General features: G+C 36.9%; 11 protein-coding genes and 2 long non-coding RNA genes across 16 annotated transcripts in view; 6 read left to right on the top strand and 7 right to left on the bottom strand.

Annotated features, from left to right (window-relative positions):
• The first annotated feature begins 40699 nt into the window (after positions 1 to 40699).
• Positions 40700 to 42944, top strand: LOC103414943 (probable aquaporin PIP2-6). The gene has a single exon (XM_070820970.1). The coding sequence runs from the start codon at positions 40985 to 40987 to the stop codon at positions 41750 to 41752; it is 768 nt and encodes a 255-aa protein (XP_070677071.1). The 5' UTR covers positions 40700 to 40984; the 3' UTR covers positions 41753 to 42944.
• LOC103414915 (uncharacterized) lies at positions 42478 to 46107 on the bottom strand. Its single transcript, XM_008353274.4, has 5 exons — positions 45460 to 46107; positions 43792 to 44088; positions 43437 to 43655; positions 43156 to 43284; positions 42478 to 43040 (listed from the first exon to the last, which is right to left on the bottom strand). The coding sequence occupies exons 1-5, from the start codon at positions 45703 to 45705 to the stop codon at positions 42828 to 42830; spliced, it is 1104 nt and encodes a 367-aa protein (XP_008351496.3). The 5' UTR covers positions 45706 to 46107; the 3' UTR covers positions 42478 to 42827.
• A 4867-nt stretch (positions 46108 to 50974) lies between these two features.
• On the top strand, positions 50975 to 51507 carry LOC114824836 (uncharacterized). Of its 2 annotated transcripts, XR_011581367.1 has the most exons (3): positions 50975 to 51126; positions 51190 to 51307; positions 51402 to 51507. It is a non-coding gene; the product is annotated as an uncharacterized lncRNA (long non-coding RNA). The 2 variants fall into 2 exon arrangements; XR_003773225.2 differs by lacking the exon at positions 50975 to 51126 and having other exon boundaries at positions 51169 to 51307.
• Positions 51508 to 63625: 12118 nt separating this feature from the next.
• Positions 63626 to 65598, bottom strand: LOC103424302 (putative HVA22-like protein g). The gene is made up of 7 exons (XM_008362390.3): positions 65575 to 65598; positions 65391 to 65468; positions 65183 to 65281; positions 65025 to 65081; positions 64558 to 64621; positions 64205 to 64414; positions 63626 to 63994 (listed from the first exon to the last, which is right to left on the bottom strand). Exons 2-7 carry the CDS (start codon positions 65420 to 65422, stop codon positions 63815 to 63817), a joined length of 642 nt encoding a protein of 213 aa, XP_008360612.3. The 5' UTR covers positions 65423 to 65468; positions 65575 to 65598; the 3' UTR covers positions 63626 to 63814.
• A 793-nt stretch (positions 65599 to 66391) lies between these two features.
• Positions 66392 to 67114, top strand: LOC103424301 (agamous-like MADS-box protein AGL62). Its single transcript, XM_008362389.4, has one exon. The coding sequence runs from the start codon at positions 66392 to 66394 to the stop codon at positions 67112 to 67114; it is 723 nt and encodes a 240-aa protein (XP_008360611.3).
• A 6737-nt stretch (positions 67115 to 73851) lies between these two features.
• On the top strand, positions 73852 to 83196 carry LOC103430973 (pentatricopeptide repeat-containing protein MRL1, chloroplastic). 2 transcript variants are annotated; one of them, XR_011580531.1, is made up of 18 exons: positions 73852 to 74877; positions 75026 to 75230; positions 75638 to 75701; positions 75776 to 75920; positions 76002 to 76117; positions 76431 to 76559; positions 76698 to 76871; positions 76999 to 77163; positions 77585 to 77725; positions 78856 to 78955; positions 79129 to 79237; positions 79345 to 79436; positions 80306 to 80390; positions 80739 to 80970; positions 81064 to 81156; positions 81516 to 81716; positions 81781 to 81871; positions 82513 to 83196. XR_011580531.1 is itself a non-coding variant. In XM_008369120.4 (18 exons), exons 1-18 carry the CDS (start codon positions 73977 to 73979, stop codon positions 82742 to 82744), a joined length of 3123 nt encoding a protein of 1040 aa, XP_008367342.3. In that variant the 5' UTR covers positions 73852 to 73976; the 3' UTR covers positions 82745 to 83196. The 2 variants fall into 2 exon arrangements, 1 of the variants encoding a protein (XP_008367342.3); XM_008369120.4 differs by having other exon boundaries at positions 81516 to 81564.
• Positions 83197 to 89089: 5893 nt separating this feature from the next.
• LOC103430972 (auxin-responsive protein SAUR21-like) lies at positions 89090 to 89705 on the bottom strand. The gene has a single exon (XM_008369119.3). The coding sequence runs from the start codon at positions 89588 to 89590 to the stop codon at positions 89315 to 89317; it is 276 nt and encodes a 91-aa protein (XP_008367341.3). The 5' UTR covers positions 89591 to 89705; the 3' UTR covers positions 89090 to 89314.
• A 7350-nt stretch (positions 89706 to 97055) lies between these two features.
• On the bottom strand, positions 97056 to 97834 carry LOC103430971 (auxin-induced protein 15A-like). Its single transcript, XM_008369118.4, has one exon. It carries the CDS (start codon positions 97548 to 97550, stop codon positions 97242 to 97244), a length of 309 nt encoding a protein of 102 aa, XP_008367340.1. The 5' UTR covers positions 97551 to 97834; the 3' UTR covers positions 97056 to 97241.
• A 19700-nt stretch (positions 97835 to 117534) lies between these two features.
• LOC103428103 (uncharacterized) lies at positions 117535 to 121434 on the top strand. Of its 2 annotated transcripts, none has more exons than XM_070822403.1 (10): positions 117535 to 117842; positions 118368 to 118432; positions 118518 to 118564; positions 118674 to 119672; positions 119753 to 119825; positions 119952 to 120071; positions 120157 to 120276; positions 120364 to 120459; positions 120551 to 120739; positions 120834 to 121434. In XM_070822403.1, exons 1-10 carry the CDS (start codon positions 117692 to 117694, stop codon positions 120888 to 120890), a joined length of 1917 nt encoding a protein of 638 aa, XP_070678504.1. In that variant the 5' UTR covers positions 117535 to 117691; the 3' UTR covers positions 120891 to 121434. The 2 variants fall into 2 exon arrangements, with proteins under 2 accessions (XP_070678504.1, XP_008364422.3); XM_008366200.4 differs by having other exon boundaries at positions 117537 to 117842; positions 120551 to 120735; positions 120829 to 121434.
• Positions 121435 to 123051: 1617 nt separating this feature from the next.
• LOC139196144 (proline iminopeptidase-like) lies at positions 123052 to 131090 on the bottom strand. Its single transcript, XM_070821804.1, has 5 exons — positions 131061 to 131090; positions 130810 to 130920; positions 130652 to 130714; positions 130427 to 130520; positions 123052 to 123206 (listed from the first exon to the last, which is right to left on the bottom strand). The coding sequence occupies exons 1-5, from the start codon at positions 131088 to 131090 to the stop codon at positions 123082 to 123084; spliced, it is 423 nt and encodes a 140-aa protein (XP_070677905.1). The 3' UTR covers positions 123052 to 123081.
• Positions 131091 to 131799: 709 nt separating this feature from the next.
• Positions 131800 to 132358, bottom strand: LOC139196449 (uncharacterized). The gene is made up of 2 exons (XR_011581366.1): positions 132213 to 132358; positions 131800 to 132141 (listed from the first exon to the last, which is right to left on the bottom strand). It is a non-coding gene; the product is annotated as an uncharacterized lncRNA (long non-coding RNA).
• Positions 132359 to 132819: 461 nt separating this feature from the next.
• LOC103436247 (receptor-like protein kinase 7) lies at positions 132820 to 136544 on the bottom strand. Its single transcript, XM_008374669.4, has 2 exons — positions 133807 to 136544; positions 132820 to 133616 (listed from the first exon to the last, which is right to left on the bottom strand). The coding sequence occupies exons 1-2, from the start codon at positions 136370 to 136372 to the stop codon at positions 133261 to 133263; spliced, it is 2922 nt and encodes a 973-aa protein (XP_008372891.3). The 5' UTR covers positions 136373 to 136544; the 3' UTR covers positions 132820 to 133260.
• A 7563-nt stretch (positions 136545 to 144107) lies between these two features.
• Positions 144108 to 144179, top strand: part of LOC103436249 (malate dehydrogenase, glyoxysomal) — a 2749-nt gene continuing 2677 nt past the window's right edge. Inside the window, exon 1 of the mRNA XM_008374671.4 lies at positions 144108 to 144179. This exon is cut by the window's right edge and continues 270 nt beyond it. The gene's annotated coding sequence lies outside the window, so the exon portion shown is untranslated.

Below are 144179 nucleotides of genomic sequence, written 5' to 3'. Positions count from 1 at the left end.
GCCCTGCCTTTCTTCGACATTGTTACAATCTTAGGCTGAGTACCCCAGCCACGATTGAGGGGGAATGTTGAGTATCATAAATCAATGGCTAGATGAACTGCCAACTCATTACAACATTCAAGGGTCAAATAGACAGCCAACTCAGCTTATGTTAGTTAGTTAGTTACGTGAATAGCTTACTAGCTAAGTTTGGATTCCATGTATAAATAACTGAATAACAGATATTGTAATTCAGTAAGGAATATACACAAATCAATACAGTTTCTTTCTCTATTGTTTCTCTTCTTCTTTCTCTTTGATCTCTGTATCTTTCTGTGAGTTCTTCGAAGGTATTATTAGTGGTGTATTATCAAAACAAACTCAAGATTCAAAAATATATACAAATGAATGAGATAAATTTATGAATTTCATTCTCCTTCATTTTTGCCCCACCCGTTAATTCACACAATAGAGCAAGCAGGCTTGCATGTTCTGTACCATGCATTCTACCATAGTGACCCCGAATGCCCTATTGCATGAATTAACCCCCGTAACACAATCAACCCAAAAATAGCACCTTTGTTGGTCGTCTTGTTCATCTCTCGGTTGTCAGATTCCTCACTACTTCGAGCCATTCCTATAAATTCCAATTTTCCTCCCTGACTAGTTCCTTCGAGTGTTGAACTCAACCGCATAAAAAATATTTCCATTCCAGAAGCCAAGCCTTAAATATAACCACAAACTCCTTCACTCCAATATGTAATGAAATACAATATTTATTCCTAATAGAAACATCGTATGCCAACACCAAGAGTTAAATAATTAATAATTAACTTCATAAACATATTCATCAAGGATACCAAATTCATGATTCAGTAATATTGTATAAGCAAATTACTCAATCAATGATAAGTTAATTAACTTATACAATATTAGTGAATCCTGAACTTGGTATCCTTGATGAATATCATTGTGATGGTGTTTATGAAGTTAATTATTTAACTCTTGGCGTTGGCATACAATGTTTCTATTTTGAATTTTTGCATTTCATTACATATTGGAGTGATGGAGTTTGTGGTTATATTTAAGGCTTGTGTTATGGAATGGAAATATCTTTTATGCGGTTGAGTTCAACTCTCGTATGGACTAGTCAGGGAGGAAAATTGGAATTTATAAGAATGGCTTGAAGTAGTGGGGAATCTGGCGACCGAGAGGCGAACAAGACGACCAACAAAAGTGGTATTTTTGGGTTGATTGTGTTACGGGGGTTAGTTCATGCAATAGGGCATACGGGGTCTCTATGGTACGTAGAATGCATGGCGTGGGACATGCAGGCTACTTGCTCTATTATGTGGATTAATGGGTGAGGCAGAAATGAAGGAGAATTAAATTCATACATATATCTCATTCATTTGTATATGTGTTTCGATCTTATCTTTTATGTAGTAATAAAACATGTTAGACATAGGATCCCTACTAAGCTTTTAGGGCTCACCTTTTATGAATTTGTTGTAGGGTTCCAACCAAAAGTTTAATATGTGATCCAGAAACGTCGAGGTCCTCTTGTAGATGTTTGGACTTGTCTTGTGAAAAAAAATAAGTTGAGAATGTGTTGTTTCTTTTTCTTTACTCTCTTGTAATATTACCTTGTAAATTACTTTTGTTTGAATAAAAGTTTCATTTCGGATTTTTCTCATCTAGTTCTACTTAAGTTGTAGTTTTATTATTTTTTTTTTTTTCATCACGCCCTTAATCGAAGAAGGAAGAACAAGAAATCAGGGTGTGACAAGTTGGTATCAGAGCATAGGTTTAGTACCCAATAGATTTATAGGTCTTGCATTCGCCTCTAAGTTGAGATAAGGTGGGAAACCGGAGATGGATATTAGATGTGAGGCTAGAAAGTTGTATTTATTTATTGGGCCTCGTAAAGAATTCTAAGTTTCTTTTTAGAAGAGAAATGTTATTTTTCACACCGTTTCAGCTTCTTTTTATTTATTTTATTTTATTCTATTTTTGCGTCGGGCGAGAGGTCTGAGTTTTCTGTCGACCCGGGGTCCGAGCGTGACAATTTCTAAACAGCGCAGTCACCTATTGGGCAGCTGCAAAGTCTGGTGGGAGGTCAGGCATGACGTTAGAAGGCTTCTTCCTAAACCCTCTAACCCCACTCGTCCTTGTAGCAGGATCCATCCTTGGTACTTGGATTTAGGGCCAAAATTCTTGTTGTCACCTTTGCTGAAATAGATTTTGATTTGCTTTAAGATTGCTTTCTGCAATCTCATTCCCACCTCCATTCGCATCATTACCTATTTTAAGCACTTAAATGACTGGTATGGCACTGAACTTGGTCTTCAAAAATTGCACTTAAATGACTGGTATGGCACTGAACTTGGTCTTCAAAAATTTTGTATGCTCTATACAATACGGAAGAACACTGAAACTTGATATTTTTTTTCCAATCCAGGTTAAACCTTTGGTGGCCTGTATACATCACCGATCTCCCTGGTCAGGACAAAGGCTAGTATAAGGATATCTTTCTTGTTGACAGGAATTGGGAGGGAGACATCTCCGGAGCTAGAGTCCCCAATATGCCTATTGCCAATCTCAACTGAAACAATAATGTCGGAAGCATTAGACAATGTCGCCTGAGCTCATTAATAGAGCATTCCAAGAGATTTCTCTTGAGCATCGGAGTTAGAGATGGCTCATCGCTCCCGAAAGAGAGGGAGCACGAGAGAAATACAATTGTGAACCATTGCTTCAATCATCCCATTCAGGACCCATAATGGGTTAGTGCGAAAGTAGAAAAAGAAACCTGAATGTGTTGAGCAAAAAGAGAATCATATCAAGGTGTTCAAGCAGGAATTTCACTATGAAGGGTCCTTGGCTCGAGCACACAACTCCTCGAGGAGTTGGCACTTTGGTTGGCTATCGAGCTCTCGCTTGCTTGTCGAGCTGCAAGAAGAGGACAGAGTTAGTTATAAAAAGTGCCTTTGTCGAGCCTTATGTGCAGGCCGTGAGGCTCGCAATCAAAACTAACTAAGTGATGAGGCGTGTCACTACCATCTCTATATGGCAGATGTAGAATGAGTGTATATAAGCCGATTACTTGTGCCCCAAGTTACTCTAACTTCTCATTATCAAAGGATTGTCGTGGATAAGTTAAGTCCACATTAAGTTCTTTTTTATGCCTTGAGATCAAAGACTTTTGTTTATCTTGTGTGCTTCAAAGGGTGGAGATCCAAATCTTAATCAAAACATCAGTTTCATTTACTTTCACGATAGTAAAAGTACTAAATGAACCAGATCTAAGACTTAATGGAACTTCATATCATTAAGAAATCGAAAATGACTTGCATATCTACTGAAGGATACATTATAATACCATATCTATTAATGAGAAGGCAAAAACAAAGAGAGTCAAGCAAGATTTCACCTTGTTGGGCAAGGTTAAAACGTCTTGCGGTATCTTCCCTTGGCAGCTTACAAAAAGGATTGAATACTAAAGGGGATGACTAGAAAAGAGTTTGCACATGAGAGATCGATACTACAGCATTTAGGGAAAAGGTAGCAAAGCTTTTATATAAACAAAAGATGTCTTTCTAAAGAAGTCTAAGGCTAAAAAAGTGTGCAAAGTCTTGACAAGGCAAGACTTTCTGGGTATTTGCTTGGCTGAGAGACAAGTTGTATGTTTGTTTGTTTGATTGGTTGAGTTCCTTGCCTCTGGGCCTTCTTCCTCCTTTTATAGACGAATTATCCCAGATGTGCCGTTTCTGTTCTTGCCCGAAAGCAACTGAAAGGTAGTGAGTCACCAGCCTTTTTACATGTTTGCCATCCAAAGAGTACTTTTGGGCCGAGAGTTGGTGATCTTCCATCGGTTGTCACTTCTTGTAAGCAACTGGCCTTTGCATTAATGGGGAGCTTTCATAATATCTTGAAATGAATGAGCTGGGCTTGATTCTGGGCTTCGAGCAGAACCTTATTTATTGAACTCTCTTTGGCTTTCCTTCCTGAAAGCCCAAGGTTTAAATATTAACCCAAACAGTGCCCCCTTCAATCGCTGTTAAGCCTGCAGATCGAGGCGTAAATAATGATTGAACGGTCGTTGCATGCGCACGCCTTTTCTCGGAACTTGCGTTAATTAAAACAGCCATTTCACTTTAGACTCATGCGCTAACCCACGAATCCAACCTCCAAGTGACTCTTTACTATTAATTCCCCCCTTGACTACTTGGTGAAACATTCCAATGCCCTCGAGCTTTCAATATTTTCTGAACTTCTCAAAATTTTCAAAAAATCCTTCATGGCGTTTATATCAACTAGAGGTTTGAACTCAGCCTTCTTATGAGATTAGTGAGGAGATTTCCACCATGCGCCACTTGCTTTATAGCCTTCATCGTCTTCGGGCTGGTTTGCGCACTGAGTTTTTCTTCGATGAGGGCATAGTGCTTTTCTTGGGACCTACATGGATATCACATGTTTCAATGGCCGCAAAAAGCAACATGCTTAAGGCAAATCTTAGCCTCTGCATTCTTGGTCACTTCATCATCATAGGTGTGTGCTTTGGGATCAACATCAAAATTTCATCATCAGCCCGAGCAACATGCTTAATGTAACAATCCCTAATAACCCATAGAGTTGGACGATACTTTTTCAAAAATTTAGCATTAACCGGATGTTTCTGTGGATCTCCTTTTAAAATTAGCTAAATAATATCATCCCCTATCCAATGCTTGATGAATAATGAAAAGGCATTCCCAAGTCGGGCTCCATTTCCCAAAACCCCTTACTTGGGTTCCCAGGGGCAAGATTGCCTTCCATACTAAGTCTCCCGCCTCGAAAGTCTTCATTTTTACCCTCTTGTTGTAAGCTCAGGCAACAGCTCTTTTTCCTTCTTGAATTGTATTTAGAGCTTCGATACAAACTACATCAAGGTCTTCCACTTCCTGACACATAGCCTAAATGTATTATTCACTATGTAGCCTGAACTGGTTCTGAATTCTAATCAAACTCACATTAATTTCTATCGAAATTACGGCATCTTGCCCGAAGGTTAGAGCATAAAGAGTAGTTCCAGTTACTGCCCTCTTAGAAGTTCTATAAGCCCACAAAGTGGCTTATAACCTTTCATGCCATTTCTCTGGATCCCCGGCTATCATTCTTTTAATGATGTTTACCAAGATCTTGTTGCTGGCCTCCGCCTGACCATTTGACTGGGGGTAGTAAATACTTGATTGAATCAACTTTATCTTGAACCTATCAACGAATTCTTCGACTTCCTTTGAAATGAAAGATGGCCAGCTGTCTGTGACAATTGTCTCGGGCACTCCAAATATGTGTAAGATCTTGGTTTCGATGAACTTTTTAACAATAGTTGAAGTTATAACTTTCACTACTAAAGCTTCTACCCATTTGGTGAAGTAATATGTTGCCATAATTATGAATATGTGCTCTTTGCTAGAGGTTGGGTGAATTTGCCCGATGAAGTCCATGGCCCACCCTTTGAAAGGCCAAGGCTTGACCATAGGGTTTAAGGGCATAGAGGGCATATGTTGGAGGGGTCTATACCTTTGGCATTCTTCATACCCTCGGGCATAAGCTTTGCAATCTTTCTCCATTTTGGGCCAGAAACAACCATATCTCCTAAGCAGCCACCTCATCTTGGTCCCATCTTGATGAGCTCCACAGATTCCCCCATGTACTTTAGCCATGACTCTCATCGATTCTTCTTGGCCTAAGCATTTCAGTAACAATCCATTCGGGGTCTTCCTTAGCATATTCTTTTCCCACCACATATATTTAGTTGCTTGTTGCCTATTCTTCTTACTCGTGGGAAAAGAAGGATCTTCCATGTATTAAATAATAAGGGATCTCCAATCTTCTATCTTGGGCTATTCGGCCATCATATCCAAGTTGAATCCTCTATCAAAGATAAAAGGGAGATTTCTCCTTTGTACCTCTACTTCCCCCTCACATCTTTTTTCTCGAATATGGCCTCATGAAGCCAATTGGGCTATCTCATTGGCCATTCTATTTGATTCCCTGTGGATGTAGCCGACTGATATTTCGGTGCCCCAATAACCTAACAGCTAAATGGATGCCAGGTAATAACCGGCCATGGTGATGTGTCTACATTTATATTCCCCACTTAACTGATTAATCACCAATTTTGAGTCGCCAAACACCTCTACTTCGGTTGCCCCCAATTCCATTAGAATCTCCAAGCCAATTATCAATGCTTCATACTCTGCCCGATTGTTGGTAGTCTTGACGATGACAATCCCAGCTCTCGCAGCATTCTGAATGCAAGATCCATCAAAATATAGTCTCCAATGAGTAATCCAAAGGCTAGTTACTCTCTCTATCTCTTACTAGATCCACTTTTCCTTGCCCATTGAGGCCCTTCCTGGCGAGACCCATATACTGGCTGCCTCCAGAGTTCCTGGGATGTTGACAATCTTATTTTGAGACTCTTGATGATCAACCAAAAAGTCTGCAATTGCTTGCCCCTTGATTGCTCTTTGAGGTACATACTGGAAGTTGTATTCTGAAAGTGTTAGGATCCACTTTCCGATCCTCCCAGTTAGCATTGGTTTTAACAGCATATACTTAATTACATCGGTCTTGGCAATGATATGGATGTGGCAAGGCAACATGTAATGCCTTAGCTTGCAAGCTGTAAAGTACAAAGCTAAACATAGTTTTTCCACTGGAGTATATCTTGTTTCTCCCTCAGTCAAGATTATACTAAGGTAATACACGGCTTGTTCCATCCCACCTTCATTGTTTTGGGCCAGCAAGCTCCCAATTGATCTATCTGAGGCAAGAATATAAAATTTTAATGGTTTTCCTTTCTGAGGTGGCATGAGCACTGGCGGAGAAACTAAGTAAGCTTTTATGTTGTCAAAAGCCTCTTGGTGTAGTGGGCCACATTCAAATTCTTCTTTGTCTTTTAGTCTTAGCAGATGAGTAGCGGCTGAATCTTGCCCGCTAAATTAGCAATAAATCTTCTCAATAAGTTGATTTCCCCTAGCAGCCTTTGAAGTTGAAGTTTATTGGTAGGATGAGGTGATTCCATGATTGCCCGAGCTTTGTTCTTATCAACCTCTACACCCCTTTGATGAACAAGGAATCCCAAAACGTTGCCCAATCTTACACTAAAAGCACACTTTTTTGGATTCATTTTTAGCTTGTGGATCCTCATTCTTGTTAAGGCTTGTCTGAGATCTATTAAATGTTGCTCTTCAGTCTTGGATTTTACCACTATATCATCGATATATACTTCCATGCTATGGCCAATTAAGTCATGAAAAATGGCATTCATCGCTCTTTGATAAGTTACACCCGCATTTTTTAGTCCGAATGGCATTACCAAATATTCATATGCCCCAACATGACCTGGGCATCTAAAAGTCGTTTTATGTATATCTGATCTGATTGTATCCAGCATTTCCATCCATAAAAGATAGAACTTTGTGATTGGCAACTGCATCTATGGATAGGTTAGCCATGGGCATGAGGTATTCATCTTTAGGCGTGGCTACATTGATGTTTCTATAGTCAACATAACATCTAACCGCTTTAGTTATAGCTTTTAACACAGGTACAATGTTGGCTAACCACTCAACATATTTGGCAAGCCTAATAAATCCAACCCTTACCAACCTCTTGATCTCTTCTTTGACCTTCTCCTAGATCTCTTTTGACATCATTCGTGGTGCTGGCTTGACAGGTTTAAACCCCTCCTTAATAGGTATTATGTGTTCTACTAAGGTTGGATCTAAACCCGGCATTTCGGTGTAATGTCAGGCAAAACAATCCTTAAATTCATGCAAAAAGTCGATAATTTTTGCCCAATCCTTGGCTTCCAACATACCGCTAACCTGTATAGGTCTTGGATCCCCCTCAGTCCCCAAATCAATGGTCTCCAAGAGGTCTTGTACTTCTGGGGCTGGTTTGTCAAGCTCTGCACACAAAAACTCAACTAGTTCTGGATTTTCGGGCAAATCCTCTGGCCCATCCAAGTCATATATACACTCAGCCATTTGGATGGCTGCTTCTAACTCCTTCCCAAAAAATTCTTCCTTATTCATTTGGCTACCTGAGGCTTCTATGCTCCAACCCTTTTCTTCTTCGGCCAAACTTCCTCTTTCTTGTTTTTTTCCCTCACATACACCAGCAATCTTTTCATTAAGGACTTGATTGCAACCACTTGGTCCTTCTTTTTTTGTTCTGACATTATTGGTGTTAGGGAGTTGGGATGATATGAGGTCGGTCTCATTTTTCCCTTATAAAAGTTATCCCTTACTCTAGAAGCTTTTGGGTCTTCACCTTAGTTGGGTGGCCATTCTTATCAGCTCCCGAACATTGAAGAATCCCAATATTGGGATTGTAGAAGATAGCTTCTGCGACATTGGCTGTAGGGAGGAATGGTCGTGATTCAACCTCTACCATCTCCCAGAACCCCGGCCCTATTTCCCCTTCTTCATGGTAGACAGCCACTTGTTGATGTAAGGTAGATGGTACAGAGAGACTTTGGTGAATCCAATATCTGCCCAGTAAAGCCTCATATGTGGAAGTACTGTCCACAACAAAAAAGGCCAGCATGATTTGTTTCAAACCCAAGTCCACTTCTAATGGCAGTATTCCATGCGTTCTGGTGATAGCCCCCGAGAAACTAGACACTGTAAGATCAGTGGGGATAAGATTCTCTTCATTCTTACACATTCTTTTCATTGTTTGTATGGCAGCACATTAACCGCGGCCCTTCCATCAATCAAGACCCTCTTGAAGGGTACTCCTTCCAGGTGTGCAGTTACATATATGGGTTTGAGATGGCTGGACAGGGTTAAATTTGAGCGAACAAAGACCATTTTGTCTGAGTATACCCTCTCAGGCTTTTTTATTGATTGCTCGGTCAATCCTACATGGCTGGATTATCCTTGTCCCGCATCCTCAACATTAACATGCGTCATCATTGGTTCTGTCGCCAAGTAATCACCTTCCATCATAGGAGGTTGATCATGTTTAACACGAAACATGGCTGATAAAACATATGTCATGTTTACATGGAAGTTGTCGGGTCCAAGTAAATATTTCTCCTTGCCCCAGATGTGGTTCATAAACTCGTCTAACCAAGCATGTGCCTCCTCGGGTAGCATTAGCTCAGGCAACCTTTCTTCCTGGGCTATGCCAAAGTTTGGCAGTTGTTCTGGAATTCCGTAGATAGTATATATCAATAATAGTGTGGGCAACTCTCTCTCAAGTGAAATGGTTCCAAAGCAGATCGATTATGGGATCCATCTTGGGGTAGGCATCATCATTATGTCCTCTTGAGCTCTCCTCAAGATTCTGTATTTCCCGGGATGGGGATTTGGTGGTACGTGGTCTCCTTCCCCTTCATTTTTGCTGTTTGCCTTTTTTACCTCTTTTTTACTCCTCTAACGAGGTTGATTTCTTCCTTCATCAGGTGCCTTATCCATCTTTACATTCTCAGAGGTCTCTGAAGTGGTGGGGACCTTCAATGAGTTCATACGAGCTTTATGTTGCCTTTAGACTCTTCTAATCATAGAGGCTCCCATTTCTTTAACAGGTCTTCCATCCCTTCCGACTACATACCATCTCCGTCCGAGTTGGGCAAAACTTTTCTTAACGACCGGTTTTACAATTATTTCCTTCATTATAACATCTCCACCATCATAACTTGGTTGGGGTGGCCCTACATCTATCCACCTTGGCTTTCTTATCCTCCCATTCCTCTAAAGCTTCATAGTTTCTAAATACTTCTGACAAGTTTTTAGGCTGAGAGTCTCCTCCCAACCTTTGGAAGGCGTTCTGAGATGTCTCATTCTTAGTTGCCCGCATAATGCTTTTGCAGGACTCCTGTTCTTCTTTCTCCCTTCTTTTGATCAACTCATGATCAAAGATAGCCCCTGCCACTGGTACTTCTAGCTCGTACTCACATTGACATTTGCTGCACAAAACCACCCCTTTGATTATCGCTGCTCTAGGCTTTTCAGGCAACTTAATAGCTACTTCAATTGGCTTATCAACTTGTCACCTTTCAGCTTTTACCTCCCAGGTAGCTTTTTCTTTCCCCTTTTCTTTCCATGTTAGGTTGATTATGTTTATTGGGGCTTGCAGAAAGGAGTTAGCATTTACCGTTACATTAGCCTGCAGTTCTTTCAGTAACCGTTTTATTTCTGACCCGCACTGCCCCTTGTTATTCAATAAAGATAACACAGGGTCGGGCAACTCTGGCTCCTTAATTGTCTTCAACACTGGCTGACTATTTCCGGATTCTTCCTCGTTTTTCTCTCTACCTCTTTTTTCCTCAAGTAACGGAAACAAAGGAATACCTGGTTCCTCCACCGAGCTAGTTTCCTTCATGGTTTCTCTAGCATGATTATTTTCTGGGGTAGAGTACTCCCGACCCAGCCTCCTTTACGAATATCCTGTTAAGGAACAAAGCCTGCTTACTTCCTCTTTTGTTTGTAAAGAGTTTCTCTCCATACTCTTCATCACAACTATCATAGTAGCCTGCAAATCTTCATTCATAACCTTTCCTCCTAATTTCTCAGAAGGGGTCGGGCTTTCGGTCAAGATGGATCCTTGCCAGGGAGATTTGCCATACTAGATCCTGGTGGATTTTTGTTCTTTTTTCCACCTGAAGGTTTGTTCTTTCCTTCGTCTTCTTAGCATACAATATCTTTGAATCCCACCGGTCGTGCCAAAACTATGTTCGGGCAGGAATTTCCCTGGGAAGGGTCCCTGGCTCGAGCACACATCTCCTTGAGGAGTTGGCACTTTGGTTGGCTGTCGAGCTCTCACTTGCTTGTCGGGCTGCAAAAAGAGAACAGAGTTAGTTCTGAAATGTGCCTTTGTCGGGCCTTAGGTGTAGGCCGTGAGGCTTGCAATCAAAATTAACTAAGCGATGAGGCTTGCCACGACCATCTCTATATGGCAGATGTAGAATGAGTGTATTTAAGTCGATTACTTGCACCCCAAGTTACTCTAACTTCTCATTATCAAAGGATTGTCGTGGATGGGTTAAGTCCACATTAAGTTCTTTTTTATGCCTTGAGATCAAGGACTTTTATTTATCTTGTATGCTTCAAAGGGTGGAGATCCAGATCTTAATCAAAACATCAGTTTCATTTACTTTCAAGAGAGTAAAAATACTAAGTGAACCAGATCTGAGAGTTAATGGAACTTCGGATCATTAAGAGACCGAAAATGACTTGCATATCTACTTAAGGATACATTATAATACCATATCTATTAATGAGAAGGCAAAAACAAAGAAAGTCGGGCAAGGTTAAAACGTCTTGCATTATCTTCCCTTGGCAGTTTACAAAAAGGATTGAGTACTAAAGGGGATGACTGAAAAGGAGTTTACACATAAGAGATCGATACTACAACATTTAGGGAAAAGGTAGCAGAGCTTTTACATAGACAAAAGATGTCTTTCTAAAGAAGTCTAAGGCTAAAAAAGGGTGCAAAGTCTAGACAAATCAAGACTTTCTGGGTATTTGCTTGGCTAAGAAACAAGTTATATATGTTTGTTTGTTTGTTTGTTTGGATGAGTGTCCTTACCTCTGGGCCCTCTTCCTCCTTTTATAAACAAATTAGCCCAGCTGTGTCATTTCTGTTCTTGCCCGAAAACAACTGAAGGTTAGTGAGTCACAAGCCTTTTTACGTGTTTGTCATCCAAAAAGTACTTTTGGGCCAATAGTTGGTGATCTTTCATCGGTTGTTACTTCTTGTAAGCAATTGGCCTTTGCATTAATGGGGAGCTGCCATAATATCTTGAAATGGATGAACTGGGCTTGATTATGGGCTTTGGGTAGAACGTTCTTTATTGAACTCTCTTGGGTTTTCCTTCTTGAAAGCCTAAGGTTTAAATATTAACCCAAACACAAGGCTCCCAAAAAAAAACCCAAATCGACAAGCAGTTCTGGGAGTTGTCGAAAAGAGATAAATAAAGTGTTAGAAATCGGCAACCCCACTCCCCTTAAATCAAAGTTGGCTGGAGAGGGCCCTCTCCAGCAGCTGATGGAGAAGAAGGATGCAAACTCCTTTTTGGGGAGGATGAGAATTCCACCAAGGTTCATTTGGATCAAGCCTCTCTAACTATGGCATAAGAATAGTCATAGAAAGAGCTACAACAGCAACAACACCAATGTTTTCAAGAACGGGTCTTTACTTTAGTTGTTCACGATCTGATACTTGAACAAGTTCATGCTTCAGACTTAGTAGATAAGGGGGCACTTATCAATCCCCATGGACCATCACTTGCTCTGTTTATCCCTCCCAAAGTGGTTACAGTAGGAGGGCAGTTTTTTACAACCAAACCTACAAGTGGTTCCAAGATGTTTCCCATCAACGCAGTCAGTCTTTATAACACCAGGTACGCTCAAGCTTTGGTCTACTTGAATATCTCCTCCGCCGATTTTAGTGAGATAGCCACTGATGTTGATCACCTAGCAGAGAAATATTATCATATCGTAGATACATGGTTAGTTCTTCTTTCTTTCTAACATGATATCTTTTTTTCTCTTTTTCTGGCTTTTTGAATATTGTGGTGAATATTTTCTTAAAGGAAAATGCTTGGACTGAGGCCCTTCTTCAAAGTCAAATAGATAAAATGATAAAGTTTGAAACTACTTAAAAGAGTGAATCAGGCAGTATGATCAAACTTAAGAGAAGTCTACAAGGAAAAGGTCCTAAGTTGGATGAGCTCTTAAATGTAGAGCGCTCATGGGATGCTGAAAAAATGCTTTGAAAGAGTGGTTGCAAAATGTAAAAGCAATGTCAATTCAAGTGTTAAAGACTAAAGATGAGGCAGAACAGAGACTAACAACAGAACAAAGCTTATTAGATGTTAATCATGCCATCCTTCAATCAAACTTAGACACGGTTCAACGAGAAGCAGACCAAAGCGAGGAGTCTCACGCAGAGGCCTTCCAACAGACCACAACAGAGAACGAGGTGGACTTAGCGGAGATCATAAGGCTATTTAAAGACGCAATTGAGTGTGAGTATAGCCAAGTTATCCTGCTGACTAAACAGGTTAGGACCATCATGACAAATGGGATTCATGAAGGGAAATAATGAGATTTATGTGGGATTTCTAGTGACTAGCATGCATAAACAATTCAAAATTTATATACATAAGCAACGGAAGCATGTTATCATATAATATCAAAGCTATAGTCATGCAAATCCCCTTCAAGAAGCATAGGTCTATATTTGATGCATCTAAACATTTTATTGAAGAACAAAGTGTAGGAGTAGATTTATACCTCTTGATCTAGACTTGAGACCAAGGATGGACCACCTCCAAGTTCTTTGCTCTTGGAACTCCTTGAGCCTAGCCTCCCTCCTTGCCTCCTCCACTTTGCTAGAATGAGTGCTCCTTGGTTCTCCTTTAGTCTCCAAGGTAGAAGACCTCTAAAGATCCACACCCACTAGTGTAGTGAGATGGATGGAGGAATAACCAAAAGGGTGAGAAGATGATTAGCTAAAAAACCCTTATGGTGGCCGGCCTTGTGTGTAGTTTTAGAGAGAGAGATGTTTTCTTCTTTTGTGAAAAATCAACACACAAAACCCTAATGAAACTTTTGCTATAAAGTTCCTTTTATAACACAAAGAAATAAGTCAACAACTTGACTCACTCTCTCTCTCCTTTGGCCAGCCCCCTTTAGTGTTGTTTGGGCTTTGGGCTTTTATTATTTCAAGTCATCCTATGCTTAAATAAAAGCCCAATGGGTTTGGGCTTAATGGGTCCATATTAACCCGAACTTTTCTTTAAGCCCAAAACGATCTTTTATCGCTTTTATGATTTCTTTAGACTTTCTAATTAATCACAACACTTAATTAATCCAATTAATTATTTCCTTCATCCATTAGTGGTCTCACTACAAGAGTGTATCGGTGTACAATCATTTTAGGTTCTAATTAGCAAGGCAGTGAGGTGATTGACACCAATCCAATTGATTGTATTTAATCCAATCACTTAGTGAATTAAAACTTACTTTCAATTCTCCTTCTTCTTTGACGACTACTTATTTAACCATCTAGAAGAACTCATAAGCCATGAGTGACATCTAACCATATATCATGGCTACCCAAGCTAATGTAGAATTTGTTCGGAGAACCTATTCAATTGGAATTACAATGTAATTCGATCCTTCTCTAAAACAATACTCTCAATCACACTATTAGGGTATGGATTTATTATGTCAAACCCCTAATGTGATTATTTCATGTTATATGATTCAATTGAGTCGTATAGGAACGCTTTCCATTATTACACTCGATACTTCGGCCGAAGATTCCCGAATCATATCTTAGAGCATTCATCCTCTCATAACGAGGATTAGAGATCCCTTGTTGCGCATTCACTTGCCTCCATGGCTAAGTGGCTTAACCCCAACTATGCCGTGGACACCCGCGAATGGAGTGAGTTTGACATAATCAAAGATCAAGGACCTAACCATAAGACAACCATGATGCCTCAGGTCAAATGACTACTTACATTATTCCAACCATTAGATTTACTTGCTTGACATGTGAGTAGACCTCCATGCAAGTACTCTCGTTCGATTGTTTTCAGTGAACTCATTCCCTTAATGAGCACCTACATACTTGTCTTAGTGTCACTACACGAATGGGATGAGACTTTCCATCCTTCCAATTGAAGGGGACAGAGTATGTACTGGTCTTTGTATTGTCAGTATCCCTCTGACAATCATATGACCAGGAACCTTTTGGACATGATGGTTATGTGAAGAAGGTCTCTGTAGTCTAACATCATTAGATTACTTCTTCCATCGATCCATTGTCCATGGATTCACTATTTAGGACGTATATCGTTTATTGAGATAGTCCTAATTAGTATTTTTGCATTTTGATGTATAAGAGTCATCTATACACACATTCATTGTCCTTAAAGGTTTCTTCCAAAGATTGACTTTCAAGGCATATTTCCAACAATTCAAGCCGTTTGTTGAAAAAAAATTCGAGAAGTCGGCTTGTCTATACCTTCTTCGTTTGCGACAGAAGTTGTGGAGCTCGCTACCTCTGAAGAAAAAAAAGTGAATTGTCTTCTACCTTCGAAAGGCCACTGAGCTAACCTGGTTGGTTCCAATGTTGATCTTGTCAACCCTTCTGCCACAGATACAGCGGGTGCTACAGATGTGGCTGCTGGTAATGAGCTATAATTGCCACATCTATCTTGTGGTCCTGCAATTTCGCTAGGATAAAGGTCTGTCTTATCCATAATTTGAACTTATCTGCCCCAATCATGGGATTTGGGCTTTCTTTTTGCCAAACTTTATGTTACAAATGCATGATTTTGTCGAACAATGTTTAGCTTTTCTGAGTAGTTCTTTCCCAAACAATTAAGTGCTTGGGACATCCCATATTTTGCTTCTACATTGTAGAATATAGTTTAATCTAACAATCTTTTTTAAGTAAGCTAACACTCTGCTAGATTCTCATAGCGAGGCTTTTCGAGTTAGCGAAGTCAGGCCGAACTTCTGCCAACCCACTTCCATAAAACAATATCATGGCAACGTAGACCTAAGTGGTCATATTGGATCATTGAGAACCATCAAAAGTACGGCCGAAATCCAAGAACGATCTAACTGGAAAGTCATTCGATACTTGATTGAAGAACCAGACCTAACCGTTAAAGTACCTTATAAGAAAGAAAAAATGATTTTCCAACTTTGAAGTAGTAAGTGACAGGGCAGGATATGAGTAAGTTTGTGGGCCTAGGAACGAGCTCAAACCACCCTCACACGGTAACGTTGATCCGAAAAAATACTATCTCCCAAACTTAGTGCCTTTAAAAATTCTCATCACGATAGCCGGAGGACCACCTTACTTAAGTATGAGGCATGAAACCCATGGAAATTCTTTTGCTCTGCACTTGGTGCATTGATCGGATTAAGGATGGGAAAGTGTCGTCTTGCGTTTGAAATGACTGCCAGTCTTTATCTTTTTTCTTCTATTCTCTTGCCCCCATTTTTTGGTTAAAGGTCTTGATATATACAACGTGATACCTAGAGAAGATTTATTCCTTAGTTTGAATTGCATGTTCGTCCCCAATGAGTCTTAAAAAAATGTTCTTTGAGGATTTGGTCGCCTGTATATAGGTCGAAAACACCTTTAGAATCCTTTTGTTAGACCTTATGTGTCGTACTTGAGTGTTTTTTATTAGACTACCTTGGTTGACTTGGCCAAAGCATTTCTGTGTATTAGAACTCCATTGAAACAAGATCCTTTTGGGAATTGCTTAGTCTAGATGCCCCTCCTCTTTGAACCTGCTGAACACATGGTGTCACAGAGTATACTTGTCGTAGTATATTGGTTCGAGATAGAATTAGTCGTACTCAGAGGCAGAGTTCAAAGCCACCCTTAGATGATTTCCAAATCAACATTTTCAACTATTCTTTTGAATGGTGTAAAGCCTAGGTTTGAATGTTATAACACATAATTTTACTAGTTGTATTGACTTTTCGGAAGCATGATGGTGCACTAAATTTCCAGGCAAGGAGCCATGTTCCTGTGTTCGTAGCCTGCAAATCGTGACCTCACTTATTTCAGAGGCATAATTTTTATGGCACAGCTCTCGAGATAGCACGTCTGAATTCAGAACGTTTCGTCTATTTTGCAAAACCGGATCATTATGTGAAAATTGAAGAATAATCAGTATCTATTCAACTTACTCTGAAATACATGGTCTTTGGATAATTATTCATCCTCAATGGGAACAAGTTCCTCTAATACATAGTTAGGAACAATTGTGTGGCCATGATTTTCTAAGGCCAGAGTAAGGCAAGTAAGAATACAAGTGCCTCAAAAGTCTTGTTATAAACTCAACAGCTCCGAGCAGAGTTGGATTAACAGAGCAGTGGTGCCCTCATTATCCTGTTCCAGAGTAGTAGGCTTAGTCTGAACGACTTTGCTGAGATTGGCCATGCTTGTTCTGCAAGATACGGGAACCTGATCCAACATGGAATCATTTGGGTTTCCTATGTTCTTAGAGTTTCTACAATCTAGAAATTGGCATGCGCCGTAAGTAATCACACTCCCAAGAAAATGCAATATCTACTTCTGGATTCTCCCAGTTGAATACAGGATTCTATCCTAAAAATGTTTCTTTCCCGACTAGTATAAATACATCATTCTGGATTCATCTATTGTAACACAATCATCGCACTCTAACTCTCGTGCCCACTATTTAAGTCTTATTATTGCTTGCTAACTTGACTGACGGAAAGCCTGATTAGCATATTCCTCCCCTCGGTCTCTGGTGCGCGAATTTGGTTCCAACAACATGGTTAACGAGGTAATGTGCCCGAATATAGAACAACTCAACGTTCACAAAGTTCACAAGGTTTGAAGCCAAAATACCTTTCAAATGAATCAAAACGGTATGTATTCCAACTTACTCCGAAAAGCATAGTCTTTGGGTAACTATCTATCCTCAAGGGGAACAAATCCTTTAAGATACATAGTTGGGGCAATTGTGAGACCATGGTTTTCTAGGGCTGGAGCAAGACGACTAAATATGCATACCTTAGAAGTCCGATGATAGACTTAACAGCATACACTGTAGACCTGAATAAACGGAGTAGCAATGCTACCATCATCCCGTTCTGGAATTAGTGTGCGAAGTTCGTTGAAATTTACCATGCTTATTCCACAATATATGAAACCTAATCCAACAAGGAATCATAGGGTTTCAGATGATTTTAGAGTTCTTACAATCTAAGGATTAGCGTGCGCCGCAAGTAATTACACTTCTAAGAGGATGCAATATCTATTTCCAAAATATCCTCTGGGATTCTCTTGGTTTAATAAGGATCCTAATATCTTAAAAGGTCCTCTCATCGACTAGTATAAATGCATTATTCTATGGTTCATCTCGGGTAATGCAATTCTCGTGTACTTATTCTCTTACCCATTACTTGAGTCTTAATATTGGTTACTAATTCACCGTTAAAGAGCCTCTGACCAGCTTATCCCCTATCCCAATCTTTAGCTTGCTTACGACTATTTGCCATTTTACAAGTTACTTAGATTTGTGCATCTCCACCACTAAGGTGGTATGCGAATTGCTTTTCCCAGAAGTCAACGCATGGGGGATACGCATGCAAATTATGGCAAGATGACATTTATGTAAGTATTTTGTTCAAAATTTTAATTTCAAATTTCATTACACTTAAAAAAAATTAAATTATGATCGATAATTTAATTGGTTTTCTTTTTTGAAGCTTTATAAGTCTCTGAACAAAGACGAGTACCTCGCCAACCTCTCTCAGCATCAATTGAACACGCAACTAGGGCAGCTAACACTTGATCCAGATGTGTCTCTACAGTTGCTGATGGAAAAGGTTGGGCAACAGAAAGGCCGAGAGCTTCGCGGCATAGAAGCGGATTAAGTTCGGGACCTCGGGGATCTTTTTCATCTGACTCTCAGCTTCCAAGTGGGACGTCTTCCAAACTACAGCAGTTGGAGATGATGTTAAAGGTTATACGACACCTAGAAAAAGAAGAGTGCCAGCGAAAATAACTCGGGAAGAAGCTGTGCACCAGCGGAATGATGAGTTTCTGCTGAACATTACTGGGATGGCACAGATAATGGTAGGCTCTAGCATTTGCCTCCTTTGTCATCCGAGCGACCTTCAACCACCACACTAAGAGTAGTTAGTTTAGGATATTTTACATATACGTTTGTATGATTATTTCATTTCTAATATAGTTAAATAATTTTTTGTAATACAGTGATTTCTTTTGAGATTAATATAATTTAAATTACAATTTAAAAATAACAATTAAATTTTTGCTCGACAAATTCTTTGGTCGATCATGTACTTTGTTTTTTTTTTTTTTTTGCCTTTAAATTCCTTGCCCGATGACTATTTTATTGGGCAAATGTGTTTTTAATATTTTTAATTTCAAAACTCGACGAAATACAGTTGTCGGGCAAGTTCGGTTCGTCAAGCCAAGTTGGTCAACACATTTTGCCCGATGAAACTTTTTGTCTGAAAACATAGTTTGCCCAACAAAACTTTTAAGTCTTCAGGCAAACATTCATACTACGATCTTTGCCCCCACAAATATCTGTTAGGCAAAGATTTAGGCGATGAAAACCTTATTTTTCCTGACGAAATTTCTGTTTTTTTTTCTTCTGAAAAATGTTTAATTATGAAACTATACACATCTATACTATTAATTAAGAAAACTCTCTTTGGTTGAGTAAAATGATCATCATGCACATTTTTAATTATGTGAGCTTAAATCCGACAAAACAAATTATGTGAGTTTATAGTACTTTTCATAATTAAGGATGAAATAGTAATTATACTCTTACATATATATACTCACACCTATTTATCTCCTCTTTTGGAACTTCTACTCCAATAACCCCTTGTGTCACATGCATAGCCTGTGCAAAAGTAAGTAGTCCAATCATTATTTTCACAATTAAAAATATCTTTGTAGTTTCGAATCAAATTAAAACAAGCTTAATTACATTTGAGGTTAAATTAAGATTAGGGTTTGTGGGTGTTGTGTGTATGTTTAAGGGCAATTTGGTAACAAAGTGGTGTTTTTAAAAAAGTTAAAATTGAAGTTTAATGGGGTATAAATAGAATTTAGAGTGAACTTAAATAGGTGATGATGTTCAAATAGTAAAACTCTTCTTTTATGGTGTGTTTAATTAGAAGAATAAAAGACTTTTTAGTCAAAATGGTCATTGAGATTAGCATAATTCCGTACTTTGAATCCTTGAGAATTGAAATCGATAGAAGTGGTCCTTTAATTTGTCCACCATCAATCATTTTGGTCATTCCATGAAAAATCTTTATTAAATAAAGATAAAATGACAAAAAATACCCTCAATTTGTGTCAAATCATTTTTGCTCATTGTTTATTAAATTGAGGATATTTTTTGCACTTTGATCCTTATTTAACAGAATTTTTCACAAAATAACCGAAATGATTGATGGTGAACAAATTTAGTGACCACTTTTATTGATTTCAAAACTCAAGGACCAAAATGAGGAGTTATACCAATCTCAAATATCATTTTAGCTAAAAAAAACCAAATAGAAATCATATTGTTTAGATTTGGGATCCATAAAAAGTAGAAAATTGTTATTGTTTGCAATGCCGTCCTCTAATTATCATCAACTAGCAGATGAGCACACACTCTGTGTGTGTGAACAATTGCCCACCTCCTCCTATATTCTCCTCAAGCGCAACCGCTTCAGTTCATTCCAACTATCCAAAAAACATCATAATTTCACTTACGTGTATGAAAAAATGATGGTGGGACAATTTCTCTTAGTAAGTGCATATTTTTTATCTTATGTAAATATTTCGATATAAAATTACTATTTTGCCCTTCTTATGTAAATATTTTGTATCAAAAGTGAGGGCAAAATAGGAAAAAAAGGGGGAAAAGATCAAAATATACAAAATTACTATTTTACCATCCTCATGTCAACATTGTGTATTCAAAAATGATGACAAAATTGGAAGAAAATGGGGCAAAAAGTTGACATGCCCTCTTCTCTTAATAGAATAGATAATTTTCATAACTCTGATGTTGTTTTATATACTATATGTACAACAGATCATCTAGCCCAATGATCAAACCAAATCTTTTCATAGAAATTGGAGAGATTCATGCCACAATTGCATCAAATTCTTGCAATGATGCTTCTTTCTTCAAGAAGAGGGCTAGGCTCCACGTCAAATGCAACATCTTTTGTTGCCAATGTCTAAAGCTCTAGGCTCTGGAATTGCTCTTACTTTCTAATTAAGGAAAATTTTATTTTTAGAGTGGTAAAAAATTATCAAATTTAGAGATTAAAGCTTGCATAAATGTAATGTTTTAAAGATAGAATTTTACCTATGCTCTTGTGCTTGCAATTCGGTAGGTGTTTTGTCTCATAGGATTCAACAATTTATAATCCAAAGTCTAAGCACTATAATTTTTGGGCTCCGACGAACTTTATATATTCTGTACACTCAAGCCACAACTCGAAGAATTAACAACGTGTGAAAATACGTAGGAGAATACTCTATTTATCAGGAATCTAAAGTAACTATCCGATTTCTATGCCTAAATGATAATGATATTTAGGTTTTATAGAATCTATGTACATTAATTAGAAGCAAGGCCGATCCTGAGGATGTGTGAGTTGTGAGATTGCACAAGGGGCCCGAATTTTTAAGGCCCTCCCAGTGTTAATAACCTTTTGTGCAAGTAGTACATGTTAATGAAACGAGACTGTTAAACAAGGTAGTGCTTAGAGGAGTTGTCAAGCGTTATTTTTTTTCAATTATATTATTTTTACCACATATATTTTTACCACCATTTGTATCATGTTTATGAGAGATATGAGACTCATATGTGTTGGTAGATTCTACCTTTATTGAAATAATACTAAAATATATGGTAAGTGTAGCATTACTTTATTTTATTTTTCCATCCATTTCTGCATGGTTTCGAATACCTGCACACCTTCATCTTTGTTATTTTTGTTTTCCAACTAAGGTATTAAGGGTCTCTTTCCTTACATTGGGCACGTGCGGGGGTCATATTATTGTGGGGCCTTTTAGTGGATGAATAATTGAGCTAGGTTTTTTTTTTTCTTCCTTTCTAAATATATGTAGTTTAATTTATTTTATTAATTTCCACATGGAATATTTTTATTGGTGCATGTTGTTGATATGACGATATGTTGGCGTTAGTCAATTGACTGATTTTAAAAAGTTTAGGCTTTTAATTAAAAAAATAAAAATTTAGGCGTCGATTTGAACTGGGGTGTTAATTCAAGAGGTAAAATCTATACTACTATATAGAGCCAGCAACCCTATTTGGGGTCACGGGCTTCACCCAAAATAATAAGACAAAAATGCCTCACAAGCAAAAAAGTTCAAAAGCAACCCAAAATAATTCATCAAATAATGCAGGGGTGTAACTGCCCCTAGAGGTTTTAGAGTCACAAACCTAATGTTTGCAGATGATTGTTTGGTCTTTGCTAAAGCTACCAATAATGCAACCAGAAATATAGCCGAAGTGCTTAATGATTTTTCTAATGCTTCTGGACAAAAAATAAATGTCCATAAGTCGTCGCTTTATTTTTCCAATAACACTCGAAATCAATCCAGGAATGATATTGTTAATATTCTGCAAATCCAGCATAAAACCACTATTGGCAAACATTTAGGGATTCATAATATAATTTTTTGGAAGGATCCAACTAATGCTAAGGAACTTATTATCAAGATCCAGAACAAACTTTCTGGTTGGAAGGCCAATACGCTTTCTAAGGTAGGGGGACTTACTCTTATTAAAGCAAACCTCTATGGTGTTCCTAATCATACTATGGCTTGTTTTAAATGTCCTGAAAAGCTGGCTAAGGCTATTGATAGAGAGAACAAAAAATTTCTGTGGGGAAAAGACTCCAAACTTAACCCTGTTGCTTGGGACAAAGTTTGCTGCCCTAAAGAGAATGGGGGGTTGGGCATTAGAAAGAGTGCTCACTTCAACAATGCTTGCTTGGCAAAGTTGGGGTGGAAAGTCTTGACTGAGGAGCAAAATTGGTGGGTCCAAATTGTTAAGAATAAGTACCTGAAGAAGGAATAATTTCTAAGTAATAAAGTTAGATAGAACTATTCTTGTGTGTGGAAGGGTATCCTCAAGACGAGGGATGTTATTAAGATGGGTTTGAGGTGGGTGGTGGGAAATGGAGAAAACATTCTTTTCTGGAACCATAATTGGGTTTTTCCTTTCCCACTTACCAATCTCTTATCTAGCAACCAGATTACCCATGTTGATCTTGAAATGAAAGTAAGCCAGGTTATTGTTAATGGGCAATGGAATAGACAATTGTTATATAATATGGTTGATGTTAAGGTGGTTAATAAGATTTGTAGTAGTCTCCTGCCTTTAAGCCCTCAAGTTGATTCGAGCTATTGGGGTCCAAATGCAAATGGTAAATTCTCTATCCAATCCACAACTTGGATACAGAATTCCGTTATTAATAATGTGAATTCTTGCAAGATTCTGAAAAGAATGTGGAACCTTATCGTACCTCACAGAGTAAAAAAATTTAGTTGGCTTCTCATTCTGGGAAAAATCCAAACCAGAGACAGGTTGGCGAGATATATTAATTGTCACGCCCCGATCCCGACATACGTCCAGGATTGACACGTGACATTACCAAATACCTGTATCACTCGCATACCCCGCCTTCGGGATATGGACAATGCACAACTCAAGATTCAAATTTCGTGATAATTTTTCTTATACTTTATGGCTGCATTTAACCTCCTCATTAGACTGCCTACGTACCCTTAAAAGGGATCAAACCATTCGTAGTTCACCAATCGTCAACTCTAATCTTTCCGTAAAATACTTCTAACAGAAAATCATAATGCACCATATTACACATCAACCTTACGTCAAACAACAATTATCATCTTTCTTACACGCATGTAACCCATTCTCACACAGATACTTTCCAATTCATCCATCATATAGATCACTCTGTTTCACAGAATACCGCAAATCATAGTATGTAACATATCAAAGGACCAACGAAGCACAATGTTATTCTCAAGTCACATTAATCAATTACTCTAATCATAATAATCTCAATCATACCCAACGTCATTCCACAATCACATCAATTAATTAATCATGAATCAAAGATACATGATCTTAGCATTTAATTGTTTAATTAATGAATGCAGTAGCATATCATTTCACAAATTTAACCAAGGAACTCTAACAACTCCAAATGAGTCACCCAGACATCCAACGGTTCGTCTGAAACAAATCATAACAGCTCATATCATAATCTCATACAACACCATGAAAAGTAAGCATGAGCGACACAGTTCGGCCGAAGCCTACATCTCTGAAGCTGAAAACAAATCCAAGGGACCAAGACACCAAAGGGATTCCAGACCACTCAACGGAATCTCAAAGTACCATGCATATAGAATCGAACCATTCGATGAAATACAAGCTGGATACAATTCCGGACCATCACTCAACGGAATCGTAGAATAGAAGGGATTCCGGACCATCACTCAACGGAATCCAAACAAGCATATGATTCCCCCACCAAATGTACCAAGTACAACTAATCCTCCTCACTTCTAGAATGCATATGGTCCCCCAACGTGAATTAACCAAGCACAATCATACCTACAAAACTATTAGGCAGTGATCACCCAATGCGGATTAACCAAGCATGATCAGCCCTAAGTATAAATGGCCATAAGGATCGCCCAACGCGGATTAACCAAGCGCGATCCATAAATAGTATGGTCCCCTAATGCAGATAAACCAAGCAAGACCAACCATGCACCACATCTACATGGTGCAGTCTCATCATCACACCTTATACATGATTATATGCATACATGCTATCGATTCCACATATCAACCAGCATCTAGTCATATGGAGCACAACACAAGGAATTCCCTCAATTACTAATTCTACTAAAAATCTAATAAAGTACCTAACTCATCTCCTGACTTTCATCTCCATCTCATGCTAGGGAATAATGCCAAGTTCAAATAAGTATTTAGTTGGCAATCATATCCAAATAATTATCAAACAATATTTAGATCCCATAATTGTCATAACATTCTTCATAATTATCATTCACATTATTAAAAATTAATTAAACACATATATATCACAAACATCATCAATACACAAGCCAAATCATATTTAAGTAGCATAGGTCTATGGCTAAATATATAAAATTCACATTTCAATAAAAATCATATTTATAAGACCAATTCATATTCACAAATGATACTAATATAAGAAATTAAGATAATAATCATATTTCATATATTCAAGTCGCTATCTAACCAATGTAGGCCCACTAGACTTCACTTAGTCCCCCGTAGTACTAATTTTAGTAATTAGGATGTTTCGATACATGTTGATCAAAAGTCAACTTTCGGTCAAAGGTAGGGTCCACAATTCTACACAATTCAATCCGGAAGATCCACACATTGGATTTCGGATCCGTAACTTTCCAAAAGTACACATTATGCTCAAATAATAACATACTAAAATATCAACCCGATCCAACCGTCAGATCTCCGCCAATTTCAAAATTCAAGTTGCGGTCGACATTTAATTTTACAAACTTAGAAATCCAATTAAGGAAGATCCGTACGTCGGATTCTCAATCTGTAAGTTTCTATGATCCAAAAATATTATTTTCTATCATGCATTAAGGTTTGGTGACGATCCAATGGTCGGATCGTCGAATCATATTTTTGACCTAACCACATATCGTAATGAAATTAGGTTCAAACAATCAAACCATATCATAAGGATATCAATTATGAAATCAGGGCATCTAATTGAACTTAAAATGACATTGTCGGCCCACTGGCCAGGCCGCCGCCGCGGATGGCGGTCGGCCGCCCCGACTTGCCGAAAATTCAACTATTTTTAAAAATTACCAAAAATTACAGAAATAAAGATCTCAAAGAGTAGAGAAAACTTTATACCTATGGCCAAGTACAATTTGGCCGGGAAACACTTCAATTTCACTCAAACCCGCCGAAACCTTAGAAAAATGTGTGCTTTGATTCGGCTTCCAATCGAACTCTGACGCCTCCAACACTGCTTGGGCTTTGTTCCTGGGGTTGAGGGAAGTCTTTTGGTAGTGGTCATGGACGGTGAAACTTTTCGAAGCCACCGGGAAAAGGGATAAAGCTGCCGGAACACCTGTGGGTTTGTAGCTTCGAACTGGAAAAATGGGAAAGAAATTGGGAAATCTAACACTACCAAGATGTAGGGCTCATCAAGGGCTTTCCATGGACACCAAGATCCCAAAACGGAGTTCGTATGAAGGAGATATGGCCGGGTCAAAAATGATGGTTCGCGAGTCAAAAATGACCCATTTCAAGTCCGTCATTTCCCCTCCTTCTCCTTCTCCTGATTGGGCAGCTCCTAACCTTTTAAAAAATTGATTAGTTCCCTCCCTCTTCTAACTGATTGGTCCCTTAACCCAAATATCTGATTGCGCCCCTTTCCCACAAAGTGGGAGTCTAAATAATTCCTAAAATCCATAGTATCACAACTTTAAACGCCTATAACTATACCGTTATAACCCGGATTCGCAAACGGCTTTCGCCTATGCGTTCGTGATCTCAAAATCTAATCAACAATATCAATTGTGACCTCGAATGGTCTACAGATTTTAAATAATTAATTTCCCAAAAAATAATATAAAAACTCAATAATACCATTACTTAGATTATAATAATGAAATCCAGGAATGGGATTTCACATTAATAATATGCCTACTTCATATCCTATGTGTAACTTAGAAAATGAAAGCATTAGCCATGTTTTTTTTTATTGTAGTTTTGCTAAACAAGTGTGGAATAATCCTGCTATTTCTAACTCTTTAAAAATGAATCAAATCCTTAATTTCAATGATTGGTTAAACTCCTTGGACACCAGAAATAGTGAAGAGTTGTGTGAGTTGAGTATGGTACTCTTGGTTTGTTGGCAGATTTGGAAGTACAGAAACCATGTCATTTTTCAAAATAAGAATCCGGATTATACTATTCTCGTCTGCTCAGCATTTAGTTTGGGCAGAAAGTATCAAGCAGCTAATATGCAGGGACATAATGGACTATTTGACGGCCAGTTGGCCAAGGCTGGCACAATTCGGTGGTCTCCCTCGGAGGTTGGCTTTGTCAAACTTAATTTTGACAGATTGGTAACTAACCAGCAGGCTGCTTCGGGATTTGTGATTAGAAATGAAAATGGTTCCCTTATCAATTTTGGGGCGCGAAGGGTTGGTCGGAATACCATTAATGTGTCGGAATGCTTGGCTTTCCGTGATGGCATATGGATGGCAAATGCGAAAGGTCTTAAGCGTATCATCATTGAAGGTGACTCTAAGCTAGTTATTGAGGTTATTCGCGGTGCTTATCATGCCCTCTGGAGATTGAAGACCATTCTTACAGACATACGTCAGTTGGCAGACTACTTTGAGGTCATTTGCTGGTAGCATGTTTTTAGGGAAGCCAATTTTTTAGCGGATGATGTTTGGGATGGAACTATCATTTTGGTTGCACACCCAGCTTTTCTTTTTTATTGTACTTAGACGGGTTGCCCTTGGGGCTTTTCTCTTTAATGTATTTCCTTTTCTACCAAAATAATAATAATAATAATGCAAGGGTATTTTCGTTATTATAAACAATGTTTCTTTATAATTAATTTGACACACCACGACCCGGAATGTCCACTTGGACTCCGAATCGAGTTGTGCTGGCCGACACCTGGAGGGTGACGAAGCCATAAAGTGTAGTGATGTGGAAGGTATGGGTAAATTTAAACCTAAAGTGCCTAATCAAGAGAGTGTGCAGATGAGCGGGTTTGAACCCTATTCACACGTGATGTCTGAGCATAAGACAGTATAGTACATAGGTTGAGGGTTACACCACTGAAGGTAACCATCTCCTGAGATTTGCCAGAATCCTCGTATACGCGTAAACACTACTACTAAACCTGGAGGGGCGAAAACAAATTGAGTGGGTCAGTAAAACAATACTTATACGAAAACCTTTATTTTTGAATATACTAACCCCTCACCGTAAAACAAGTATAGTTTCCTCAAAACATACTACGTAAGTATGTAATCAAATATAACAGCAATATAACTAGAAATATGCCAAGTCATGATATATCAAATGCCAAAGTAATATAATCATGTGATAATCAATTATAAGCAATTTGCTCATCATCTAAGCTAACACACAAGTTCGAACAAATGGTTTCTGACACGAACATGACTGGGTGTAATCAATATGCTCTAGTACTACAATCATGTAAAGACTGGTGCAAAAGCACATCACATACAAGTCGGATTGCCTAATGCAATATACCTGACAAGACTAGCACCTAAACTTGGATCCAAGGTGAGCGAACGGTGCAGATGTGAACATACACGTGAAGGACTGGCCCTGACCCTGAGGCGAGTACTAACACCGGGTGTAGCAAGATGAGCATGTACACAAGTATGAATGTCATGACAATAATATCTCAACCATATAGCAGCATTTATCACATTTCATATCACAATATCGAATACTTGGCAATATAAGCATAAATTGAAGTAAATACGCATTTATGGAAACTATAATATGTATATGTATAAAAACAAACTGCCCACTCACAGATACTTAGCCGTTGACGAGCCACGCAACCTAGCAAAGATGAAACGCCACTAATAATTGTCCCTAAGCACATAAAGGTACAATTAATAAAACTATACTATAACAATTGAATTTGGAAAAATGGACATAAAAAACGGATTCAGAACGTCGAATTACTCTAAGAAAGGTCCTGCTTAAATTTCCGAAAAGTCAACAAAAGTCAACATGATGAATATTCCCTGAAAGACGAAATATTCTCTGACGAATAGAAAATTCCCTAACGGAATATTTCATCTAGGTTAAGGGTTATAAGGTTAGGTTAGATTAATAGGTTGGACTTAAGGATTCTAGGCCTAAAGGCCTAAACTAAAAGGGTTTAGGATTTTAAAATGCATGAGCTTAAAGCCCTAAAAGGAAATGGCCAAAGGCCTTTAATTAACCAAATAATAATTAAAAAAATAATAAAGGGTTAGGTTGGGCTGCCCAGGGTTTTGGGCTTCGCAAGAACGGCCCGAAGGGCCTGGGTTTGGGTTGCTGCTCGCAGGAGTTAAACGAAAGGGAAGGCCGGATTCGGCCAGAAAACTGAACAACCTTTAAACGTTAATAACTTCCTCGTTACCCAACGAAATCGAGTGAAACAAAAACGAAAGTTGTATTTATCGAAGAGACGAAGAGAATGGTACCTCGCACGACATCTAACTCACCTTGGTTTGGCCGGAAAACGCCTTGAAAGCTGTCGGACTCGCCGGAAACTGGGTAAGATGCAAATGAGTATAACTTCTTCAATACTCAACGAAATTGGGTGAAAAAAAAAAGGAAAATTATAGTACTCAGCATGATGAAGAGAATGATATCTTTCACACCAGCCAACTCGTCGTGGTTTGGCCGGAAATTGGCTCGAAAGGCACGGGTCAAACTTGAATTTCTCGAAACCGAGTTGTTTCACGTCAAAGCTTCCTCAAACCTTGACTAGGGACCCTAGGGAATTGCTTAGAGGCTTTCCCGAGTCCTAAAACATCGTGACTCGGTTGAAAACACGTCGAACTCAACTCGTCCGAATTCGGACCTTTCAAGTTGGCGAGTCAAAACTCGTCCATTCTTGGTTTGGTTGGTATGGTTGTGTTCGTGAGGATGAGAGGAGTAAAATGGGGTTGGTTTCAAGCTCGATCTATGAGCTTTGATGTTCGTTCATGGCGTTGCAGAGGAAGAGAGAATACGGGGAGAGAAAGGGAGAGAAAAGAGAGAAAACCTTTTCTGATAGAGGGGGACAGAAAATAAAGAAGAGATAGGATAGGTGAGAGTGAAATAATGAAGAGAGGTGCACAGGATGGGATAAAAAGGAATCTAATAGATAGGTTTTTAGATTTCCTACAGTAAAAGGAAATCGAAATCTATCCAAAGTAGATATTTTTACACTTTAAAATGAGGTGCACAGGATGGGATAAAAAGGAATCCAATAGATAGGTTTTTAGATTTCCTACAGTAAAAGGAAATCGAAATCTATCCAAAGTAGATATTTTTACACTTTAAAATCTACGTCTACTCGTACTAGCATGTACAATTTAAATGCGATAGCGAGAAATCAAAAGGAAAGCTATAAGAATAAGTCCAGGTCTCTTGCCAATAAGGGTATAATCGTCAATACACATACTCGGTGAGAAATTACATAGAAAAATTAGGGACGGATCGTCACATAATTTTTTTTGTGCAGTTTCTTTTGTTGTTTTTTTTTTTTATAATTAGACCTCACAATGGGCTAGCCATAATATGATTCAATCAATTGTTTATTAAATATTATTTTTTTTCTATTTTTAAACACGTTCAATACATCTTAAAAGGCGAAAAGGTCTTTCGCACGCACATAATAATGTGATTCAATTAGTTGTCAAATGATTTTTTTTTAACAAACAATATTATCTACACTAAGGAAGATGAGGATGGGTTGAGCCTCACAATAAGTTAGCAATAATTTTATTTAAAAAAATTTATAATAGCACACCCTAATTTAAAAAAATATTTTTTGCACGTAAGCACATGCATGAAAACTAGTCATTTATAAAGAAGCGATCACAATATCCTATTTAGTAACTTTGACAGGATATCTATTTTAATCTTACACGGGGATTTCCTAAAGCATTGGACCGGCTACGGGATATAAATTATAATACATAAATCCGACCGGTAATATAGAATATATCCTTTCCCATTTGGAAAGATTCTAAGCGACTTTAAAAACGGTGGCATGGCACCAATTGATTCAAACAAACTTCGCCGTTTGATGCGATACGCTTACAACTGTATTTTCCATTCAAATATTAAATTTACTCATTAAATATAATAACTTATAATATCCAACTAACTTCAGTTTAGTTAGTACTGGTTTGATACTTATATGCTTTTATAAAAAGTGAGTATCATAAAAAGCTGAACTCAAAAATGTGTTTGGTAAACATTTAAAAACAGTTTATTTTCACAGTTTTTTGTGAAAACAAATTGAAAACGTGAAGCAGCAAAAATAAGCTTATTCTCGCAACATAGCAGAATCAATTATTTTTTCAAAACAAGCAATATCAAACCAGCCCTTAGACATATGTCTCCTTGATAAGAGTTTGTCTAATTGTTCTAAGATAGAAAGACTTCAAGAAAACAAGTGTAGTGATGATAGAAGTACCCATAAGTACAACAAAACATTATACATGAATTTCAAATTCATATAAACAAACAAGAATTATTATTAACACTTCAAAATATATTATGCACTTTTTTTTTTGTTCATTTTTCCACTAAAAAGGAGCGCATATTGAAATTTTGGGGACTATCGATAATTTGGTATTAGAAAGTAGTGTACATCACATAATAAATAAGTAGGGGGTAGCAAAATTAAATCCGTTATGTATAGATACACACATCTCCGAATTGACTTTTTTTTTTTAAGTAATTGTAGCAATAGTCATTTAACTTTAATTCAATTAGAGCAATGGTCTATCAACTAAAAATTAATTATCATTGGTCCCTTAACTCATCAAAACGTGAAACTATGGTCTCTCAACTAAAAATTAATTATCATTGATCCCTCAACTTTAATCTAACTAGAGAAGTGGTCACTCAACTTTAATCCTAATTGGAGCAATGGTCCCTCAATTTTAACCCAATTGTAGCAATAGTCTTTCCAACATAACTCATTTTGACAAAATTCAGATGGAAATAATTATAACTACACATTTTGATGAGTTGAGGGATCCTAATTGTAGCAATGGTCCTTCCAAATAACTTATTTTGACAAAATTCTGACGAAATCGACTAAAATAACCATAGCTACAGATTTTAATGAGTTGAAGGACCAATGATAATAGATTTTTAGTTGAGAGTCCATTCCTACAATTTACTCTTTTTTTTTTTTTCTTTTTCTTTTTTGTGGCAGCTGCTGCTGCAAAGGGTTCTCCTCTTCTTGTGGAGCCTGTGGTTGCTAGGGCGGGCCTGTTACTGGCGATGTAAAGGGGATTTCAAAATTTCATTCTTGAGTGTCATTCGCTCCAGATTGTTGTTGCCCTTCGAGATACTCCTCCTTGCCTCTCCGATGTGGGATTATTATTGAAGACTTATGGCTTCAATCACTGGAGTTTATTCTATCCATGTCCATCGCCAAGCTAACAATGTGACTCATCGACTAGCCGTTTTGGTATCTTTTCGGGATCTAATTGCAACTGGTTTGAGAGACCCCAGACCTCATTTCAGATTTGATTTTGGAGGAATCCTCCTTGTAAATTGTCTTCGTTGTTCTACCCTTTTATGATTGAATGAAGCCATCGATGTTTTTATCAAAAAAAGTTCTCTGAACTGACTATATATAGACACATTAATGACCTCAAACGTAATCCATTATTTCAATCTTAAAACAAATGGAGCAAATATGCCATTAGCTGAAGATGAGAGAGTTCATCCCCTTTCTTCCTCACTAATGCAAGTACCACATTCTTCCCAATAATCTGTTTAAAGGGAACTTTAACTAAAAGCTTCTAGTATTGTTCACCTTAACAAAAAAAATCACATTTTTATACTAAAAAGTCAATCCTAGTACTATTCATTTTATGCTTTATTTTGTCCTTATCGTTAAAACTCAAGGTTTTCAAGTCTTTTTAATTAGTTTTTCTTTTTTTTCCCTTCTAATTCTCTAATTTGAGCACATGGGTTAGGCCAATTGGTCAAGGTTGTGTGTATTTACCGTCTTTGCATCCGAGTTCAAGTCTTTGTTTCCGTATGTAGAATATTTTAGGTCGACGGGCCAAGAGCCCACTCTAACAACACCGATATTGTCCTCATTTTACGATCTACACAATCCTTAGGTGTGAGGTTTTATCACAAAAGTCTCGATGTTAGTTAGAGATGGGCATTTCTATTTAAACTACTTTCTCTTTGGCCCTCTAGCCGATGTGGGACAATGGGTTCCAACACTGTATATTAAAATAGCCAAGAATAGAATATCATTTTATAAAAAAATATAATTAAAACAATTATCTAGTGTGCCATGGATTCTTCTGGTCAGAGCATTCGAATGTGAAGGGAAGAAGCTCCGTCCTCTCACCTTGAGTCAAAAGTCGGGCTTCCACGAGTTATTTTCTATGAAGATTAGCATATATTGGGAATTAATATTTACATTAGTGATCACTTCATAGGAAATTTTTAAGCAATTTAATTGCAACCATATAACTTTAGTGGATTCATGTTCCTAATTAACTTTATGATTATGGATTAGTTAACTATAATTAAATGGTTCTTGCAACATGTATCAGTGAATTCATATGAGATATTCTAATTAACCTAAAATATGACGCGAGAAATTCAAACTTAAATTCAGAGGAGAGCACGCTACTCTAGCTAACTTGGTAACGTTCAGATGCACCACTAAAGGGTAGGTTACACCTATTTGAGACTTTGAATCCACCAAATTATTGGCAGGTGTGGATAGCATCTCAGGCAGAGCTAGTTGGCACGGCAGTGCTTGTTTTTACTATAGACACAGTAGCGATCTCCTCCTATGAGACCAAAACCACAATACCAAACTTCATAACAGTCGAAATTCTTCTCCACGCCACCAATCCCATTTCCGGCGGTCACATCAACCCCGTTGTAACCTTATCCAGACACTTGTTGGCCTCATCTCCCTCTCACGGCTGTGGTCTACATCTTGAGCCAATGCGCCGGGGCGGTACTAGGTGTTCTAGCACTCAAGGTAGTGGTAAACAACAGCATTGAAGGAACATTTTCACTTGGAGGTTGCACCCTCGCTGTCATTGCCCCAGGCCCAAATGGGCCCATCATCATGGACATTGAGACCACCCAAGGCCTTCGGCTTGAGATAATTTGCACGTTTTGTGTTTCTCTTTGCTTCGATTTGGATAGCATTTGACCACCACCGCCAAGTCCATAATTTGGGCCGAGTTGTAGTCTTCTCATCGTCGGAATAGTTGTCGGCCTCCTTGTTCAACTACCGTTACAGTCGCAAAGGGGTATGCCGGAGTTGGATGTACCCGGCTAGATGCTTCGGCCCTATACTTATTCGCAGGGCCGCCTTTAGAATGGGCATTGGGTAATTTGGGTTGGGCCCATTATTGCTTGCATGGTGTTTTATTTGTACATTAAGATCATCTCACGTCAGCATTTTCACCCGGAGGGCTACAAGCATGATAGCTTGAACATTGTGAAGACACTTCCTAAGGAAATGGGCTGTATCCAGATGAGCAGATCCTCAAGTCCAAGATCGAGCTCCTTAACATGACCAACACGGTCGACTACGCCATGGACAATTGGGCCTCGTTTGGCAGCTCGGACTGTACTGACTATATCTGTCGGATAGGATAAATAGTCACCGGATAGTACTGACTAAATTAGTCGAGCGTTTGGTGCAGTATCGGATTAATGACCGTATTATTTATACAGTGTTTGGTATTATATCGGATAGGAGGAAAACTTAAAATAAAATTAAACTTAAAAAAAAAAAAAATGAAACCCATATCTCTCCGCCGCACCCCAAACTCCCTCCCTCTCTCCCTTCTTCTTCCCCGACTACAGAACAGAAGAATCCCAAATAATGAAACCCAGATCTCTCTGCTGCACCCCCAAACTCCTTCCCTATCTCTCTTCTTCTTCTCCTTCCCCGACTGCAAAAGAATCCCAAACCCCCTCACTGGCCTGGGCTCAGCCTTGGCCTCTGAGAATTTCTGGAAAGGCTCCCTTCGGGGTAAAGCCCTGCAATTCTAAGTCCAAATTTCTTGCTACCTTCACAATCTCCTGATTCAAAGTTCCCAGGTTCCTCACCTGCCAGTTGCAGGCGATGGTAGAAGGAGCGGAGAGCGAGAGTGAGAACGAGCGGAAGTTCCCAGGTTCCTCACCTGCCAGTTGCAGGCGATGGCAGAAGAAGCGGAGAGCGAGAGTGAGAAGGAGCAGAGAGCGAGCAGAGAGCGAGAGTGAGAACGAGCGGAGAGCGAGCAGAGAGCGAGAACGAGCAGAAGGCTGACTAAGTTATACAGAGAAATTGGACGGGATTAGGAAGCAGGTATACACCGGGTAAAAAAGGTGGGCCCGGATTATTTAATCCGGTGCTTATTTAATCCAAACGGCACCAAACACCGTACACCGTATTATTAGTACTATCCGGTGTTTTATACGGTGTGCCAAATAGGGCCTTGGACATCCATCACACGAAGATGTTCCCCAAGGTGATTAATTTCCATATTGGGGTTCCATTTTTCTTCATTTCTAGATTTTGGGTTTTAATTTCAGTAATTTATTTCTATTAATTTTATTCCCTTTTCTTTTCCTCTTTTTCTGTCCCCTTTCTCTCTAACCATCCATCAAATCCCCTCATCCCTCCCTTTTCTCACTCAGTAATTTCCCTAAAATCCCTCACTGATTCTCTCTCGCTATTCTCAGTCTCACCAACCGCGAAGTGTTCGAGGTCGATGAGACGATTGCTATGGAGTCGCACACCATCAAGCAGATGGTGGAAGACGACTGCACCATCAACCAGACGAGTACGGCTAGAAGGATGTCGAGCGTCAAGATGGCGATAGCACCGACGTCTGCAAGAGCGGCGATTAGACTATCACTGCAGAGTTTTCTGTCACTCAAAAGCAGGAGTCGCTTCAGCTCTCAATTGTTCAGCAGCTGCACCAGAAACGATTTGATTTGATTAGGAGTCTTAATCTGTTTGAATAATTATATATATTGTTTGGCTGTCTGCTATACAAATTACCACAAAACAAGAAAGATTTAGTCACAAGTAAATAAAACTATAATTCTCTCTTAATTAATGCTGCAAAATCTGTGTTGGGTCAATAATTGCAAGCTATTTTTTTCCAATAAACAATCAGTTATTGAATCTAAGTTGCTAATTGTTTTGATTTTGAGGCTTCAATAAAATCAGCACCCACAACTGGAGGAGTCAAGAAGCCTGACCGCTACCGCCCTGGAATCGTTGCTCTTCGGTAAGTTTTCAACACAATATAGTTCAAATCCTTTGAATCATGTTCTTGAATTTTACAATATGTATCATGTTCTTTGCATTTCGTTATCCGAACTTTATTCTTTGAATTGGTTACCTAAATCATGCCTAATATTTGATGTGGCCAGTGGCTTTGTTGTATGGCTGGCTGATGTGATTTGGGAGTGTTTTTGGTTAATGGGAGACAGGGGACAAAGGTGTGGGGCAGCGAAGTCAAGTGGGATTAGGAATTTAGGATAGTAGAGTATTTGCTAATTTACAGGATTAGAAGTCTTCCTTTATTTTTGTCTTGGTGTGATGAAAAAAAAAATGGGTGAGTAATTTTAACTCCAGTTTAAGGTAATAACATGTGAATTGTTCTCAGGTATATTGGACTAAATTTTTCATGATGCTCTTTCCTTTTCTTCTCAGTGAAAAAACATAATAAAGCAACAATGTTATGGTGGTGGGAATAATCATTCTTAGGTATGTATGGATGTGTGATATGAATTAGGTGACTGATGTTGAAGCATCAGTCAATAAAAAACATATAGGATCTCAGATATTATGCATTAATCCATGCATAATGTTTTTGTTGTCCGCCCTGCATCAAGGTGAGAAAGGCCTTCTTCATTTCAAGCTCAATTATTAATTGAAAAGCTTTTCATAGTGGTCAGGATGGTAAAGGTTTAAAATTGTCTAATTTTATTCACATGTGTATTCTTTTTCATGTGCATAAGCCAATGTACATGCATAGGCATGGTGTGTACGTTTTTCTTCTTTGATTTACTTTTATTTTTATTGAGATCTGGTCAGTATTAAATTGAAATTGATATTTTAGACTTTACTCCTTATGTGGTTTTTGGAACCCAACATGTGAAGGGTTAATTCTATTTTTAGGTTGAAGGAAAATACAGTGTATAATTTGGGAAGTGCTTTCAATTCTACTCTCATCTCTAATATGAATATAGATTACAACCCTGGCCCTGAGTAATCCAAAAGCTAAAATCACACCCTCTTAATCTGAACTTCATTGTAGACGTACTCTCTTTCCCTCTTAATTGCTTCTTAGACTTCTTTGTTTTGATTTTCATCATCCAATATGTTAAATTTATTGTTAATTTCAGGGTATTACCAGTTTTCTACTGGCTCTGATTTCACACTTCAAAAATGTATGCCTCTAATTTATGATAAATTTTGCCAGTTTGCTTCTCTTGATTTGGAATAGCCGACCCCACTTAGTGGGAAAAGGCTTTGTTGTTGTTGTTGTTGTTGTTGTTGTTGCTTCTCTTGATTTGGAAAGGTACAACGCCAATTGTTTTGTTTTCCAAAGCCATCTTAGCATCTGCATCCCCAATTGTATAACAAAAGCTAATCCAATTGCTAATCTTAGCATCTGCATCACCAATTCACCATTATCTTTTGATTTTGAGTGCCTTTCTCCTCTGCATTGTTTCTTGAATGAATTTGGATTAATAGATGCAAGGGTAGAGCAACAGGTGGGGTGTAAATAAAAGGTAGATGTAACCATTTCTGGGTTTAAAATTTATTAGAAAATATGAAAGAATACTGCGTTCTCTGATTTTTTTTTTTTTTTTTTTTTGCTGTTTGCTGTTGTGATTACAGGTTAGTTTATGCTCATTTTTAAAGAACTATGTATGGTAGTTGTTAAATATTGTGGCATTTGAAAATCCTTAGTTTTGTATTGGATTTCAATATTGTCCCCTACATGTAGTGATTAAAAGGCTATTGATTATTTTCAAATTTTTTAGTACAGTTAGGTCAGGTTTTGGGGGATGGTTGTCTCTCTATATATTTTTTTCATTTTCTCTCATTTTGGGTACTCTTCTCTCTGTTATGTGTATTTATTCTTTGTTTTAAGGCCAGTTGCCTATTTTTATTTTTATTTTATGTTTTTTTTTTGTGGGTTTTCAATTCGTTAATTTGTGACTGTGTTTAGATTTTAATTTCTTCTTTCGTTTATGATTAAATCGATGTTGGGTTTTGGTTGTTGAAAAATGATTTTTTCTACTTAAGCTTCTTGGCATTTTTCTGGGATTTTTAGGCTTTCAGTTGCAAGGGTAACAGAAAACCCTTAAATCCCAGAAATCGGTATTGGTATTTGTATTAATGAATTTCCATTTTCTCTCCCAAAACAATTTGTTAATTGAAAATTGTTTTTTTTTTTTTTGCAGAAGGTGGTAGTGAAATTGGATTTACATAACGACAAAGAAAAGAAAAAGGCCTTGAAAGCAGTCTCCGGCCTTACAGGTATAAATTTTTTGTAAGCATGTTGGTTTAATTTGGCTCCGTGAAAAACTTAGAAAATAATAAAAATGTAAAAACAATTCTGAATTATTTTTCATTCATCAGCACCCACTTAAGTTCTTTGTCTTGGTTGAGAAGTTAATGAAAATTTGTCAAGTTTTATGTTTTTATGTATGCTTATTGTGTATAAAATGACCGTGTCTGTAAAAATTGAACCTTTGGCTCATTTCTATACAAAAATTTAATTTTTCGATCTGCTTTTTCATATTGTGGGATGAGTGTTTTGTAAAAACTTGACCTTTGGCTCATACATGTGTAAACCTAAGGATTTGGAGTTGTTTTCTGTGTTGGTTATAAATTTTAGGTGACTAAATTGGTGGTTTCATATATTAAGTTAAGTTACAGAGTATATTTTTCCTTCGTTTTGGAAAAGTGCGTAGCTGAGATTATTTTGAAGTTCCTGTTCATTACAATATTGTGATTTTGATAAGAGCTTTGTCTACATGTTTTTTGTTGAGTAATGGTTTACTTGGTTAGAAGAAACTCTTTGAGGTTATGTTAAAATCTATTTTGTGGATGAATCTAAATAGTTAAATTTGTCGGGTTTAAGTTATTTAAGAAATTTAAATGCAAAGTTGAGTTTTTTTTTTCTGAGTTATGTTAATAATTCTACCAAAATTTTTTGTAAATTCATGGTTGGGTTTAAGTTATATTATAAAACACGGATCATTCAAGTCTCAGTATAACTGGATGTTTGTTTACTTGCACAAATTTTTTGTGCATAGAAGTTTGTTTCTGCTTCTCAGGTTCTTTGTCCCCCTGTTTATTCATTGTGTTGTTCTCTATTCATTTGGGTTGTCTCAGTGATTGAAGATCTCAATCAAGGTTCTTTCCTTATCATTTCAAGCTAGATTATCTGGTGAGTGATGCTCTTTGTACTGGTGTGGTATCATTGGTGCTCACTTTGTATTTTTCCAATCCCTATATATTTGCTCAACTCTTGGGTCAATTATTTGCCAGTAGGAATGTTTAATTGCTTGATCAATGATGTCGATTCAATTTGAAGAAATATGACTTTTGTTCGATAGGGATTTGAAATAGGGATTGAGACTCACATATGAGTAAGATGTCCCAATTGTTCATTGATTCTTTAGGTGCTACTTCTTAGTTGCTTTGTGTGAAAACTATTCATGCCTATTGCGACTAATACATTCAAGTCCCGCAGCAACACGCAGGCATATTTTCTCGTTAAATCAATTTTTGGAGGATCTTGTGTATTAAATTTGTGAGTATGACTCTTGTTTGTTATCAAATGTAGTTTCCTCACAATTAAAGTAGTGAGTTTGATTCCTAGGGAAAATGTTAGCAAAAGTTGTCAATGTGAGTGACTCATAAATTCCTAATTGTTGATTGGTGCACATCGAAGGCTGAAATGGACTTTCATTCAACGAGATACTATCGTGGTAGTATCACAATCATGCACTATCACATATAAAACTTAAAACGCTTGATAGTGCATGATTTGTTTGAGATACTGTCATAATGATATCATGTTGTCTATAAAATATTTCTTAGGAAACGGGACCCACACTAACCAACAATTCTAAATTAATCGCCTTCATGGATTAAATACCAATCACGGTTGAGAAAGAACTTGTTAATTCGATTGACGAGTAAAAATGTGATGAGATGTTGGGATTGGTTAACTAAGATAATGTGTTTATATGATGAATCGGTTATCCTTAATTGACGACTAGATAACAATTAACTTTATTTAAATCCAGATGCCCTCCAGACTCAAAGGAACTAAGTCCAAAGATCAAATGATCCAGATTATTGAAATTCGATCTAATGGTTACAATTATTAAAACTTTTAGAGGAGTTCTATGTTTGTAGCGGTTGACTCAAATTTCAATGATCCGAATCATTTGATGAGTTAGCTCAGTTCATTTGGGTCCGGAGGGGATCAGTTCCAATTGCAAGAGATTGTCATTAATTTGGCACCATCCCAACTCGCAAATTCTAGCTTTGTTTTCTAGTCCACTGCATGTGTGCGTGCGTGTGTGTGTGTGTATATATATATATATATATATATATAGTTTTATCTGACTCTAATGTTCATCGATTTAAGCTCAGAATCTTGGTTTATGCAGAGTGAATATGCCTGCAATTATATTGCTTAAAAATCATCCTCATATATTTCGACTTCCACGACCAAGGTATTAGCAAAAATTTCAGTCTAATTTACATATTAAAAGACATGCATACGGCCGCTGCCTGTCTTCTTTGAAGAGCAAAAACCTAAGAGTTATGGAATTTTTACAGATCAAAATCTTTCACAAGGTTTTGGATAAATACTAAATACAAAACTCTTTGGCAACTTCCCTACAACTTATGTAATGGAAAAACATTCTATTCACCCCATTTTGTTTCAGTGACCCTAATTAGGAGTTCGGACTCACAATATATATCGTCTTATGTTCTTCTGTGTTTCTTTAAATATAAACCCTTCAACCCTTTTCTTTTCATCATCAATTTGAGGCGATGGCGGAGTTTGTCATAATCCAAACTGAAGCTGATCAAAAATTGCCCAAATCAGTTGGAGGAAGTTGTGACACAATCGGTGCCCGAAATTCCTTGGGGCCAAAGTTTCTTGCTGCAATTGGTGCCCATGAATACTTTTCACCAGAGGTCAGCTTGATTTATAATTTCATATGCAACATATAATGTCTAACAATTACTCCTTTTGCTCTCTTTATAAAAAGCATTGTATCAACAATTTCAATATTTGTGTTGATAATGTTGATGATGTAATGATAACACGTCGGTAAATTTTGTTATTGACATGTTATATCTACCAACGTGTAATCGACGGATTATCAACACCATATCGACAATCCGTCCTTGATAAAGAACGAACTCTCATGTCTAGGGAAGTACAGTTCTATTAGGATCTCAAAAGTTCAATGTTTTGTCATTGTTATAAACTTTAATGTCCCTCTTGATTCAAATTGTTTCAGATGTGGAGAGCAGCTCTGACAGAATTAGTAGCAACGGCTTCTCTAGTATTCAGCCTAACCTCTTCCATCATATCATGCTTGGATTCAGGTGAAGTTGATCCGAAACTGCTTGTCCCCATTTCCGTCTTCATCATAGCCTTCCTCCTTCTCCTTGTGACAGTTCCGTTATCGGGCGGCCACATGAGCCCAGTTTTCACATTTATAGCTACCCTCAAGGGTGCCATAACCCTAGCTCGTGCTTCCATCTACATTTTGGCACAATGTTTTGGCTCAGTTTTAGGGTTTCTCATAATGAAGACTGTGATGGACCAACATGCAGTACAAAAGTACTCCTTAGGTGGCTGCACAATCCAAGGAAGTGGGCCCACATCTGGGGTGGAGACACAAACAGCTTTGGTACTAGAAGTTGCTTGCACTTTTGTGGTTCTCTTTGTTGGAGTCACAGTGGCATTTGACAAGAGAAGAAGCAAAGAATTAGGGTTACCAATGGTGTGCGTTGTGGTGGCTGGGTCTATGGCAATTGCAGTTTTTGTGTCGGTAACGGTAACCGGGCGTGCTGGGTACGCCGGGGTAGGACTGAATCCGGCAAGGTGCTTAGGGGCAGCACTGTTGCAGGGAGGGATATTGTGGGATGGTCATTGGGTTTTTTGGGTTGGACCAATTTTGGCTTGTAGTGTGTACCATTGTTTGTCCTTGAACTTGCCAAAGCAGGATTTAACGTCAGTAGAAGAAGAGTGTGAGATTATGAAAGGAGAAAGAAATGTATGAAGGGCTTGAAATTAAACACGTAAAAACATTCTACCTTGAGCTCTACCTTAAGTGGTGTTTTGATCACCAATGGTAGTAGATCATAGGTTGGTATATTGTCTGTCTGGATTTTTACTAAGAGTAGAGCTTAAGCATATTACAAATCAAAATCGAAAGATACTTTGAATCACTTACATACAAGGCCGGTCCTCAGATTTCAGGGGCTCGAACAAAAATTAAAGGGGGGCTCACATGCCTATAATAAGATGCAATCATGCAAGATAAGTTATGTGTTTTATGGGACAATTATTTTTTCTCCAAGAATTATATGAAGGATTTGCATTGATTTGAATAAGCTACTGCCTACTGGTACTAGTGTGGTGCATGAGAAATCCTTAAAGCACGGATTTGTGGATATGAAACCCATTTAGTAGTAGAAAATCAACATTTTGAATTTATATGTTGAGACAATGAGACCTATATATAAGCTACATCGGTTTTGCACTACTTGTCTGTCTTCTTTACCGGGTGCCTGGCCCTCCTGGTTATAATCGTCGACAAAAACAGCAAGCGCCATGGTTGCGGCCACCACAACACACACCCAATTCTCTGCACCTTTTCTTGTCAAATGCAATTGCAACACGAATTAAGAGAAACACAAGAACTTTCTATGTTCTGGGGAAAATTATTTGATTAGTGTTTTGCAGTTAGTTACACAATCTACGCACGGTAAAAACACAGCAGTATGATAAAAGGGTAAATAAATTACCACAAGCTTCTTTTATATCTGGCACAGACCAATTACAGCAAGTAGAGTTACCATGCATGAACACTTTGGCAGTTTCTGGCTCGATATGCTTTAGTACCAATTTCACTAATTAGCTCAAACCCTTGATGCATTCAAAGTTCAAACATCAGAAATCAGTAACAACATAGTGGACATCCCTATCTAAATTTGCACAGTAAGAGCATTTCATTAACGTGATTATGATAACTAAGCAACACAAACTTGTGGTAGCAACCATTTCCTTAAATCAAAAAATTTATTGCCGTTTTTATCTTTGTTACGCTTTGATATATCCGGGAGAGCTATGATCTATAACTCGGAAGTTGGCTGCAGTAGAGTAGAAGCAGCGGTGAGGGGCTCGTGCACAACCGCATTAGAGTGAACTGAGATTGGGTTTCCCTCCAATTGCAACATGATACTCCCCAGGATTTCAGTCAGTGTCTTCTTGAACTCGTCTTCTTTAAGCTGCTTTCCGTCATCTGCGTTAAGCATGTTGAACACATCCTGCACAACCTTGTCCATCTGCAGATTTTCATTGTAAAAAATTTATGAACATCTGCTGAAGGTAAAAATGATCCAGCTTGGGAAGCACAGAAGGAAAACGCTGTCTGAGTTCAAATTTCAATTTAAAGAGAACCTGCTCAACTGCACCAAGTGGTGGCAGACCAGCTGTTGGAGCCACCGCATCCAGTGCCACACGCAAATATTCCTTGGATAATTTCCCACTGCGGTCTTTTGGAACAGTTTCAATAGCTGCATTCAGTGTCTGCATTTCACAAGAGATTGTAATAAGCGATTTTGATGAGTCAGGGCACTCTTAAGAAAAATAGGGAATGCTTTAAAGGGCATCGATTCCAACAACATTTATAAGTATAATTGGTCTGAGACAAAAGGATGAAGCATCTTAATGAGGCAAACCTTGTCTAATTCAAACTTGTTGGACAACAATCTCTTGATGTCACTTCCATCAAAGTCATTCTCACTGTGGGCTACAATCACAGGCTGCTCCTGAAGACGATGAGCCACAAACTCTGCCACTTTTTTGAATTCTTCTAGGAACGTATCTTGAGAGACCGGCTTGTCCAAATCATGGCCAGTGCATGATTGCAGAGCAGGTTCCACAATATTGCTTACAACCTAAAGAACAAAAGAAACCAACAAAGAGGAAAAGACGGAAAAAAGCCGTCAAGAATGTATATGTTCAATGCAACATGAAAATTTATAGGACGAACTGTTAGTACTGAAAAGTCTTAAATTAGAGAAGATGAATCACCCAAGAATCCGATGAAGGGGGCATCCCTTGGTCAACTGTGAGTTTTTCCAAAGCTTTGATTATACCGTCACGGAGAGTTCCATCAGCTGACTTTACCTCAGAATATGTAGCCACCAGCTCTGGTTCAAAAATTGGCCCATCGATGAATTCAAGGAGGTCTTCTCCATCAATACGGAGGATCACAATAGGGTCTCGCTTGAGACCAGCAGCCATGCCTATTAGAATATCCGAAAGAACCTCTTTGAACTCAGTCTTGCTCACCTTTTGTTGTTTCCCATGAGTGAACTCATTCAATACCTAAGAACAATGGAACAAAGCCATTAATGTTTTTCAAAGAAATCTAGTTTAACTGGTTTTGTTCGGTAAATGTTTATACAATCTACCAATAAGTTTTCTAGTACGGATTCTCGGCTGATTAGTCAGCTTTCATTTTCAATGCGGTACAACACTAACGTGTGGCAATGGCATCACTCAAATCAAACATGTGGACATGAGAGCACCTGTGACCGTTGGACCCAACACGTATAGAGGCATACTACTAATACAACGCTTCCATTTCCAAAGTAGGATAATACTCTCAATTGTTATGTCTAAATCTGATCCAGACTTGCCAACCCTTAGATGTTAACTATTACTTTTATCAAAAACTTTTCTGCAATGTAACATTGTATTGACTTTAGAATTGTTCCGATTCCTCAATCATTCACGCGCTGAACAGGGGCGGCATTACTTTAGTAAGATGTCATGTACTTGTATTAATATAAAGTGAAGCTATATTATGAGCTGATTAGGTAAGGTTGTTACTTTGTTCAAAAGCAAGCCCCTCAAACAAATCTTTTTTGACTTCTACTCCCTCCCCCACAGAACCACTGCCTTTTGAAAGTTAGGCAGGCACCGGCTCCATCACGGAACATTATGACATATTATTACGGCTTTTGTCACGCTAAATCTTCTTGAATAATATAAATTTTCGACATACTTCGTCACCAGATTCCTCTTAGAAGAGGAGGACAAAGGGAGAAGAAAATTCTAAGCAAAAAAAAAAAAAAAAAAAAAAAGTAGGAAAGGGAGGTGGAACTGAAGAGTAAAGTCATATAATATCTGATGTAATTACGATTGCTGCATTTCATATTAGAACTCTAACGTTGATTATCTGTCGTGAGTTTGCAGTATCATATGAGGATTTAGTAGATTAGTAGAGAATAGCCTGACCATAAAAAAGATTAGTAGATATTGACAATACAGTATGCTTAGGCTATCCTGCCAAGAATTAACTATCATCTGATTAATTCAACTCCTAAATAATTAGACAACAATTCAACGCAAGATCAAAGAAAATGGTAAGGCAAATATTCTTCCCCCAAACAATATTTCCCCTAAATAATTAGATAACATATTAAAATTACTGTGTCTAACACAAACTCAATTGGGAATCATTTGAGCGAACCAAATTTTTTTAAATAATAATAAAGGAAATATTTTCCGCATTCCTAGTTATATTGTATAGAAAAAGAAAATGATTTTCATTGAACTAAAGGGAGCTTTTACTTAAGAATACTCTCAACAGTCGACAAACCACAACATATTTAGAGCGTCCAACTCAAAATCAATTAAAATTCGGCAGCGAAAGCCGAAATCTTAAGGAGGGGAAACTAAGTTAGTAGGTACCTCGGAATAGATGTGATCGGAGTCCCGGGAAGAACCCTGAGCCGGCAAGCCAAGGGCAAGGCCAATATCGGCGACAGCAGGGTGGAGCTCGTTCAAAGAGAGGTGGCCGTCTCTGTTCCTGTCGAGCTCCTTAAACTTATGCTCCACAAAGTTACTAAACACCTCCTCGTTCCCAACCAACTCCATTATATTCGAACCGTCCACCACCTGTCCACCACCACTCCCACTCTCACTTTTTTTCTCCATTCCCCTCCTCTCCTCTCTTTCTTGTGAGCCTTCTTTTCTTCCTCCCCCCTGTTGCGACTCTCGTGACTCACACGAGTTGGAAGTGCTTTTGCCAAAAGAGCTTCTTCTTTCTGCTTTAGCTTTTTCAGGGATTACTCTTCTGAGTTCTGGCTTAGGCTTAAATATAAGAGAGATTGTACGGCATTTAAACCAGAAACATTTTCAAATGTATGTCTGAAATAAAACTAAATTTGCAAATACATTTGTCACCAATAGATAATAAGATAATAAGATAATAAGTACGTTAATCAACACTTAAGTAATAATTCAATCATCAATCACCATGTTATTTGATTTGCAAATTTGGTTTCCCTAGCATTATCCCTTGTTTATATCTTAATTCTAGCTGATTTGGTTCTCTATAAAAATCAAGTTGATTTTCTTCCTCATTTATACCAACCTAAACTCCTAATTGATTGATAATTGCATACTTACTGAAGTAACGCCAAATATGTGTGACACATAAAAGTTTCATTTGTGCAATAAGTAATTATGATTTTTTTTTTTTTTAAAACGATATTATCTATACTAAGAGGGAGGGGTTGGGCTTAACCTCACAATAGGTTAGCAATAAAGTTGTTCAAATTTACTTTTGATTAGAATCAAACCTAAGACCTCTTAGTTACGAGTAATTCTGATAATTCTATTATTAATTAAACACAGGACCAATAATCTTATATACATATATGGTGTTTTAGTTCTTGAATATCCTACAAGAGATGGATTCCACAACTTCCACTTCTTTCTTTCGTGTTACATTTCACTTTTATTCCATTCACATATTAGAAATATTAGCATATTCCTCTCGTTACATGCAAATTGATAACATTATGCTTGCCGTCTTTGGATTTAAATGTTAGTATTTCAAGCAACTGGTTGGGCACGAATTTCAAATCGTATTCCATACATCATGTTCTGAGTTGAATTTATAACGCTAGTGAATCGTATGATGGTGATGAGGAAGAGGTTAAAATGTCTATGTAAGTCTTTCTTCTTTGTAAGAATGGATTGTCGTGACAAGCCATTAACTGATTTATTTTTAAAAATGAATACAAATATATAAATAAATCCATTGAATTACACCTCGAGTATAGAATTGGGTATATTTATCCAAATTGTCACATAGTTATCTCCTACCAATTTAATATTGGTTAAAAAAAACAAAAGATGAAAATCTTACAAACTATGTCGGCATAAAAGACCGTTCCTCCACTAATCATTTTGTAACTTGTTATTACCAAAATAAAATATTGGAAATGGTCTCTCTTAGTTTCTCCCACGTCCTCCGCATCAACTTTTGTTTTGGTCGGTGGAGTTCATTTTTTTATGGGGGACCAAAAAGCCACCAAAAAAAAAAGTAAATTAGAAAAACAGGTACACGTATGAAACAGAAGCAAACAAGAACTAAGAAAAAAGACGGATAGGGTGGTCTGTGGTCGCAAATTCAGATGTGTGTGGATTCGACACGTGGGGAGGTTTGGGAGACTAAACTCAACCGACCAAAACCCAGGGACTGACGGACTATGTGGAGCCCACGGGGATGAGATTTTCGCTTTCTGCTTACTTTTGTCGACTACTATTGGCCCAACACGTCGGTCTGCCAGTTAATCTACTTGGATTGCGTGTCATGTACTCATACTCGACACGTGGTGGGTACCAAATTTTTTTTCTTTTCAATGTGGTGGGTACCAAATAAGCTAGGGGCTAATTCACAGTGGATGGAGGTGTGATGGCCCAGCGATGATAGGTGGATTTCATGAGGTAGGACGAGATGCACTGCGAGCGAGTTACTGTTGGGAGATATTACACTGCAATTTGCAAGTGGCCTTTGACTACCGTGGTAAAAAAGGAGTGGACCACTTGCATGGTAATGTGAGTTTAAATCTCATTATTAATTTAATAAGATTTATCGTTTAATAAAAAAATATCACACTACAGTTTATGTGGTAGGATTTTGTTCAAATATTATGATATGAGTTCGATTTTCCTCAAATATATGCCTCACAGGTGGTGGGAAAGATATTGTAAGTAATTTAGTTATATTATAATACATGAATTATGTTACATTCTTATTACATTATGATTTTTTTTATTAATACGGTGTGGGTTGCAAACAACCATCACATACTTTGTTTTTAGTGAGTGCAAGTTTTTTTGTGGCAATTTGGTCTGGGTGATGCTTTCCTTTAATTTGGAATTTTAACGAAACACTCTTGGTACTGTTCATTTTTATTGAAAAACCATATTTTTATCTCTTTTCTGGTACTATTCGATACACCTTTATTTGTCATTTTTCATTAAAACTAAAGTTTTTTTTGAACTTTTTGTTAGTTTTCCTTTAGTTTTTAAGTAGACAATCGCTTAATTTATGATTGTCTCTCAATCCAATTTTTCCTCATAAATCCTTTCTTTCAGTTTATCCGTTTTCGCTTCATCCCGAAAGATTTTAGTGTAATTTGCCAATGTGCTATGGGACAACTTTGTCACGTCAAAAGTCGAGGTCGGTATTACACACTGATTATTATTTGTTATGTGCAGTTGGATCATTGTTTTTCCATATCCACTCATTATTTAATAGATTCTTATATGTTGGATGTAGTGAGTTATATAACCACGCAATTTGGATTTGTGGTTGGGGTCATGATTTAAATTTATGCTTCAACTTGGAATAACATAAACTCTATGGCCAATCCTGAGAATTTGAAGGCCTAAGGCAAGCCTTTAAAGTGAAGCCTTAAAGTTCTCTAACGTCTAACCTTTTGTACATTGATATGTATAAAAAATTTCTATAAATACATGAAAAAGTTTATTTCTACATTAAATATCATTAAAAACTAATATGAAAAAAAAAGGTATATAAACATTACTTAAATATCACAAATGTAATAATTAAGTTCAGATAATCTAATTTTTCAATAAATTCTTTTTCAATTGTATATTGTTTTATTTTTTTTATTTTTTTCATATTTTTATTGAATTTGAATTGTACATATTAAAAAAAATAAAAATTGAGGGACCCTCCAAAGTGAGGGCCCTAGGCCGGCGCATACCTCAGCTATCCTTTGGCCCAGCCTAGCTAGCAATTCTTAACCTACTATACAATTTATGCTCTTATATGTAAAATTAATTATGAAATGCTGTAGGTCACTTAAAGAAATCCAATTAAAATTTTCTAATAAGAAAGTTGACAAAAATATATTCGAGATGTTCATTGTTCAAGAGATTGCATAAGTTGATGACTTAAAACTGCGTACGTTTAAACAAAATTAATGCTCTCATTGAAAATTGATTATAAAATGTGGTATTTCAAGTTAAAAACAATTGAGATCACTTGTGACCGTTGGACCCAACACTTATAGAGGCATACAAAAGGTTTTAGTTCACAGTGACTCCTCTCAAGCAATTTCCATCATTAATACTTGTGTGGATTGTGCTTCGGAGATGGATTTGTTAGTGGGGGATGTCCTTCATATTGCAGATTTGTTTACTATTTCTAAGTTTATTTTCGTTTAAAGGAATAATAACAGTATTGCTCATTGTTTGGCAAAGGTAGCGTTGTCCATCGAGACAAGAGTAGTTTGGGTTGAGGAGCCTCCTAGTGTTATTCAAAATCTCCTAATCTAAAACACTTTGTAAGTTTCCCAAGTTAATGATATCATATTCCATTCAAAAAAAAAAAAAAAAAACACACATAATTAAGTCCTCTATTCATGTATGTATTAGAATACTACTGCGAGGAGTGGCAGATCCAAGTTCAAATTTTGGGGATCCCAATAATAAAGGTCCAAGTTTTTTTTTTTGGTAAAAGGTCCAAGTTTTTTTAAATACAAACAAAGCGCGAAGCGCGTAAAAAAAATCAGTTTATAAGCTAAGGCATTTTGTCGAACAGTTGGTTGGCTTGTTGTCGTTAGGCAGACTATATTGTGCACATGTCAATAAATCTTGACATATGCTGAAACAATTTAATGAGTGATATTGATAGAATTTGTTGGGTGTTGTTGACCCAACTTGTTGAGATATGCTTAACAGGTATTACATCAAACATTTAATAGGTACAAAAGAGACCCGTATAAAACATTCGGAGATCTTCAAAAGAACTTCTCATGTATATTTTTCAGATTTCAGGCAGTGTGCATCTGCCGTTGACTGCAAAGTCATCAAGGCGGTGTGCCACCTAAAACATTTGTCCCTAGTTGTATTCAAAGTACCATTCAGTTAATTAAATTTTTAACAAGAATATGATGTTTAATTGTTTTTGTCCAAGAGATAAATAATATTAAATTCGAATTGAAGGGTTTACATCCTCGGCTAAAGTATTAAACAGAAATATAGACCAATACAATCCCACTCGGACGAGCCTCCCTCTTTAAGAACAAACACCAACACGGAGTGTGCCGCTCTATTGCCTTCTCCCGGCGAGAACAAAAACTTCACGGAACAAACACATTCACTCAACATATAAATATCATTAACTAAACTCTCCGCACTAGCATCAAGTTTCATTTCCTTATTCAGTAATGATTAAGTCATGCACTTCTTCCCTACAGCATGCCCGGAGACCTTCGCGAATTGTTGCCATCTTTGCCATCTTCACTGAGTCACACTGCAGCGTGCCCCCTTCAAATTTCAGTAACCCAGCAAAATCCCTTGCTGCTCCACCCCCCCCCCCCTTTCCCCGGCGCCGCCCCTCTTCCTTTCTTCCCATTCCATGCCCCATCACAATTAAGTTTAGGTTTAATTGTTATATCCTCCCTAAGCACCTTAAATTTCAAGATTTATAATGTTTTCTTAAAATTGCTTTCTTTAAAAATTTCAGCCAAATTATTTCGAGGAAATTATAGTAATAGTCCTTCAACTTTAATCTAATTGAACTAATGGTCCCTCTACTAAAAATTCATGATCATTGGTCCCTTAACTTCTTAAAACGTGCAGCTATGGTCCTTTTCATCAACTCCGTTAAAACTAGGGGTGGGCAAACGGGTATAGAAACCGCGGGTCGAGACGGGTACGGGCCGGTTCCTAATTTTTAAAAAGTGAAACGGGGAGGGACGAGGTGGGCCGGGGCTTTAAAATTTTAAGTTTGGACCGGATCCAAAAGTATAGAAAAACGGGTAGCCGGACCGGCCTGTTTGTAATTGCAATGGGCGGAAGAGATCGAAGAGGAACCTAGTTTCACATCCGAATCGTTTGTTTTAGTGTTTTACCCTAGGACTAGGTCTCCTCCTCAAGCTCAACTCTTAGCTCTGTTACTGGTCCTCGAACTCGGACTCGATTCTCTCTCGCCGTCTCGCCTCGTCGTCTCCTCCACCACCCTGAGCTCGACTCTGTCACTGGACCGAGGTCTCCTCGAGCTCGACTTTGCCAATGCCCAAACCAATGAAGGTTGGTTCTGATTTAGTTATTACCGTACATGTTGAAATTAATCACAGATATGGGTACTAACAGGTTGTATGAGAGTGTGTTTGTTTGATTGAGTTGTAAAATCGTCGGTCTATGTTTCTTGCTCTGGGATTTCACCTTGCAAAACGGAGTCGTCTACTTCGGTGGGATTTCACAGATATAGGTACTAATCATTTATGGGTTTTGCTGTAAATATTTTTTTTGTATTACTTTATTTTTATGTTTTAATTGATTTTGTTTTTGGTGCAAATCTGTAGCCATTTTTTTGGGTGTATGATGGACATGGTGGGAAGAAGGCTGCAGATTTTGTTGCTGAGAATTTGCACAATGATATTGTTGAAATGATGGAAATGCATACGGAAATTGAATAGGCAGGGAAACAGGGTGGGTTTTCATGGGAAGGTGAGGGGTTGGGGAGTTTGGTGTTCTGCGGAGCAGGGGATAAACAGATGGGTTACAGTCTCTGGAGGAATTGCTCAAGGCGTCAGCGGAGACGCTGGGGAACGAAGAGGATGACGAAGACCCGTGGGGACCCGTAGGAACCGGCCTGTTTCAAAGGTCCGGTTAGGTCCGAATCCCATTTTGAAAAATCCAAAACCCACCCTGCCCCGCCCCGTTTTATTTACAAACAAGTTCGGTCCGGTTCCTTCAATTTTGGACCTGGCTTGGCCTGTGCCCACCCCTAGTTAGAACTTCTGTGAAAATGAGTCACATGTCACACACATGAGACTGAATTGAGGGGCAAATATGGAAAACCAAATAAGAAAAATTGTAGCAATGGTCATTCCAACATGACTCATTTTGATGAAATTATGATGGAGTTAACGAAAAAGATCATAGATGTTATTTTTTACGAGTTAAGGGACCAATGGTCATGTATTTTTAGTTGAGGGACCATTGCTCAATTGAATTAAAGTTGAGGGATCATTACTACAATTTTCTCAATTATTTCCTTTACTCCTTATTGGATGAATATGCCTTAAATTAAAAGCATATTCGTCCTAGATAAGAATTAATTAAGAAGATAAGATTAGGTTTTCTAGGAAAATATTATCTAAAACTTTAATTCCCTATGCATCCATGTTTTGTCTTAGTGAGTAAGAAATGGGTATAATTGGTTCAACATGGTATGAATAAAATGAAAATTCATGAAGTGCCTACCGTGTGTGCTAACAGAAAAAGGAATTCAATTTTCATCCAAACTAGTATATTAGTAACTACATATGAATTTAGTAAAATTATGACAACAAAGAATGATAATTATCTAGGTTAGTTAGGGAAATTCGGCCCCCTCAACCATAAATTTCTAGTGTTAGTCATGGCTAGAAATATTAGGGGTCGCCAAAGGGTGTTGATGAGGAAGATAACGAATGAAGCCAGTCTCCAAGAGGAGATATGACCTTTTCAAAAAGGCTAGTGTGCTGCCACTTAGTACTATGATCTAGTAGTATTCATTTTTACTTGTAAGTGAGAAGTCTTAGGTTCTATTCTCGCCAAAGGCAAATTGAACCACATTATTGCTAGCACATTATGAGGTTAAGCCCACCTTCCTCCCCCTTAGTGTAAATAATATCGTTTGTTAAAAAAAAAAACTAGTGAACTATACACCCTATGTGATATACAGATGGCCCTTATGGTCTTCACACAGAGCAAGAAGGTAATTTTCTTTAATTTTCTTTGGCCACCCATGCTTTGAGGTGTTGATTGATGGGTTCGAGAGCAAACCGTCACTCAGTCAACTTGCCATGGTTTCAATTTGCAACAAATGATCAAGGCGTTTTGAAATGTGACCTTGAATAAGCTCAACAATGACCTCACAAAGATGTTTGGGTTGGTCGATACCAAAAAAAGCTCAATGGTCGTATGACCAGGCCAAGAATGTGGGCACGGTGGATCACTGGTGGAAGTGACCGCTAGATGAGATCGAGAATGCCAAGTTGGAAATTCTCAAAACTTGTTTGGAAGATCTGAGGTGCAAAGAAAGTGGTGAGGCTAAATGCATAATGCTTGCTGGCCAAGCATTAAACGGTGCTAATAATATTAATTTTTTTGTGGGGAATATTGTTGGAGTTGTGCCCTGAATGTCAATTTTTGATATTGGATATTATGCAATAACTTCATATTATTAATTCACGAGTTTTGGTTTTATATTGTAGAGATAATATACTGCGAATAAGTTTGTAGGATTTAAGGTATGCATGGAAGCAACGTTCTAAACAAGCTCAGGGCAAAGATATTTGTATTCCATAGTCACTTCGTCCTTAAGTAAAGTTCCTAGCTATTTGAAAAGTCAACTGGACATTGACTATCCAAAAAGGTCAGGATATATGGCATAAGGTTAGTATGATCTCGTACTATGCGTGTTAGACACGTGGTGGACATACATGTGATTGTCTGTTGAGCAAGTTCACTTATCATTGACCACCCAAGAAGCTTGAACATATGGGTGCTTACCACGTGTCAAACGTTACAAAGCTTCTGGTTGCAGTATGCAAATAGTTCTTAGACATGAGGCATCATTGCATATCTTGTGCTCATATATATGAACTTTGACTTCACCTCAATGCCCCTCATTACTTCGTAGAGCGTGATAATGTGTTGATTGGGTTCATGTAGATGAGCATATATGGGATATATGAATGCACAATAAGAAATCTATCACATTTTGGTAATTGTTCAATAAAAGGAGATATCTCTCAAAGACACTTGAAAATCCATCTCAGAAATCTCTGCCCAGGCAGAGTCCTTATTGATCAAGCTATGCTTGTAAGAACTGCTTCAACATGAGATACATCAGGGTGATCATAGAAGACTACATGTGATTTGACATAAATCCATATCACATAATTCTTGATCGGGATATGAATGATAAAAGGATCGTATTGCATTGTAACTACAATCAAAGTTCGAAAAAGTACCTTGATTGTATCACAACTACTTCTATCTAATCTGGATGGGCATAACATGTTGCTAGGTGTCACTATTGACTTGTGGAATGAAATTAATTTATTGTCGGCTTTAGTTAGAACCTAAGAGGTCACACACCTATGATAGTACTAACGACGTTACATGGATGATGATAAAATATAATTGATTGTTAGTTATATTGGATTTATTATTTGGGCATATTGGACATGTTTTAATTAAAATAAACTTTGGGTTTACTTAATTAAAAGGGGTCCAAGTACCAAGCCCAAAATGGACAAGTCATTGGGCTTGACACAAGGCACGAAGCAAATGTTAAATCCTAAAGGAGGTACAGCATAGGGGGTGCAGCGAGGGGTCTATATATACCCTTTGTCTTTTTTTCTCATAAGCTAAGTGAAATTAGTTTTGTCCCTCATTAAAAAAAAAGAAAAAAAAAGAGAAAAATTCTATGCCAAAACACCATAGTGTGCCGCTCAAATACATTATTCCAAATGAGTGATCTTGCTAGCACAATCGAATCCCTCACTCCATCTTTCGTTATTGGTGTATCAGTGTGAAAGCTCCTACAAACTCAACATTTGAGGAGTTTTCTCGTGAATCGTCATGAAGAAGAAGATTAACGTAAACAGAAGGATGATCCTACAAAGCAGTACCCAAGTGGCTGAGGATTCGACTAATTTAATTTCTTTTTCCTTTGTTCTTGTAGCATTATTAATTACGACTAACTAAATATATAATCGAATTACATATTGTATATTTATTATCATTTTTATTGCATATTATTATTATTTGAATTAAATTTATCCTAATAAAAGGCCCAAAAACTAGACATGACAGTTTCTTACACAACATGGTGACACGACACGAAAATAACGGACTTTAGGTCAACACGATAACTAATCGGGTCATTATCGGGTGACCTGTTGAAGGGTATACAAGCGGGTAACACGTGGGTAATCCGTTTCGACCAGTTAAGAAAAATAAATTATAATTTTAATGTTTAATTACTAAAATTTTTATTATAAAATACAATAGCCATATTGTATATATTGGTATATTCTATGTTAAATATATATTTTTGTATTATTATTCTATATAAGTTAAAAAAATTAAGTTTTATTCATTTATTTATTTTTATTATGAGAGTTTCTTATTATCATTAATAGGATAAATTTTACTTAACATGTTGTTATCCAAAATTAAAATCAACTAGTATAGTATTAGTATAGGCAATAAGACATCCCTACAAGTAAGAAAAATGTGAAAGAATATATAAACACTCGGGATTCAACATTCCTCTATGAGTAGACAATGGTTACATTTACATTATCGTTTAAATTTTTAAAACCCTTCAAACAGTCATAAATATTATTTTTTATTTGAGTGTAAAAGTAATAAAATTAATAATAATTATTATAGATGTGTAAGAAATGTATATATATATATATATATATGTATGTATACAATCACTTGTAGTGAAAAACTTTACAACTTTCATGAAGGGGTCAACTTCGAAATCCGACATTATAATCCATAAACCTTAAATTTGTATTTAACTGTCGATTGTCATTTACGCTTTATTCTTTATCTTGAATTTTATTTTTAAAATTTTATTTTTTGAAAACATGATCTTCTAACGGTTCGGATCTTTGATAGATATTTACGGTTAATTGAAATATGAGTCAATGTTATATAGTTGGTCGAGACTTTATAAACACCAAGCAATATTTTCATTAACAGTAAAACTCTGAACATAATATCAACGATTCGAACCATTCATCTTCCTGTATCCTCTAATAGATCATGTTTTCAAAAAACAAAATCTGAAAAAAAAAAACAAAATTTGGTGAGAAAAATGAAGCATAAATGTAAACAACAATCGACGGTTAAATTTTGATCTATGATTTATATGATTATAGTGGCACATTTCAAAGTTAAGCCCTTCACGAAAGTTGTAAAGTTTGTCATTACGAACGTTTATATATTTTTTCTTTATTTTTCACACTTCTACATTAATTAAAAAACTATTAAAGACTTTACTTAAACAATAGCCATATGATAAAATGAGAAGAGAGTGCTAATGTAGAAAGCCTCACTGAAAATATCATCAATATAACTTTTGAAGACAATATATCAAGTCAAAGTTCCAATACCGTTTCCCATGGTGATTGATGAAAATTGAAGAGTTTGATTGTAAGAAAATGTGCAAGGTTCCAAACCTTGAAACATAACTCCCTTAATTTTGCAAATCTTTTGAACATTTGATATTTTGTAATGTTCTAATGTTTATTATTTTTTTATTTATTATTGTGATAACCCGTCCCTAATTTTAAGTTTTATAAATTTTAAATTAGTGATTTTATGGAAATGCCCCTTGAGGCAAAGATTTTAACCTTCGTTGACCATCGGTTAGAAATACGTGGGACTTTTTTTTTTAGCATATCCTTGTAGTACTCGTCACTACGAGCGTATAGGCGAAAGCCATTTGCGAGTCTGGATTATAACGGTATAGTTACAGACGTTTGAAATTGGTTATTTAAAGTTTAGTTATAAATTAATTCAAACTCCCACCATGTGGGAGTGGTAACCATTCAGATTTAAGTAAGAAAATAAGGGACCAATCAGAAATTGAGGAGAGGAGAGAGAGAGAAGCTCTCAGCTCCCCCAAAACTGTGACCCAACGCAAAACGACCTGCGCGATCACCCATTTTCCGAGGTCGATTCCGGCCAACTCCGATGGAGTTTTTCGACGCCACCACCACCGTCTTGAAGCTCTCATTCCCCTCTACAAAACCAAACCAAAACCACCTTTATAAACCACCACATGTGGCGGGGCGAAGCCATGAAATCCGACGCGTCAAAACCATGTGTAGCCACACATTTCAATTTTCCGGCGAATCAGCAAAGCAATGGCCGATGCCACCACTTGGGCTTTGTAGCTCATCATCTCAGGAGAAAATCCAACCAACCTTGACCCTGTTGGACCACCGTAGATGACGAATTGACACTGGGAAGCTTTAGGCACCCACCGACTTTGTGGGCAAAATTGACTATCTTTTGTTCACTTTTGGACTTTGTGTCATGTATGAAAGTTGTTCCTCTCTTTGAGATCTTCATTTTTGTGAATTTTGGTAATTTTTAGAAATAGTTGAATTTTCCGGCAAGTCGGGGCGGCTAACTGCCACTTGCGGCGACGCGTGGGCCGAGGGGTCCCCTGACCTTCCTAGGCTAAATTTGAATACCTTTGTTCTGTTTGTGAAGTCCGATTGACAAAATTATGTCGTTTGAACTTAGTCCCATTATGATCCGCCACTTGATTATTACAGCAACCGACGATTCGACCGTTAGATCGTCATAAAATTTTAATACATTATAGTACGTAATATTTGAGGATATTAGAAACTTACGGATTGAGAATTTGACGTACGGATCTTCCCAAATTGGAATTGTAAGTTCGTAAAATAAAACGTTGACCACTACTTGAATTGGCAATTGGAGGAGATCCAACCGTTGGATCGTAATGAAACTTTAGTATGATGTTTTAGAAGAACAATGTGTATCTTTGGAAGTTACGGATCGAAAATCTAAGATGCGGATCTTCTGGATAGAGTTACGTAGGGTTGTGGACCCTACCATTGATCTTTGATCGACGATTGACTTTTGGTCAATGGGTCCCAAATCATTCTAGAACGTACTTAGGGATATGTTTTATGTAAGTTACGTATTTTATCGATGAGAACTCTGAGATATGATTTGATAATTGTTATAGGCGACGATGGTTCGTGATGTCTCGATTTTCGTATTAGGGAGTCGTAGCGTGGGCCTCAGGTGAGTGGGTATTTTCCTTTTATCGTATATAAATATGACTGATAATTCCACAAATATTTTTAAATTGTTCTAAGAATTTTATGCCATGTTATATATATATATATATATATATATATATATATATATATATATATGTTAAAATACTATGGTATGGTTGAGTTTTAGATTGCATTATGGTATATCTATATGCATATTATCGGCATATAATCATTGTGAATGCTTTGAAGTACTAAGTTGAACTACGAATTGATGTGAAAATTAAGTTGACACACAAATTAAACCCTATTGATGACAATTGTAGTATTAAGCAAGTAGGGATCGTTCTAGACCGGGGATTAACTAGGGATGCTAATCAACACAAATAAGACTAAAAAACACTAAACTAGACTCTGTAGACTCAAAACACTCAAAACAGCAAGAAACGATAAAAAAGACTCAATTCTAGACCTAACAAGTGATTTGAACGAAAATAGAACTTAAAAGACTCAAACAACTAAAAGAAAACTGGTTTTGACTCTAAAAACAAGACTTAAAACAAAGGGGCTTTATTTTGACGAAATTGAAATTGAAAACATAAACTTTGAAAACAAACTTAAGAAAAACAAATTTGAATGAAAAAGAATGGTGAAAGGCTAGTTAGAGGGTTCTTTCTCCACACATGTCATATGCATACGAATCGATTTCCAATTATTCTTTCGACAAACCATGAATGACAATGCCCCAAATTAATTGTATTAAACTAATTATTTCTCAGATTTCCCTAGATTCATTGAATTGAATGGAAAACGCATCACAACCAAATTATTCTTTATCAAGTTCCCTAACTATGGAATACGCATGATAGAAACACTTAACAAAGATCATTAAGTTCAATGGAAACCATAAGCATTGACGAGGCATTCATAACTATGAAAAGCATGTTACTCTTGCCTAGGATTTACTTAACACAATCATGACTAACGACTTTTACTACTCATGAATATAAGTGCATAACGATTAGGTGAAAATCTCATATATTCTAGCATCAAATTCATGCATGCAAACTAAGTATGCATCCCTAATTAACACACAAGAACATGTTCTTAATAAAACAGATAAGTAAACCACATCCAGGATTCATGAAACAATAATTGGATGAAATCAATTCATATAAAACATATAATCATGGCTTCGAATTCACCTCCAACTATAAAGAAATTAGTTCCTCATGTTCGCAATTAAACAAAGATAGCTTAAATTAAACATTAAAAGTAAAAGATGGAAAACACCTAAGAACGCTCTAGCACTCCCAAAGGCTTGGGCATAGGCACGACACAAAGGCTTCTCTTCTTTCTCCTTCCTTGCAATCTCACGGCACAATGAGGGGTGAATGTGTTTGAGGGATGTATGAGTGTAGAAAAATATGGTAGAGGGTGGTGAATGATTTGGACAGCAAGGAAGTGTATTTATAGGCTGGAATACATGTCAAAATCCCTAAGGATTTGGATAGGTTTCTGAAATTAAAGTGGGATAAGGATTGTGTAACCAAAACCCAAATGGAATGGGTTAAAACAATCAGAAACCAAAGGGAAAGAGGATAGCAAGGGTGCGGCATCAATTCCTACAAGGAGAGGGATACATTTGGCCTAATTCAAGAGGGAAAATGACTGAGATTTCAGGTTCTAGAGCTTCTAGAAAGGGGGAGGTGCTATATTTTTAGGTGCTTCTAGAAAAGATGTTTTAGCACCAATTTAGGGGTTCTAGAAGGATAAGGGTTCTAGAATCTGAAATATATAGTTTAAATGCATAATTATCCCTTAGAAATAGCTAGAATTAAGGCACAAACTGATTTGGATAAGATAAGATAAGATAAAGCTAGATTAGGCAAGGATAAGATAAGATAAGATTGGATAAGGTTTTGGATAATGTTCCTTCTTTTGAGCTAATTCCTTATCTTCTTTGTCTTGGATTTATTTCTTCACTCTTTTCAACTCATTCCTAGCCTCTTGAACTTCAAATTCATCCATCCATCTTGCTCCATTCATAAGTTATCCATTTGATGCCCAAAACTGCCTCAAAATGCTCCAAATTGCACTTTCTTGCCAACTTTGTCATATGGACCTACAAACACACGAAAATAGCTTAAACCACTATAATAAACACAAACTAACTATGAAAATGCAAGAAAACAAGCTAACTAAGTTGCATAAATATGCTCCTATCACGAATGGCTTGATCCCGTTTGAGGGTACGTAGGTAGTCTAATAAGACAGTTAGATGCAGCCATAAAACAATCCAAATTTAACATGGTACTTGGTTTCTTTAAGGAAAGAAGTTATGATGGTTAACAACATAAAGATTAACCATGATTTTATTCTCGTCTATCACTGGGTTTAGTTCTGATTAAGAATGTTGGGATGTTAAAGTGGTTATGCCATATGACATTGTGGATGCCTCGGTAAGCTTCAAGTGAATTCATGTTGATGATAGTGATTTCAATGTGTATGGTTATGTTTTTATGCATTTAATGCTCATTATCCTGCACCTCGGTGTTAGTGCTCCGCCTGAGGACGGGGCCTAGCCTTGACATGATCGTAGCACTTGAGCGTATTTATTTACACCCAGCCTATCGTACAGACCAAATTAAGTGGTTCCGACTCATGTGCGTAGATGAGCTATATAGACAACTCCGACACTATTGTACAGGTTGCCTAAGAGTCGTATAGGTCACTATAGGTGACTTTGACTTATGTGCTAGCATTGCTTGATGAGATATGGATGAGTCGTACATGTCATTATATGTGACTCCGACTTATGTTCTAGCATTGATTGATGAGATATGGATGAGTCGTACAGGTCACTGTAGGTGAATCCAACTTATGTGCTAGCATTGGTTGATGAGATATGGGTGAGTCGTACAGGTCACTATAGGTGACTCTGACTTATGTACTAGCATTGATTTATTGAGCACATAATTATTTATATTGCTCATGAGATGCTGTGTCGTGGTATATTTATGGATTTACTGTTGATATACTTTTGATTTTACATTGATACGTGGTATGATCTTTTAAACTATATAGGTGTTACAACCAGGGGTTATAATGATTTAGAAGGTTTTTATTAAAATTTTATTTCCAGGACCACTCACCCTTGCTGTGTTTCCACCCTCCAGGTTTTTTTAGCTGAGCTTTCTTATCGACGAGGATTCAGGGCAAATCTTGGTATTGGAGATTACCTTCAATGATATGACTCACAATCCACTCTACTGTACTTTACTTATGCTTTGACATCACTTGTGAAATGAGTTCATTTATGCTCACAAGGCACTCTCGTATTTAGACACTTTTAGATTTAAATTTATTCACATTTTTCCCACATCACTGTACTTTATGGCTTCATCACCCTCTTGGTGTCGGCCAACACAACTCGATTTGGAGTCCAAATGGACTTTCCAGGTCGGGGTGTGTCATTATTATGCTCTTATTTTGGGTATATAAATATGTAATACTTAAAAGACAAATGCGTTTTTATGTTTTGAATGTGATAATATAGTATGTATATACTTATTTAGTATTATGTTTTTCATTTGATTATTTATTGGTTTAAAATATATTTTCCTTAACGAGTAACTAGTCGGGTCATATTACTTGTTAATATTATCGGGTCGATTTAGGGTCGGGTCATTTTACCTGTTTATTTTAACGGGTGTTACACGACACGATCTGTTAAGATATCAGGTATGACACAAAAATGACACGAACACGAAAAACACGACACGAATGTCAGGTCTACCAAGAACCCAACAAGCACTTCATCTAGTCGAGTTGTTGGGCTTCTGGCCACCAAGATTTGGTTAACTTTAATGTTAAGAATGCTGGATTCGATCTTTTAAATGGCAATGATCATATGATACAGGCTTCTGTAGATCAGGCTAGCACTAGCAATGCTGGGTTAAATAACAACTTTCTTGGTTGGCATCTCGATGCATGCAACCCTAATCGTGGTGGAGGCTTTCCATGAAGAGGTTATGATGGTTTTAAATATTAAGTCGGAGGCATAAAACATAGAGTTATGATTTTGATTAAGAGAAATGTTAAGGATACTCTCTCAAAAGTGGGATTCTCTGTCCATTATCTCATATTTTTTGCACAATTCTTATGCCGATATTATAAAATATTATTTCAGAAAAACATGAGACATCATAGAGTTCCACTTTGAGAGAGTTATGTTATGTCTTCTCTGTTAGTTTGTTTTGTCCTGTTAGGTCTTATTTTTGTTTATTGCTTTCAAATTATGAAGAACAGATGTCAAATAAGCCTATTGGCTAGTCAAGTTAATGAAATATTATGTCTTTCATCTACTGTTCTTTTGGAAATTTATTTTGAATTAGAGAAATGCTAAGGAAATTTTTTTAAAGTAATTTTTCATAGACTCTCTGTCACCTCGTGTTTTTTGCACAATGTTTTATAATGTTGGCACACAAAATTATGCCAAAAACATGAAGTGGTTGGGAGTCCCACTTTTGAGAGAGTCCCCTTAGCATCTCTCTTTGGGTTAACTTCATTTTACAATTACACCGTTAGATATAGGGGTCATTTTCAAAATGAATCACGAGGTTTTGAATTTTTTATTTTACACCACTTTATTTTTGAATTGTACAAATTTAACCTCTGTCAATTTCATCGTCTAATTAGCAAGTCTATGCCATATCAACACGTAACGTCTAATTAGACAATGAAATTGACAGAGAAGTTAAATTGGTGCAATTCAGAAACCACGTGATGTGATATGCAAAAATTAAAATCTAGTGACTCATTTTGCAAATAACCACCAGATCTTGTGGCGTAAAATGAAGTTAACCGATCTACTTTCGTTTGGATCCAATAAAGAAACAAATATAAAAAAGGGTATGTGAAAGTTGGGTTAAAAAATTGTGCTTGGATGTATTGGGTTTATAAGAATTGGCATCTGATTTAATTAGAAAATTAATTTATCTAGTACCAACTTACCATACTATTCTTGAGTTTGCAATATTAAGTATAATGTCATATCTAATGATATCTGTTTTGTGTAATGATATTCGGTGTAGTTCCTTTGTGTGTGCATGTTTGTTTTGTTTTGTTTTGTTTTTTTTTTTTTTTCAAGAAAGAGTATTCAAGTACTAGTTTTTATTGAAAAGTATGACAACCGCACGCAGTTAATCATGCATATATGGTTTAACTTTTAACTATAAAGAAGAATATCTGGATTTCAAGCCCACTGTATTGTAGACATATTATAGGTTACAACTGCAAGCATACATTGGAAGAATCCTCATAAAGATTAATACGATAAAAAAAGGTCGTACCCAGTGCACAAGGCTCCCGCTTTACGCAGGGTCTGGGAGAGGTTAATACGATCATATTATAAAAATTCACATGCCTCTATCAAGTGACAACAACTATCGTTCGTTTTGTAGATGCTGTATTTGATTATAAAAATTATTCACGTATCCTTAATCATGTAATAGGAACGATTGTTTTGCGGACGAAATATTATTAAGTTACTAATGTTTTCACATCCTGACACTTTATGGTTTATACATTACACATTCCCTTCATTATAAAAGCTAGTCACGTGTCTTCTATTATGTGCCAGTGACAATCACTTTGCCGATGATAAAGGTAATTATTAAGTTACAAATGCTTTTCACAATCTGAAACTTTTATGGTTTATACACATTATAGACATACGCAGTTTCCGATTAATTTCTTTATATAAAATGTACCTTGGTAATGATAATGTCTATTAATATCATTACCTATACATACAAAAAATGATGCTGTCAATTAGGTACATATTACGTCTACACTTCTATCTTCACACACATCATATATATGTAAAGGCTGATGCAGACTGGAATATCCTCCAATGCCTAATTCCCACGTACGCATCATCTCATGAACTTTCTTAACCATCGTTTTCTGTTGGGAGAAATTGGCATTCCATTTCCAGACGATGTCACTGATTCAGTTGGTTTATCTTCAAATTTGCTTTCTCGTGTTCTTTGGTCTGTTGCTTCAGCTTCAGACTGGCCGGAAGCAATTACTCTTTCAGTACACTCCTCTTGCTTCTGCAGAGACAACAAGATTACATGAAATTTCCATATACCTTCACATTATTATATATATATTATTTGGTATATAAAAATGTTCATTTGCCACACTGTTTGCGAATGTTGATTATGTACACGAAACATGTATCTGTGGTCTTTAAACATAAATTTTTTCTCTTACAGCAAAACCCTAACAAAACAACACTAGCTAGGGTAACATCAACAAACCTGGTCGCGACGAGGCTGTGACGCCGAATGGGAAGACACATACTGAAAAATCTCAGAAACACCTTTGTGGCCATAGCTCAGAGCCTTTTGGCAACAGTAGTTTGCAATATCCCCAGTCTTAACCCTTAACTCTAATATTTTACTATCAATCTCTAACTCATGTTGTGAAACAAAATTCCGGAAGAAGTGATTGTAAAGATAACTCGTTCCCTGCAAAGTTAATTAAAACATTCAATATCATAAAACCGACTGACAATATAGAGAGTAGCCCGACCTCATCAAAGACATGTTTCTCATAAAAAAAGCATGATTAATTCTACGATAAATTTCAGTGGATTGAGGATGATGCTTACTTTCGCTTTAGAAGACCAGAGATATATAAACAATGCCAATTTGGCTTCACAGTATATTGGTAACCTTAAAAAAAAAAGAAAAAAAAGATGGAGAACAGTGAGTCAATAATGGGAAATTAAACGCCTAAGGAACACTAAATTCACATCACAAAAACTAGAAAATTATATAATAAAAAAGTTATGTTATGGTCTTCACCTTAGATAATATCGTATGTACTAAAATATATAATTATGAGACTCGACTTAATGTGACAATGTAAATAATTATTAGACGAAAAGGCTTAAAACTGAAAAGCATCAATTATGTATATCAAGTCAACACATAGGTTTACTAGCTACGTTCATTTTAACTATTCCCCACACGCATTATATGAGATATTCATCTGTATAAAAGTGTATGAAAGTTTCATTGTACGTAACAAAAAATTACTAGAAATATTGCTGAGTTTTGTAAGCAAATTCTTTACCATGCAAATAAGGCATCCCCAATTCTCTCCAATACAGTAAGCATAGCAACTAGTATCCTGCAAAACAAACCCATATCGAAAGAGAAACCCTAATATCAATTAGAAAAATGAATGATCAAAATAATTTCAAAATATGAAAAGTGATTATCCATACATACCAGTACTGGCACCAAAATACAAGTTGCTCAATCTCTGGCTTATTGTTCTCCAGAGTCTTGTAGCACTCATACGCCGGATAAGCGTAACCAAACACCATCCTGTAGTAAACAGAAACAAATTTATATTACTAATTGATTAATTTCCAGGAAACTAAGAACGTACACATGGGTTGGAACAAACCTAAACGGAGTTCATTTGATTACTTACACAAATACCCTTGGAAGCAAAGATTCCACCATTGTGACTCTGATATCGCATGTACAGATTAATTGGCACCTTCTGTATCTGCATTTGTGTGAAAAAAAAAGAAAAAAAAAAGAAATTACAGCGACGTAAAAGAAGTAATTCGTCAAGAAATTAACCAAATTGAAAACAAGAAGAGGATCAAGACCCTGAAGACTGAAGTGAGTGTGAGTTTCAGAAGGAAAGGTTCGTAGGGGAAGGAAAAACCGTCTCATATTTATAGGTCTTGTTCGGTTTGTTTCAAACACGTCGCACGAAAAGGCGCCACAGGCCGAAACGCTGCTACTCAAATTGCAGATTTTAAGCAATTGGATCAGATTAGGCTATTACTCAACTTGCAGGCCCAGACAAATTTTGGAAGAATGTGGGCACCCCAAGAGCCATTAGAAAAAGGGCCGGTCCAGGAATCTTAACCCATGTGTTTATAGTGTAAAATTTCGATTTGTTTAAGAGAAATTAATGGTAAAATTTTTAAACAATATTACTTTAATTTTTAATTTATGATGATACAAGCTATAATTGTTAATGACAAGCTTTTATATTTAATAGCGTATTATTATAACTTCATTATCAATACAAGATAAATATCAATTATAATCCTATTTTGGTGGGTGCTAGAAAGCATTGTAGCATCTCCAATTATGTTCTCTATTTTATAGCAATTTTTTTGTTAAAATTATCAAATTTTTCTTTAAGAGCTCTCTAAAAAAGTTGTACTCCAATCATATTCCCTACTGTAATGAGTCATAATGACTATGAGTCAATAATTAGCCAATAAAAATTAATTATTTATTTACCATCTATGCTAAAGACAAATTAAGAAAGAACAATGACAACCAAGACTAATAACTTATTAGGTGGCTAGAGACACCTATCTCCCTCAGTCCCAAATTCGATGTACTCAAAACACAATAAATACCTCCCTTAGTACCACCAACTACACCCAACAATCGAGTGTGTTAGCCATGGCTAGGACGAGTAGGGGTCGCCAAAGAGTGCCAATGACAAAGATTACGAATGAGGCTAGTCTCCAAGTCACATTCTCCAAGAGGAGGAATGGCCTTTTCAAAAAGGCCAGTGAGCTCTGCACCCTGTGTGGTGCAGAGATTGCCCTCATGGTCTTCTCACCGGGCAAGAAAGTCTTTTCCTTTGGTCACCCGTGCTTTGAGACGTTAATTGATAGGTTTGAGGGCAGACTCTCACTCGCCCAGCTGACCATGGGTCATGATATGCAACAGATGCTTGAGGCTTACCGGAACGTGAGTTTGAATGTTTTGAGCCAAGACCTCACGAAGGTGATGGTGCTAGTCGACAACGAAAAAAAGCTCGGGGTCAACTTAAGCCAAACAATGAAGGAGAGTATGTCAGAGAACTGGTGGGAGCGCCCACTAGAAGAGATTGAGATCGACAGGCTTGAGTTTTTAAAAACTTATATGGAGGAGCTCGGGTGCAAAGTGAACGAGACTAGAGGCAAAATGCTTTTGCCCCAAGTTTTCGAGACCGCTAATAATAATAATAACTTTTTCATAGGGAGCTCTTCCTTAAATACTGCTGCTGGGCCTTATGATCAAATGATGCAGACTCATGCAAATCAGCCTAGTAGTAGCACTGGTGGTGGGTTGAATGAAAACACTTCTACTTGGCCTTTCAGTGCTTGGAACCCTTGTCTTGGTGGAGGGTTTCTCTAAAGAACAGCAATCATTTTACAGTTCTTGCAATTAATTAAATAAAGTTAGTTATGTGTCGCCTATCGTGTGACAGTAATAACGGTTTTGCAGTTTCTGCAATTAATTATAAAAAAGTTTGTAACGTGCCTTCTATCATGTGATAGTAGCGATCGTTTTGCAAATACTGCAATTAATTATTAAGTTATTAATTATATCTTCACAGTCTCATGTGCTTACGGGTTTATATACACATACGTAATTTTTATTGTTTTCTTTATTGAATAATAAAAACTATATTCTTGAAATCACGTAAATAGTGAGAAAAAGTGACAAAATAAACTAACCTTCATATAAAATAAGAGCACATTTCTATCAATATAACCAATACACAACAAAAAAATATATAATTTTCCTCAACAATATAACAAGAAAAGGTTAGTAAAAAATGGCTAAGGAGGATGAGGAGGATGAGTTTATTAGCTATCCCGATCCCGCTACAGAATAAGTAGGATGAGTTTATTTAAAGACCTTCTCCAAATGGATGTTTGTCTGTTAAATCAAATTGATAAGGATCACAGTGCACCTTTCAAAGACTTGCTACACAAAGTATGAAAACTTAATATACCACAAAAAGTTAAATTTTCTGCTTGGTTAGTTATAAGAAATAGACTTTCTACAAACAAAAGATTAGGTAAACACAACCCTATGTAAAGATACCAACAGGTATAGAAGGGATGTATTCTTGCAAAAGAAGAAATCAGTATTTGAAGAGAGAGAGAGAGAATTTTATACAGAGAATGTATTTGATACTTCACTAATTTTTTCACATCATTACAATGATAGTTATGTAGAGTATATATCTAACTAGATTGCTTACTTTCTAAGCTATCACAATGATTACAAGATGACTACACTTGTCACTATTACAACCACACGATCACAAGCTGTTAAGCTTGCTTTATATACTGTTATCATCCCCCTTCAATCACAGGAGAAGGTTTACTCAACCTGAGATTGGAACAATGTGTCTGAAACAATGGAGTAGACAATCCCTTGGTGAGAATATTGGCAAATTGTTCATTGGAAGAAACAAACTGAAGTTGAAGCAGCTTATTGGCAACCCTTTCTCGAACAAAATGAATATCGACTTCAATGTGCTTTGTCCTTTGGTGCATAACTGGATTATAAGCCAAGGCTATAGCAGACAGATTGTCACAGAATAGAGTGACTGGACAGGAAACATCAATCCGAAGAAACTGCAAAAGTTGCTTGATCCAGTCAATCTCTGCAGTGGTGGATGAAAGGGCGCGGTACTCAGCTTCAGTTGAGGACTTAGAAACTGTATTTTTTTTCTTGGATGACCAAGAAATGGGACTAGACCCCAAATAAACCACCAAACCTGTAGTTGACCGGCGGTCATTAGGATCCCCAGCCCAGTCAGCATCACTGAAGGCATGTAAACATAAATCTCATTTGCTTAATTGAACACCATAATCCATTGTGCCTTTCAGATATCTGAGGATTCTCTTCACAGCAAGAAAATGAGACTCCATGGGACAATGCATAAACTGACATACTTGATGCACGGAGAAAGCAATGTCGGGTCTCGTAAATGTAAGATATTGCAAAGCACCCACCACACTGCGATACAATGCTGGATTATTAAAGGGTGTCCCATCATCTTTAAGTAACCTGGTATACGGTAGACAATGGGTATTACACGGTTTTGAAAGACTCATATCAGTCTTCTGAAGCAAATCTGTAATATACTTAGACTGGGAAAGAAATAATCCAGTGGAATGATAAGTAATTTGGATGCCTAAGAAGTAATGAAGAGGTCCCAAATCTTTAATATCAAATTCTTGAGCTAAAGCCTGGATAACATCAGGAATAGCTGCAGTAGCACTGCCTGTGATGATTATATCATCCACATATAACAAGAGAATGACCACAGAGTTGTCAACATGTTTCACAAATAATGAAGAGTCTGAATATGTTGTAAGAAAACCCAGAGAAGGCAGAAAGTTGGTAAACCTCTCATTCCAAGCCCTTGGGGCTTGTTTCAAGCCATATAGAGACTTATGTAACTTACAAACATGAGAGGACAGTTGAGAGTTGACAAAACCTGGAGGTTGAGACATATAGACCTCTTCTTGTAAAATGCCATGAAGAAAAGCATTCTTCACATCGAGTTGCCGTAAAGACCAACCAAATTGTGCAACTAAAGCCAAAACTAACCTCACAGTTGTAGGTTTAACAACTGGACTAAAGGTCTCCCCATAGTCAAGACCCTCTTCTTGATTGAAGCCTTTGGCAACAAGGCGTGCCTTATATCTAGAAATGTTCCCATCTGCATCTCTTTTAATCTTGAAGACCCACTTACACCCGACCAAATTCTTGTTTGGAGGAAGAGGAATTAAGGACCAAGTGCCTTGAGAATGCAAAGCTGAGAGCTCTTCTGTCATAGCTGCACACCATACTGAAGATGAAAGGGCAGACTTGTATGTTGAGGGTTCCACCTGAGTGAAATCAATTGAATTGTCAGCTCCAATTGTAGAGAAAAAAGCTTTAGGCTTGAAGATGCCATTTTTGGATCTTGTCTGCATGGCATGTGTATTCATAGGTGGAAGAGAAGAAACCACTTGAAAACTCTCAGGTTGAAACTTTGAAGACAGCTCAGTGTTATCATGAGGATTAGATCCAGAGGACAGTACTGCAGCCACAGGGGAATAAGGAAGCACAGACTGTATGGACGGTGCAGTAATGGATTCAGCATGTGTTGGGGTAGGAATGGACTCAGGTGTAGGTAAGGGAGATGTAGATGATATAGAGACAACCTGATTCTCATGTGTGACAGAAGGCAGGGAAATAGAAGGTGACAAAAGAGGAGTAAAAGATGATGAAGTTAAGTTTTGGGAAGACAACATGACATAAGGAAATTCACTCTCATAAAAAATAACATGCCTAGATATGTACAGTTTTTGGTGTCTCACTTCATAACATAAGTAGCCTTTGTATCTGGAAACATAACCTAAAAAGACACATTTTGTTGTTTTAGGTTGCAACTTGGTGGAATTGTAAGGTTTTAATAGTGGGAAACAAGAACATCCAAAAACCCGAAGATGATTGATAGCTGGAACATCTTTAAACAATAACTCAAAAGGAGATTTGTTGTGTAAAACAGGTGTTGGCATTCTGTTAATAAGGTAGACAACAGCTTGGCATGCAAAAGACCAGAATTTTGGGGGCAATGAAGCAGTTTGCAAAAGGATGATAGCTGTGTCAACAATATGTCTATGCTTCCTTTCAGCTAGACCATTTTGTTCAGGGGTGTATGGACATGAAAGTTGGTGTTTAATACCCTTGGTCACAAGAAATTGTTGAAATGACTTGCTAATATATTCACCTCCCCCATCACTTTGTAAGGTTTTAAAAGAAATAGCAAAGTGATTTAACACAAAATTGTAAAAGGCAATGAAAGTTGAACAAGCATCACTTTTATTGATGAGAGGAAATATCCAACAATGTCTAGTGTATTCATCAATGAATGTCACATAGTATCTAAAGCCCTCTACAGAATTACAAGGGGAAGGACCCCATACACTACTATGAACAGTATCAAAAGGATGCAGGGACTTAGAGACAGAATCAACAAATGGCAATTTACAGAATTTCCCTTCTAGACAAGAGTGACACATCACAGACTTCTTATCAGATATATCAGATACATTGCATTTGCGTAATATGGCAGAGACTATAGAATTGGAAGGATGGCCTAATCTACTATGCCATAGACTCGAAGACACATGTTGTCCAAGGAAAGTAGCTTGTACTTTGGGTAAAGAAGAACGATAAGAAACTGGTAGGGAAATAGGATATAATCCATTACTGCAATGTCCCTTGAAGAGTAGTCTCCCTGTGGCTTTGTCCTGGATCCAAAAACAGAAAGCATCATATATTAACCAGCAGTTATTATCTAGACACAATTTATGCACAGATAACAAATTCTGAGTGAGTTGAGGAACATATAGGACTGAATTAAGATGCAGTGGTTTGAAAGGGGTATGTAAAGTTGAGGAACCAATGTGGGAGATTGATAAACCTGCACCACCACTAGCAGTTTGAATTGTCTCATTGGAAGGAAATGGAGAGGCCAATGACAACTGATTAAGGTCAGCAGTCATGTGAGATGTAGCCCCAGAATCTGTAAGCCAAATCTGTTGAGAATTAGCACTCGGAACAGAGGATGGAGCAGCAACATGCATAGCTGACACTTGCTGAGGTTGGAGGTTGGCATTTCGAAAATGACAGAAAGGGGCACTGTGATTCTTTTTGCCACAGATTTGGCAACCCTCTGTAATAGAATTCTCATTATTTCGAAACCGGCAAGTAACATCGAGATGTCCAAATTTTCCACAAATTTGACAAGAAGACTGGAAAAACCCTTGTGCCTTTGGTGGAGAGGAACAAAGAATACCAGGGGCATTGTTATGAAAAGAACCAGACTTGGCATTACCAAACCGGGAATTGTAGTGATACTTGCCTTTACCCTTGTTCCTGTTGTAAGTAGGCTTGGAACCAGACCCATTGTACTGATAAAAGCTTCCCTGAAACCCATACGAACCACCATTTGAAGAAATACCAGTGTTGGAGTAATTATCATGAGGTGAATTGGCCTCAAATTGAGAAGACTTAGATGAAGCAGACAAATTGCTAGCTACCATTGCAGACAGGAAAGGAGTAATAGGAACATTAGCAAGCATTGCTTCTTCAGCAAGCAATTGGGAGCGAATATCCTTCATAGAAATAACATTCTCCCGACCTCTAATAATGGACCGCAATGTATTGTATTCAGAAGACATACCATTAAGAGTTAAAATCACAATATCATCATCAGCAAACAGAACCCCAGCAGCAGCCAAGTAATCACGAGCTTCTTTAATTCGTTGAAGATATAAGGAAATGGAATCTGTACCTTTCTTGATATTCTGCAACTCAGATTTCATCTGAAAAATGGTAGTCCGAGTAACAATTGAAAATTGTTCTTTAAGACGCACCCATAAGTCCCGAGCACTCGTGCTACCGATAGCACACGAAATCGCAGAAGGAGACAATGTGGCAGTGATGAGTTGCATGAGAGCCCGATCATGCATTTTCCAAATCTTGAAAGCATCACTGTTATGCAAATCACTGGAAGACTCAGTTGAATCACTCAGATTCGAAGGACAAGGATTTGTACCATCTACAAACCCCATAATGCCATGACCTTCGAGAAGAAGCTCCATCTGAAAATGCCATGTGAGGTAATTGGAATCATCAAGTTTCACAGAAACAGAAGATGAAACTGATGAGACTAGAGAGGTAATAGGCGATTGAAGAATCTGCAATTGTGTAGCAGTCACCATAATCGAATAGGAATCAAGAACTCGAAGAAAATGTCACTAAGACAAAAGATCAAACACCTGGTGTGCAATATCGCAAGCATCGAGAACCAGAGAAGAATAGGGAAATGAGAACCCTAAAAATCAAGAAATGGAAGAAACAGAGCGGAAGCAGAAGAACCAAGATCAAGAAACCGTCAAGCACGAAGCTGTTCCGGCGAATGATACCATGTAAAGATACCAACAGGTATAGAAATGATGTATTCTTGCAGAAGAAGAAATCAGTATTCGAAGAGAGAGAGAGAATTTTGTACAGAGAATGTATTTGATACTTCACTAATTTTTTCACATCATTACAATGATAGTTATGTAGAGTATATATCTAACTAGGTTGCTTACTTTCTAAGCTATCACAATGATTACAAGATGACTACACTTGTCACTATTACAACCACACGATCACAAGCTGTTAAGCTTGCTTTATATACTGTTATCACCCTAATGGTCAAACTCTTTGCCCCTTATGTAAGAATGCAAAGGAAGACCAGTTGCACCGTTTTGTTTATTGTACCCAAGCTCAGGAAGTTCGGAAATTATTTATTAATTTGTCTCATTCACCCTCAATTACAAGCATTAAGGACTGGTTATACTGCAGAAGGTTTCTACAATCTCAATTTTGATGGTTCGTTGGAGTGAAATTCAGCTGCAATGGTTTTATCATTATAAATCATCAGGGATAGCCTGCCTTTGCTGGTTCTCGTCATCTTGGACCTAATATTATTACCATGGCAGAAACACTGGCTTTTCAAGATGCTCTGAATTTAGCAGAACTTCGTCATTGATGCCGTCTCTGAAAAGTTTGTGGTGCATTGGAGAATTAGAACCATTGTTGATGATATAAAATAGCTCGTTTCCTCGTTCGAATCGTTTGAGTGGAACCACGTTTATAGGAAATCAAACTTTACAACAGATACCATTACTTCCATCTAGCATAAATGTAATAATCTTTATATTTGGGATGGGTATATTCTTCCCCAAGCTAAAAACGCTCTTTTTTATGACTCTCGAAGCCTTGAACGTTACCGAAGTATCTCTTTAAATTAATTTCACCTCTCTCCTAAAAAAAAAAAAAAAAGATGGCTACAAAAATTGATATCGGACTGGATATTTTTGGGCCTACAAAAGAATTGCTTTATCTTGGGCCGCAGTCCAAAAAAAAGAATTCAACGCATCGGCGGCGAGGACGGCAGGTGACGACAGCCCGCAAACCAAAAACAATTCATATCCAACAGAATGCAGAATAATAAAAGCCAAACCGGAACCAGGAATTTTGCCACGTCAGCAGCAAATGGATGAGCAACAAAAATAACGGATTAAATTAAAAGCAAAGGCAGTTGGTTGGTTTCTCTCTCAGTGCTCTCCTCACTCACCATTTCTGATATCTTCTTCCTCGCTCTTCTTCTTCTTCTTCTCTCTCTCTCTCTCCTCTGTCTCTCTAGGAGATGAGCTTCTCCGCGAAGCCTCAAACCCTAACCCTAATCTCATGCACTCCTCTCTCTTCTTCTTCCTCTTCCCATCGCCGATCGATTCGTAGAGACTTTCTCGGCTGCGGCCAGAGCCTCCGCCCGTTCGCCGGCGGTATCCGCTCCCACAGAGAACGCAGGAGTTTGGACGGAGGTCACCGCTCTCCTCCCTCCAAGTTTCTCATCAGAGCTTCTCTGGATTCGCATTCCCTCCTCGTCGTGGTCGCCGTCGTCACCTTCTCTGCTGCCTCCGTCGTCTACTTCAATCGCTCCGTCAAGCCCCGGAAGAATTTTGATGTTGGGGGCAGAGAGATTAGGGAGGTTAATGGTAAAGCTCCGATTGAAGAGAATAAGATTCTTGGTTTTGATGGTTTGAGCGGCAAAGTTGAAGAAATTGAGACGCCGGCGCCGACGCCGGTGCTGCAATTTCACAATTCAGGGCAGGAGTCGCTTTCTCCTTTGGTGTTCGAATCAACCGCGGTGTTTGAACCGCTTCGTTTCTCTGCAGAATTGGCACAGCTGCAGCAACAGGAACGGTCTGAATGTGTTGATTACGACCCAATTTCTGAGGAGTTCTCCAAATTAGTAGGTGAATCTAATTTCGGCGTGGCTTTGGAGCCTGATTCTGTGAGTGATGAGGAAACCGATGAAGGCGATGAAGAAGATGAAGTGGATAAAGTCAGTGAAGTGGGTGAAGCTACTGGATTTCCTTTGCTTCATAGAGAATCAGTGAGGGAAGAGCTTCACATGTTTTATGAGGGAAACAAGTCTGAGACAAAATCAGAAGAAAGCATGAATGGTAAAAAATTATCTTCGTTTTTACGAAACAGCACCGTGACAGGGGCCGGTTTACTGCCACAAGTTTCTGATCACACTACAGGTAATGCCATTGCCAGAAGAAAAAGACCATATTTTGATATCTATATGGTAATTTGAACAAGTAAATTTTTTGGATTAATTTGCGGAAGTCTTAGAAATTTGAGTTTTTTTCCCATTTTACTGACTTTATAAAAAGGGTATTTGTTCAGAGTCTATGGAAGGAAAGATAGATAGTGCTAGTTATAAAGGAGTTCACAGCAGAAAGGACTTGGGAAATGGCAGTGGATATGCAAGCGACAGAGAAATAAGAAATTCGGCTACCCAGATTCCTCACCCAAATGGTGTTCTTACAAATGACAGAGATATTCTATCAGAGCAATTAGGTGCCTACCATCGTTTGCTTAAGGATGGGAGGTACATGTTATATTTCACAAGCTCAATTTCAACTTACGAATTTGTAAGAATGGTTTTGGATTTTTACAGTAACTTTACGTTGGTTGAACAACAATAAAATTACTGAGTGTAATGTATTTGAAATGACTAAACGTTGAATTGAAATGACAAAAAGTTGAATTTAAATGACTAAATATAACCAATGTGAATTTTCGTAATTTTTCGGTTATACCCCTCAATAACACAGTTCTTTGCATTTTAAACATCCTTATGAACTTTAGATATTAACTTACTGAAATCCCTAGATATGAATTCTCAGATCCCAAATAGAATTATTTTGACATAAATTCTTGATTGTCCATATAAGTTGGTTTGTTTTCCATATATCTTATCTAAAAGCTGATCGTTGAATAATACGGGCTTTTTAGGTTAGCCGACTCTCTAAAGTTGCTTGAAGATTTGCAAAGAAGGGGTTTGTTGGATATGAATAAGGTAAGGATGTAATCAGTTAATGATTCGTTCTTGTCTGTTAATTTTCTATATTTTATTGAGTTTTCTTGCATCAGGTTTATCATGCAAGGTTTTTTGAAAACTGCAAATCGAAAAAGGCTGTTGATGAAGCTTTTCGTTTCATTGAACTGATTCCCAATCCAACATTGAGTACATACAATATGCTCATGACTGTCTGTGCAAGTTCTCAAGATTCAGAGGGTAAATTTTTTTATACACTATATCAGAGCTATTAATCGTTTAGCGTAAAGTCAGTTCATGATATCTTTGTTGTGGTTTCAGGAGCTTTCCAAGTTGTGAGACTTGCTCGGGAGGCTGGACTGAAGCCCGACTGCAAACTTTACACCACTCTGATATCAACATGCGGTAAAAGTGGAAAAGTGTACACGATGTTTGATGTATGATATCTTCCATTCTGTTTGTATTTTTAGATTGTTTGAATCTCTAACTGAAGTTTTCTCATCTATGCCTCAATTGGAATTCTAGTATCAGCTTTTATTTGTTCCTGAAGCTTTAAATTTGATTTCACTTAAACTAAGTATTGATATTTTCACTATGTTTTCCATTTATGACTTTTGTAATTAATGAATGCCCAGTTGGTAAATTGTTGTCTTCTTTTTACGATACGTCTTGAACAGAACCTCTGCATAGGTGTCTTGCTTTGAGTTTCCCGTGGTATTTCAATTACGTGTTTTTTTTATCTCTCCCTAGGTCTTCCATGAGATGGTTAATGCTGGAGTAGAGCCAAACGTTCACACATATGGGGCACTGATTGATGGTTGTGGCAGAGCTGGGGAAGTGGCCAAGGCATTTGGTGCTTATGGGATAATGAGGTCTAAGGTACCCTGAGACACTTTACAATCTCAATCTCTTGTTACTAATATTACTCTATCAACCTCTTGATTTCTGTGAAAGGGTATAGTTTCTTGTTTCTTCCTGCATAAAGTTTTCATGCTGATAAAATGTTACATGCAGTAGAAGGTGAAGCCAGACCGAGTTGTATTCAATGCGCTTATTACTGCATGTGGTCAATCAGGAGCAGTTGATCGTGCCTTTGACGTTTTAGGAGAAATGCTGGCAGAAACACAACCTATAGAACCTGATCACACTACCGTCGGTGCTCTAATAAAGGCATGCGCAAATGCTGGTCAGGTAAGGTTTATCATTTTCTTACAAAAATTGCAGGGTCAACTTCTTGAAATTTATGGTGCGTGCAGTGTTTCTACTTCCATGTTATTTCTTTTATGTTTAATCAATTTAGATTGCTTCATTCTTGTAGGTTGATCGGGCACGAGAAGTATATAAGTTGGTCCATAAATATAAGATAAGGGGCTCCTCTGAGGTTTACACCATAGCTGTTAATTCTTGCAGCCAGACAGGTGATTGGGAATTTGCTTGCAATGTGTATAGTGACATGACTAGTAAAGGCGTGGTCCCTGATGAGGTATTTTTTTTTTCAGCATTAGATCTTTCCCATGTCATGTTTACTTGAGCAATAAATTTTAGTTGAAATTGTCTCAACACTGGTCGACTTGTTTCAGAATCTAGTTGTCACTAAATTTATTTGGTCTACATAAGATATGGAATCAAAATGGTCTGTAGAAGAAGTGGAAAATACAGATGAATTCCATTTCAAGCAATTATTCTGAGCATGTTAAGGAGAACTTTTTTTATTGGTTTAGAGAGGTAGGAAATCACATGGGTCTTTAGGAGGGAAAGTTACAGCTGTGTTCTCTTTCAGTCTATCCTTGATTGTGTTTAGGAGGAAGGAAACAGATTCTAATGTGTTCTGTGATCTTTTTATTCAGTCAACGAGATTTACTTTTCCGATACAATTCTTCAATAAGCTTTTGGCCTTCATGCAGATGTTTCTCAGTGCACTAATAGATGTTGCTGGGCATGCTGGAAAGCTAGATGCTGCCTTTGGTATCCTACACGAAGCTAGAAATCGGGGAATACAAGTTGGAACTGTATCTTACAGCTCATTGATGGGAGCCTGTAGCAATGTATGTCTTACATAGGCATTTCTGTGTTAAATTAATTTTTTTATTTATTTTAAATAGTTAGGCCTAATTTGTTCATAGGCAAGTTAGTATGGTCCAAACATGCAAACTGAAAATGAATAGAAATTCAAAACTATTTAATAAAATCCCAAAATCAAGAAAACCAGACTGAATTTTGTGCTATGTTTTTCATTTTGTATTGAATAAATTAATATTTATATGTATATTGTGTTTTCATACCTTCCATACCAAGTTCAAAGGCGAAGGCCTTTTATTTGTATTTCTCCCCATTGGTTCAGCTTGTGTAAATCTGAGGAGGAGAGTGTTAATCATGTTTTTCTCCATTGTTCTTACTCAATACAGTTGTAGTGGAAATTGTTTCAGGAAGTTAGAGCTAGTTGGGTCATTCCAAAGGGTTGTTTCAAGCTTCTAAGCACCAAGTTTAAGGCTTTAGGAAAGGGGAGGAAAGCTAAAGCTTTGTGGGGCAGTTTGGTGTTGGCAGTTTTTTGGAACATCTGGTTGGAGCGAAGAGTTTTTGAGGATTATAAAGGAGTTGGGGTAGCATAACTATGGGGTAGAGTAAGATACTGGGCATCAGTTTCAAATGAGTTCAAGAATTATTCTTTTTTCTCATATAGTGTGGGATATGTTAGCCGCCGTAAAATGATTTTGGTTGAGGTTATGTTACTTGTAAATAGATCTTCTTGAGAGGTCTTAGCTAGTTTTGCTAGTTGGTGGATTTCTTATCCACTATTTTGTAATTCATGTTATTTTTTAATAAAGTGTTGTCGTTTCTTCTCAAAAAACAAAAAAAAAAAAAAAAAAAAAATCCCTTAGTATTTTGTGTCCGAGTATTTGTCATTAAATCTATAGTAGCTTCTAACAATTTCTTTGTTGTTTTTCAACCCAGTACAATTGTAACATACTGTTTGAAATGTCACTTTTGCATGGTGCTGAAGTGGCTTTAGATGTCTAGGTAAACCATACAAGGAGAGTAATTGTGCAATCAGGTGACGAGGAGAAAAAATCTTGGGATTAACTTCCATACTTATTTCCATTTCATGTAGACCTTTTTTAATGCAGCTAAACATTCTTTAATTATAATTATAACACATTTGCAATTTTTGTTTCAGGCTAAAAACTGGCAGAAAGCACTGGACCTCTATGAGTATCTCAAGGCCACCAAAATTGAGCAATCTGTTTCAACAGTCAATGCTTTAATCACTGCCTTGTGTAAGTCTCTACATGTTTCCGTATTGTCTTTCCAAAATAATGTGGGAATAGGTAGGATAACGTTTCCTTCTGTTTTGTGGAATCCTTAATTGCCGCATTTTCTGAGGCATTTATGTAGAATACGTCTCTGTGCGCTGGCAAACTTAAATGAGATGCCAATATTCACACTTCAGGTGACGGGGATCAACTACAGAAGGCTATGGAAGTTCTATCACAAATGAAGGGATTAGGATTGCGTCCAAACAGCATAACATACTCCATACTTATAGTGGCAAGTGAAAAGTGAGTCTTCTGGAGTTGATGTAGTGCTTATGATAATTACTGGTTTGTATGTCATTTCTAATGGAAATGCAAATGTGCACCTGTGTTTCTGTGCACCCTGTTTGTAGAAAGGATGACCTAGGATCTGGACAAATGCTCCTTTCTCAAGCCGAAAAGGATGGTGTTGCTCCAAACCTTGTCATGTGTAGATGCATTATTGGTGAGTTTTATACAGTAGTTACTGAATTCTTTGTCCTTTTGGGTTTGGCTTCTGAATGAATATAAATTCATTTTCCCCACATTGATTTGCAAACTGATACTCCATTGTAATAAGGGAATAACTTTGAAAGAAGATGCCAAAAAAGTCATCTATTATAACCTTCAATAGAACTTTTAACGCTTTACCAAACTTATGTTTGTTTTGTTAACGAGATGCCTAGTCTTGCCAACAAATCACCAGCTTGAATTCCTACTATTGTGATGTCTCAAATTCATTTCTAATCCTAGCCATCTTTAAAGTTAATCTCTACTATATTTAGGTTGTATTATTTTCCCTATTTGATGTGCATAGATACCAATTTAAGCTAATATTAGTTATGAGAGGGTGTTGGGTTGAGCCTTTCTTGTTGTGTTAGTGATCTGGTAAAAGTATGTAATCCTCTTACTGAGGCTTGACTTATGTCGGTATTGTGAACTGGTTTACTTCAATGTTTTTCCCATAACAAGTTTCTCTTTGTAAGAAAGTTCAAAATGAGATGATCTCGATGTTCATTTAGATGCAAAGAGAAGAAAAAGAAAAAGTACAACTTGAAAATTATAATCCATAATCATTACTGAGATAAAATATATGCACAGATATAATTACGATTAATTATAGCATTGTTAGGTAGTGGAGATACATGAATTATAGATAGGATATGCATCTCCTTTTCCAATTGCTTTGATTCTGCGCTATTCTTTGATCTTTAAGGAATGATGAATTGGACAGTTGCACTGTTTGTTGTTCAAACATTCATTTGTTTAATTTCTAATTTACGTTGCATGTGTATTGTCTTTTACACCTTTATATAACCTTTCATCTCTTTGAAGGCATGTGCTTACGGAGATCTGAGAAGGCATGTACACTTGGTGAACCTGCTTTGTCGGTTGATCGGCCTCAAGTTGATAGTGAATGGTATTTGACACTGACTTATGTGATGGTCGTAAGACTTTTGGTTGTTGGAGATTAGAAAAGTAAAATAATGTATTTGGAAAGTGTTCTCCAGTTGTTTGGTATGCATGAACATAACGGCAAAAGCTATATTACTGATCTTCTGACTGTCACTTCTATACTCGTATGTAATGGTATACCTTTATAAAGAGGTTTGTGATCCCTAAGCAGAAAAGGGGGGAAGGAGAATAAGAACTAGTATCTCTGTGTTTGTCCTAAAAGTTCTACGTACCAAATAAAAAATCATAATTTATGTTTATAGGCTAAAATCAGTTGTCTGACCAGTTTCTATATATTGCATTGTTTCTATAGGGCATCTTTGGCCTTAATGGTCTACCGCAAAACTATAGTAGCTGGTAATGTTCCCACCATTGAAGTTATATCACAAGTCTTGGGATGCTTGCAGCTCCCTTACGATGTATCATTCAAGAATAGGCTTATAGAGAATCTTGGTGTATCTGCCGACACATCAAGACCTTCAAACCTTTGTTCATTGATAGATGGGTTTGGTGAATATGACCCTCGTGCATTCTCATTACTGGAGGTCAGTTGGAAGCTAAAATTTTCAGTGCTTTTCTTGAACTCGAGTTATTGCAAAACTAAATGTAAAACTTTTCATAATGTTCCGTACTTGAAGGAAGCTGCTTCACTTGGAATTGTTCCATGTGTATCCTTCAAAGCAAGTCCTGTTGTTATTGACGCAAGGAAGTTGCAAATGCATACTGCGGAGGTGAGTTCTCCCATTAGTTTCCATGCAACTTTCTCTTAACTGCGAAGGTAACAGTTTATGTTTTGTGATATTTCTGAAGACTCCTCAGAGAAAGTTATGTTAAGGGTTGACCTTTCACTCAGTAAACAGGCATTTCTTTACATCTTTTCTGGATTCTCTTTTTAGTCTTTGGCTTTTCTAGGAATCCATATTTTCATTTTCCTTTAAGATTTCTGAATTTGATAGCTTGTCTTTAGTAGCATAAACATAGCTATCTGACGATTATGTCAGTGAGATGAAAGAGAGAGAGAACCAGACCTCCCGAAAAAAGGACAAGTGATAGATGAATTACTCATGAAATCATGTTTCAAACTTGGCAGGTTTACATCTTGACCGTTTTGAGAGGTCTCAGACATCGACTTGCTGCTGGTAATAGAAACTACATATCTTTCTGCTTGTTCGAGGAAAAAAAAGAAAGGATAATTGACTTTTGACTTTCAAGTCAGTTCAGTGCCAGAACATTGAATTGAAAGAATTTGTGAAAATTAAGATTTCAGAGAACGGAAATTTAAGATAAAAAGGTGAGCCTTTCTTTTGTATGAAGCCGAAATCTTAATTGCTCCCTTACTGTGGTATATCTTGCAGGTGCAAAGTTACCCAACATGACCATTTTACTGCCTGTAGAGAAGACACAAATTGTGTCTACCAAAGGGAAGACAATCAACATTGCCGGAAGGTGAAAATTATTACTCAAACAGTTATAGTATGCAATCAAATGAGCCTTTATGCAACTTCTATTTTATTAGTCTGACAGCATGTAAGTCTAGTAAGTTGAATTTAAGCCACACTGATAAGTGCGCGCTAGTAACCAAGATAAGAAAAAGTGCCTTTAAGATGACAACACATATACATAATTTGTAGCTATTTGTTTTGAAGATCAAATCATCGAATACATGACTAATGAGTAATGACTACTCTCTAGGCTTTTCAAAATAGAAAAATAAATAAGCACAACAACTAAACCTACATGTATCAAAATCTGCTACACAAGTACGGAAGTCTTCAATCATGTTGAATACCAAATTATCAGCTACCTAATGCTATATAACATTTATTCGGATTTCCATTTTCGAGACATGCTCACAGATAGACTTCACTAATCCTTCTCAAAGGTCAAGCTTTATGTTAAACAGTCAATTAAACCAGGTTTCAGGTCCAAGTGAATGATTCCATAGGTCGATTTATAGGTAACGTGTTTTGGGGTAACATCTGTACTAAAACTGCATGCACATCATCTGAACTCGCCCAAAATTCATGGATTCTCAGAGAAGTGTATATTGTTTATATTATTAATGTGAAGACATCTTTGCTTGACAGGATTGGTCAGTCAGTTGCAGCATTATTAAGAAGGCTTGGGTTACCGTACCAAGGAAATGAATCACATGGAAAAATTAAAATCAGTGGGTTAGCCATGAAAAGATGGTTTCAACCAAAGCTTGCTTCTTTCACTGGAAAACCAGGAGAATTTGGCTCCTCGCAGTTACGGCTGGGGAAGGGAATCACACACCAGCAGCGGGACATTCGAACTGGCAATCTGTCCTTGGAGTGAAGGAAGCATAACTTAAGTAGACATTTTAGAAGCATCTAATCCAGTTTTCCTAACCTCGGCTGATGCTCTATACAGTACAATCTTATAAATTCCTTAGAACTTGGGACACAGGATTTGGAAGCTTCTTTCTTGCATAGAGTTTGTAGAAGAGTAACGGGAGTTTTTAGAGTGAGTAAAGTGACAGCCGAGGAGTAATGGAGCGCAAAGAACATCAGGTTGCAAAGGGAGAGAGGTGTAACTTACACAGGTTAGCATTCCAGTGTCTTTGTGGTACCTTGGAGTTGGAAATTGGTGATGACACCTTCATAAATGTATGCTTTAAGACAATAAAAAGTGAGGGAAAACAGCGGTACAGAGTTGTACTTGAGTGTTCAATACCATCACGGAAGTTGAAATGTACGCTTATGACAGTGTCAACTTTGTTTATATATAACAGTATAGAGTTATCCCTCTCTCTCTCTCTCTCTCTCTCTCTCTCTCTCTCTCTCTCTCTCTCTCTCTCTCTACTTTGTTTGATATACAATTGTAATAGAAAGACAAGAAAACTGATTTAGGTGACTTTAAACTCAAAAAAAAATATTTTGATTTTTGACAAATGATTTTTGTTTTTTTTTTTAACAAACGATATTATCTATACTGAGCGGAAGAGGATTGAGTATACTCACATTGAGATAGCAATAATGTGGTTTAAATTCGCTTTTGGCAAAATTGAATCTAATACCTCTCACTTACAAGTGAATCAAATATCACTAGACTGTGAAAACAATGATGTTAAATTAGTACGCAAGTCAGTTTTGATATGTAATTGTAATTGAAACTGAAAGATAAGAAACCAGTTTCAATTAGAAATTATTAGATTAAAAAATTAATTAAAATATTTAATCAATTATCATGGAGGTTAAATGTCAAATGGGCTTCGAAATAGTTTCGGGTTTTAGCTGAACCCATTAAGCCAAACCCACTTATAACAGCTGAAGTCAACAAGTTACTTCTGTTGACACAAGGCCTAAAAGGCCATAGCAACCACACGGTACCTTTTAGCCAGGGTTTTGTTTTGTGATACAAAGCTCTATAGTCTCTGCCTCACTCTCTCATTAAGCGTTATGACTGAACCTCTTAGAGAAGTAATGTGATTACGATTGTACCAAATCCAACCCAAGATAAACAATGTACCATTAGTTGAAGACTTTGCAAAAACTTGATTAGAATAATGCTGGCATTCCTTACACCGTATCAAATAAATGAATGGGTCATTGCTAATATATTATTTGATACTTACACTGTTGATTTATTTGATATATCTGAATGACTAAATGATCTCCAATTCGACTGATTTTTTTGTAGGAATGATCTTCAAATGAAGATTAAGACAATGAACGATTCCGATTATGAAATTTCTAAAGTGAAAATACGTTATTTGCAAGTGGAAGAATGAGCTCATCTCCAAAAGAGAATACAAGTATTATTCATCGAATGCAGTGTGGATTCAAGAGTTACCTCTATTGAGCCAATTAGTACTACGGTCTAGTGATATTCATCTTCATTTGTAAGTGAGATGTCTTATGTTTAATTTTTCACCACAAGTGAATTTGAACAACATTATTGCTAGCCCATTGTGAGGCTTAGCCTACTCTGCCACCCGCCACCCACCACCCTTTTAGTATAGATAACATCGTTTATTCAAAAAAAAAAAAAAAAAAAAAAGAGTTACCTCTATTAAGGGCCCCTAAAAATAAACAAATACATTTGCCCTTAACCTCTAATGCTGCCCCCACATGTTCCATTGCTGAAGTATCAAATTGAAGAAAATGTGAGGCTGCTGCAAGCACGTTCCTAACTAAATTCAAGAGCAGCCTGCATGGACCGAATAAAAGAAAACAAAACCATGTGATGTTGTTGTGCTAAAGAAACAGAGGCAATACATAATTAAGCTGTTGGTGCAACATTTCAACAATATGGATGTTCTAGTTATAGACCATCGATCTCCTGGAAATATATATGTTGATGCACAAAACTGGAGGTCTTGGAACAACGTAAATCTGACCGTGAATCTGCAGAAAATGTAAATAACACAAGATGTATCGTGGTTCACCCCAAGATTTGGGCTATATCCACACTGATTATATATTTATCCAAGAGGTGAGGGGAGTGAGGGAGCTCTGTAATGTGAGAGCTTTGAGAGGATGAAGGAGCCTTAAGAAATGGCATCTCCTAATTGTGAGGGTGATGGGTCATTTTATAGAATAAGGACTCATCACTTATTACATATTTGCCCCTTCCCTTATCACATAATTACATTTAAGTCCCCCGACTATTCGTACGAGATCTAAATACGAGGCCCTAAATATGATATAAACAGTAGTCCCCCAAGTCTTCAGTCAAGAGAGTCTTTTGGCCGGAGACTTGAAATTCAGTCCATTTGTGGGCCGAAGTAACTAGATGTTGTCTTGAACTGATATTCGATATGAGGCGATGCTTAATCTGAAATGATGCTCAACTAGAAGTAGCACATGTTGTGAGGCTGCTCGGCTTGTGGCTTATGTTGCCTTGGTTGGCTCGGCTTGTGGCGTTGAAGGTGAGGGAGTCCCTTTTATAGAATAAGGGCTCGCTCCTCAATACATGAATGATGGGCTAGAGTTGATGCTATCTAATGATGGTGAGGGAGTCATTTTTATAGAATAAGGGATCGCTCCTCAATACATGAATAATGGGTTAGGAGTGATGCTCGCGATGAGGCGGTTGCTCAGTTGGCGGCGTTGCTCTCTAATGAAGGTGAGGGAGTCCCTTTTATAAAATAAGGGCTCGCTCCTCAGTACATGAATAATGGGTGCTCTCTAATGAAAGTGAAGGGATCCCTTTTATAGAATAAGGGCTCACTCTTTAATACATAAATAATGGGCTAAATCCCCCAAGTATTTTTCATTAGGCCCAGTTGAGGCCCAATATATGGTACATAATGTAGTTCCCCAAGTCTTCGGTCAATCGAGTTTGTTGGCTGGAGACTTTAAATTGAATCCATGTATGGGCCGAAGTGACGGTTGTTCGGAGGCGGTATTTGTATACCCTGCACTGAAGCTTTGTAGGTGAAGCTTTGCAGGTGAAGCTTTGAAGCTAGAGCTTTGTAAATGAAGCTTTTGAAGCTAGAGCTTTTGTAAATGAAGCTTTTGAAGATAGAGCTCTGTAAATGAAACTTTTGAAGCTAGAACTCTGTAAATGAAGCTTTTGAAGCTGATTGACATAAGTGATGTTCATGAATGTTTATGTTGATTGACATGAGTGATGCTCATGGATGTTGTCATGAGTGATGCTCATGAATGTTAACATGAGTGATGCTCATGAATGTTGACATGAATGATGGTCATGAATGTTTATGTATGATTGTCATGAGTGATGCTCATGAATGTTTATGTATGAATGACATGAGTAATGCTCATATATAATTTGGAGTACTGGGGGTACTTTTAATCACCTGGTTAGTGGCATGAGGGAGAGTACGGGTTGTACATTTCATCACTTGGTTGGTGGTATGAATGGCTAGTTGCCAAATGATATTAGAGTACGGGTTGTACATTTCATCACCTGGTTGGTGGTAATAGTGGCAGGTTGCCGAATAATTTTGGAGTACTGGGCGTACTTTTAATCACCTGGTTGGTGCTATTTTGGGCTCATAGGCCTTCGTCCTCCACAACATGCCAGCCCATTTATTTTGGGCTTTGTTGTTTTTTTTTTTGGGTATTATTACCTTCTGATGGGGTTTATATAGATGTCTCTGAGAGATAAGAAAAATAAATTACATCATACATCTGTCAAAAAAGTAAATCACATCATTCTGGTGGGATGTTTATTCCTTGCTTTTGCAGTATGGATGTTTATTCCTTGCTTTTGCTTTTGTTTCCTGCAACTCACTTGATTGCTTTGCCTTTCCTTTGCACTTTTGTTGCTTTTGTTTTTGTTTCCCATGTGCTCTCCTCGCTTCTTCTCTGATTTTTCTGTTAGCAAGACTTTCCTTCTTTTCAAGGCTGTTTTGCCTCCACATGATGGGTAAGAAAATGCATGACCCATGTGCTATCTTCTCTGATTTTTCTGTCAGCAAGGTCCCCTTCACCACCTTGGGTCCCGTCTCCAACTGCTCCAAACTCCATGTGCTCTCTTTTTGTTGCTTTTTCTTTCCACTGCGTCTGAACAGTAGCTGGTGTACTCCAGCCGTAAAATGGCAATATTCCTCTTCTTATTCGGCGTCACCGACAATTGGCACAGTGCAATCTTAAGCTTGGTGATGGGAGAAGTGGGGAGGGGAAGAGCAGGCGGGACCCTGGCTTCTTCGGGCTTGTAAGCCGACGCCAACACCGATGAGAACCTTTAACTTTGTTAGTACCAACCTGTAAGGGCTGTGATCGAGGCCTATACATCGTTGGGGTTTGGTTTGGTTTGACCAACTACAGTAGCCAAGCCAGGCTTCAATTTGTGGAGATTTTCTGTTAACCTGCTCAACTGTAAACCTAACTCCAACCTATCCCTTTGTTTCCTCCGTATACGCCTTTGTGGAAGTGGAAATCGAAACGTTTTGGACCTGTTTGGATGCAGGAATTGGGCAGGATATTCCTCTTCATGCCTGAGAATTTGTACGGAACATTCGAACTGGAAACATCCGTCACGGAGCTCTCGGATTTCCGATTCTCATACCCAGTCTTTATGGTCCCCATTTTTATGCTGTATATGCAGGCGGAACAACCCGACGACGAAGACGACTTGGCATCGCCGTCGCAGTCACCGTTAGCCAAGTGGTCATCTGATGGGGTTTACGTTGTTCCTCTTGGGCCGCTCGCCGTTAGCCAAGTGGTCCTCGAAGGCTTTGATGGCTTGGTGGATGAGCTCGTGGTTGGGGGAAGAGTCCCACTTGAACCACTAGCTTCTGTAGCAGTCAAAGTGGTCGCAATCGAACATTGGAGGCTGATGGGTGGCCGCGGTGCTGGAGGAATTCTTAGGACATTTCTTGGAAGTCTTTTTTTGGGGGTCTTGGGCGGCGGGGATTGAAGAAGAAGTGTCGGGGGTGTTTTTCATGGAGCAGGTGATCAAGTAAGCCAGGACCTTGCAGTCATCGAGAAAGAGCACGGAGGCTAGAGCTAGAATAGTCGCTGGGAGGAGTTGAAAAACAGAGAGAACATACCTGTCGGAGGAGGAGGAGGGAGATGGGTAGACTTTGCCCTTGTTCTTTATCTTCATGGTGTTTGATGTTTTACCTCAGAGAGAGTGAAAACTTAAGCGAGAGAGAGAGAGAGAGAGAGAGAGAGCATTTTACTCCTCTGCTCATTATACAAAAGAAAAGCCCATCACTCTCACACCCATAGCTCTCTCTCTCTCTGGAAATTGAATGAGTGTGTTTTTGTGTGGTTTTTGCAGATTCACGGCGGAGGTGAGAAATTGAGAGGGAAACGACATAACTTTTTGTGTCGATTCCCACAGACGGCGCCAAATGTTGATGCACAAAACCGGAGGTCTTGGAACAATGTAAATCCGACTGTGAATCTGCAGAAAATGTAAATAACACAAGATGTATCGTGGTTCACCCCAAGGTTTGAACTACGTCCACACTGATTATATATTTATCCGAGAGGTGAGGGGAGTGAGGGAGCTCTGTAATGTGAGAGCTTTGAGAGGATGAAGGAGCCTTAAGAAATGGCCTCCCCTAATTGTGAGGGTGAGGGGTCATTTTATAGAATAAGGACTCCTCACTTATTACATATTTGCCCCTTCCTTTATCACATAATTACATTTAAGTCCTCCGAGTATTAGTACGAGATCTAAATATGAGGCCCTAAATATGGTATAAACAATATATATATATATATATATATATATATATATATATATATATATATATATATATATAGGGAAGTGTTATTGGCACTTCAAAAATCTCATTCTACACTTATCTCAAGTGTATTTTTCTTTCTAAATATAGAAAGTTTGGAATGTAGAATGAGAAATTTGAAGTGCCAATAACAATTCCCTGTATCTGTATATATGTATAATTAGTAAGGCAACATGGCATCAACAAATTAAGCTAATACATTGTAAGGTAATGCCGCATTAACTAGCCGTTTGAGTCCATTCTACAATATAATTTTATGATCCATACTGTTTATTTTTAAGTTATCAATAAAATATTATTCTTGCAAAAATTCACTCAAATTCAAGCGGTTTAGCCAATATTTGATTTATTATTATACATATTTCCTTGCAAAAATTTATCAATATTGTGTTCATTTATTCAATAATCGGGAATAGTGAAATATTGACAAACACGATTACTTAGCTCTATATTAACTTACTAACTGATTAACGTTATATTATCGTACTAACTTATTAGTGCCGTATTATATATTCTTCAAATTGTACAAAGTTAAATTAAATACATGTAAGTATTGTAGTTAAATCCTAAAATTAATTAACAAGGACCTCAGTCACCAAATCATAATTCAATTCGCACTTTCCCTCCTAGCTACTAAATACATGTACAAAAATCTTATATGAGGTCTCCACCATTCCGATGTCTACCAAAAATCTCCATCATCTTTGTAATCTGGCAATTCCCAGCTCGTAAATGAGACTAATGAAAGTCTCTTCTTTGCATGGAATTGTTAGACCCCCCATTGGATGGTTGAAGCCAAACTCTTCTTCTGCGCTCTTAAGCAGGACCTTAAACGAAGGATGGTTCAAGTAAGCCACTGGAACCACATACCTCTTCTTTCCAAATTCTCCAACATAAACTGCAACATGGCCTTTCGGGACTTCATGAAATGACGACCTAGACTGCAGTTTGAGAATGTGCTTCATCATACCCATGATATATGAAACCCTAAAACGACTTGAAAATTTACAGTTGAACTTGGAATGATGGGGTTTTCTAACTAAATTTGCTTAATACAAAAGCTGTTTTTTTTTCCCTAGCTGCTTGTTATAAAAGCTATAGTAGTAGTGTGAAACCCAAATGTTTGTGCCTCTATTTATAGAGTTGTCAAATTTTTGAGTAAGTTGGAGTATGAGGTCGGATCAAAGACTGTCACATGGGTTGGCTCATCTTGGCCTATCTAACAGACTTTAATATGCAGAAAAGCCCCACTTGTTCGTCTGAATATCCATACATTATGTAATGGTCCAAATAATAAAGAAAAACTCATGGCTGCTGCCACTGCCACAGTCCACAAATAGGTCCATATGTCACGTAACTTTAATGCGTATCAAAAACCAGGGATACCCTACGCCGGAAACCATGGAATTAGAAAGCAACTCGGCATTCAGCAACATCCATGTGAATTTGTATTTTGAAAAAGAAAAATAATATAAACTGCAGCTTATATTTTATGAAATGTGCTCACTTTTACTAGTTGTGTAACGATTTCGGAGTTTTGTTCACAATTGAAACGGTCTTGGTCGAGATCTTATTAACAATTGGTATGATTATCATATGAACCCGCTTTGATACTATTTTAAGATTTTAGAATTATGCTAATGACTTGCTACTAATCGTACTAATATTATCACAGCTCAAACAACCTGCATAATTCGATATGTGTTAAATCTTATCGTAAAAGACCTTGAAATTATTAGATACTATATAAAGAAGAATTGAATTATCCAAACAAGTTGAACGTTTGACTATTTTTTTACTCTAACCAACCCCGGCAGCGGTCTAAAATTTGCTCTCATCTGTCCTCATTATCCAATGCTCACTTCTCCGAGCTTATCCATATACATATGAGAATAACTTATTAATAATCGAATCAATACTATGGTTTTTTTTTTCTGCCATCTAAATGCAGACATAATTGTTAGACTACAGAAGTATAATATTATATAATAGTGTACAGTAAAGTGTTGGCTAGCGGCTTGGTTTTATGACTCGGTGCTAGTGTGTTTTTCGAGTGGTCAACGTTCCTTTTTACTGTAGCCTATTTATCTATATTTGGTATCTCGTCACTTTCTTTTGTGGGTCCAGCCTTTATTCCAGTCATTTGGAGGTTGCCAATGTTTGGGTGACTCAAGGTTAATATCGATGGGTCTTGTACCAACACATGTGCAGGATTTAGGGGATTTTTCGCTCATCAAAGGGTGGGGCACTTGGTGCTTTTGCATCACACACAAAATTTGTTGCTGCAGAAATTCTTGCTTTGATTGCGGTCATGTTTATGGCTTGAGTCAGAAATTGGAAACATTAATGGATTGAAACAGAGTACATGGCTATTCACTATCTTTTCAAGGCTCCTAATACTGTTCCTTGGTTTCCGATGGTGGATTAGAAAAAATTTATCTTGCGACTTCATCAAATGCGATTTATATGTATACATATTTATAGAGAAAAAATTAAGTTGCATATGCTTTAACTTCATTTGGGGTAGATAGTTATACTTATTACTGGTGGTTTACGATTCCAAATTAATTTGTAGCCTCTGCACATACTCGTGACATTTCGCTTTGTCCTTATTATCGTTTTCGTTGATCGTTTTGTCTTTGCAAGTCTTGGCATAGTCCTTTTGCTTGTATTTTTTTTTTGTTTACTTTCATTATTATCAGTAAATTTGGTGGAGGAGGGATGAGCAGGGGGTTTCTAAATGTAATGGTCCTCTCCTCTTCATGGTAGGGTACGTGTTTCCCACATGACCATTGTCGAAGAATTAATCTCACCTAATCTTTCTTTATCGAATATATATATATGTAACATGTTACCTCTCGTGTTATCTCATGACCAAAGGTGTCAACAACCCGGACACAGGGGCAGCGGAAAAATTATCCCTATGCCCGTTGCGGAAGTAAACATAAAATAAAATAAAATAAAACAAAACAAAAATAAGGTTCTCTATACAAATAATCCGAGAAACCTTACAAGTGTATAAAAATAAAACAAAACCACAAATCTCTCCTCTAATACAACCTCAGCTCGTATACTCTTCATTAATCTCATACCAAACCTACAAAGTCTAAAATGTACAAGGTGAGCGAAACCACGGCTTAGTAGGGACTTAAGTATTATCAAGGATAATTGTCAAGGCTAAATCAAATGTGAGGCAACATGTAAATCAATTATATCATGTTAACAAACATAAATTATATTTCATGAATGCAGCTTAACTTCAATTACCTAATCCATTAATTTATATAATAAAACAAGCGGACATGCACGTCACATACCATGCATTTACCACTACAGTTGTGGTCCATAAGCTTTATCATGTAAACTTAACACCCGTAACGTTGTCATTCCAAATTTCCCTTTTCTTTGTCAACTAGTTCTTCTCGATCGCCAGAGTCCCGACTACTTGATACAATTTGTCCAAAATATTTTATACGTTGTATGTAGTTTGCATGCAAAGTATTAGTTTGAATATTTGTGGTTCTGTTTATGTGTGTGTGTGTATGTGTATAGAGAGATAAGAAAAGAAAAGAGTGGAATAAATACATGTGTTAGGAGATTGTTTGTGAAGCTTGGCACTTGGATTGGAATACAAAGTTAACTTTGTGAAATATGTGTTATACTTATGTTTATAACTGATGTAATTGTTTATATTGGAACTTTGACATATGATTGTTATTTTCAATAATATGAATATCATGATAATGCTGATTATATGCATATATTGTTGCATATTGGAGTGGATGGACTTTAATGGAATATTTGAAATTGATATATAGAAATGAAACTATCTTTTGATTGGTTGAGTTCGACAATTGTGAGGATCAGCATGGATGACAAGAGTGAAATTAGGAAAAAAGCTAGATTGATGAATCTAGTATAGCATGGGACATGCTAGATCAGGTATAACAAATTATACATGGCCGTTTTGCACATACGTAATGGAAGTATGAAACTGCTTCCTTCTAATGTTTGGCACATGTTCTTGACCTCCTGGTCAAACTGGCTATACATATATATCTGATGATGAGTACGTATTTTGCATCTCCACATAGCATATATGACCTTATCTACATATCTATATGTCAACCAACAGAAATTAAAATGTCGATGTGAAAGAGTCGATAATATGCATATAATGCATTTGATCAGATCATCAGAGTGAGCAAGTGCGTGACTGTGTGTGTAAAATTAGTAAACAAACTCATAAGGATAATGGTAGGGAAATCAAATGTTTTAAACCAAATTTACAAATCAAATAATGTTGTTGTTGATAATTGGATTATTACTTAAGTGTTGATTAACATGGTGTTTATTTTTTATTGATGACATATTATTTAGTTTGCCATTTTAGTTTAAAATTTTGATTTCCCTAGCGTTACTCAACTCATAAATGCTACCAAAAGATGATGAGTGTCAGTTACATATGAAGTCCATGTGTGATGAATTTCAAAAATTAATCATTACCTTGATGCAGCTAGCTAGCTAGGGACGGAAGAGGATCCTCTCCAGATTAACTTTGTGGGAATCCTAGGGATCTTTACATTCTAGTTGTTCATCGTACATTGGACGGTCAGTTTTCGTTAGATATTAATTGTGTTTAATTTTAAATAAAAAAATCAAATAATTTCTGACCGTACGATACACGATGAATGACTAAGATGTAAGGATCTTTAAGATACCCACAAGATGAACCCTGATGAGATCCAAATCCGCTAGGGACAACGTCTTACACAGTCGCATGTTACTGAAACGTGAAAATAGCTAGTTTAATTGCCCACCGTTTTTCGGCATATACACTGGTGGCCACTGTAAATGCATGTTGAGATTGTGTGGTTTGAAGTTTGATACAAGCCGCGAAGGAGATGAACAATATAGTTAATAACATCGTCTAGGTGGGTACATGCAGCCTGTAGAAACCGTATATTCTACAAGATTAATATTGATATTCATTGGCTCTAAAACCATCCTTGAAGAGCCTTAACTATGGTAACTGCCTAATAGAGCCTACACGAGAAATTTTGTTATATTCTGAACACCATATAAAACACTATTAGTTATAATATAAGTGCATCACAATTAAGATTAATATGTCTCACTTTATGGTTAAGCTGAGAACAACTCTTATTTGAATTATAGTTGAACCTTTATAAGCTAATAGATTTGGGACCAAAGAAATCTTTTAATTTATCAAAGTATTCCTTATTTTTTAAATATTGTACATTGTATCTAGTTTCTCGAACTAACAATTCTATTTATTTTTTTAACCAAGTAAAATTCATGAATCTACTTATTTATTTTTCTTAGAAATAGATTATACAATGTTCAATGCACTACATTATTCTATTTTGTGAACATTATCGTAATGGAATGGATGTCAAGGACCTCTTGAACTACCCTGGAGAAAACACAACTTCAAAGTTGATGACTGACGAACATATAATTGAGAGCACCATGAGAAGATCAAGAAGATGAAGTCGAAGATGATAGTTCTAATATGAAGCCCATTTCGCAAAAAGAAGCTCTCAAAGCGGTGACGACATTGAGTAATTTTTGTTGTAGTATGAGAAAACCACACAAGAACTTATCATGTTGAAACAATGATTGAGTCATATTTTAGTAAGGTCTCACACACGCTTCATAAGCACTGTATATTAGGAAATTATTAATTTATATATTATGTGAAACATGTATGAATTTTTTATAATGTATTATCTTACAAATTATTAGTTTAGCACATCATCCTCAAATCAGAATCGATCAAAAATATTAATCTTTAACTAAAGTTATTAATTATTGAGTATTAAATTATCAAAGTTCAATTACAGTTTGTGCTAATGTGTTGCCCTCCAGTGCGCATGCCTCGTGTTTGGAAATATTGGATCTCATATTAGAAGTTCTATATATAGCTAGTATGCTGCCGCCGGTTATTTTTTAGATCAGGATTTAGAATTAGATTTCTCGTCAAAGAGCAAATAAAAAATTTCAATTTGTCGGAAAATATAATATATCTAATAGAATTTTGGCTCCGATATAAGTTGATATAGTCCAGGGTGCATTCCTAAGAGCAACTCCAGCGGAGGCTGGTTGCTCGGGCGACAGGCGAGGACAAAGGGTTCGAGGGCCGGTGGAGAGGGGTCGAGTGGTGTGGAGGCCGAGCGACGGTGGGAGCCCGAGCGAAGGTGGGGTGGGGAGTCGACGGGCCTGTGGCCCGAGGGCTTTGCAATTTTTTATTTTTTTTGTGTCAGAGAGAGAGAGAGAGAGAGAGAGAGAGAGTTTTTGTAATTTTTTATTATTTAAACAAACAAAAAAACTATTATTTTAATTGCTTATTGCCAGGGGAGGGTTTCAATGGTGGAGATGTAAATGACAATTACTGTTCATTAATGGTAGTTACTATTCATTTAAGACAGTTACTGTTCAATATGGTGGATTGAATAGTGGATTGCCAAGGGGAATGGTTCAATGGGTGGAGTTGCTCTAAAAGAGAGTCATTAATCGATAATCTGCAGTGCATGTGGATGTGGGCATGCAATCACTGTCGTGATCTAATATGGGAGAAGAAGACGCAGCTACCATTTGCCGCTACAGATGAGATTGATCTCTGAAGCTCTGAGCGAGGCAGAATAAGGAACATTTTCTTTCAAAAAAAAAAAAAAAAAAAAGAATAAGGAACATATTTTAATACACTATTGTCAGACCAGAAAAATAAAATAAATAAAATAGAACTATTTTCTCATGTTGAAGCGACCCCTACATACGGGATTCGAACCCCTCCCATCTAACTCCTTCAGCACCTTGACCATCATACCACTTATGTTTTTGTGAAAACATGCTAAAATATTTATATATATGGTTTTGTTTTGAATTCTTTTTGCAAGAAACAAATTTGCACATATTCCAAATTTTTTGTGGTATTATATTTTAAATTGTGTCAATTAATTACTTAGTCAATGGCATGTGGTTTTTAATTTTTCTATTTTTTATTTGGTCACTTACATGTATGGTTGGAAAAAATTCCCGAAAATCCCAAACCAAACCGAAAAAGTCCCAAACCAAAACCATCCCGAAGTTTGGGAATCCCATCCCGAAAAATACCGAAATTTTCGATATGGGATTGGTTTCCAAATCCCATTTGTTTGGTAATCTCGAAATCCCGAAAAATACCGAAGTATTCGGTTTCCTTTTGACTTTTGGATTTCGGTTCTTGAAAGCCATTGCCATGGTTGCTGACTACTCTTCACAATACACTTACTCTACACATAGAGATGATGAAGATAGTGAAAATTTTGAACCTCATAGGAACTCTATGTGGTACTTAGTCACTCATGTATCTTACCATGCAATGTATAAAGTGTAAAATATTGTACTAATTCATTATATATAAATGATTATGGTGTGTTTAAACTTCTTTCATTAATTACTACATATTTTCTATACTCACAATGTTTGCCAGCTCGCTATATAATCAACTTAAATCAGTTAAATCCATCATGCAATGCATTTCCTTCCAATTTTTTGTGATAAACTAATAGATAATTGACTAAATAAACATCCTGCAAAGTTTCAATAAAAATTTCCAAGTTTTTCTTACAATTTCCGTGGTTTCCATGTAATTTTTATCGATATCGATATTATCCTGATATTTCCATCGATATTTCCGTGTTTTCGGACTACCGATATTTCCGATATTACCGATATTTTCTTCCTTAGCCGGAGAGACTAATAGGGTCACATTACACAATCCAATAATTTCATCCAAATTTTGTATAAAATAAATCCTAAAAAATTCAATTTCATCTTAAAATTTAATGAATAATGTGTGGGAAGTAGCTCAATTTCTTATTAGCTTTTGCAATTTTTTTTATCTCCCAATGTGGGATCACATAAATAAATCAAGAACGATAATTTTCGCACACCATTTTTAATTTCTCACACATCACTCTTTATTTATAACTGTTAAATTCAATGCATCAAACGAAAATAACTAACATGATTAACTAGGAGTGTAGAAGGCTAACAAGGATATGTTTATCATTTCCTTATCAAAGTCATTGCAGATAAATCTGAAACTTTACTAACTTTTGCTTTTGTTATACTTGTATAGGAGTAATACTTGTATAGGAGTTGGTTTGTAATCCTGCCGGCTGAGCAGAACAATGGCAACCATGAATTAGAACAATGTAATACCTCAAACCAACGAGATCAAGCAAGCCTTCAGTGAATTGGTCTAGAATTGCATCCACTGTTGGGCAATCAAATTTTATCACAAACATCATTTTCTGGTTAGCCTTCTGCATTTTGATGTTAATCCATTTTGTTGTTTCTACATTGTTAGTTCAGAATTAGACCATAAGGAGGTAGACATTAGGAAATAAGGATAAAGAATTTAACTAAAAATTACAAAAATATTAGGGAATAGTATTTCCAAGAACTTGCAATTAAAAAAATAAATAACAGACTGATAACTCATTGGTCTCAAGTCTATTGCTTTCGCTTGCAGAATAGAAGTTGGAAAGAAGAATGAATTGGTTAAACAATTGACCATCATCAGGATTCAGGTCATATACAGAGTGAATGATTATTTTACGAACAATTTAGACATGAAGATAGACTGACGAAGTAGTCTTCACTGCATGGAATTGTGAGTCCCCCTGTAGGATGATCATATCCAAACTCTTCCTCAGCCTTGTTTAACAAGTCTTGGAACAAAGGGTGGTTCAAATATGATATCGGAATCACAAATCTCTTCTTTTCATCTTCTCCAACATAAACCGCAAAGTGGCCTTTCGGAACCTCAGTACTAGTATTGTCTGCAGCTGATCCATATCTTGCTGAAAGAGTTCTCTGAAGTTTCTGCTTGGCATGAGCTATCCCCATCAACTTGATTCCCATCTTTAGGAATGTTAAACAAGCAAATGTACCACGAAGATCAAATCAAAAAGTTTGAGACCTTGAGTGATTAAGTGAGAAATGCAGATTTGGCTTGAATTGGCTTGTTAGTACCTAAATATATAGGGGAGGACTTCAAACCTTCAAATGGATAAAATTGTAAGGTCCCTATTGAGAATGTTGTGAGAAACATATCAGGTGAAGGACTTGGTGAAGTTTCACATGGACTGTGCCTTAATTAGCCAAGACATCCTGCCCTACAGAACTTTAGGAACCAATAAAGAGTGGTGCAAATTGAGGGATATATAGAGTGAGCCCCCTAATGCACGCCTTGTGGGGGCTTCTTCCGAATTTTTTTTAATAATCTTGACATGGAGATTGTATTTTTCATTCTTTATTCAACAATCATCCTTGTAAGAAAATCAAACAAGTCCGAAACCAATGAGACATATAGGCTAAAAAGTTAAACAGATGAACACGGTATTTCAAGAAAACGCTAAAATGATAACCAATTAATTTGAGTGGTTAATTTTGAACTTGAGTAACTTTTTGCAACGATAATCTTTAAAGAAAGACCTCAAAACTAGACAGTTCAGATCATTGAAATTGAATGAAAAGTGACAACATAAAACAGCAAATAAGCATAGTTGAGGGATATCCCTTAAGTTAACCTATATGGTCATCTGAGTAATGTTTCAACTAATAAAGCAGAGACCTTTCTGATGCTAGCCATGTTCTTGACATTAGAGGCCAGTATCCAATTAAAGAGGATATTCTGAGTCTGTGACTCATTGTGCATATACTTAAAGCACTGAACTTGGACGTACTTGGGGCTATTCAGTAGCATTTTTATAGTGACAACCAGCAAATAAGCCTTTTTGTGGTGACAGGCTACCAAAATTAAGTTGTCTACTTTCTGCTTAGACTTTCCCTTTGGATTCGCTAAACCATTACTTGGGACCCTCTTTGACACATTCACATGGGATTTGGATCCCATTTGTGAGGATCCTTACATTCTATCCGTTTATCATATATTATGCCGTCATAAATTATTTTGATTTTTTATTTATAATTAAACATAAACAGTGTTTAACGAAAATTGTTCACACGATGTACAATGAACGGATAGGATGTGAACATCTCTAGAATCATCGGAAAAGATCCACATCCATTCACATGGACAATCTTGGTGGAGTGAGTAGAGTTGAACCAATCGTATCATCCAAGAAATCTCAACAAGCTTTTCAAATAACAATCTTATCTCATTTCAGATATATGTAAATTTCTCTCTTTTATTTTTTATTTTTTACTTTTTGTAAACAACTGTTTGATTTTCTGTGGTTTATATTGTTTATTATGCACTTGTGAAGCATCTAAAGCCCATACACCAAGTTCTGTCAAATTTTATTGTTTTCTAAGTCATATTTTTTGGTTCCATCCATGATACCACAGCTGCACAAGATTCTACTAGCAAGTCCAAAGGTAATATTATTAGGTTTGTTGTAAATTAAACTGCTTTTAGAAAGGATTAGGAATGGATGAATATTAAAGAGAACTAAATTAACATAAATTTTGTATGTAACATTTTTTGTTGAGGATCATGACTGTAACTGTGAGTCTGAGACTCTGAGGCCTAATCAACGTCAAATGTAAGTATTGTGGTTTATAGAACTCTGCGGTTTTGAAACAAAGAAATATTTTTGTAAATTAAAAAAAAAACTAAATTTATTGAGGAAAATTTTTTAGATTAAAATGAAGCCTTGTGTTATAAGCTAAACTGGAACCATGATTCCTAGTTAGAACTTGAAGCTTTTGACACTTCTGTGTATAAAACCAATGTGATTTTTTCTATTCAGCAATATAAAGCAAGTTTTACAATCCAGGCTATCAAAATGAAATAAGGTATGGGTTTAATTTTACACGTATATAATTTAGTATTTTATCTGGAGTTGTTTTCTTGATGTAATGGTGGGGACCCTAGATAATTGTCTTCTATTACAAATTATTATTTAGTTGTCACTGCAGCATGTGAACTGAAGAAGAACCCTGAAAGTCACAATCATCTTGTAGCTCTACTTCAATATCATTTTGCCTACTGAAACAAAAATTACGTTTTTTTATTTTTGGGAACTCAATTTTTGCATCTTTTTTAAGAGGATAAAATATTTATGAGTATGATTGTAGGATAAACAGTAAAAAACTTTGTTGGGTCGCAATTTTAGAATTGAAAGTATGTCTTTTTGCCTATACTAATACTATACTAGTTGGTTTGAATTTTGGACAACAAGACTAGTAAAATTTATCCCAGTAATGATAATAAGAAACTCTCATAATAAAAATAAATAAAACTTAAATTTTCTTAACTTATATAGAATAATAATAATAATAATACAATAATACATATTTAACATACAATATAGCCATTCAGTACTACGGTCTGGTGGTATTATCTTCACTTGGAAGTGAGAGGTCTTAGGTTCGAATCTCATGAATGACGAATTCGAGACCAAATTAGGTTACCCATTGTGTGACTTAGCTGAACTCTCCCTCCTCTTAGTGTAAAAATATCGATATACTAAAAAAAAATTCATCAAAAAAATTTGTTTCTTAATGGGTTACCCACGTGTAAACCCGTTAAAGACCCATTATTAACGGGTAACCCAATAACGACCCGATTAGTTATCGTGTTGACCTAAAATCCATTAATTTCGTGTTATTTTCGTATAGTGTTAACGGATCATGTAAGAAATTGTCAACTCTAATAGTTTGTTTGGATTTTGGCAACTGGAGGTCGCAGCGGTGAGGGGAGGGGAAGAAGGAAAAATTTGGATTTTTTTCTTTTAGTTTTAAAAAATATCATTATATATTTTAATATTATTTAGGACACTTGAAAATCAAAACAGAAATAAATGAGACTCAATCATGCGATGTCAACGGATTTAACAGATTTTCCAACGCAATTGACAGAATTTGGGAAAGTGATGTAAGCATTGAGTTTCTAGCGACAAAATGGTGTATCAAAAGGCAAAGTGAGAATAAAGTGAAATTCTAAGGGGCAAAACAAAAAATATACTTTTTTAAAATAACTAGTCAAGAATTCTCCATTTTGTTGGGTTGGGGCGTTAATTAACCCACATTGCAGGCTTCATGTCAGAAGATTTATTCTCAAGAAGAAACTAATTGGGTTTGAAAAACAGACATAAACAAAGGGAGGAGTGAAGAAGAAAATACTGAAAATCACTATCCATGATAAACTTGTTGAACAGAACTTGAATAGAGTTTTTGAATTAATTCCCTATAATCAAAATGCAATGAGGACATTACAAGTTGTCAACTCTTCACCCCACAAATTGAGGAGTTTGATTCGATTGGAGCATCTCTAGTAGTCTCTAAACAGGAACAACCACTGTATAAAATGGGTATAAAATAAATATAGGACAAAATGAATCTTCACTGGATCGGAAAGTGAGTCCTTAAAGTATAGGGACTCAGCGGCTACATAGAGTATGTCCTCATATATAGGGACCGTACAGGGACAACCTTGAGTGAAAAACGGGACCCACAATCTTGATAGAAGCTTTTAATGCTTTTAATTTTAATGTTTTTAATTAACTAAAAAAATATTAACATAAACAAAAAAATGTGCATTTTGAGTGGAAAACGGCCACAATCTTGATTGATTGAAGATTTTAATGCTTTTAATGTTTTTAATTTTAATGCTATTAATTAATTAAAAAAATAGGTTAACATAAACAAAAAATGTGCATCTAATCAAATTATCACATAAAATCATAAAAACTTCAAATTTAGGATTTTTCTACAAGGATTCTCTCATTTGAGGCAATATTCCTTTAGGACTCAAAGATTCCATTTATGTTCTTAAATGAGTACTCAAAAGTGATGGTGGAAGTCGTTGAATAGGGACTTTCATTCGAGATACAAGGCATGCAAACAAGAACTGAGACCAATGAAGGCCTCTTCAATGCATGGAATGGTGATGCCACCCTTCCGATGAGTGAATCCGAACTTCTCTTCACAGCTTAGCAAGTCTTGGAACCATTGGTGGTTCAAGTATGACATAGAAACTACAAGTTTCTTCTTCTGTTCCTCTCCTACATAAACAGCAAAGTCGCCTTTTGGGACATTCTTTGTGGTCATACTCGATTGCTTAGCAATCAAGAGAGATCGCCGGATGATCAACATCAAGCTCATACCATGGTTTCTGTGGAATTTTTTTATGCTTAAGAGTTAAGATATCTTTGGAGATAAGAAAAAAGTTGTGACAGTGGAAGAGATGTGTGGACTTGGGTTACATAGGCAACTTGGGTTTGTTTCCATGCATTTACAACTTGGGTTATGCAAATTTTTTGAGATATTTTGCTTGTTCTTCCTGTAAAATATTATAGAAGCACGGGTTTTCGTTTGCCTGGTATTAATTGTGCTAAGAAAAATCTTCAACAATCGACCTCAAACCAAGCTGCTTCGGAAGTCATAGAAGTTCCAAATGGCTATTTTGCAGTCCTTATTGGGAAAGCCAAAGGAAGCGGTTTGTGATTCCGATCTCATATTTGAACCATTCTTCATTCCAAGACTTGCTAAGTCAGGCTGAAGAAGAATTTGGATATGATCATCCAGTGGATCCCTTGCAGTGAATATAAACTCCTTAACCTCATTTCTAACTCAAGCAGGTGAGAGTGCATGGTAACATACAATTTTGACATCTGACATACGCAATTTCATGACATTTATTATTGCCAAAGGATGTTTAAATCATTTGAAAAACTTGGTGTTAAGCAAAAATTGTACATAATATGTAAACAAATAATTCACTCGACACAATTTCACCCTCGTTCATTTTTCCGAAGAGGGTTTTATTAATTCGAGTTCGACCTATTCTAGGCTATGCGCCTATTAATTACAACCATTCTTTTGGGAAAGGAATACCCTTTGATTCCAATTCGAATAAAATGTAACTTGAGGATTTTGGTGTTTGTTTGACTTTGTGACTGCACCTAGGTCGAACCCTAGATTGCCTACGTACCCTCTTGAGGGATCAAGTCACTCGTAGTTCATGTATTTGGTACTTGTTTGGATTTGATGCTTTGTGCAGTTTTAGCTCATGCGGGCGATGAGCATTTGATTCGGCTTCATGCCATTTGAGATTTTTCTTCAGCTTCATGCCTTTTGGGATTTGACGCGGCTTCATGCCATTTGAAATTTGATATGGCTTTGTGCCATTTGTAACTTGAAACGGCTTTGTACCATTTGAAGCAGCTTCGTGTCATTCGTAATTTGAACTGGCTCGCTTCTCTTTTACTCTTCGTAGAATTTGTAATTACTTGGTCAAAGTAACAGAAATGAATTTAGTTTATATAAACCATGGATTCGTCTTGATTTCACGGTTGCGTCTATAATTTGATATCAGACTGCCTACGTATCCTTAACGGAATCAAACCGGTGTAGTTCATAAATTTTGACTCATCGTGGCTTTGTGCCATTTAATACTTGATATGGATTTGTGCCATTTGTATCTTGTAAATTTAATGGGAATATTTGTGATGAACCCACTATTACTTTGGTATTTGACTTTTCTCGGTGCCGTACATCTCAGACTACTTGAATAAATTTAACTTTGATGAATGCCATATTCATAAATCCTATGTGAGTAATATGGAAGAGCTACTCCTTTTTTTTTTTTTTTTTCTTTTCTGGTTTTGTGGATAGCCTTCCCATTTTAATTTGAGGGAATTGTATGTAGCAAGCTTCTTATTTCTTCCCTTGTACACTTTGATTTTTCCAAGTCCAGATGAGATATCACATGACGTCAAAGTCTTAGCGCTTTTGAGGGAATTGCATCAGGGACAAGCCCGGGCAAGGATGATACAACTGGGTCAAACCCTGAGTCGTAGATACTGATCTCCATCTCATTCATCCATTTCGCTTCATGAACTGCTCGAACAAAAACCTTTATTATGTAACAATGAAATAAATGCATGAGCTTGAAACTTTAAGTCAGGTTTTGGTTTCCCTTAACTTTCTTTTAAATTTTCAAACCCATTTGTCATGGGATTTTGAACCCATTTGACCCAAGACCTAAGTTTTTCTTTTAATCTAACAGCAGGCTTTGCACTTTATTTATTTGACTTTAAAGGTCTCCAAGTTCCAAATGGGACTTCTAATTTCAATGGAGCTCCCTTTTTCTTCACGTGAGGTACCATTTGCTTTTGTTTTTGTGGCTGAGACTTGAAGGAAAAGTAAGACTTCAATATTTCTGCAGCCATGCTTTTTTTTTTTATGTGACTTTTAAAGCTTCCAAGTTCCAATAGGACTTAAAAGTTCAACAACTACTCTTCCCCTTCACTTGAGCAAACTCCACGTGAGGTGCTCAGTTCAAAGTGGAATGATATTTGCCTTTCCCTTGATTAGAAAGTGGGACTCCAAGTCTATCCCGCGTGAGATGCATAGGTCAAACCATGGAAGAAAAAATCGATAATAACGGCGATATTTCGCCGATATTATCGTTTTTTTTAAAGTTCGATATTTTTTTAACTATCCAAATGATTTTGTTAAAATATCACAATATTATCTATAATATCGCGATATTTTCAAAATTATCAATAATATCGCAACATAATACTAAAAAATACTTAAATATGTTGAGAAAACTCAACACATACTTCACTTGTTCATAGCCCAAAGGCCGAACAAGCAAGGTTTCTTTCAATAGGGGAATGTGGGTTTTATAGGACTTCATGATTGCTCACTGCCCTCGCATGGGCGATGTGGGACTCGCCCAATGGGAGAGAAAATCAGAATTTCGGCCGAAAATTTACGCCCACTTTAAACGGCCATAACTTTGTCAAAACGCAACGAAATCAAGCAAGACAAAAACGAAAGTTGTAGCCCTCGAAGAGACGAAGAGAATGGTACCTCAAAAGACATCTGCCTCGTCGTGGTTTGGCCGGAAAATGCCTCGAAAGTCACTGCGGTCGCCGGAAACTGGGTAAAATTCAAATGAGTATAATTTTTTCAATACTCAACGAAATTGAGTGAAACAAAAAGGAAAGTTGTACTACTCGACGAGACGAAGAGATTGATACCTTGTACGCCGGCCAAATCGCCGTGGTTTGACCGGACGAATTATAAAACAATTGACACACTCTTGGCTTCCAAAATTCAATTCTTTTACTTTATATAAACTTGAAAAAACATAATCGGTATCCAAATTAAAGTTTAGTCTTATTCAACCTATTGATTTTCAATCGTTAATTGATATACTATAATTTGGAACTTCAACGCCTAGACGCATGCTTATGTGTAAGAAATTTAAAGTGTCAAATTCGGCACATTATTCTTCATCATTTTATTCAATTCCTTTTTTTTTAATATCCTAAATAAAACCTCCCAATATTGTACTAATTAATTATATATAAATGATTATGGTGTGTTTAAACTTCTTTCATTAATTACTACATATTTTCTACACTCACAATGTTTGCCAGCTCGCTATATAATCAACTTAAATCAGTTAAATCCATCATGCAATGCATTTCCTTTCAATTTTTTGTGATAAACTAATAGATAATTGACTAAATAAAGATCCTGCAAAGTTTCATTAAAAATTTCCAAGTTTTTCTTACAATTTCCGTGGTTTCCATGTAATTTTTATCGATATCGATATTATCCCGATATTTCCATCGATATTTCCGTGTTTTCGGACTACTGATATTTCCGATATTACCGATATTTTCTTCCTTGGGTCAAACCCATTTAGAGAATTTCTTTTCGGCCTTTTGAATTTTCAGCGCCATTAAAAAAAATGGAACTTTGAATCCATTTGTTCCAAGCCTTCTGACAGCAGGACCACTTTTTTTATAACTTTTAAGCTTCCAAATTTCAACAACCTCTGTTCTTCTGCACGTGAGGTGCAGGCTTTCCGTTTTTTTTCTTTGTAGACTTGGATTTCTAGGTGCAAGCAAGTCTTCATGTGGCATCAGGAAAAAACCAAGTCATACTTAGCTTTATAAAGGTATCTGGAACACTTTTCTTCCTTTAGAGTTTTTAAACTCATTGTATATACTTTTCCTTCCTTGTGCAGAGAAACGTACATGAAATTGGAATAAAAGCAGTCGCCCATCTTGCTTTTTTCTTCACATTTCTCAAGCAGAAGACTTCTTCGATTTTTCCAGAAGCAGAGCTCTCAAATGACTTGGGTTGCTTGGGTTTTGCTGCGATACATCTCTCTCTAAGAGGTAGGAGTATGTGGAATAAGAAAGAAGAACTATTAAAGCTGTGAAGCCGGCACTTCAAAGTGCTATAGTATCGTCGTCTCGAGTACTGCACAAAACTTTTCTTGATGAAAACTTACTTATTTCCTTTACTTTTGATTTGGAGCTTCTCTCAATCCATTTCCATCTCATCTTTTCTTTGTGTTTGTATCAAATTTCCCAGCAACTTTGAAGACAACTTCCTTTTTTTTATTCCCTGCCGTAGCTTTCTTTTTGCAGACTTTACAATCTCTATTTTTCCTTCCTTTTCAGGTTTGATTGGAACTTCACGGGCTGGTTTAAACCACCCCGAAGAAATTCATGGGACTAACTGTAGTGGCACAAACTGCTCATTTTTTTTTCTTCTTGGCGTGGACAAACTTACTGGGCAGAGATCATGGCATGGCTGTCTTCCGCTGCTTGTGACCCATGGAAATGGGGAGGTTGTTGTAGCTATGTCCATCTTTGCGTTCGTGAAACCATCGTTGGGCACGGTGGGTTGACGACGAATGAACCGGTTTCAAAACCTCTTTGGACACCCAAGCAATTGTTTCTTTCTTTTGGTTGGATCCAATCATTGCATTTTGCTAAAATCTTCATTGGTTGTCATAGAGGCAGCAAAGAGAAGTGGTGGTTTCGTTGCGATTTGTTGGGCTACAATTTGGGAAGACGTTGGGGAATGGGATAGGTTGGAGAAGCAAACTGCTTCTTTATTCCCTGCGAGACCGAGAGATACCAAACGAAGAATTTTTTTTAAGAAAACTAGATTTTTACCTTTTGAATGCTTTGTTGGTTTTCCCCTTGCTTTCTTGCTTTGTTCTTCTTTGTCGTCCGTTCTTTAACGTTGTCTCTCAATTTCTGCAGAGTCTCTCCTCTTGTTTCCTTCCTCTTTGCTTTGGTTCGATGCCTTTTTATAGGCGAACAGTGAACATGGCAACTGAAGTTAGTGGGATGCAACTTTCCTGGGGTGTAGAGATGCTGAGAGAAAATCATCTCTTGAGTGGAGAACGTGGGAGTTTTTGAGGGTTCTAGATACACACGTTCTCTATACCCGGTTGCCATGTAGATGACAAACTCCTTCAGACTTGGCAAACGTTGAGGTCCATGTGTGCGGATGTAGAGTTGTTTTTTCCTCTCTTTATTTCTTATATATATTATATAAATATAGTATATATAAGAATATATACACACACATAATGTGAGCTTTATTTCTAGTCAGCTACATTTTGGACTCTATTATTATTGTTATTATTATTTTGAAGTCTCCCTATTTTTAATAAGACTTGCTAATATATTTTGGTTGTGAAAATATATAGCTCAACACTTGGTAAATTGGGGTACTTCTTCATATATTACTCTCTTCAAAAACACGGTGGAAAATTATTGTTCATTAACAGTGCCCACCCGGTTTTGCCCATCATTCTCTTTATGGTTTTTCGGCTTTAGTGGGATTGTGCAATAGGGGTGGGCACTTGGAACCGAAAACCGAAACCAAAACCGAAACCGAAACACGAACCAAATCAAACTGCACCAAACGGTTAGGTTTTGCGGTTTTGAAACGGTTTCGGTTTTGAAACCAAACCACAATGTAAAAAATGGTTTGCTTTTGGTTTTGGCTTTTGAAAACTGCACCGAAACCGAACCGCACCACAAATATTAATAAACATTTAATGAAGTGTCCATATTAGATGTCACGTTTTAATTGATTATTTTTTAGAATTCATATATTTAGCATGAACTCAACCACATTAGAATATCATCATTCATCACTCAATGCACTGATTGTATGAGCTGTGCATTTGCTGCAAATTTTTGGCTTCATAATTGAACTTATTTGTGTAAGGATATAGATATAGGCAGTGGGTAGGATTGTGCCATTTGTCACAGGATTATAACTCTTAGTTAGTTAAGTTGTTAGAGAATGTGTTCTTTCTATAAATACATCATTGTAATAGATTTGAGATTAAGGAAAACAGAAATAATAAAGATTCAATAGTTTTTCTCTCTCTAAATCTTTCCCTCTCTAGTTCTTGAAGCTCTGTTCTTCTCTCTTGATCTCTTCCTTTTCTACATTAAGATGGTATCAATTGCCATTGTTGCTTACGCTATTTTCTCCGATTCTACGGCTGCTTCCGCTTTTCTAATCCTTTTTGTTTCTCGACGACAGTATATTGCTGCGTCTTGGTTGAATTCTGGTATTTTCTTCTTCTGTGATTTCTAGGGTTTCTGGGTTTCTTGATCTCATTTTTCCTGCTACTACAAGACTGTGCACACCAGGTGTTTGTGATATTTCCTCTGTTGATTTTTCATCTCAATTCTGCAACTATGGTTATTGCTTCTCAATTACAACTTCTTCAATCCCCTATTACTGGTCTTATCTTTACGATTTCTACATCTGTGAATGTTAAGCTTGATGATTCTAATTACTTGAATTGGCAATTTCAAATGCAATTGTTGCTTGAGGGGCACAATATTATGGGTTTTGTTGATGGCTCCACTCCTTGTCCATCTCGCAATATTACTTGTTCGTCTAATGCTTCTGGTGTTGGTGTTGTGATCTCCTCTACTCAATCTGAGAATGAAGATTACATTGTTTGGAAGATGCACAATTATGTTCTTATGCAATTGATTACTGCAACTTTGTCTCCTGTTGTGATCTCCTGTGCTATTGGAAGCACAAGTGCTTATGATCTTTGGACCAGGTTAAAGGAACAATTCTCTGCTGTATCTAAAACTAGTATCTTTTAGCTCAAGTCGAATCTTCAAACCATCAAGAAAGGGGCTGATTCGGTGTCTCGATATCTCTAAAGAATTAAGGAAGCTCGGGATTACCTCTCTGCTGCTGGAGTGATCTTTGCAGATGAGGATATTGTTATTTTAGCACTAAATGGTCTACCTCCTGAGTTTAATACTTTTCGAAGTGTTATTAGGGGTCGTGAAAGTGTCATTTCTCTCCAAGAACTCCGGGTGCAACTTCTTGCTGAAGAATTGATTGTTGACAGTAATGTGCCATCTCGGTTTATGTCTGCCATGGTGGCAAATGACTCTGGTGGTTCTAAATTCTCTACATCTCAACATCAATATGGGGGTCTTCATCTTGGTGCTTCAGGACATAATTCTGGTTTCTCTGGTGGATATCGCTTTTTCTACAATAATAACAAGGGTAAAGGAAAATCTAATCAGGGATATAGGTATCCTCATACTAATCCAAGACATCAGTTTCCGAATCATGGATCTCATCCTGCACCTGTATTTTCTGGGGTTGTTGGACCTTCTTCGTCACAGTATCTTGGTCATTCTTCTACACAGCAAGTTCCTTGTCAATTGTGTAATCAACTTGGTCACACTGCTCCATTTTGTCATTCAAAACAGTTGGAACGACTGGGCTGTCAAATTTGTGGTAAGATGAATCATACTACCTGGTATTGCTTATTCAATGACAAAGGTCCCAATTTTGGTGGTCCACACTATCCTCATATGTCAAGCAATGCTTATGCTTTTTCTGCACCTACCTTCTCTCCTCAGTCCAATATTCAGGCTCTGCATACAGTCTCTTCTCAGTCTCAGTAATTTGTCATTGGCCTCTCCTTATCCCTCTAATAAGACAGTGCAAACTGCTAATGGTGAAGGTTTGAAAATATCGCATATTGGTAGTTCTATTATTCAAACACCTGTGCAACCCTTCAAATTGAACTCAATTCTCTATATGCCTAAACTATCTCACAATTTGTTATCAGTTCATCGCATTTGTCTTGATAACAATTGTTGGTTAGTATTTGATGCCTTTTGTGTTTGGATCTAGGACAAAGCCACATGGAGGATATTATACAAAGGACAATGTAGTAATGGACGCTATCATATTCCTTCTCTTGTCAAACATCATTCCCTTCCTTCTCACGGCCATTCTAAAGACTTTGCATTGCTTGGACAGCTTGTTAGCTCTAATCTTTGGCACAATAGGTTAGGGCATCCATCAAATAATGTTGCTTCTCTAATGCTTAGTAGGTCTCACATATCTTGTACCAAGGATTATGCTCCTATGCTCTGTCATAGCTTGTAAGAGCTACTCCTGTTCTTTTCTGTGACAATCTTTCTGCCATAGCGTTGTCCTTTAATCCTGTTCAACACCAACGCATGAAGCATATTGAGATTGATGTGCACTTTGTACATGAAAGGGTAGCTAAGAAGCAACTGGTTGTTCAGTTTGTATCTTCTCGAGAACAATTTGCAAACATTTTGACTAAGGGTCTCAGTGCACCTCTCTTTCGGTCTCATTGTTTCAACCTCATGCTTGGATCATCCAATCATGAGTTTGAGGGGGCATGTAAGGATATAGATATAGACAGTGGCTAGGATTGTGCCATCTGTCATAGGATTATAACTCTTAGTTAGTTAAGTTGTTAGAGAATGTGTTCTTTCTATAAATACATCATTGTAATAGATTTGAGATTAAGGAAAACAGAAATAATAAAGATTCGATAGTTTTTCTCTCTCTAAATCTTTCCCTCTCTAGTTCTTGAAGCTCTGTTCTTCTCTCTTGATCTCTTCCTTTTCTACATTAACAATTTGATTTTAGGGAGCAAGGGTGTTTAGCTTAGAAAACATATTGATGCTAGTACAGTTGGCAACGGCAACGGCAACCTAAGAGAATGCTTCCAACTGGAGAAGATTTAAATGAATGGCTTGCTGTCAACAGTTCTCTCTCGTTCTCTCTCTCTCGCACACACCCGCACACACCCGCACACACCCCATAAACTAGTGCCTGCCAATTTTTAGTTTGTTTCGTCCATTATATGGTTGATACGTGGTTAAAAGTTTTGTTTCATGACAAAGAACTTATTTGGTTTTAGGAGCTGTGCATTTGCTGCAAGTTTGCTGCAGACAATATTCCAATTTTAGATGAAAATAGATTATCAAAATATCCTCATTCAATGTATTGATTGTGGACAAGGGTTCATAGATTAATGTATTCTATGAAAATTGAAAAATGACACTGTTTTATGCGTAGATAGATATAAATTTTAAACTATACGTTCTTTTCTTAAGAACCGAACTGAAACCGTTTGAAATAACACCGAACCGAACTGAACCGAACTGTACTCTCTTACTCTTCATCCTCTTTCTTTCCCGCAGTTTTGTTTCACCTTCAACTTTTACATTTTGTCTGGCCTCTGTCGTTGTTGCTTCAACTTTGGGTTGGGTTTGTTCGTTTTCTTCTCTGTTCTATTGTGTTTTTTTGTTCGTTTTCGTTTGGGTTTTGAGCTTCTATTTTTCCTCTGGGATTGTGCCATAGTTAGACTGTACTTTGTGTGGTTTTCTTTCCGCTGTTTCGTTCTTGACAAGAGTTTTGATTTTTTTTTTCTTCCTGTTTTTGTTCAGTTGGCCGCCATTGATTTGGTATTCTTATGCGGTGAGCAAATTTTGATGCTAAGTGTCTGACTATATTATTGTGATGGTCTAATTTGGTCACGATGAGATATTGTTGTTGTATTAGATGGGTCTGTCTGTTGGGAATATGATACTAATGTGGTAATATCAAATAAGAAACTGAGTTCAAATGTGCAATTGATTTGAGTCCAATCTTTTTCGTATGAATAATGAGGAGCGAACAAAAACGATGTGATCAAATTTTTTGAAGGAAAAATTAGTATCCGGTCCCTAGTTTTTACTGTTCATTGACTAAGACCTTATTAGTTCTCAAATTTTGATTCAAGTCCCTAGCATTAATGTGATAATAAATTTACATGTTTATTATATAATTTTTTAATATAAAAAATTAGTAATTAATTTAGGGTTTAATACTCACACCTCTATTAAACTTCTAATTAATTTTCAATTCAAACATTTCCAAAATAATAAAAAATTATATTAAATTAAGTTTGTACCTATTAGTTTTTTTTTTATATATATAAAAAGATTCTCAATTTTTTAATCTTAAATGTACCCATTCATATAATTTTTCAATTTTTTTAATCTTAAATGTACCAATTCTCAAATATATCAATTTGTTATATGTAAAATGTATCCTTTTTTAATATAAAATCCTTTCAAATTTTTTAATCCATGTTTAAACTTATATGGGTACATTCTTTTTCGTTGATTTGAGAATGTATCCATGTTTTGGCACAATAACTTTTTTTGTTAATTTTGGTTAATGTACCCATACATATATGTACACACACACAATATAATAGAGAGTATAATTTATATTTTATTATTTTTAATCCCATAAATTATGGGTTTTATTTAAAATCTCATTAATATAAACAATTACAAATTTCAATTTTTAATTTTTAATTTAAAGAATATAGTAACTTACATTATTACATTAATGTCAGGGACCTCAATCAAAAACTAAAAACTAACAAGGTTTCAATCAAAGAATATTGATAGCTAGGGACCGCATCCTAAGTGTCCCTTTTTTGAATTAAGCTATAAGTTTTGTCAAGTGGAATGAAACTACAATTCCAAATGAGTGTTATTTTGCTTCTGTGACGTGACTTTCTTAATTTCGTTATATAATTTGCTTCTACATTATTATGAGTTCTTAATTTGCTTTTGTGGATTTTCTTTTCTTTCTTTGCAACCTTTGTGTCTCTTTCTTCAACACGAAGAAAATAATTGAATACACATGGTAAATTGAAAGAGTTTTGGTGTTTCGATTGGTTTAATATGTTTGTTGAGGGTTGGATTGCTGTCAGATATTTGATTGACAGAAACTTGCTGAATACACAGGCATGTATGAAAGGGTTTTGGTCTTTGGATTGGTTTCAATTGCTTTCTTGACAATCAACAGAGATTTTGATGCTAACTGTGTCACTATATTGTTGTGGTGGTTAAATTTGATGTCATGTAGGTTAAATTCTTAAAATAAAAAGTGGCATGGCTGATTATTCTTTGCTTCTTAAGATAGAGTGATACTTTGATTTAGTCTATATCTAAGTCTGTCACTCTGTAGTTGGAATGGTTTTTTTTTTTTGGGCAAATGACTTCATTTGGTTTTCTTATGTGATGCACAGATTTTGATGTTGAATGTGTCACTGTACTATTGTGGTGGTCTAGTTTCTTCGCGATAGTATATTGTTTTTGTATTAGATTGATGTATGTCTTGGGAATTTCAGGTTTTTCTCAATTTTTGTATGCTATCACAAGATCTGTATGTACAGTTGCTATTCTGTTTTGTTATGTTTATATATACATGATGCGATGTGCTTATATAAAATTCGATACTGACGTGCATATATCAAATAAGAAAGTGACTGCAAATGTGTAGTTCGTTTGAGTCCAATCTTTTTCGTGTGAATATTAATAATGAGTGGCTACTAAAAACAATGTCATCAAATTGTTTGAATTAAGCTGTGAATTTTGTTAAGTGTAGTCAAACTGCAACTCTAAATGAATGTTATTTTGCTTCTGTAATATGACTCTCTTCATTTGCTTATATAATTTACTTTTGCAATATGACCATCTGCTAATTTGCTTTTGCGAATGTTCTTTGCTTTCTCTGCAAACTCTTTATCTCTTTCTCCAACGGAAGAAAATTATTGAATGCACACAGTGAATTGAAAGAGTTTTGGTGTTAAAATGTTTGTTGTGAATTGTAATGGTGTTTAAATTAAGCTGTCAATTTTGTTTTGTTAGGTGTAATGAAACTGCAACTCGGAATGAACGTTATGTTGCAACATTGGTCTTCCTGAATTACAAAGCTCAGTTATGCATTTTTCGTGCTGGCAAACCAGATTTTGTGCACATCTGGATAGGCATTAGTTCAGCTGTGGTTTATTTTGACTATCTGCTCCTCATGATTAAATTTCTATGGTTTTGAAGTTCATGTCCTCGACGAATCACGCATTGTGCTATCAATACACTTACTCACAATAGTTTTAATGCATTTGACATGCTTGCTTAATAAGATGGATCAATCTTGCTTAATAATAAATCACGCGGTTATTTTTTTATAACACGAACTAACAAGTCTTTCTTTTTATCTCTCGAGCTGTTAACTGTGTTGCTACGTTCAGTGGCGAAGCCACGTGGGGGCGAGGAGTGGCGGCCGCCACTCCCCTCGCCGGAAAACACCACTGGAAAGCTGGGTTCGCCACTCCCCTCGCCGGAAACCTCACTGGTTCATCTCCTCTGGAATGCGACGACGATTACGAATACAATTGGAGCTGCGAATGAGTTCCGGTGCTCCGATACGGCTTCTACTACCTCTCCCATGTCTGATTGTTTCCTTTGCTCCGGTGCTCCGTACGAAACACCACCTTCTTCTTCGTTTCGGATTTTCGATGCTTCTCTGCAACCGGGTAAGTTGCTACAGACCCAAGTCTAAAACTCCACTGGGTAACCCCCGATTCAATTGGGCCTGTTGGGGATAAATTGTTCGAAATGGTCCAATCAAATAGAAGCCCTATTTTCCCCAAATATGATAAATCACGAGTTTATGGTTCTTGTAGTTGGATTTTTTATATAAATATTACGTATAATTGAATAATACGGAAAATAAACAGTTGAGAATCAAAATATAAGATCTAAGTATTTGTGAAAAGCAAATTTAATATTGAAAACACTCGTATGATTGAACAATACATAGCATTAAAGCCAAAATTTTAATTTTGTTTAATATATTTTCAGTTGTATCAAATTTGATCATTGTAATTTCCTAGTTGTTGCAACATGAAAATATCCATAACATAGTTTGTTTGTCGTGCGAAATTATCATGTGTGCCACGTATGAGAGTAAACTTGACGTATTTCATAAAGTCATTCCAATGAGTTATCAAAACTCGTGTAATATATTAAAGAGACGGCAGTGGACGTAGTCCTGTTATGCGTACCAATATATATCCTTATGTTTGTTTTACTACTATATCCACTATGTTAAACCCACACTCGTTTTACTACTATATCTTTCAAATATTCTGAGTAGTCCTCCTCCTCCTTCAAATATTCTAAGAAGTCATCCTTCAAATATTCGAGGTAGGTCACAACAAAGTGAGGTCACTGAGTTGGATGAAATATTGGCTAATCTTCTTGCAGACCTTGCACATAGACGTCGAATGATTGATTATCCACCTAATTATCGTGAAGCAATTCGTAGACATTATCTCCAAATTGTAATTTGTTTGTATTGATTAATTATGGAAGACATTACTAGATAAAAAGATTTAGTTGTTGTCATTTTTCTTTAACCTTGCATTCTTTTAAGTTCGCCCCTCCCCTCAAGAAATTCTGGCTTCGCCACTGAATGCTAGCTAGCTAATTCTTGTCCTCGTTTCACTTTTACTGCATAAAATATAAAGGAATAAAAATGAAACTATAGTACTGACTTCTTGTTGTATTTTAGTATATGTTGGGAAGGTTGCCTGGACCCTGATTTAGTTAAGGGAAAGATAGTTGTATGTGAGAAGAACACTGGAATTCCTGGGGCTTACAGATATGGGGCAGTTGGGATAATTTTTGTTAATTTTATGAACGAAACGTTTTCTCAAGTTCTCCCATTTCCTGGGGTGAATTTAATCATAGAAGAGTTAAATGTGGTCAAGTCCTACATGAACTCCACCAAGTATAGATTCATTTCAATACTGTTAAGGTTGGCAATTTTCGATCACGTTGCTTTTTAAAGTCTTGAAAGCCTCTCACAAAACATTTGTCGCACTGAAGAAGGTGATAAATTTTAACAAGATACCGTAATGCAACTCGAAATTGGCACAAAATTTGTGTACTTGTGTTGATACTGAAGAAAGATGAAGTCCAACCAGTGGCGGATCCAGGAAAAAATATTCGGAGGATCACATGTAAAAATTCACAAATATTTCTTAGACATATAACCTTAAAAATTAGGGAACTTTAATGAAAAGCTCCCGGTACTGTTCACTTTAACGAAAAACCACATGTTTACACTAAAAAGTCAATCCTGGTACTATTCACTTTACCCTTTATTTTGTCTTTATCATTAAAACTCAAAGTTTTCAAACCCTTTTTATTAGTTTTCCTAACTATGTTTCCATCTAAGTTACAATTATGCTCATTATCAATGAAAGAAAAAACATTGCTTTCGATATAAACCACTATGCTATTACTTAACTATTGATCTTCCATTCAATATCGCAATGGACTTTTCAAAATATTCATAGCGAAAAATGCTTTATCCATCGAAGGCTGAAACAGTAGCTACTAGTATAACCAAAACCAATGTAATTAACAAATACACATGATTATAAACTCATACAAACCAACTCCTCACACAAAACTTAACTCATTCAATATCTAGATAAAAACTTTCATCAATTTATCAACATAAATTGAAATGGAGCTATAAAACATAAAGTCAAGCAACTAAAAAAACATAGTGTATATTATTTGTTGAAATATAATTACAAAAAGGATGAATATTATTATTGATTATTATTCTTTCTACATAAAAAATAGAGTAATTGCACTCATTGTGCTGATAGGATTCTAGACTCAACAGATTATGCCATGTATCAAAAGAATACAAGACGACGTCGTTCACAAAATAGAAAAACAGGGTTTCAGGTTGTCCTCTTCAAATCACACAAGGCCTCATACTCTGCAAGATTGCAACCTAATAATTGACGGCGATCTCAGTGAAACACAAGGGAAATCTTTTCCAAATTTCAGACTTTGGATTGTGTTTTGGCCGATAAATTGCCGATTTTGTCAAATGTATGAAGGGAAATTTCAACCCTCAAAAGGGCAGCAACCAAGTTATCTATGGAAATTCACAAGAGTTTGGAGGGTCAGCTGACCCTCCTTGCCCTTTAATGCATCCGCCCCTGAGTCTAACTATAAAACTAAATGACAATATAGTGAATAGTTCAATTATTTATAAGCACATGCAAGTTACCTTCATTCATACTCTCAATACGTTGGCCCCCTTATGTGTGGAAATTTTCAAGTTTAACACGTGTACACAAATTGACGTAAAGCATGTGTAGTCGTTGGCTTTACACATGTGACAACCTACTTTGATATCATAAAAGAAGTTGAGATTTCACCATAAACATAATTGGCAATATGGGAGTAGTTCAACTACTCATAAACACATACAAGATCCTGTCTTTTCCAAACTAGTCTTAACAGATAATTAGTTGATATGTACTCTTAATTAGTGCACGTCATAAAATTACATTTCATCGTTCGAACTTGTAAATATTAGGGCTGGTTTGGTATTCCTGTGCTTTGAAAAAAAAAAATTATTTCTACTGTGTTGTGAGAATAAGCTCATTTTTGCTGCTTCACGTTTTCAGGTTTTTTTCACCCAAAACTGTGAAAATAAGCTGTTTTTAAGAGTTTACCAAACACATTTTTTAGTTCAGCTTTTTTTTTTACCCACTTTTTATAAAAACATTTTAGTACCAAATCAGTACTTAGTATTCTCAAGATAAGTTTGACAATGTTGAGGTTATACTTTAATCATTGCAATTTAGTCTAAAGTTACACAATAATACAAGGTAAGGTTATGCTTTTTGGTTATGGGTAGATGCAATTGCATTACAAAATCATTGTTCGAATTAAAGAGTACAGTTACCTTTTGAAAAAAAAAAATGGATACAATAGTCTAACCGTAAAGAAGTGGGCTTGGGCCTCACACACAGTTGTGTGAAAACCGGCAAACCCGTTAGAAAATCCGATATTTGGCGACAGGAAGACCAAATGACGACACCACCCCTGAGAGACCGTTTCAGTGACCTTCTTGTCCGAAAATCAGAATCTTTCCCCAACGGCTACTTACAGAGAGACAGCCAAATTTAAAACTTAACGACTCTTTCACTCTTCACCGACCAATCTCGCTTTCGCTGCCGCTCACGCAACCGTACGCTCCTCTCTCGCTCTCTCCCTCGCTTCGCGGAAATGGAAGAAGAAACTCAGAGCGTGCAGATCGACGGCGTCCACGAAGGTGGGGACGAGTTCTACGAGAAGATTGAGGCGCCCAAGTTCGTTGATTTCACCGAACCCGACCCGTACCGGCCCGACGACCGTTACTGGTTCTGCATGCGAGTCGGTTCGTTTCACTCTAACCCAGTAACCCACAAGTTTAATTTCTTCCCTTTATTTTCAGTAATCAGAAAAAGCTCTTTCGCTTTCAAATATTGAAGATTTTTTTTAGATTTTTAAGCTTGAAGATGAACTTCGTGTTATTGATTGACTGGTTAAGTGTGGATTTTAGCTTCTGTTCTGTTTTGAATTTGATTTCTGCTCTGGTTTGTTTGATTTGGAGCTCTCTGTTTGGTTGCTGGGAAAATTGAAGGGATAAATTAATAAATTAGGTGATGGGTTTTAAGGAAATGAACAAAATCAACTCAAAGATGATTAATTTGAGTGGAGCACTCTGTTTGGATGCTGAGAAAATTGAGGGGATAAAGTATTAAATTAGGTGATGGGTTTTTAGAAAATGAACAAAATCAACTTAAAGATCATTAATTTGAGTTTAATACTTTGAGTGGTTGATCCAGTTGGCTTTGGTATAAAAAAAACCCCTTTTTTGTTGTGGTAATGAATTTTGAGTATATTGGGGTTTGTTTTGTAGGATGCGATCAGAAGCATGAAGAAGAACTAGACTCAGAAGCGATTTACAAGAACTTTGTTCTTCGGGTGAGTTTATAAGTTCTGGTTTTCGTTTAAAGTGGGATCACATTAGTTCACTTTATTGAGATATGAAAGTATTGGAGTTTTGCAGGTTATGGCAGCAAGAAGTCCTAATGTGAAACTTAGAAAAGCACCAAGGTATACATGCAAAAGCAAAGCTCTAAATGGAGCAAATTCCAATTCCTTTTCCTACTTCTGTGATTGGGCTTCTAACAATACGATTCTCCTTTTGTTTTCTATGTACTAGTTTGAAATGTCCACTGACAGCTCCCGCAAAATCTTCCAAGCCTAGAGTATCAAGGCTGGCCCTCATTTCTTCCTTCTCTCGTAAGATGGTCAATGCCGAAGATAAATCCAGAAAACCTCTTCATAAGATCTGTGCAACACCAAATGCTAAGGCAAAACAACCGTCTGCTCTGTCCAAGGCTCTCACTACTCCAAGGAATCGGAAGCCCGTCTCAAATCCAGATACATTTCGAAGTGTTAGGAACCCCAAACCAAAGAATGTTGTGGTGCCAAAGAATAGGGTGGTAGCCAAAGCTCTGGTCTTTCACTCTCCGAAGAAGCCTGTGAGAACCAAGGCTTCAACGGAGTGGGGTACTCCTATGGGAAAAATTTGTTCAGCCATGAAGAAACTTGAGATCGCTAGTGGGAAGAAACATGTTTTGGAGTGTAACAAGCCATTGCCTTTAGATACTTCAAGAAAACAATTTAGAGGGCGAGAAGTCAAAAGCCGGGTTTTCAATTCTTTTCATTCTAATAATTGCAAGGGCCAGGAAGCTAAATCCATGAAAAGAAAGAACATGGAAAAAGACTTGAAACAACAGCGTTGTGATCCTGTGCCTCGTGAAGAGGTTGATGACAATGATTCCAGTGACATGGAAATTGATGAAAAATCAAGGAAAGGTACACTGGAAGGGTTCTCCATATCAGGCACTTGTAAGAGTGGTAGACTGAATGGTAAGAATCAAGTTGAAATCCTATCTGAGACATCGAAAGGTGATACTACCTCATTGTTGAGTTCTGAAGAGAGGGATTCGGAAGAGAATTACAATAAGGAAAGCGCCAATGATGGAAACGGTCATCAAGAGAAAACAAAGTTAAGATCAGAGAAGAGGAACACCCTTGAACATGCGGACGACGATGATGATAAAGAAAATGCTTTGGCCTCTGACAGCAAAGCGAATGAGAATGAGGTCTTGGAGAGTGATGATAAAGAAAATAATACTGCCTCTGGTGATAACAGGTGTGGTTTACTTTTCATTTTTCTACAAATATATTTTTTCTTAGAACTCCATTGTAATGAAATTTTGTCAATTGATGCAGAGAACTGAATATCAATGATCATTCCAAGAGGATAAATTTGGGCAAGCATGATGCTTCAAAAAACTCACAAGAGGTTGCTTTTCTATTAACCCCTTTAAGATATACGAGAAATGAGAATATCATATCTTCTAAGTGTTTATGTTCATTCAATTCTCCCTAATGGCTTTTAATTCCTGTTAACACTTGAACAATGATGCAGGTCAATCAAGCAGATAAAATTCAGAAAGAAAACTCCACATCTGTTGCCAGCAATGCTAAAGGGGTGAAGTATAGGAAACCAAAGCCTACAAATCCGAAGCCTTTTAGGTTTAGAACCGATGTATGTGAAACCTGTTGTGACCAGTTTCTTTGATTAGCAGTTATAGCGTTGATGCTTTATCTGATATGTTTTGGGTTCTTTTTAGGAAAGAGGGATGCTTAAGGAAGCAACTTTGGAGAAAACAGTTCATGCACCGCTGAGGGAGATCACATTAGTCAGGACTCCAAGGGCAAAGTCAACAAGCAAACATCAGAAAGTGATACAGGTAAGTCCGTAGTTGAACTTTCGATCACTTCTTTCTATCTTGTCATTAGTAAAGCTCCCGGCTTATGCATTCTTCGTTCCTGATCAGATAACTAAAGATTGCCTTGGACAAAGTGAACATGAAAATGATACCCAGGGAAGCTGTGAAAAGAGATTAGACAGAAGAACACGACTTGAAGAAAATGTAAGTCTGTTGTCATAGGGAAGATGGAAATGGCATATTCTTGAAGGTTCCTTGCATAGAGATCTGACCAAGCTCTTCTGGTATTATGCAGGGAATGAGAGGAGCTACTTGTTTGAAGACCCCAAAAGCAGACTCTGAACGAAAAGCATCTGTGGTGACTCCGCTAAGACGTAAAGTTTCTACTTATGAAAATTCGAGCCCTGAAAGAGCACAAAAATCAAAGAAAGAAAGGGCGAAATCACCAATGGTGCAGCAGAAGTCTGTGAGACCGAGAGGGTCAGTACTAACTTCGTTTCCTCATTTATCATCTTTAATGACAAACGATGTATATTCATCAAAACTTGATCATACTGGCATTTTCTTTTGCAGGGTAGATTCAAGTAGGAAGAGAGCAATGGTTTCCTCCAAGACACCTTGTCAGCTTAGCGTAATAAAGGAAACTTCATCAACAAAGATAAGACCCAAGAAAGCAGTAGCACCCTGCAGTGCTTCTCTGGCAACCAAAGGTTCTGCTTCTGCCCCTTCCAGATCATTGTCAAGGGGACGAAGGCCTATAACCATTCCGAAAGAGCCACATTTTCACAATATCCATGTACCGAAGACTTGCGCGGGGCTGCACAAGGAAAATGACTCATTGGAAGCTCAACAAAATTAAGCCTTGTGTTGTGTGATGAATTGTTGTTTGTTCAATAACATCATTGAATTGTATTTGCTTGCTTTGCTTGAATGTATTCTGGTTGTGTTAGGGTTTTGGGAATTGTTTGATCATGAGAGGATTGAATTGTATTCATTTGAAGGGCAGAGGCAGTGTACTTGTCAGTCAATGAAAAATGAGAGGATTGAATTGTATTCATTTGAGGGGCAGGGGCAGTGTGCTTGTCAGTCAATGAAAAATGAGAGGATTGAATTGTATTTATTCATTTAAAAGATAATATTTAGAGAACCTCGACGGTTCGAGGAACTTGTCTTTCTTCATTATTTGTTGGCACTAAATTTTCTTGAAATAAGAAGAGAGAGAATTGATATCCTTTCCAATTTTCTAATTTGAAAAACAACATTTTCCATTCACTATTCATTGGCTCCCCTCTCTGCCTCAAAGTAGGGGTATATCAATCAGTAGAATGTTTACGTACTCGACGGCCCCCATCCAATTCCCCGCTTAGGGAACTAAGGGTTTCCGGTTTTGGGGTACCCAAATCCTAGGGGAACGCTACACAGTTTAATAGAACAGTCCAATACTTCCACGCAATTATGTGCATTGAACTGGAACCGACTTGTTTGCAAACTGCTTCTTTGTGGATGTATGAACTCTTGAGACATGCATGCACGGTTTCTCACTGGAGTCTGCACCCAAACGGGAAGACTGTTGCTTATTCTCTGGTACGAATTTTTGAATGTCTTCCCATTGTCCTTTCTTTATGTGTTTCAGCTTCTCAGTTGCAGCCACAAGTTCTGCAGCTATTCCTGGTTCATTAGCAGAATGTCCTGCATCTGGAATAACCTGTTAAGAGCAAAATGATTCGGTGATAATATATAGCAGAAAGATGGAAAGACTACTGCAATTAAGGTGAGTGCAATTAACGGTACACATGATGCAGGATGCTATGCATCTTACACAGTTCATATATATTACAGTGGCTTTATTGGTAAACGACGTGACCAATACTTACAATGGATTGACTCAAAACTATAGTATGTTCTCTTCTCGTGTAGATATAAGTTTTATACCAGCGGGATGGAATAGCATAGCCAAGTGATAAACAAAAATCAACATGTTTGGTATGTAAAGCCGTAACCATTTCACAGCGATGAATGGCCTATTTACCTTGAAATCAGCTTCTGGCCATGCTTTATGAAGATCCCAAGCTGACATCATGGGGCAACACATATCATATCTTCCCTGTAAAGTCAGTAGTTTAGTTATTTCAACTCGAAATATATCAGATTCACAATGAAACTTCCAGGCACACAAAAGCACATGTTTGAAGGAATGACTTTACTAGATGTGGAACTACCGTTAAACACATTTATCGTAATAGAGTAGAAAAGAAAGGATAAATCGTTTCAATTCGAGGATCCCTTTATTGTTTGCAAAGAGTTGAGTAAAACAAAAATGAAAGCTTTCTGGTTATCTAAGGTTATAACACTCTAATGACAAACCACCTGTTCACGGGCAGTGGCAGATCCATAGTATGGCAAGGGTGGGCACCAAACATCGAAATTTCCTCCTACTAGCCGGTTTTTGCCCACCCAGCAGCTGGGGAAGGGCATGGCAGCAGAGACTGCTTCAGCCGAGGAAGGACCAAAGAAGAAGGCTTCAGTTCTTATTTTAAAGGAATGTCTAAATTGTTTAGCATGGCAAAACTCACTTCGAAGTATAAATGTGCTCTTTGTATAATCTTTGATTATTTTGACAAGAAAACTTGAAGAATGTTACATGTATTTAGTGTCATAATTTGGTGAGCAGCCTCTCCATAAATGGGGGTAAGGCTAGCCTACATTTACCTCTCCCAGACCCTGTGTAAAGTGGGAGCCTTGTGCACTGGGTACGACCTTTAACCTCCTTCCTCAATCCGTTTAGCTCCACCACCATCGCTGTGGTCCACCCACCAAGAAGACAACTTATGGCCAAGGCCAGGCAAGTCTGTCTTGTATTTCCTGATCATCCGAGTTTAATCTCTTTTTGTATGCACCAACAAAACAGTCCCTCTCGTTTTCTGGAATAAGATCTCGAAACGGCTCCCACGCTGGATTTTGAAATATCAGAAGCAATCAGCCGCTATAAAACTAATAGACATGCCAAAACCAAGCTCATATTATAGTATGCATGAATTTATCAAGCAAAGTTACCAGGAAAAAAAAAAACCTTCTTTGTTGATGATTTGTAAAACAAGGAATCATTTACAAGTTCTATCAACTTCTTAATAGCCAATATAACATAATGCCACATGGCATTATCTAGTTGATCCAATGGTAGTTAAGGTAGAAGGGTAATGTTGTAATTAATCTTTGTGGCTATATAAGAAGTGGTAATGTGTTCAGTTTTAGTAAAATATCATTTGTAATATTTCTGAAGCTTCCAATATACAATCTCTCTCTTTCTCTTTCTCTATCTGCCTTCTCTCATCTCCTTAGTTCAGTTATCCATTGTTGTTCCTATTAATATGGTATCAGAGTCGGGATTGGCTCGTCGCCACTCTCGATTCTGGTGAAGACTTCCGCTGGTTTGGGTGCTGTCTTGAAGATTGGGTGCTCGAAGATTGGGCGTTTGGTAATCTGGAGCGGCGTTCTTGGAAATCTGGAGCGAATCAGGTGCCTTTGTTTCTTTCTTGGAGCTGTGGTGTTTGGTGTTTTGGTTCAATTTGTTGAAATTTAATTGAAGCGAATATTTGGGGTTTTTTGGTATAATTGTGATATGTTGATTTCTGCAATTATCATTCTTTCTGTATTGGTTCTTGGAGTATCATTCTCTAGGACTTATCGATTTAACGAAGAAAGTGTCATTCTTTCTATGAATCTTGGAGTTTCAGTCTCCTGTGTTGTGTTTTGGAGTGTTAATCTCCTGATTTAGTGTCTCTAGTCGAAGTGTGCGATTTGTGTTGTGATTTGGAGTTTCATTCTCCTTATTTGAGTGTTGTTCTGTGAATCTTGGAAGTCTATGGTGTATTCGTCGAGTGTTAGTCTCCTTGTTTGGTAATTTTTACTTAGAGTTCTGATTGATTGAATCTTTTTCAATGGCGTCTTCTTCATTCAAGATTGAGAATTTGTTGGGTATGTTGACTATAAAACTTAGAGATGATAATTTTGCTAAATGGGCCTTTCAGTTTTAGTCGGTTCTTAAAGGGTACAAATTATTTGGTCATTTTGATGGTATGATTGGTTGCCCATCAAAGTATGCAATCAGTTCAGAGGCTGGTATTACAAGGGACATTACCACAGAGTTTCTTGATTATGAGTCTACTGATATGGCCCTTATTAGTCTGCTACTTGCTACACTAACAGATGAGGCAATGGAATATGTCTTGGGGTGCAGGGCTGCCTTTGAAGCATGGTCGAATCTTGTTGAACGTTATGCTTCTGTTTCGAAGTCTAGGGTTAACCATTTGAAAACTGAGTTGCATACGATTCAAAAGGGGGCAGATAGCATTGATAAATACTTGTTGTGTTTGAAGAATATTAGAGATCAGTTAATGGCTGCAGGAGAGACATTTTCTGACAATGATATTATCATTGCTGGGTTGGCAGGTTTACCTAAGGAATATGGTGTTATTCACACTATTATCTTGGCACGGGAATCTTCCATTACCTTACGGGAATTTCGTGCACAATTACTTGGAACTGAAAAGAGATTGAAGGATAAATGAATCTGCTATCTCAGAACATGGCTGCTTTTTATGTTCAGGGTTCTCACTCTGGTCAGAATACTAATTTGGGATCTGTCATGTATGGAAGTGGATCTTCGAGTGGTGCATCTTCGTCCAATTCTCAACATCATGCTCATATACCTGCTACTACAGGCGGCATGATTATTCAGCAACCATAGGGTGCATTCAATAATGCTCATCACCATGGTGTGAAGCCTCAGATGTTTGGTTCTAATACATTTCCTCCAGGGCATCATGATCAATCTTATGGATATGGTCTTGTAGCTCAATCTAATTCTGGTCAGCAGCAAGGGTTCAGTACTCAAAACTACAATGGGGGTTACAAGTCTGGCAATGGCAATGGTGGTCAATACAGGAATAATATCAACAACTATAGAACTGGTAACAATTTCAGAGGCCGAGGGTTTCATAGTGGAAATGGTCATTACTCTTCCGGGTCAAGACAAGCTCAGAATGTTACTGGATCGTGGTCAGGCAATATAGAAGCTAGACCAAATGTTGTCATTGAGTGTCAAATCTGCAATAAACGAGGTCATACTGCAATGAACTATTTTCACAGAAATACGGGTAATACAACAACTGGTTTTATTATGGAATGTCAGATATATGGAAAAAGAAGACATTCTGCTCTTGACTGTTTTCATAGAGCCAATTACACATATCAAGGTCAGCCACCTCTATCTTCCCTATCTGCCATGAATGCACAGCAAACATCCCAGGTCCTTCCTCCAGATTCGTGGATTGTGGACTCGGGTGCTTCACACCACATGATTGCAGATATAAATGCATTAAATCAAGTGGCTTCTTATCAAGGTTCTGATAATATAACCATTGGTAATGGTTCAAGTCTACCAATTACACATATTGGCTCCACTACCATTCATATTGTTGATCGTTCTCTTGTTCTCAGTAAAGTTCTTCATGTTCCAAATATTGCCAGAAATCTTCTTTTAGTGAAACAATTATGTGTAGATAATAATAGTTGGTTTATATGTGATGAGTGTGAATTTTTTGTGCAGGACAAGAAGACAAGGGTGCAGGACAAGAAGACAAGGGAGGTGGTGTATCACGGAAGGAGTAAACCAGAAGAGTTGTTTCAGATTCCGGTGGTTAAAGTTTCTGGAATGCTAGAATCTATTACAAGAGATCCAGTGGCTTACTTAGGGAAAATGGTGAAATTAGATATTTGGCATCAAAGATTGGGACATCCAGCACATGATACAATGGCAGCAATGTTAAGACAGTCTAAAGTTGTACACAAGTTAGATAATACATGTGCTACTTGTATTTCTTGTATTCAGGGAAAAATGTCTAGGGTACCTTTTTCGGTTAGAAATAACAGATGTGTGGTTCCTTTTGAGAAAGTTCATATTGATGTTTGGGGTCCAACTCCTGTAAATTATGTGGAAGGTTTTAGATACTATGTACTGTTTGTTGATGAATATACAAGATTTACTTGGATATTTCCCATGTGCAACAAATCTGATGTATATGCAATTTTTGTCAAGTTTTATACTTTCATTTGCACCCAGTTTGGAATGATAATTAAACGGTTGCAAACAAATGGTGGAGGTGAATATACTAGCAAGAGGTTTACATCTTTCTTGGCTGAAAAAGGTATTATGCAGTTCATTTCCTGTCCTTACACTCCTCAACAGAATGGGATTTCTGAGAGGAAACATAGGCATGTGGTGGACACTGCTCTCACTTTACTAAGTGCTTCTGGTTTAAGTAGTGAGTTTTGGTACTTTGCTTGTGCACATGCAGTATTTCTGATTAATAAAATGCCTTGTAAGACTTTGTCCTTTAGTTCTCCTTATTTGCTGTTATACAACAAGTTGCCTGAGTAGCAGTCTTTGAGAATATTTGGATTTGCTGTGTTTCCTTGGATAAAACCTTACAACAGTCATAAATTGCAGTTTAAATCCAAAATGTGTATTTTCTTAGGCTATGCAATGAGGTATAAGGGCATTATCTGTTATGATCAACAGTCCAAGAAGTGTATTATATCAAGGCATGTCATTTTTTAAGAATCCATTTTTCCTGCAAAGTTAAAGTCCTCTCACAGTGGTGATATTTCAGTTAAGTCAACTGATAACACTAGTTCTGTGATTCTGCCATTTCCTATTCCCCTAAGTGCTACAAGGAATCAATCTAAGCATGGTCAGTCACCAGTTCTTCATCCTGTTGGGACATCAGGATCTGTTAGTACTTCTCCACAGCATCAAAGCCATGCATTTTCATCAGCATCAACACCTGGTACTTCCAACTCTTCAGCTAGTGATACACCACATCAACCTCTTTTGCAACCTGTCCTCGATCCTACTCAACTACAGGTAATATTCCCTCTTTCTGACAGCTCATCTCATTCTGGTTCACCTGTCTTACCTGTACAACAACCACCACATCATGGGATTCAAACTAGATTACAAACATGAGCTGTCTCAAGAAAGAATTATGAAGCTTATCTTGTAGAGCTACCTGAGTTAAGTTCATTACAAATTCTGGACTCAGGTTCTGATAATTCTGTTTTTGGTCCAACTACTGGTGCATGCTTTGCTGGTTTTTCGTTCTTAGCAGATATATCAGAAATAGAAGAACCTAAGAATTTTAGGATAGCATCTTGTAAATCTGAGTGGCAAAAAGCTATGCAAGAAGAGTATGATGCTTTAAAGGCTCAAGGTACTTGGATTCTAGTTCCTCCGCCATCTAACAGAACCATTGTAGGCAGTAAATGGGTCTATAAAATCAAGAAAAATCCAGATGGGTCAATATCAAGGTATAAAGCTAGGTTAGTTGCTCAGGGTTACACTCAAGAACAAGGGTTGGATTACTCAGAAACCTTCAGTCCAGTGGTAAGACACACCATTGTAAGGCTTATTCTTGTCTTAGCTGCACAATATGGCTAGAATCTGCGACAACTAGACATTAAAAATGCCTTTTTGCATGGTGATCTCGAGGAAGAGGATTATATGCAGCAGCCTCAAGGCTTTGTGGATCATTCTTCTCCAAATCATGTGTGTAAACTCATTAAGTCTCTTTATGGCTTAAAGCAAGCCCCGAGAGCCTGAAACTCAAAGTTTACGAGTTATCTTCCATCTTTTGGTTTCACAACTTCTCTTTCGGACACAAGTTTATTTGTTAAAGTCGATGAAGGTGATATTATTCTTCTATTACTTTATGTAGACGACATCATTCTCACTGGCTCCAATCCTACAAAAATTCAACCAGTAATCACTGATCTTGCAGAAGTGTTTGATCTCAAGGATATGGGCAGATTATCTTTCTTCTTAGGCTTGCATATTCAGTATAAGGATGATGGGTCACTATTTATAAGTCAATCTAAATATGCTAAGGATTTACTAAAGAAGGCGACAATGGAGACATGTAAGCCCACATCTACACCGTCAAAACCACATGCCCAGCTACTTGAACAAGAAGGCACTGCTCTCTCTGATCCAAGTCATTATCGAAACCTAGTAGGGGCTCTTCAGTATTTGACCTTTACTCGGCCAGATCTTGCTCATGCTGTTAACATGGTCTGTCAGCTTATGACTTCCCCAACGGATCTTCACATGCACCTGGTTAAAAAAATCTTGAGATACCTGAAAGGAACACTTGACTATGGTCTGCACTACAAATAGAGCTTGGATTTCAATCTACTTGCCTATTCAGATTCAGATTGGGCAGCAGATATAAATACCCGAAGGTCTATAACTGGGTTTGTGATTTACTTAAGAGATAACCCAATCTCATGGCAATCTAAGAAGCAGTCAACAGTTTCTCGTAGTTCCACCGAGGCTGAATACAAAGCTCTAGCACATTCTACAGCAGATTTGTTTTGGATTCGGGCTCTCCTCAAAGATATGCATCAGTGAATCTTGGTCCCTCAATTACTTCACTGTGATAACCTCAGTGCCTTGACTTTAAGCTCGAATCCTGTTTTTCACTCCAAGATCAAACATCTTGATACCGATTATCACTTTGTTCGAGAAAAAGTGCAACGAGGTGATTTGATTGTCCATTATATACCTACTGCGGATCAGGTGGCAGATGTGTTCACAAAAGGATTGCATAGTCTTGTGTTTGTCAAGCACTGCCGACAGCTTGCACTTGCTATTTCCGATCAATTTTCGGCTGGTTGATTCAAACTTCACTTGGCTGTTCAGTTTGAGGGGGGAGTAATAACCAATATAACAGAATGCCACATGGCATTATCTAGTTGATCCAATGGTAGTTAAGGTAGAAGGGTAATGTTGTAATTAGTCTTTGTGGCTATATAAGAAGTGGTAATGTGTTCAATTTTAGTAGAATATCATTTGTAATATTTCTGAAGCTTCCAATATACAATCTCTCTCTTTCTCTTTCTCTCTCTGCCTTATCTCATCTCCTTAGTTCAGTCATCCATGGTTGTTCATATTAATACTTCTAACAGCATTACATCAGATATGCAAGCCTCCAACAAATTCTTTGCTAATAATGGAAATTCCACAATTGCACTTTTTATATGTTGGCCAAATCGGATAAATGATCCTTGTGGTCATAAGGTATTCGAAAGATAGCCCCTATGCTAAAAAAACTCGGATTTAAACCCCTGTGGTTTACTCGTTAGCAAATTTAGTCCTAAAGTGATTTTTCCGTTAACTATCTATTACTACATGGGTAAAATTGTACTTTGACATGTGCACCTTCTTCTTCCTCGTCTTAATATAATTGAAGCTACATTTTTTGGGTCTACTCTCCGCCTAGGTAACGATGGCATTTGCAGAGTCTGAGACCGAACCCATGATTAAGAAAACATTTTTCATAATTCATCATACATATAAAGTTAACGAAATAACAAATATTAACATACACAAATGGCAGTGATCATACAAATTACTTATTCATCTCAAAAATTATCAAATGGGCAATCGAACGTAAGAAAGGATTAACTTACGACAGCCTCGACATCTTTTGAGGTAAGAACAGCAAGAATAGCTCTAGGTATCACCTTCCTCTTGTCAGTTCTCAACTAATTAGCCCAAAGCCTTTATTGAAACTCCCTCTAACCCTCTCCCCCAAAAACCCAGAACCACCACTGCAGAAACCACTTGGTCTTCTCAAATGGGTGTGTTTCAAAGCCACACAGCAAGAATCCATTCCTATTGCTTGCCAACTTTAATAGAATTCTAACATATTAGAAATTGAAAACTCAGATAGCATTTAAACCAAAATCCCAGTAAAACCCCAAATCCCGGTAAAAATGTCAAAGTACAATTTTACCCATGTATTAACAGATAGTTAATAGAAAAATCACTTTTGGACTAAATTTGCTAACGGAGGACACCACAGGGGTTTAAATCTGAGTTTTTTTAGCACAAAGGCTATCTTCCGAATACCTTATGATCACATGATCATCTATCCAATTTGGCCTTATATGTTTGATAAAATTGTAAGAACAGTGCAGTAGTCATTCAATGCAAAGGGGTTTTGAAAAACTATGGACATGTACTTCAAAACACCTATCCTTATAAATTTACAAGAACAATCCGTAAGGTAGATAATATGATCTATGCCGACATCAAAGAATTGTAGCATACCGTCGGGGTATATGGCAGCAGCACCACCCTCATAAAACCAATCAATCTCCTTCTTTCTTAAAAGAAAAATCCCTCTAAGAACAATTCCAGTAACCTATAAAAGCACGACAAAAGAATAGAAAACTCCATCATATGGTAGAGAATTTGAAAGTGTAGATGACCTTCTATGAATAAGTTTGGGATCCAAGCAAAAGAACTGATGGTAAATCAACAAAAACTATGCACCTTATCATGTTGTGATTGGCCATATGCAAGGGCAAGTGTACTACCCCGTGACTCACCAAAAACCTGGATGACAAAGTAAGAAAAGTTCTCGTAGTTAGAATCGAAAATATGAAAGAAGCATGTTTTTCTTTACCAAGAGCTAGAAACGACCTACTAACTTGCCATTCCGGAATTTCCAGGTGCTCCTTGAGCTTTTCAATGTCACTAATGAGATCCCATGTCGTGTTTTCAACCAAGCAAGCATGTGGGGTACTTTTCCCCGCACCTCTCTAGCAATACCGAAATAATTTCATATATCAAATGTAGGACGAACTAAAATGCGTCAAATAACTTATCATAAAGGTTGAAGTAGCAACTTGATCAAACAAAATGATCCGGTAAAACTCAGGATCAAAGAATCTTCGATTACTTGGTGAAGTTCCTCCTCCTGGACCCCCATGAAGAAAAACTACAGGATGCACGACAAGATTCAAAACATATTAATAGACAGCTGTCAAATGTTAGTTAGGAAAGTTATCCTTGTAATTTACCTTTCTGTTAGTTTGTTACTTTTAGCTTTCCTATAAATACTCAGTTGTAGATCAACATCAGCCCAAATTTGAAATCTCTAATAACTGAAGAATCGTGTTGAAGATCAACATCAGCCCAATTGGTGTTTGGATTCTAAATAACTCTAGAAAATACAGTAGCAAGCTTGGAAGGCAGAAGCTTCTAGAAGACTTTGTCCAGCTGCAAATGGAACTAGATTTTTCTAGTTCAAATCTGCATGTTAAGTCAGTGTGCATGCATATTAAGCTAGAAAGTTCTAGCAGCTTGTAATATTGTGTGGCTATTATGCAAAGCTTAGGGCGGTGGCAGTGTGTAAGTCGGCAAACCTCCCACTATAAATATGTGAGGTGCTAAACTAGAGAAATGAATTAAGAGAGAGCTACGTAATCAAGAAAAAAGAGAAGAAAGAAGAATCAAGAGAGAGCTAAGTGAGAGTGAGAAGTAAGAGTAGTCTTGTGAGGAGTGTGAGTGGTCTAAAGTATGTCTCTAGAAAGAATGAGTGTCATAGCTTCTAAAGAGTGTTCTTGAAAGTTTGTATGTTGTAATATTTTGTGTGTATAATACAAGTAATTTGTTTACTTGTGTTATCTCTCCAACACTTATGTTAAAGTTGTGTGCTCTAGTTTTTCCTCAACAAATCACACTATATAGTCAACAAATCAAATTGTATCTAATAAAAACTCTAAATTTGAACAACAAATGCAAAAACTACGTCATTTATTAGGACGAAGAAGGCCGTCGGGATTTCCAGACTGCTCCCATTGTGTGGATGTCCGAAACCTTCAGAAACCCAGAACTGTCCGGCTCGATATCCGGGTACAGGTTCCGTTTCAACTCGGGAAATTCCTTCTCCGATTCCATCAAATCGCTTGCCAGTTTCGGCTCACTCTCAAAGCCCAAACTTTGCCCGCGCAAAACTATTTTCTGGGAATTCCTCTTCCCTGCAATCACAAACACGCCGTTAGTTTCCTATCAATTTTGGACTTAGAGAGAGAGAGAGAGAGAGAGAGACCAGTGAGGTTGTTGGAGGAGAAGGAGAGGGAGGAAGGTGAGGGAGTGGAGATGGTGATGGAAGTGAGGTGGAGGGATGCGAAAGAAGAGGAATTGGCGGTTGACACCTTTCCCAATGAGAAGGAAGTGCCCAATCCAATCGGATCATTTTCTTTGTAATTCCTAGGCTGCGTTTGATTATGTGGGACTAAATTGGAAGGGAATTAAAACAAAAACAAAATGGAATCTTGCTTTAGATTAGGATGGAGAGGAATCCAAAATTAAAACAAGAACAATCCATAATTTTATATTAGCATTGTTGTTTCACTTGATAATATTTTGCTTTAGATTCTATATTATATGTTTTCTTTGCCATGTTATTGCATTGCACCAATAATTAGGGTTGAGCATATGTCGGTTTGGTACAATTTCGTCCTTAAATCGCCAACCGTTAAGTAAACTTACATGATGCAATTTGTTTGATTTGATTTGGATGAGATGATTTTCTAAAGCAACAGAATCAAACCAAACCATTCAAAAAAGGTATGTTGGAATCAAATGGTTCGGTTTTAGCGCTCGACTTGACGAGAATCCAAACATACCCTATATATGAGATGCGACAAACAAACTGAGAAAATGGTTGTATTTATTGCAAGTCTGTATGCTACAAAGTACCCCCTCTGAATCTGCAGCAAAGAGGAGATAAAAATAATAAAAAACCTGATCCATCCCATGTCTCTTGCAAACAGAGATCTAAATACTACACCGCTCCTTCCAAGCTTTTTCAGATAGTAGCTTCTCTCTTAGCCAAGGGAAAGCCTATTGCAGTTTACAAACTAACCATTCATTGTGTATTCTAAGCTATATATATATATATAGTCCCCATCGTTAGCGTTTCTTCGACTGGTACTTAGTGGGATGGGATCCGCTCCGGATTTTATTTCGGTGCTCCGGATGTTTCCCACACCTCTAAGAAAAACAGACACAAAGTACCGAAGACTGCTACGTTCACCTCCCAACTAGAAGTAACTTTTGTATATCAACTGTGGTACTTGTGTTCCACCTTGTGGCTATTTGTCAGCTTCTTTGGCAGTGCTTATGCAGTTGAGTTTATAAGGCTCCGCCTCTTCCAGCATTTGAACCACCATTCTCATGGAGGGTCTTATAACCGGCACCTTGGCAGTGCAGCGGACTGCTATGCTCAAAACATTGATGGCATCTTGTTTTAGATCGTCAGAAATGCTCCTGTCCACCAATTCAAGCTCACTATCAACGCACCGCATTTTACTGCAGACCCAGCTCACTATATCCGTGTTCTCTCCGAACTCAGCCTCAACTGGCCTCTTCCCGGTGACCAACTCCATCAACACCACCCCGAAGCTATAAACGTCACTCTTCTCATTGATCTTGCAGGTATATGCATACTCTGAACAACCAAAACAGACATATATTTTATCAGATTTCAGTGTCATAATTAAAATCGCCCATTACATTGTTACATTCTAACTCATGGAAATAAACTATTTGTGAAGATGTGGCTACACCCAAGTTCGAATCTCCCTTCCTGCAGATTAGATTAGTTTAAGGTAAAACATCGTTTGTATGACAAGAATTACCTGGAGCTATGTACCCAAGTGTCCCGGCAATGACATGCGTGCAATCTACACCAGCCTGCATAATCTTTGCAAGTCCAAAATCAGCAATTCTTGGCTTCCAATCTCCATCCAGCAGAATATTACTAGACTTCACATCCCTGTGTATCACAGGTCTATGACTGCTTCCATGGTGAAGATACTCCAAACCCCTTGCAGCCCCCAACGCAATCTCATACCTTACTTCCCACCCCATCTCCATCTTTTTACTTGTGTGTAGCTGATCATATAAGCTCCCGTTCGGAAAGTACTCGTAAACCAGCAGGTTGCTGTCCTCACTTGATATGCTGCAGTAGAGCTTCACCACATTCACATGCCTCAGAGAGCTCAGTGTGGCCACTTCTGCACCGTACTCTGATGACCCGGATTTAGTCTTCTTCAAGATGGAAGCGCTGCTTCGGTAACTTTTTCTGTCACCGGAGTCTGAAGTGGTCCAAATGTGCTTTACAGCAAATTCTCTCCCATCACTTAGCACAGCTTTGTATACATTCCCTGACCCCCCCTTGCCAATCAAGTTCTCAGCTTTCACTGAATCTAAGATTTCCTTCTCTGTGAAGCTTAGCACATGGTATTGCTTCATAGTCCACGAATCACTCTTTAGCGGACGGTCAAGTTTGCTCTTCCTCAGCTTCAACAGCAAGAGCAAACCAAGCACAACAAGCAGCACAAGTATTGATGCAATGAAACTGGACAGGAAAATTCGGGGCCGGCTAGAAGTGCCAGGACTTGAGGAACAAGACCGCACATTTTCCATGTTCTGACTGCACAAACCCGGATTTCCATCAAAGCTTTCATTAAAGGCCTGAATGGACAGTGATTCGGGGATTCGACCAGTCAACTGGTTGTTTGTCAGATCAAGAAGGCTGAGTTTTAGTGACGAAAAAGTAGCAGGAATTTCGCTGGAAAGGCGGTTTGCCGATAAGTTCAAGGAATTCAGATTATGCAATGATCCAAGACTTGATGGGATTTCACCAGAAATATAATTGTGGGCAAGGTTTATTTCAGAAATACCAAAACATGAGCCTAATGATTCTGGTATTGTACCAGACAACATATTTTGGTCCAAATCAAGACTGCTTAATTTTGTCAATTTCCCAATTGCTTCTGGGATTTTCCCACTAAATTGGTTCACACTCATTTGAATTGCGATCAATGAGGTAGCTTCAGACAGGGCATCAGGCAATTCACCCGAAAATCGATTATTCGCTAAAAGTAATAGTGACAAAGAGTTTGCCTTACCAATCTCTGGTGCCAGAGGACCTTCAAATTGATTCATAGAAAGATCAATGAGAACAACATTTGGCAAGCTCCATAATCCAGCAGGAACAGTGCCCCAAAGCGAATTTTTGCTCATACGAATCCGAACCAAAGACTTACAATTGGCATAGCTCTCAGGAATCCCACCTGTGAAATTGTTCTGCAGAAGGAGAAAATCAATCATCTTCCCATTGTTGCACATTCCGGGCGGTATAGCACCAGTCAGATAGTTCTCCGACACGTCAATGTAATCCAATCCCGCCCAAGAACCGAGCTTTTGAGGAAGTGTACCGGTGAGCTTGTTCGTGTAAAGTGAGAGCTTGGAAAGGCTCTTCAACTCCCCAAACTCCGCCGGAACCTCGCCTTCTAACCGGTTTTCGAACAATTGCAGAGACTCAAGCCTTGTCAAAAACCTCAGCTCAGAGAGGCCACCTTCAAGCTTGTTAGCTGAGGCATCAAAATTGACAAGGCTTGTGAGGTTGCCGAATCCAACCGGGATTTTTCCGGTCAGGGAATTGTTGTAAAGCTCGAGCTGCCATAGCTTCCCGAGATTTGAAATTCTCTGGGGAATTTGTCCCAACAGTTGGTTGTCCGAAAGCTCGAGGTTTTCGAGCAGAGTGAGGTTTCCGATCTCCTCTGGGATTTTTCCGGCGATGCTGCAATTTGTGAGGTACAGCCAGTAAAGCTTTTCAAGCTTCACAACTTCTTCAGGAAATGGAGTTTGATCAAAAGGGTTGTCGCCGAGGCTCAAGAAAGCTAAGCTGGTGAGATTTTCCAGCGATTTCCATGGAAATTTCCCGGAAAATCCGCTGCCATTGAGACTCAGGAGGGTTAATTTTGTCAAAGAAGACAAGTCTGGAACTCTTCCGGTAAACGAATTTTTACCCAAATCCAACTGCTCCAAGCTCGAGCAGTTTTTCAGGTCATCCGTGAGGCTTCCGTGCAATCCATTGGAGCCCAAAGAAAGCTTTTTTAACGATGGAAGCGAGCAGATTGCGTGCAACGGAAGAAACCCGGAAAGGTTTTGCTGGGAGAGGTTGATTTCGGAGACAAAGCCGTCGGAGTCGCAGACGATCCCGGTGAAGTTGCAGACCCCATTGGGTGGTGCCCAAGTAGTGAAAAGACTTGGGTTTGAGGTTTCAAGGGATTGCTTGAGATTTAAGAGAGGTTGAAGCTCGTCGGATGTGGATGAAGAAAACAGGGAGAGGAAGAGGAAGAGCAGAGGGAGGAGGATGGTTGTCGGAGGAGGAGGTAATCTCTGCCGGAAAGACATGAGGTCCGCTGGAGGTGGTGGCTAAGGGGGATGTGCCAGCTTTTGGTTACGGTGAATGGACTCGATGGAGTGGCAAGTTGGAAGTCGAGAGGGAAAAAGGTGGCTTGGAATACGAGTTCATGTGTTCACACGGTGATAGGGAATTCACGTGCGTAGTAAGCAGAATGGGGGAAGAAAATATTAGTATGGAATGTTGAAGTTAGAATTAGAGTAAATTGTACTTATGGTTCTTAACTTTAATTCAATTGGAGCAATGGTCCTTCAACTAAAAATTCATTACCACTAGTTCCTCAATTCATCAAAAAGTGCAGCTATGGTCCCTCAATTAAAAATTCATTATCATTGGTCCCTCAACTTTAATTCAACTGGAGAAATTGTCCTTTAACTTTAACCCAATTGTAGCAATGGTCCTTCCAACATAACTCGTTTTGACAAAAATTTTGACATGGTTGACGAAAAAGACCATAATTACACACTTTGATGAGTTGAAGGACCCTAATTATATAAATGGTTATTCCAACATAACTTATTTTGACAAAATTTTGACGAAATTGATGAAAATGACTATAGCTACACATTTTGATAAGTTGAGGGACCAATGGTAATGAATTTTTAGTTGAGGGATCATTGCTCTAATTTGATTAAAGTTGAAGGACCATTGCTACAATTTACTCTTAGAATTAAGCATGGGTTTCATAAATCGGATTGGATTCCATAAATTAATTAATTGTCTGGTTTGGTTTACGATCATAAAGATTCGAACTTAGATGTAATGAGTTAAATGTTTTCTTAACTAACTAGTTTAACTCACAAATTGTTTCTCTGTGCTTCTTTTGCTAATGGAAATAGGGGATGACGATTATCTCTAAAATGTAGGGTCTCATCTCCTTCGAATTTAAGGGTAGATGTTATGCAACTTGATACTCCATAAGGAAATAATTCTGTCTTATCTACTTATTAGAAGAAAAAATAAATAAACATTTTTGTACTAATTAGTTTGCTTACTTTCCATCTTAATGGATTACCCACACCCTGTCTTTGTGAATAATGTATATTTTGACCGAATAAATTTAACTATCGGAACCGTTCAATTTATTAATCTTCATTTTTAAATCATTATTTCAAAACATAATTCGAATTAGAGATCATTTAATCATCCAAACGTATCAAAAAATGGACTGCTGATCATGAATATTTTGGTGCCTAAACTATCAATGTGTTCTTGAGATTTGAGTGACCAAATGATCTCCTATTGAAATAAAGTTTTGTATGAGTCATCTTCAAATAGGTATTAAAATTTTGAATAACTCCTATTATAAAAGTTTTACGGTCATAATATATTATTCGTATGAAAGAAAGAGCTCATTCCCAAACAAATGATAGATTTTTCAGTATGCCTAAAGCATGGTCTGTTATACCATATGTTATTATACAATTAGTTAAAAAAAAATTAATTTATAGTTGAGTATATGATAATATTTAGTGAATCGAGTCATTCTCACATGTTGAAAATTTTCTCCAAAATAAGATTGTAGGTATTATCCTTTATGTAAGGAAAAAGAAGAAAAGAAGAGAATGACAATTTCTTTTCTCCCACCTACCAAACCGCCCAATCAGTCCAAATGTGCGTAAATTCCATTTTGGTTGGCGGTGTCCACAGTATAAATATCGCAATTAATTTTCTTTTGGACTCTCAACTCTCAAGTAACAAATAATTGGAAGACAAACGCTCAAATAATGTAATTAAAAAAAAATCAGATTCCTCAGTAATATGGATTTTAATAGTTCGTATTATTAAAGACAAAATCTTCAAATATTTATGCATGTGTGGATTAGGAAATAAAATGCCCGATTAGGACAGAGAGGCAGAGAATGTGGTCTACTAGGCCGCCAGTGTTGAATCATAAACTGCCATGTCAGCATCCCCTGGTAAATTACCTGGAAGCCTGCATGGACCCGTTAATATAATGCTAAGGAGACCGAAATTTTAAACCAAATTTGCAAATTAACTAATATATCAACAATAAAAAATAAGCATGTTAATTAATACTTAAGAAATAATTTAATCATCAATATTCACATCATTTGAGTTTACAAAATCTAGTTAGAGAAAAACATGCAGATACAGATAAGTAACAGTTTGAAGTTGACAGAGTTGGATTACTCTAGCCAATTTTATTAACCATGACTAATTATAGTTCAAAGTGTATGAGTGTATGGCTGCATGATTAGGACATTGTCTGTACTCGTGTATAGAAAATAACCATCAGAGTTGCAAGTAAAATGGACAATGCAGTGTTGACTGCAACACTGCAAATGGTTTGAATCTCCTTTACAATAAAGACTCATATGTCACACATTATTGAATCGCAACGCAGCATAAGAATGAATTTGTTCTATGTAAGTTGCTGTTATCTTCTTTTCTAAAAATAAAACTTGCATGCATGACACCGGTTTTACACAATTTTTCGTGCAAATTTTGCTTTTAGAAAAGAAGATCGGCGAAATATAGTGGCGATTGAACCTTAATTTCTTAAACACAATGTGTAGTGGGCGATATATTAGTATCCATTTAAAGAATTAAAGAGTTGTAAGACGTGCCTTCATCAACAAATTTAGGGTGAGATGTTTATTGAAAAGCCAACAACCACATCTTATGATCTCTCTCCCGCGAAACCCTAGTTTAATCATTTTCTTTTTGTTCTAAGCATCCCACGGATCACCAAAGTTTGATATTTCTTTTCAAAATTTTTTATACAAAACTTATTTAAAACTACTTTGTAACATTAAATGATACACGATTTTGGTAAAAAAAAAAATGATATGCAAATGAATGACTGAAATTAAAATTAAAATATTCAAATAATTATAAAATTTAAATGCAATTATACGCCCGTATCATTAAATAATAGGAAAACTAATGAAAATGGCTCGAAAACTTTGAGTTTTAATGATAAGGACAAAATAAAGGATAAAGTGAATAGTACCAGGATTGACTTTTTAGTGTAAAAATGTGGTTTTTCGTTAAAGTGAACAGTACCGGGTGCTTTTCGTTAAAGTTCCCAATAATAATAGCATTGAAGTCGCACTCTTTGAATACATTCAAATAACAAATGATGGTATATAAAATATCAATTGGCTGCCACTTAATACTACGATCTAGTGGTATTCCTTTTCACTTGTAAGTGAGAGGTCTTAGGTTCGATTCTCGCCAAAAGGAAAGTATGAATCACATTATTGTTAGCTCATTATGAGGCTAAACTTACCCCTCTCTCTTTAAGGTAGATGATATTGTTTGTTTAAAAAAACATCAGTTGACTAGTCAAATTGACCAAAGAGTAAGGAAGGTAGAAGATTGGGAAACTAATTCAAGTGAATGCAATCATTTGTTAAAAAAAAAAAAAAAAAACCAGTTGACTAGTCAAATTGACTAAGGAGTAAAGAAGGTGGAAGATTGGGAAACTAATTCAGTGAATGCAAGAGAGTCAAGGAAAGATCAAACTTGTGGGTCCATGTACCAACAACCATATGGTCACATTTGTATGTATATTGTGGACTTTATCAAATCATATGCTTTAAAGCCATCCCACTTTGATGTTGTCTCGTATAATTGCTTGGATCCCACTTTGATTTTGTGTCTCGTATAATTGTTTGGATTTTTAGCCAAAATCTATTTTCAGAGATAATCATAACTCCTCATTTTGACTCTTTAAATTTTAAAATTGAGACAAGTGGTTTCTCAGATTGTCAATCGTCAGTCATTTTAGTCATTCTGTAAAAAATCTTCGTTAATTGAAGAAACCACTATTTCAAGTAACGGGAATGATTTGACAAAAATGCCCTTAATTTAATAGAATTTTTCATGAAATGACAAAAATGATTGACGTTATATAATCTCATGAACCACTTCAATTGATTTTAAATTTGAGAAATTATATCAATTTTAAGAACCAATTTGACTAAAAAGCCTAATTGTTTCCGTTTATTTTTTCTTTTGGTGTGTCTTTTTTTAAACATCCCCAACTTTTGTAACAAAATGTTAAAACAAGGGGTGTGATATCCACACACCATTTTTTACTTCTCCCACACCTTTTGGGTTTTCGACCGTCGGATTTGATGAATTGAAGAAGATCAACGGACAAAAATTAACAAAGGGTGTGTGAGAAGTAAAAAATGGTGTGTGGATAGCACACCCCTAAAACAATAAGTTACCAAAGAATGCTACAATTAGTTGACACGCGTTTGTATGTAGGTTGTTCAAAACTGTACTTGAAACTTCAAAGTCACCGATTAACGTTTATCTCTACTCACAATTCACAAATGTGGACATAACTATGTTGATTAGAACAGTTGCACTCTCTCCTATGTGTCCGAGTTTAAACCTTTTGTCTGTAATTTAGAGTTGTATAAAATAGAATATGACTTGTAGAATCATATTAAAAGATGTTCAATAAAATCAAGTTTGCAATTGTATACACCCCAATTTCTTTTATTGAAATTACACCTTAATGTTTGGCGATCTTACACCTTGGATTTCAAATGTCCATCTTACCTATGGTTTCCACAAGCATGAATACCCGCGCTTTGCTACGGATTTTAAGAACATTGTTTAAGACAATACTATTTAACATAAAATAAGTTTTATATATCAATATTTACATGTCTGTTGTTTGAGAAAGTAAATTAGCAACATATTACCGTGATCAAAAGATTAACTGCATTAAACTGCTCATTATTCAAAATATTTAGATAGACTATGAACATGTTACTGAATCTAGATTTTCCTACTTCATTGTTTCCGGCTCATCTTCATCTTCATTATGTTAAGGTTTAAGGTTTCAGCTAGTTCCTACAAATTATATATATAAGGAGTTGTCAGTTCGTACATATAAGAAAACAAAAGGGGAACATATAATAAGTAAAACTAAGATAGAGTTCATTTGTGATACTGAAGGTGCAAATGAGATTTTTGTTTCCCACTATTTTCATTTGCTCTATCAGATGCAAAAAGACTAAAATGAGTGCATTCAAACCAACCCATTTTTTGCACTTCAGTCCTATATCAAATATATCTCAGTGATACTAATGTGTATGTAGGAAAAACAGTCAAAAAACAAATGTGTATGTAGAAATTAAAATAGTGAAGAAGGTATCGTTATGACGAATATGTAATAATATGTTGTGATTAATTTCACAAAGAAACCATATATAAAGGAATCATGTGCAAACAATGCAACATTAGAGTGTTAAAAAGCGAATGAGGATTATATGAAGTCTGAGAGCAACAACATACAAATGAGTAACATGTAAAGTTAAAAAAGAGAAGACATTGATGTACAATGTTGTACTCATACATATGTAGAATAATATATAAAGTAAGCTGGAAATGGAATTTGCAATTTTCTCTTATGGATTTTCTCTGTATGGGTTCGTATTTTGAAATAGGGAGCTTTTCGTGTGGATGATTTGTTAAATTTAACTCAAAACAGTAGAACATATAAGTAAACAAATGGGGAACACATAACCAAAAGCTAAGACGAAGTTTTCTTATGATAATGAGGGAGCATATATAATCCGTTTTTTGCTTTTTTTTTCATCTGTTCTATCAGATACAATGTGTGACAAAAAGAGTCCATTTAAATTAGAAAGAGTTGCGTTAGGCATAATTGGGCAAAGGAAAGCTCTTTATAGCAACAAAAACGTAAAACTGCTTTATAATTGGACAAAGAAAGAGGAAGATAAGAAGAAACAAAGAAAAGGCCCTTAAAATTTTGGCAAAGATATTTTCAGCAAGTGAACAAAAAAACAGAGGCATTTCCAAACAGAAACTCAATATCAATATGCAGCAAAAAGAAAATAACGCATTAGCAAGGAAAAAAACAAAAAAAAATTATAAACCTGAGCAACGACGTAGAATTCATACGAATGCAATACTTTCCCCTCAAATAAAAACCTATAGGAAAATCAAAAACCAAATGAAATAGCATGGCAGAAAAATTGAGGGGGGAAATAAATTAAAATAAACAAATAAATAAAACAAGGAGGACGAATGATGTTGTCCAATGTACTTAATTTCTCTAGAGTATAATGATAGCTTACATATTTCTTGACCATATGAGATCAGTAGTTGATATAATTAGTCCAGCTGCAAAGGAACCCAATTTAACGCTTAACCTTAGCTTATCACTGCAATGAAATAACAAATAAAATGCATATATATCCATCCTTTCAGTCATTCATTAGATAGATGTGTTTGAATGCCACTGGTACCAATGATAAATTTCATTACTCTGCACATATAAATTGTTCTGCCAAAACAATTGTTCATAAAAAATTAAAGCATCCAAGTGCATTAAATGAAAATATATTTATATCTAAAGAGGAAGGCTTATCATAGGCTTCAGGAATCTGTAAAAACAAAGGTAAGTATATGAATTCTCAAAAATCAAAAATCAAAAATCAAAAAATCGAAATCAAAATTCTTATTTCTAAAGAAATTGAAGAAAAAATAAGATTAGATTATAAATTGAACGTATAATAAAAGTAGATTCAACACTAGTATCTTAGGAACTAAATTATTGTGTATCAACGCTCATTCTCACCTAGGATCAGTTCAATATTTTTAACAAAGTAAGGTGCTACAGATTGTTGCTTTTGATCATCTTGCTCCTTGTTTTTTAGCTCGACTATTGCCATGGTCATCTCAATAGTTGGTGCAAAGATGTCGTTCCTGCAGTAAGGAACAAAAAAAGATATAGATTAATCCTTACGATTGCTGAGCATATGTAAGTAAATAAATATTGTAGAGACATAAGTTGAATAATTGCAGCAAGCAATTACAAAATTTACTCACTTTCAAAATCCAAATTAGAAATAAAACAAATTGAATGGACTATGAAGATAATTTATTAATTAGAATCAAATTATTAAAATTGAATTGAACAAAACCCTAACTCAAAATTATTGACTTAGAATCAAACTAATGAGATTTAATTAAACAAAACCCTAACTTAACTGAAGCCCCTGTTAAAAACCCATCACTGATATTAAAATTATCTTTGGGTAAATTGGGTATGAGTGAGGGTATTTCCATCATTTCACTGTGATTAGAAACAATGAACCTTCTGAACTAGGTTTTAGTATATATAGAATTTTTGCAAAAAGCAATAATACTTAGAAATACCATACAACACCGTGTGATATGTGATTCGTCTATGTTACGTCAACCAATAATCATATATCTATGTATTATTAGTTACAGTCACTTAGTATCATAGTCTATTGGTATTCTTCTTTACTCATAAGTGAGAAATCTTAGATTCGATTCTCAACAAAGTCGAATTCGAACCACATTATTGCTAGTTCATTGTGAGTCATATTCACCATTTAGTGTAGATAATATTGTTTGTTAAAAAAAAAGGTATTATTGATTACATTGTATGCATGGCATCACATGTTTCGAATTTGGTGCAAAAAATTTGATCTCCGTAACATTTACTCATAAAAAATAAGTACTTTTTCTTATTCTTTGGATGATAAATAATAGAGTCCAATGGATCTCAATTCTCATAACTTGGCATTTTTGGGCCTTTTAACGGCCCTGAATCATGCAAATTCCTTTATGGGTTGGATATTGATCCATGAAAAAAATGGTGGGCCAAGTTTAGGAAAGGGAGAGCCATGGTGCCACGTCACCACATCAGTATAAACAAGTCTGGATCAAACTCAGACAGATGTAGGTTGCTAGTTCAAAATTTGTGAGAGCCACAATTGAGAAAAATGGATAGGATAAGAGCTCTAAATAATT

Source organism: Malus domestica, chromosome 05 (assembly GCF_042453785.1).
Source record: "Malus domestica chromosome 05, GDT2T_hap1".
Classification (NCBI taxonomy): Eukaryota; Viridiplantae; Streptophyta; class Magnoliopsida; order Rosales; family Rosaceae; genus Malus; species Malus domestica.
The sequence above is the reverse complement of the archived record's forward strand: the minus strand, read 5'-3'. Positions and strand labels throughout refer to the sequence as shown.

Coding starts and splice junctions, on each gene's coding strand:
- LOC103414943 (XM_070820970.1), top strand. CDS start 40,985: ATGTGGAGAGCAGCTCTGACAGAATTAGTAGCAACGGCTTCTCTAGTA.
- LOC103414915 (XM_008353274.4), bottom strand. CDS start 45,705: ATGGAGAAAAAAAGTGAGAGTGGGAGTGGTGGTGGACAGGTGGTGGAC. Junction 44,089..45,459: donor CCGATCACATCTATTCCGAG/GTACCTACTAAC, acceptor CATTGTTCTTAG/GTATTGAATGAGTTCACTCA. Junction 43,041..43,155: donor CACTTGGTGCAGTTGAGCAG/GTTCTCTTTAAA, acceptor GAAAATCTGCAG/ATGGACAAGGTTGTGCAGGA.
- LOC103424302 (XM_008362390.3), bottom strand. CDS start 65,422: ATGGTGGAATCTTTGCTTCCAAGGGTATTTGT. Junction 64,415..64,557: donor TCTGGTCTTCTAAAGCGAAA/GTAAGCATCATC, acceptor TTAACTTTGCAG/GGAACGAGTTATCTTTACAA. Junction 63,995..64,204: donor CACAGCCTCGTCGCGACCAG/GTTTGTTGATGT, acceptor TTGTCTCTGCAG/AAGCAAGAGGAGTGTACTGA.
- LOC103424301 (XM_008362389.4), top strand. CDS start 66,392: ATGGCTAGGACGAGTAGGGGTCGCCAAAGAGTGCCAATGACAAAGATT.
- LOC103430973 (XM_008369120.4), top strand. CDS start 73,977: ATGAGCTTCTCCGCGAAGCCTCAAACCCTAACCCTAATCTCATGCACT. Junction 75,921..76,001: donor AAGTTCTCAAGATTCAGAGG/GTAAATTTTTTT, acceptor TTGTGGTTTCAG/GAGCTTTCCAAGTTGTGAGA. Junction 81,872..82,512: donor ACAATCAACATTGCCGGAAG/GTGAAAATTATT, acceptor TTTGCTTGACAG/GATTGGTCAGTCAGTTGCAG.
- LOC103430972 (XM_008369119.3), bottom strand. CDS start 89,590: ATGGGTATGATGAAGCACATTCTCAAACTGCAGTCTAGGTCGTCATTT.
- LOC103430971 (XM_008369118.4), bottom strand. CDS start 97,550: ATGGGAATCAAGTTGATGGGGATAGCTCATGCCAAGCAGAAACTTCAG.
- LOC103428103 (XM_008366200.4), top strand. CDS start 117,692: ATGGAAGAAGAAACTCAGAGCGTGCAGATCGACGGCGTCCACGAAGGT. Junction 118,565..118,673: donor AAACTTAGAAAAGCACCAAG/GTATACATGCAA, acceptor TCTATGTACTAG/TTTGAAATGTCCACTGACAG. Junction 120,277..120,363: donor AACATCAGAAAGTGATACAG/GTAAGTCCGTAG, acceptor GTTCCTGATCAG/ATAACTAAAGATTGCCTTGG.
- LOC139196144 (XM_070821804.1), bottom strand. CDS start 131,090: ATGGGGGTCCAGGAGGAGGAACTTCACCAA. Junction 130,715..130,809: donor TGGAAATTCCGGAATGGCAA/GTTAGTAGGTCG, acceptor TTTGTCATCCAG/GTTTTTGGTGAGTCACGGGG. Junction 130,521..130,651: donor GCCAATCACAACATGATAAG/GTGCATAGTTTT, acceptor GTGCTTTTATAG/GTTACTGGAATTGTTCTTAG.
- LOC103436247 (XM_008374669.4), bottom strand. CDS start 136,372: ATGTCTTTCCGGCAGAGATTACCTCCTCCTCCGACAACCATCCTCCTC. Junction 133,617..133,806: donor ACTTGGGTACATAGCTCCAG/GTAATTCTTGTC, acceptor TTGGTTGTTCAG/AGTATGCATATACCTGCAAG.